Source organism: Patagioenas fasciata, chromosome 8 (genome assembly GCF_037038585.1).
Source record: "Patagioenas fasciata isolate bPatFas1 chromosome 8, bPatFas1.hap1, whole genome shotgun sequence".
Lineage (NCBI taxonomy): Eukaryota > Metazoa > Chordata > Aves > Columbiformes > Columbidae > Patagioenas > Patagioenas fasciata.
Window position 1 is genome coordinate 36451302 of NC_092527.1, and position 144179 is coordinate 36595480.

The following is a 144179-nucleotide window of genomic DNA, read 5'->3' on the forward strand; positions in this document are numbered from 1 at the left end:
GTTGCTGAGGAAAAACACATCTTTTTCTGAAAGATACTGAATAATTTTAGTAACTAGTTAAGATCAGTATGCAGTGTCATGAATTGTAGATCTCAGTCTGTTTTCTCAAAAAATGCACATTTATGATCATCTGTTCCTACTTGTGGCACTTGTGCTACACTCCCTTGTTCTAAATACAGCTGAAAAACTCATTGACTTTTATTCCAGGAAAGGTGTTCTCAGTATCCCAGCTGAGTTAAAGCATTGAGCCAGCTTGGGAAACTTGTCCCTTTGCTGCTGGGTTCTGCAAACAGCACACTTCATTCAAGCGAATTCACAGGTCTGAGCAGGCCACCGCGAGTCAGAGAGCACAGGGACAGGAACGTGCTGTGGCTGTGAGTAAGAATAAAAAGTGTTCTGGCACTGACTGGGGATGATGCTGCTTTGCTGTGAAAGGGCAGAGGTTCCCAGCGAGGCGAAGCCAGACCCTGTCCCTTGCCAGAGGGACACCTGGCAGGGAGTAGATCCTGCTGCCCCCATGACAAAGCCTTCCCTACCTGGTCAACACAGCAAAGAGACAGAAATGTCACCGCTCCGGGTTGCGAAGTCACATCAGGCCACAGCACAGTGGAACTGCATTAACCGACGAGAGCAGAGCCCCACACACTGAACAAAGAGCAGCGAGCAGGCAGACACAGCAAAGCAGCAGATATTGGTTTGTTTTTAAAGTACAGCTGGTAAATACTTGGAGAAAGTATTCCAGTCTTATTATCTTGTAATAAGATTCGTATTTCCCTCGTATATACAGTCTTATGTAACATCAATATATCTCGATTAGGTTACAAGGCTGTTCAGATAATTAAATAGTCTACATAAATGTGAACTGGCACATTGGGAAATTTACTGAACTGCTGCTTAAATATAGGAGATAAAGCCATGGGAACGAGGCAACAGAATATACTGCTGTAAGATTACAGAGATATAAATTCAAGTACTCTGCCGTGGTGCCGCTAGAATATGGGGAGAAAGTTATTAGAAACAAAATTAATTCAGTAGCGTCTTGAACTCACTATCATAGTCTGGGGCAAGTTAATCACTTCATCCTCATCCACTAACACATTTATCCACCTACTAATTCTCCACCTAATTAGAGAGAAATTCAGAGCTCTACTGGTCAGGGAGGCAGGGATTAGGGTTAAGAAAACACTTGTATTTGAAACCCCCTACCTCTGCTGGTTAGTGTGAAAGATCCTATAAGAAACTCCCACCCTAGCTAATCCATGACCCTCAGCAGGGAGGAGTGTTAACAATTTGGTTTAAAACTCACACCCTCAGACAAATGCATCAAAAACGGCTTTTCTTCTTTGATTTATAGGTATTACTTGTTTTTCCAAGCTCCATTAAGGACTCTTCATCATGTACTGCAAGGGGCATTAAGAACTGAAAGTTGTTCCCAGCTCTGTATTATTCAAAGGCAATTTACACTAATTATTGGAGTCCATGGTGTTACCCATACTCATAGAATGATCCATCTCAGCAGGCTAAAGTACTTTTGAAATGTTAATTTATTACTGAGGTATAAAAACGTCCTTACATTAAAGCACAATTCTTTCTTAAATGCCAAGGGTTTTCTATTACTGATACATTACATACTTACTGTTTATCTTAGATACAAGAATAAAGATATAATTTAATTTACTATATAATAGTGCCTATAAAAAACACTATTAACACAAATTGCACTGCATTTAAACTCGGTTACGACATTGATATTATTCTTGTTTTTCTTGTTTAGTGATTTTCTCAACGCACATGCAAACAGAGCACGCGGAGCTGCTTCATGGAGGGAAGCTTTTCAGGCAAACAGCTGAACGGCAAAGTGAGAAAAGTGTTTCACTGATGAAGGGTGTCACCGATTCCAAAATTATCGCATTCACATTAAAGTACAGATGTTAGTGTAGTATCACTGCTCCATATATCGAATGCCAACAAACAAAAATCCATTAAAAGTACTCAGTATTCAGTTAAATTCTGGCACAAAAGCCACTGATTTTAGCAAGAATAATTTGGCCACTGCTGAGCACCCAAGCTTTGTTTTTCTTGCTCACAATGTGTAAAAATACAGCCATGGAAACAAAAATTTATTCGACCTTGTGTTGGCAAAAGCCCTTGAACAATCAAGGGGTTTATTTCTTAACTATCTCAACCAACTTTTACTTTACTTGAGAAGCCATTGGATTGTATTTGGCAGTAAGAGGAAACCCTGCCTTGGAAGTGCCATGGTTTTGAGGTGAATCAAGCACTTGTGGCAAATGAAAAAAGGCCCCTTTGCTTTCCTAAATCCTTTCCAAGGTCCCAAAGTTACTCCTCACCCATGAAATGTACACTGCTGTGAATTAAGACCATCTGCTTTACATCTGAAATATCTAAATAACATCACATAAACAAAGCTTGCCATGATAAGCTCAAATCTTTTTTTATCCAAAATTTGTTGGCAATTTAGAATTTGTTTGTGTAGCTGAAATACAAAACACAGCTTTGGAATAGCAATATTTGTATTCCCAGCCTCTGTCAAGATTTCATATGACCTTGCCCCAGATTTCATTCACCTCTTCAGGTCTCCGTCTGACCACCAGAAATACCCTTCCTTATACAAAGTAGTTCCTGAAATGAAAGGACTTAGGAAATAAAGTGTTATATGAACATAAATCTTGATCGCCACTAACACAATGTGTTTACCCAAAGAAATCCAAATTCCAGAGTGATGGTTTGGCCTCCGAAGCCGGCCAACCCACTACAGGTACTTGGGAGTCAGATGATTTGCAGAGGAGTCAGGCAATTACATGTGCGAAGTATTGTGCTCACTCCCATGCCTAAATTCCACACACAGGACTATAATTTGCAAGCACAACAGTTTGCATACATCAAGGAATTCTTTTGCGTAAAAGGCCTGCTAGATGCCAAAGTAATGATTTGTGTACAAAACCGCAGTAATCCTACCTGCAAGTCAGACCTTTAGATAAACAAGCTTGACATACAAAGCAACTCTTAAGCTATGAAAATCTGCATTAGAGGAACATATGTTCTCACAAAATGTGTAACTGAGTAACTGATGAAAGTGATTCACATCACAAAACACACCACCTCACGAATTTCTCCTATAAAATCTAAGTCATTAATTAGAAGCGAGGCATATTATTATTTTGCAGCAGAATCGAGAAAAAAGTGAGACTTCAACATTCATCTGATCAGTCATATTTAATCTTCATTTACTCACAAGCCATGTATTACCTATGATGTCTCTTATTTTAGGAATAGGTGGGCACAGCTAATCCTGGACTACTGGGGTCTGGATTGCCATAAACTCCCTGGAAAGAAGCCATCCTCAAGTTAACACCAATCTTACAGAATAATCTCCTCTATTCATAACACACTGAGTTTTTGGTATGCAGATAAGCCTATGGGTTTTTCAAATTTATATTTTATTCTTCACTGAAAGACAACCAGCCTTTGACAATTTGGAGCATCAGTTGTTTCCACATAGAACGTAAATGTTCTCATCTGTATATCTTACTGTATCACAAACTGGCTTGCTTCTGCAGGTTAGTGCAAGCCACTAGTAGGAACCCCACGTCTCACAGAAACCTACTCAATTCTCTTCAACAAAAGGATGGTTTGGGAGATAAATACAGCTCAGGTGTCATTTAGGCAGTGAAGTAAATTGCACATGGCTCCAGTCTCATCTTTATCCAGACCAAAGTCTAGAAAAAGAAACATTTGAAGTTTTGCAACGTTTCAGTAGTCCCTGACATCGGCTCAGTGGTCCAACTCAAGCACGAAAGGGCAAAATTAAGCTATTTGTGAAGAGTGAGAAGAATTCAGCATCTATGGAAAGCATACCGCAGAACTCTCTGTAGGAAATGTTTTCTACTTTCAAATTAGTGGAGATTCCCTCAGAAAATGGAAAAATAGCACAGGAACAGTGTTCAACCAAATCCTCACCTCTTTTAAAAGGCCAATTTTAACTATACTGGACCTTGTTTACTGGGAACACAGTAAACATTTGAACATTTTTTTAATGTCACCAATGTCTTAGACATTAGGAATACCTTCAAGAAAACAGCACTCAAGCTAAACAAAAGGGAAAATTCTTATGTCTCGAGAAAAACAAGTAGCTTCTTCCAGACCTCAGGTTTATGCACTCACTGGAAGTTGTGCCCCATCAGTTTTCAATGGCCTTGGAGCAGCCCAGAATAAAATTTCATCATAGGGCCATATGAAACATTTCAGGTAGCTGGAGAGAATAGATATGGATATCAAGCTCTGACCTAAATTCCAGTCAATCAAATAGCTGCCAGATCAGGTACCTAATGAGTATGTTTTATCTTATTAGACAGAAATCATTTTTATAAATAAAATAATGAGAAAATAAACAAAAACAACAACGAACTGTTCATGATCTTACTTGTATTCATTTAATTTTAAGCCATAGTATTTTACTAGAAGTGTATGTTTGCCCCAGAAAATATCAACAGGTTTGCCTAATAGCATCAAGCCAGATATTCTGTGTTTTGTAAACTCATCAGGATATGGCTGTGCTGCCATTCAGATCACATAGCAGCTAAGCATTATACATGCAAGACTAGTGGCACCAAGCAGCTCTTTTTCTAATTAATACAAATCAGAGCAAATTGTTAGGAGGAGGGAAATCGACTAAAAATGAGAGAAAAGGAGATTTCCGCACAATTGCCTATTGCAACATGAATACCCAGCTCATCTGCATAATATTAATGATACGAAATATGCAAACAGATGTTTCTCTCATTAAATGCTGTATGCAAATAACACTAGGAGGAGTGGTAATGTTGTTTCAGGGTTGAGAGATCACGGGGGGTAATTAAAGGTTAATCCAGTTTTCAGTTCACAGACTGTAAGACATGAGTGGTTGTGAAGAAAAATTGTCGCTTAACCTTCAAATCATTACCCACAGCACATAGATCTTTCTTCTAAAATAACAAAAACATATATGTATTTATCTGCACCCTAGTGCCAAGGTATGATGCATATCATTAGAGAAGAACAGAAATTATTTGTTGCTATGAATGCTATTAAGTTGGTGCCGGAATGCATTAATTAGGGAAAGCAGAATTTGATCACAAGTTCTTAGACCACAATCTAAATGCTGTAATCTCACTAAACATATTTCAATTGCTGAGATGTTGTCAAATGTTAATAGGAAACCATCCAAAGCACTTGTGGAACAAGCCCCCTAAAATAATTAAAAGTGTAGTGTTTGAGATTCTGCATGAGTTCTGCTGTAAGGCTCATGAGCTGGATGGTACCATCAGCAGCAGGTTGCCAGCCATCACTATTGCTCAGAGTATCCTGCTGGGCAGATTGAGAGCAGTAAACATTTTAGCACTTAGATCTGAGTTCAACACGTCAGATGAGACATTCCCACTCCTTGCTCATAGGAGAAAATAAAGTGATAAGTGTCTGCGCTGCAGTCGAGCCATGTTCTTCAGCAGCAAGGTTTTGTGCGGAGGGAAAGGCAAGGCCAGTGCAAACTACAGTGGCCACAGGTGGGAACACGTAGAAAGAAGCGAAGAAATATCTTGATTTGTGCAACCCTCTCTATATAATATCTGGGTGAAAATCGATGTGAGCCTGTGATAATGAGGGTGAGAAATCAGAGAGGAGATGGCAACTGGTTCCGTTTGGCCTTGGATCCCGGGTTCCAAATATTTTTTGCTTCTGTGACTGCATGGCACCTTTGGATATTTTGGTGTTTCACTTAAAAATCTGTTTCCGGAAGTCTTGCAAATTATTTTCTTTCAATATGGAACAAGAACAAGGACTTACGTGTGTCTCTCCCGTGTGTCTCTCACCATCTGTCTGTCCCCACCGTCGCTCTCACTCCTCCCCCAGTAACACACACCACGAGACCTTCCATCTGTGCCTCACCAATTCTTTGGGTTTGAAAACCAGTTTCCTTCCCTTCTGGCCTCTCAGTTCCCATTTGTGCAGTACATCGCTTTTGAGTCTCACACTCAAAGAACTATCACCACACCTGCCCAGCCCCAAAATTTACTTCTAGTTTGCAAAGCTGAATAGCTCAGATTTAGCCCAATAGCTTTCAAACAGCACTGAGTATGATATACCCTCAACATAAGCTATCAGACTGTTCTAACTCTAGATTTTCATTATGGAATTCAGTTTTTAAACTTCTTGTTAATTGCGGATGCCAAAAAAGAGACATTTAAAGTGTATTATGAAAGAGAAAAATCATCAAACCTCTATATCTTTGTCTGCATTCATGTGGCATCCTGTGGCATAAACTCTGCTTCATAAAAAATCCCCTTTTCAATGATTTTCACAGCTATTTACAGGCTGCTTCCATTTGAAAAAAGGTCTCATATCTAGGAAAAAAAAAAGCCTGCAAAAATATCACTTTTTCTGAAGTTGTACACTGCAGAAGGATTTGCCTGTATTTTATTTTGTCTTGAATGGCTGCAGTGAAATAGATGTCTTATCTTCCTTGTCTTCAGTGCACAAGAGAGCCCTACCTTCCCCTGGATAGTCCACTTTGTAAGATTACTATAGTTAGCTAACTGCAAATTTTAGGGCAATACAGAGTTCATCTACAGCACCACAGCAAAGACTTTTAAATACCAAAGGCTCCACTCGCTCCATTATACCTCATCCAGCAAAGGAGCTTTGTGTGAGGTGCACAGCAGAAACAGTCAGTGCACTGGGGGGAAACTCACCTTCAGCTGTCTACAGCTGCACGTCCTCTCCCGTGGTCACCTCCCCAGCAGCAGCTGCAACTTCTGAGGGGCTCCATGAACAGCTGAGGATCATTGTCTCGTTAGAGAACACCCTCGGGCACAGTTGGTTCTGTGTCACCCTGGGGTAAGGGGCGTGCAGGGCAGGATGCAGCATCATGGTGGCCGGCAGGTGCAGGAGTCCCAGGGAGCTGTGCCGCCAGCCCTTCACTTCCATTACTGCAGCACTAAGGTGGCTTCCAAGGCTTCCCCTTGTTCCTCGCCCAGCACTGGGACTGGGAGAAACAATTCAGACTGGGAATCTCCCGGTCATTTATTTCCAGATGCTGTCATAAAAGGGGACTGAGAAAATCTCATCTCTGGCTTATTGCCCCCAAACCCTGACTCTGCAAGCAGGTGATGATTTAAAGTTGTACCTGTGAAGTCTGAACGAGTTCTAATAAACGCCACCTGATTGCTATTTAAGCAGATTACAAGCATCCCCTTGAAATGTCACCATCCATTTACAGGGAGAACCATACAACAAAAATCAACCATAACACTTTTCCTTATTGTGGTCAAAATGCACTTTCAAGGCAAATGAATGCAGGTAACCGTGCAAGCAAATTGGGCTCTTGAGGATTTGGTCCAAAGCTCGCAAAAAGGTAAGAAAAAGGCTGACACAATTAGTGGGTAAATGGATGCACACAAACACAAACTTCTCAGGGGTGCAATTCCAGAGGTGGGTGCACGCAGGTCCCTATGGCTGGAAACACATCCCTGCATCCCGTTACCTGGGAGAACATTCAGCTGAAGGACATAAGCCCCAGGATTTTGTCACACACAAAGAGAATAAATAGGTATTAAAAATCTATTTATCACAAGCAGAGTTTTGAACGTCTAATTGCCGCAGTTTGTTAGAGGAACAAAAAGATCTTCCCTGGCTTCAGCCATATCCAAGGGGATTAATTTGTCACTCTTCAAAACCAACTCATTGGAGGAATACCCTCTTTGATTCTTTATTTTCACATTAATTAGGAGAAATAAGTACACTAGATATACTTGGTACTTAAAAATCAATCTCCCACGCATCTCAAGAGGCCATCGAAGATCTGGCTGTGCGGGGTGGGAGCCTCCAAAGCCAATATCCCGTTAGCGGGACAGCCCTGCCACGCCGGGACGGAGTAGGGAACCGTCCCGGGAGGGACCCGGAGCCTCCGGCCGGACGCTTGCGGGGACGGTCCGGGGATGGGGACGGTCCGGGGATGGGGACGGTCAGAGGCCGCGGCCGCCGCCCGCCCCACCCCGCGCCGCCGCCTCAGCGCCCGCGGCCGCGCGCCCCCTCTGGCTCGCGCCGGGAATCGCAACGGTCGCCCCCAACCGTCGCCCCCAACGGCCGCCCGCCCGCAACGGGCGCCGCTCGCCGGGCCAGGGCGGGCTGCAGGCACCGGCTCCGCCTGTCCCGTCCCTTCCAGCACAGGTAGTGCCGCCCCATCTCACCTGCAATGGCCTCCCTGCCGATCATGAGTCACCAGCAGGCGCCTGTCCAGAGGGTGGGGGGGCTGCAGGAACCATGCGAAGCCGCCGGCGTGGCCCGACTGGTCTCTTCACCTTCTTCTTTTAAGGCGCGTTCTAAGTCCACAGGCAGCGCATACTCCATGTGTACCTCCCAGGCTGTTCCTCATGCCCCTGTCTCTTGTGGCGGCTTTGCTGTTGTCAGACAAGTTTTCCTGAGTTACCATAGTGGAGGAGCTACCTCTAGGAGCAAAGAAAAAAAAAAAAAGTGTTTTGTGCTGAAATAGATCATAAAAGTCAATTTCATCCTTATTAAATGAAACCAACAAAAGATGCGGTGACTGAAAACTTCTCCAGAGAATAATTCTGACATGACCGAGCCAAACTATTTTGTCTGTCTTTGGTTTCAAATGGGATCCCCCCTCAATGGCCATCTCCGAGTCGCCCTTGTCCGCAGTGTCTCTCCCTTGATGACACCGTCTCCATCAGTGGGACCGTTCACCTGCAGCCAGCCAGGACCCCTGCGCAGGGGAGAAGGCCAGAGGAGCCAGGGGATGCTGGGTTTCCAGCCAGTTGTGGGCTGTGAGTGCTGACCTCTCCACCTTTCATCATGTCCTTCAACCGCATGGCTTGGGAGGTGGCAGCCTTTATTGCCTGCTTGTTTAAGGTAATTACTACATGTATTTCCTCCCTGCTGCTTCTGCTGAAGCAGAAAAAGCTTCAGCCTTCATTTCACTATACATAGTAAATAAAAAAAAAAAATCTGGTTTATAAACACCACCTTTTCTATACTTTCAAATGCAGGTTGTGGGGTGAGAGTCAGGAGAATGGTCCCTATTTTGCAAGCAAGCAGATAACAGTGAAGTTGCTGGAGGGAAATCTCTTGTCGAGTCTCCCTGAGCTGGAAGGACGCAGAGTGCTCATTGTTCACTTGGTAATAAACAATAAAGCTTTAAAGATACCCGGCTGTCCCCACCACTCACTCTTCTATAGGATATTAAAAAAAAAAGGCAGCTCAATTGAGTTTAAAGAGTGGCTTTAATTTCAGAGAGGGTGGGAATTTGTGACTTTAAAAATACACTTAATTAAAATCTGTGCAACCCAAAGAGATATATGGCACTGTTCTTCACAGAGGGATGAAGTCAATCTGATTAGCAAGTGGTTTATTACCATGTTAAAATATGCTTTTTGATTTTTAAAATTCAGTGCTTCGTACTGATGGTAAACAATTGGTTTTGCTCCATATAGCAATGAAGGTTCGACTTTAAAATACAAAAAGACCCCCGTGATACACTAAAAAAAAAATACACATTTATGTTTTACAGGGAAATCTTAAAAATAAGACTTTTTTTTTTTTAAGTACATCGTGGAGGAAAATGTATAAGCAATATGGAAATTCTCCATTTAAAATCTACCTCGCAGTCAGCAGTATGTTGATTTGAAATGCTTTGCCTTGCTAACTGTTCCCCTCCTCCTAATAAGCACTGCATCCAATTTGTATGTTATTCTGATGAAATGGTTTAAGCAAGAGAAAATGAGTAGTTTGAAAAATAAAGGAAAGTTCTACAGAAGAAATGAAGTGCTATCATTGAAATCTTTATTTATGTGAAAAGAAAGGGCTAAAACATTACCTCAGAATTCAAGATTACAACATCAGTAGGATATAAAGTAAATCCATTCTAGTGGTGAAACATCAGAAACCATAATCCTTTTTCAAAGACCTTTTGTTATTTTAATGTCTGACAAATTATGCTTTTTTAAAAGAAGAAAAACACTTAGATTTAAGAGGTTTCTTTTACTTCAGTAAAAGTAGTTTCTCTATTTAAAAGTTTTAATTTTCTGTAACGAATAGTATTTACTATGCTGGCTAAGTATTAACACAAGAGTAAGGTTATTTTAGCCTCAATAGGACCGAGTACAAAGTTGCTACCAAAGACTTTTGCATCAAGTTGTTATGGCAACTTAGAACTCTAAAAAGTATTAAGTTTTAGCAGAGGGTTTTGTTTTGTTAATTTGGTTGCTTTTCCCTCAAGTTTTGAAGTTGTTAAGTGTTATAAAAATATTACATCATTATCATTCAAATGGCAGGAGGTCTCAGAACGTATTTTAAACTTGTTTATGTTGCAAGACATTCCAGGCTGATGTCCAAAAACCCCCATCCCTGCCTTTAGGGGGAACCCCCCTGACCTCAATATGAGCACAAGAGTCATTCCACAGTGTTCCTAGCTCTAAGAAACAAGGACAAAAAGAAGCAAACTATGTGTTTACCTCCAGTGTACTAAAGGAGAGACAGGATGGATCAGGGATGGAAGAAGAGACCTTTCTTTGTGCATCCAGCACCTCTGTTTCATGCATTCATGTTGAAAAGCATCAGGAATAGGATCCTTATTGGTATTCTGCAGTCTTGACACCACATGAAGAACTGGAGGAGTGAAATAAGCTCCTGAGAGCTCTGCAACCAAAGGGCAGGTTTTGGCTAGTGCAGATGTAGTAGGGAATTGCTGCAAGAAGTCTATTTTGAGGTCCTCCTGAGGTAGAGAGGATGAAGAATTATGGGCTTAACACCCATAATGGACAAAGGCTCAGGGTCAACAATTGTTACAAGCCTTTTGCAACAGCCCTCCTGAAATGCCCCCAGTGCTTCAACTTCCAGCTCTGGAGGCCCTTGGTTCCCTAACCCTACACCTACTGTACAGCACACCTCTCCCATCTCCAAACGCTTTGTGAGCTACAGCTTCATCCTGACCCCAGCGCTTGTCCCTTATCAGTTTGGGCAGGGGAGCACTGGAGCTCAGCCCAAACAAGAAGGAGCAGTCAATCATGGAAATGAGCAGGGTGTGCTGGGCTGACTTCCCCAGCAGCCTCATGGGTGTGGGGCCAAATATCTCTGCTGGCTTCATCTCAGCCTTGGTTTGGGAGCTTGAATGTGTGTGGTAGAAGAGGGGAAAATAAGAGAGTAAATGAACTGTGTCTCTCATAAAATGGGGTCCTTTTTTCCATATCGACAAATTTCCAGATTTTTTTTACTGAACCTGGCAACTATGAGGAGATTGTGTTGTTTTTAGTCAGAATTTTAGCGTACTGTTTTTCCTCACTAGGTCTCAACTCTTTCCTCTCCTAGTAGCCTCTTTTTAAATAGATTAATGGAAATAAACTGGGGAAAAAAATCTGTAATTATTTTGACATTTAAAACAACATTTTCTTTCTTTTGCGGAAAGGGATCAATCCACTAAATATCTACATTGTAGTCATTTTCCTAGAAGGCAAACAAAACAAGAAGCCTTGTTTACCAAATTCTGCCAAAGACTTCTTGTATGAACTTGGGCGAATCATTTAATTTGCCAGTTTCTCAGTGCACTGTTTGTACAATGAGAACAATACCACTTCCTTTTTCTCATCCTTTGTCTTGTTTACTGAGATAGTCACTACTCCAGGGAGTACACAATCTCTAATTATGAACAACCAGCGTAATAACACCCTGATCTCTAGGACCTACCGCAATACAAAGAACCAATAATCATCACAAGTCTTCTCTTCTGATCCATGGTCTGCAAGAGCTGTGAATACTAACATATGCTGGAAAGTTCTGTTTAATTTTATGTCTTTGAAAGAAAATAAAAGCCTATTTTTCCCGTTGCTGCCATTTATAAAGGCTTATACTTTCTAGGAAGCTTCTGCCTTTACATGTCTTCCTTCTCCTTTCAAAACAGAAATAAAAGTTTCACTAAATAAAATAAAGATTATGAATGGCCAGCCTTTCTCTTCCTACCAGTTACCATCACTCAGAAACACGCAGCAAGGGATGTCTACGTTATCATTTAGTTGCACAGAGATCTGCCAGCTGCTGGCCATATGCTTAATCCTAAAAGGAATTATCTATATTCTGTGTTGCCTGTACATGTCTGATTCCCTGTTTATGTATTTTTACTTGATTATGGCATATTATAAATCCAGCTAGCTTAACTTTTATGGTTAGAATCCAAATCCTCCAGTTTTTGCGGGTGGTTTCTTATTCAAATGAAATTCCACTGCCATTGTGGAAAATTCACACAGCAACAAATGGGATGAAAACTGTAAGATTTCTTACAAATGTATCCAAAACTAAACAAAAAATCTATGGAAATTAATTTACAGTGACATCCCTTCTTTAGAGTTTGTTTTTTAATGATCTGATAGCACTTCCCAGCAGACAGAATTTTCCATCAGCTTCCATGGCCCTGACCAGGACCTCTGTCCACCCAGTGACTCGTATGGTTTCCGCCGCAGAGATCTTTGGCCACCCCAGCCCCCGCAAGGGTGGGATCATCTTCCTTCACTCCCTCACCACCCCATACATGAGGGGAGTGTGAAGCAGGGGATGATGAAGTGAATTGCTCACAGTCAGAGGAAACAGCCGACCTGGGAATTGAGTTCCAGTTGCTCAACTGTCTAGCAGGAGCCAAACCACAGACTATTGTTTGCTATTGCAGCCTGTGGACATCTCCAGATATTTGAAGTCAGATTTTATGAGCAGTCTCGCTATGCACATACCCATGTTAAAATGATACAACACTGTATGAAACCAAGGCAGGCTTTTATACTTCTAGGCCATGGTAAATCTTTACCACAAAAGCATTCTAAAGTGCCTTTTACGTATCAGGCTTATTTTTCAGAACGCAGGAACATATCCCTCGGGGATGCAGATTGTTTCCTTAGGATTCAACTTAAACATTCCCATGTGGTAAAATGAAGTAGGAGTATCCAGTGAAAGGAGCTCTCACTTCTCATTTAATTTACTACCTAATACTCAGCAGCCCAAGATTTATAAGACACTACAGAACTGTCTACATGTTTCCCCTTGTGGCAGATAGCAGATAACTGTTAATAGACTTGCTTAGAAAGTTTATTTAAAGGAAGAACTTAGCTGTATTATTTTTCATGGAGGTGTGAACATTGCTTAAGGAGCTTAAGTCTTCATGTATAAGAATTATCAGATAGGTTCATGAGGATGCTAATGTGCATTAATATGAAACTCCAAAACCAGCTTTCACTGGTGTATGTAGATAGGGCTATTTTGTAAATAATGCCCTTTCTGATATTGCAGAGTTCTGGGATTGCTGAATATATTACTATTTCCAAGTATAATAATATTAACCCATAATACACACCCTCTCTATCCTCTTTTTACAGTTCCTGTAAAATCAACAGTAAGACCACTCCTGCAGAATCCAGTCTGCTCTACAGCTGCACCTGACACCTGCCCCGGTAAGATTTTGTCCACCCTTCTAGACAGGACCATGCAACCATTGTGGGAAAAAGAAGATGCTGGAGGGGTTCCAAAACAATTATCATTTTCACTTGTCAGATGTACCCACGTACTTTCAAACACTGCCCTGGTCCTAACTTAAATCTTTGCTGCTTCCTGGAAGGACAACAGCTCCTTGGGTGAGGTGTGTCACACTGCAGCAGAGGTGTCTGACCCAATTCCCTGCAGGGAGCAACCTCAGCATCTTCAGCCTTCCCTAAGAGGGAAAGGTGCACACACAGTACTGCTCAGCACCTCCCAGGATTTAACCTGCACCGCACATGCTGTGCAGTGATGAAAACGTGCTTAAAGAAGCATATATTACATTATGTCCAGCTTAAGGGAAATATTTTAATGGAATAAAGAGCTATACGTTTTCTTTTTTTGGTTTAGATGTAAGCTTCACCTCCTGGTATTTACAACCTAAAGCCCTCCAATATTGGGTTAGTTAATAGGATCCAGACAATGAAGGTGACTACAGGGAAAAGAAGAGACTGTTCTAGTTTCACCAGTGAAAGAGAAGAAAATACCCAGCTTGATAAATGGTGAGAAGTATATTAGATGTTAAAAAATATTTCATTTTTAATAATCCTAGGTGTCACTGACAACTCAGGTAAAAAGCAAAGTTCATTTCTTCAAAATATATTTAATCAGACACTATCCCTTTAATTAAGTAGCAATTTAGATTTTCTTCTCCTCCACATACAAAGCTTTAATGAAACATGAAAGCCACAAAAGAAATTTGTGTGTGTTTCATGGCAAGGCGTGAGGAGTGATTTTCTGTTTAAATTCACAGGCAGTAGCTATACAAATAACATTTAATATTTGTCGGAAGTATTATCTGCCTTTTTCCCCTCACAGCATTACATTACTAAGGTAATAAGTACATGATAATACATGATTTCCTGGCTACTGTGTTGAATATGCACCTTTAAACAAAGTTAGACTTGGGAATTTACCCATATCTTAAAATGCTAATCTAACACTAATTAAAAGGCCAGTGAATACGCTTTGATGGATTCTAGTTCATAGAATATGACAAATGAATTCAGATGGCATGCACGACTGCAGCAGAATTACAATACTGGAGCTGCAGCGAGCCGGGGAAGCCAGGCAAGCCATTCCCTGCACTGGTACGGGGGCAGCAGGGAGGGAGAGCTGGAGCTTGCCTTGGCTTCAGCGGGTGCTGCCATCCTCTCCAGGTGTGGCTAGCCACAGTCTTTGTTTCTCATTTCACAGCTGCTTTCCAGGCTATGCCAAAGCAAAAATTTGGCTTCTTCTGCATGCCAGCCACCCTCCCTGTAATATATACACCTCCCTGCTATTTATTGTGCAATGTTGAGTTCTTCAGAAAGGACAACAGCCACCCTGGGGAAGAAAAGCCAATTTGTAGCATTTCTCCCACAAAAACAGGTCATTTTCATGGGCTTCTTCAACCCAACCCCCAAGTATATCTATTCTTAAAGAAGCATAAAGAGATCAGATAAATATTTCTAAATGAGATTCTATGTCCAATGTCTCCTGCAAATGACTGTCTTGATGGTCTTAGAATCAGGAAAAAATTCAAACCCAGCTTCTAATACGACTTGGACATATGCCCTATGAGCTCCAGCGCATGCCCCTTTTGAACTGACTCCAGCCCTCTTCAGAGGTACTTCTTGTATGATGATATGCAATAATTTAACTGAATTGCTCATGTACCTTTACCTTCTTTCTTCCCACATGAGGAAAGCAAAAATTTAATTCATGCTAATTAACAAGTTAGGGTAAAAAAAAAAAAAATATCAGATTTTTAGAAGTAGTCTTCTTAGATCTCGTTCTAAAAAGATTTGGAAGTTGCGGGTTCCATGTGCCATTACTTACCTGCCTATGTAAAACAGATTCTGTCCTTCTTTCTAACACAGATTTTTATACAAATCATGGCAGAATTCACCATGTTTCTTTATCCCTTTATCCAGGAGTATTTTCAGTCAGAGTGAGTTGAGAGTTTAGGCACTGGTTAGAGCCGCAGTATTCTCACAGAAATCCTGCAGGCTGTGGAGGCTCCTCCATAGAGTCCTTCATGGGATCAACCACCTCCTGCACGCCTGCATGAAGTCTTGCTCCTTTTCCCTCCCCTTCAGCAATGACAAAGGAAAGCTGTTCCCCTCTGCAGCATCGGGCACTGCAAAGATCAGATTTCTAATAATTATCTGGCCTGAATGTAGTAGCAAACACAGCAAATAACTTATCTACAAGCAGATAACGCAAGCAGGGGGATAAAGAATGAAAATATTCTTTTTTTCCTGATTAGAAAATGAGAGTGAGAGCATCACAGCTGTATCCCCTAAAGCATTCAGGTATTGCAATGCTGAGAGGTTGAGCCTGGAAGCATGAGGTTGCTTTGCACAGGGACACCCTCTCCATGTGGTAGTCCCCACGCTCCCCACCCACCATGGCTTTAAGGAGGACCTGACAGCTGAACTGTTGAGGAAACATCTTGAGATTATACATATAAACCTAAAACCAGGCACTCCTCTCAGACCAGACAGGAGGTCCTTCCTTGTTGGGGTTCTCCATATAGGTAGCACTTGAACTTTGCACATCCCATCTGTGAAAAGAGGGACAGAAAGTGACCAGCCTCTCCCCAGGGACTAGCTTTTTACTAAAGTAGCCATCTGAACAGTTAAAGATTTTAATTTGATTATTTCTATCCAATTTGGAATAGAGTCTCAAGGACACCCTTCTCACAGCTGAGGAAATATTTCAGCCACTGAGGCACCAGGTATCCTGGGGTTGACTGCTCCTCCCTACAAGTGTCATGTCAGTTTGTATAAATAATTAAATTTTCACTGGATCAAAAAGAGAGTGCCTCTACTTATGGGTTAATGCACAAGTTCATTCACAGCCTCTCTGTGAGGCAGTGTCAAAGTTCGAGTGGTTTTAAATGTACCCTCTGGCAAAACCAGAAACTGCAACCGAGCAGTGTCTTTTTCAAAGATCAGTAGCATTTTACCAGTGGGCTCTGGGATGGCTCTGCATCTTTAAAAATCTGTCTCGGAGCAATTTTTCCAGGGTCTCACAGTGAAATGGTGCCAGTGTTGGATATTGAACTATGATCTTCTAAGGAATCTCTATCCAGATTTTTGCAAACAAGGCTTAGGGCCTCTCCGAAGATTTAACAGAGTGGACACAGAACTGTGCTTCTAGAGCTGCACAGATTTGGGACTGGAGCTGCCTGGTTCCTGGCCAGTTTAGATTGAGGACAGGATGATCCTAGGCTGTCCTGCAAACGACCATTGAAAAATATTCAGAGTCACAATCCATACCTTAAAAACAAGATGAGACTGTCCTTTCAAGGAGGTGGGGGAGAGAGTTTTTTCAGATTATTCTTTTTCCTTTGTGAGGGTGGATCTTATGAGCACAGCTGAATTTGTAGATGAAGAAAATTCTCCCTCTCACAAGCTCCCCTTGATCTTACTATCACAAACTCTATATACACCCCTAATATGTTCCTTGACTGCCACTTCTCTGTTCCCCTGCTCTTCGATCAGAGATAAATATACCAAAGACAGCATGATGCCTGTTATCTAAAAAGATTCAGGTAGAGCAAGTATCATAGCACAATCAGGGTACTTGAAAACTGTGTTTTCCTGGAAAGGACTTTTACTTGCCTTCTTGGATCATGCACAGAGGAAGTCGAAGGTCTAGGGGGAGAAAATAACTTAGTAACAGAATGTTTGAACATTCATACAGGATTAATTACTTGTTTTATTTTTTCTTTAATTTTAAATGATTGTACTGCTAGCAAAAGTGAAAAGTAAAGACTCTGATGTATGCCAGGCACTTAGTACATGCAAATACTCTGCAAATTTTTCCTATCTTGAAGAATTTCAGCATAGACTACAAAGGCAAAGTGGACTGAACCGATCCCTGGAGAAAACATGTGCAACTCCACTTATATAAAAAGACTTCTTGCTTCAATAGATCTGTACCAATTTATCCTCAGGATAAATTCACACTTTTTTTTCTATTGTTAGATGGACATCCTATTTCTAATGGAGTCTATGTGACCTAAGCACTTCCACTTATTTTTTCTGGAGGTAAAATTCTATGCTTATATGATGAACTGCATTGCTGAGCAGTGCTGTAAATATCAACTGAGGTACATTAACATTTGCAATGCCATTATGCTAAATCTGAAATACAGGGTTATACAAGATTTCAAAGCAAGCTTCTGTTCAGTCTTGGTAAGAAAATGTTCTGTCTGTGGCATATCACACTAGCAAATTAGTGCAACAACAATTATATAGCTCTTGAGATGTCATAAAAATGGATTCATTTCACAAGACATAAAAAACATAGGAAGAATTGTGAATTTCTAACAATTATTCCCAAAAACCTAGTTCAACAAAAAATATGCATCCTAGATGTGATTATGGCTCATAAATTTCTAGTTAACATTTACTTATAACAATAATTAAGTCAATTGAAAATATTCAATCTGGGACAAAGGCAAAAACATGTAAGACCTAAGGGTTATGAGCAATGGAAAATAGGTACTTATAACAGATTACTTGTGAGTCACAAGGGTTGCTGCCAGGTTCTCACTGTGCAAAAGTCAAATGTCATTGCCTGTGCTTGGTTATGATTAACATGAGATCAGGTCTCTCTATCCTTTGAGTCATGTTCTCCACAGCCATGGCCAACTTTCCTAACCTGCCTGCACTCTTATTTGGAAGAAAAAGAGTATTTAGCCTAGTACTTGGTCCCTTGTGAGACAGCAGTCCTAACTCTGAGCTGTGTGCATGGCCAGTATGATAGGAACGAGTAGTGTTTGACTCGGGGGCAACACAGCTCAAGTTGTATTTTGTTCCTATCTGTGCAAGCAGTACATGTTCTGTCTACACCAGGGGGAGCTCAGACATGACAAGCAGAGGTTACGCTACAGCTTTATTTTCCGCATCATATTACCACAGGGAGACATTTTCGGAAGACATTCAGGATTACAGAAACATTTTCACAAGATTATACTAACTGATGACCTGATCTATTTGTATAATCCATGAACTTCCTCCTTCTAAGGTAAAGAACTCTGTTGGTGAAAGTGTGCATACTCCCAGCTGGCACAGAAAATGTGCCGTGCATGGTCTATTTGGTAGTTTTTCCAGTTTTTACCAGCCTAGCTACAGCATTAGGGATGGTGACTGGTGCACCTCTGGTAGCAGTCATCTGGTTATCTTATGTGAGGTCAATGAAAGGGACACGCCAGCTGTGATAAAGCCTGACTCAACAATACAAAAACACGTCTGGGAAGGCCTTTTTTGTTGTTACAGCACTAGTTATGTTGAATTTTAGAGCTCACATGCTGAAATATAAACAGCCAGGCAGCCTTGAGTGAGTTGTTTAGCACCTCCCTGCACCTCAATAACAGCAAGCCATGCGCTCTCAACTTGCGTAAACCAAACATCTGGTTTTTATTAGACAGAAACTATCTCACCATTGACATCAGCAGAGCTGGAAGAGTTTCCACCCATCATTTGCCTGCCTTTAGCTCTGGTCCTCCAGCCTTTTCTGCTCTCAATTCCTTTTCTAATTGTTTCTTTTTGTTTTCCAGCTTTAATATACCCTTTTCCTGGCATCAAATAAGTAGGGTCTGAAGCCTGAACCTCTCACAATGCTCCCTTGCAGCTTTTGGTTAAAAACTCCTCCACAACCTGTTCCACTTCATCTTACCCAAAACTGTGAGAAAGCCAATATTCCAGAAACCTCAGAGCTAAGGAGCAGATATTTTGATGGTGGCCAGTAAATCGACTGGGAATGACATTTTGAGGCTCTGTGCATACCTGACTGAACCCTGGCAACTTACAGGTACTAGGACCAATGAATATTAATGCAGAAAAACAGAGCTCAGGCACCTGTGAGTCAGTTAACATGTAGAACTATTTCTATACAGGCTTCACCAGCACTTAAGTACTACATGATGTTTAGCAGCACCAAACATAGTTTGCTTCATTTTCTCCACCTAACAGTTGCCTTCAGACTTTATACACCCTTCTCCACTCAGCATTGAAATAGCAGCTAATATCTGTTCCCCTTAGCAAATGCAGGTCCATGTCTCGGTCTAGTTTGTTTTCATACACATTTTGTCACCCTTATTTGTTCCAGTGTGACCAGTTTTGGAGTAAAGGCTCTTCTTGATTGAGGGCAATAGAATATCCCCAGAGATTAGTCTGTGGCTAAATTGTGCTACTTTCATGATGAAAGAGTCTGGCAATATATTCCTAAGCAATGGCTTTTTGAATAAATCAGAAAAAAAGAAAATTAATTACATCAAATAATTCTATGCTTCAAATCCGTAACTGTATTTAACACAACATCCAGCATTATCATCAGCTATCAAAATCAGCAAAGGCTGATTCCAATGGGAGTGCTGTCAGACTAAAATGGAGTGGGGGGCACTGGAGTACAGTATGATCTGAAATAATGTCAGTCTAAGAAGTTTATTCCCTTTCTCTTTCCTTGTCTAAAGGGACCTCGGCCATCCTTTTGCTAACACCTCCCTGCCCCATTCTGCCACTTCCCAAATTAGCCTTATCCAACCACTTGTGCAGTTGCACTCTAAAGTGGATCAGTGAATGGAACTACTTTAAAAATAAGACACTTTATCCTTTAGGAAGAAGTAATTGCAAAGAAAGGAGCAACTTCTCAAACACACCAGACATGGGTAACCTGAAGTCCTGACCCCAACGGCAGAGTCCCCTTCAGGGTGTAAACTGGGATGCAGACCTTTCAAAAAGCCTCCTGAAGATATGACATGAAACAGCAGCCCTATGGAGCCTGGAGAAACACGCTGTTGCTTGACAAAGTGCACCCAAATCCCTCCTCTGAGCTGTTCTATAAAAATTAAAGTGACCTAAAGCAAAGCTTATTTTAAAACGTTGTTTGTTAGAATAAACAAAAAAGAAAAAACATATCGAGAGAAGCAAAGGAAATAATTTTCAACAAAGAATATTCTGTGATGTCTGCATTTCTAGAGGAGAGGCCCTTGGCATTGCTGTGGTGAGAGTGGAAGACATTTTATAAGCATATTTCTATAAAGAGAAAAGTATTCAAATTGGAAATGCCCATTTGGCCGATTCTCCCCCTTCGCAGCTTGTGTACTCCCTTCCGCAGATAACAGAGGACAGCTCTTGCTAGCAAGCTGCTCTCAACGCTCTCTTCATTAACTCTGGGAAAAATAAAAGCTCCGTGCTACATTCTTTGATGGTAATTAGGAGCTGAATCATGCCGTGTGTCAACCCTCCAATGTTCTTCCGTGTTTACAGTTTATACGAGTGTATTCTACTTAGTTTTATTCAGGGCTTGCTTAGAAACCTATGCTATTACAGAGAGTGTAGTTTGGGGAGCTGGTGACATACGTAGAATATAATTGTGGAAAAGGTATTTTCATGAATTCTACAGAAGATGAATCAATGTTAAAAAAGAATCTCAGTGCCCCTGCTTGTGTTGGGAATCCAGTTCACAAAAAAAAATGCAATGATTTTTCATCACAAATGCAGAAGATGCAGATGATTTTTCACAGAATCATCTCAATCATCAGAGATGTGGATTATTTCTCTTTGTCACATTGAACAGTTTTAGTAAATTCAAGCGACTAATAGTTTGGAATTAACGGTCCCTATCTGTGGAGGCCAACTAGCATTTCAGTATTGAGGAAGATCCCACAAGGTCAGCAACCAATTACACAGAAAGCCTTAAAATATTATAAATACCATTGAGCTAAGAGATTCCACAGGCAGCATTACACTTTACTCCATACTTAGATTTGCTGTTGGGGTATATGAATTATATTTGCCATTTTGGATAAGTTGCTAAAAAGGATGAATAAAACTCCCTCGTTGGTAGCTGGTACTCATTTGGGTAAGAATCCTTATTTCCATATCTATCTTTTCTCTTACATACATGAATTGCAGCCAAGTTACAGCAGAAGTTGTGAAAGAGAAACATAACGCAGAAATACAACTGGTCATTTCTCTCTGTGGTCACTTTACATTGACCTGAAGTCACTTCATCTGTGTGAGCCAAGCAGGCAGCATACCTGCAAAACGCCAAAAGAAATGAATGTACTGTGCAAGTCAGGATGATGATTCAATAACTGACATGCTTCTCTGATCTGGAACTCAACCAACATCTTGGCATGACACCATCTTTTCACTGCAAATAGCTTTCTCCTTTCTTAGATGGTGCCCATCATATTTATGAACATAATCAAAGAATGAGCATGATAAGAACCATCACACGCAAAACCTGCAGAGCTCATTTTATATACAAAGTTGGTCGTTTGCATTTCTTAGTATTGGTTTAACTCTTACACTTTTTGAGGAGAAAATGTTATATTTCAGGTCTCATTCTAAGCAAAGAGAGAGAAAACTCAAGTCTGTCACACACAGTCCCAGGAAACTGGGAAGACAAGGTTTGATGGTATAATAAACACAGCTGGAGGCAGATCAAAGCAGTGCAGGCATTTTTCAACAAGAAAGATGACAACTCTTCTCAAATGAAGTTAGAGTTTCCACTTACTCTCGTGACGCCTGGAACATGTGCATTCAATATCCCAGTTTTCTGCCCTCTCAGTAGGACAGATGGTAACGAAGTACCTAATTCCCAGTGGTTTTCAAAGAGATTTAGGAACCTGTTCACATTTCTTCACGACTTCTCTCTCCATGTTACTCCCAGCCATGACAAACTGCACACTCAGCAGGAGGTTCCATTCGCCACTTGCTGCCAGCTTGGCCATCACACAAGTTGCTCAACCTTTGCATTCTTTTTAACCATTTGTGAAATAAAAAGCCCACCCCATTATTAATATATTTAATACTTTTTCAAATGCTTTGAACTTATGCTAGAAGTAGATTATAAATACATGCATATCTAAATTACCAGCATTCAAAAATAACAGGAAAAATACTTGTTGGTGGATTAACTGCGTACAATCCATGCCAAGTAAAAATCTGCTATGGTTTTGCTGAGGTCACTTAGTGCTGTACAATTCTCACGAAGTAAATATTTTTGAAAGTGGGGAATGCTCTGAGATTAAGCAATACATTACATTTTTTGATCAAATGCCAGAAGCCATAGGTGAATAGGAAACAGACATCAGTAATTACAGTTCGTACTTCAGCTATTTCAAAACCCTTTGCTTCAATGAGCAAGTATTAACTGGACAGACACTCCTTCACAAATTAGAGGCTGCAAAGGCTTATTACACACCATATTTATCTTTGAAACTTGTCCAACAGAATTAAACTAAAAAAATAATGATAGAGATTATGGTTGCAGGCAAAAAACCATTAAAGCTCTAACAACTATATATATGTTTTTATCTGTCAAACTGTCCCTGCAGCCACTATTTGGTTTAGGACCTCAGGAATGCAGTATTAAGAAATACTAGTAATTACATTAGCATGCTGTTGTCAGACTTCAAACTGGCTGTATTTTATCATAGGAGTTGATAAATAATTTATTTTTCAATTGTGTAGGCCTTAGAATGCAGTAAAATTGTAAGAACATGAGTCTGGACTATCCCCAGATGGGAGCAGAAATGAAAAAGTGACACCAATGTGAGAAGCATACAACGAGGAACATTTACACCACTTAGTGAAACACTGCACAGAGACATCAACTTGGCTTTGGCCAAGTCTGTTGTAAACCCATAAGCAATCTCAGCACCTCACTGTGTGGTAGTACCCGAGTAATAAACTTCGTTAAGAGCCTTACTGGCACACAATGGAGCCAGCTCTGGTCTGGTCAGGTAGCTCAAGACCCAGCCCTTGTCCACAGAACAATACACAACTCTCAGAGGACATCCCCCTTTTCAAAGTTAGTTCTCTGTGGACTCTGGAGAACTGCACTTGGGATGCTACGACCTTTTTCTTCAAATGACTTAAGACTACTCAGGATACCCAAGAGGGTACCATGACTATAGTTGGAAGAAATATGAAATATTGGTGGAGAAAAAATTGGGGCAGAACTAGTGCCTGTATTTAGGTTTTTCAAGGCTTCTGAGGGGTAGGAAGGAGCTTAGGCAAGGCTGCCCTTTAACTGTTATGCAACTCAAGGTATCATCAAATGAGCTCCTGATAAATATTTGGCTTCATAACAGGTTTGCACTGAAATTAATTGTTTAATGCATTCCTCTAGATACGTAATTTCAGTCAGACAAGGAGATAGTGCAAACTTTTCATTTGCTAAAAGAATTATTATTACATTTCATATTTAGTTCAGTATAAGAGATTATATATTTAAGCTGATTACAAAGGTTTCAGTTAACTGAAATAAACAGTGGTAAAACAATTCAAATGCTTATTATAAAACCAGTTAAATCTCAGAATGCAGTTTTACTTGTTTGGCCAAAGTTCACAGCATATAGCAAAACTACTTCACACAAATAAAGTGTCAGGAATGCAAGACACCTTAGAATCAGATCAGCAGTTTAGGAGGATGTTTACTAAATGTACAGTTATGAGTTAATTTATTATGTATTTAGATGATCTCTATAAAGCTGTATTAGACTTTTGTATTTTCTCTGTTAATCAGGGTTTTTTTGAACATGGTATAATTCTGGGAATTAAACTAATATTCTAAGCAAATACTTTAGGTAGATCAAAATACCTGAAGTGTGATAATTTTTAAATTCACCACAAGTAACCCAATGCAAATACTCTGCATACTTGCTAAATAGTTATGTTATTAATGGCCTAATATAAAACTAATTGGTAATTTAAATGAAAAATATTACAGGTGGCTGGCAATAAATACAATGTGGCAAGTTCTCAGACAATAGCTGGTTTTTGAGCATTTGGATTTCTTTCAAAGCCCTTTTTCATATCAAACAGCACTGATTCTTACAATTAGATCAAGATCTTTATTTCACTAATAAATACTGTTACTATTGAAAGCAACTATTGCAAGAAAACATATAGCATCTGTTTAATATATACAACTTTTACTGGAATACTGGTTTACTGGAATACTGCTGATGTTTTCAGTACAAAATTATCAGCATCATTCTGCTTCTCAGTATATAACAAGCAGAAACGTCAGCTGTAACGCTCATCTGCCAGCTGCATAAATAACATAACTGCAATTATGGCCAGAATGCCTGTAAGTTTTGGACAGGAACATTTGAAACTGAGAAAAATCTTGATGAAGGTTCATGATGTAATCTCTGTTTATGCAAGTAAATATATTTGCCTTCATAATCACTTTACAAAGAGATATATCACTTGCTTCCTTCCACACAGTTTCTAAAGCTAATACAGTTTGTAAACCATAGCGTGAGATTTATGATGTTATACTGCAGAAACCTGTTTAGCCCCTGATTTACAAGCCTGGCAATTGTATTCAACTCTGTCATCACAACTAATTACAGCTAACTGCAGATTACCATATTGCAAACTCTCATCTTTGTGAAAGAAATACGATTTTCTGCTAAAAATGAAAAAGAATCAAACATCCTGAGGGCTAATGAACAAAAATGCACTATTCCATGTTGGACTGCAAACCTAAACTCTTCGAATTGGTGCTGTAAGACTTCAAATTGCTATTTGTTGGCAAGTTGTTTTAGCCTCAAGTACTTACATAGTAAATCACCATTACGCTAATACCATACCTTTGGCCTGAAACATATTAATCTTGGTTAACAATAACTGACATTTACATTACCAATTCCATTCAGGCATTGTGGTGACTAAACATCTATGCAAGAGCTTCGGGGAGAAAAGTTATTAGTTCTGAATGTGTCCTTACTTTTTACTGAGAAGTTTTGAACAAACATTCTCATAAATTCTTGTTAAAATCTCATAACACAAACATTCAAATCCTAATTGATCTGTAAAACATTTGACTTGAAGTAAAACCTGCATTTGTTTCTTGGGTGCAGCTAAATGCACAACATATTTCAGATATTTTTCAAGATAGATATTTATAGTTTATCTGCTAAAAAAACCTGGGACTTCTAAAACTTCAGTTCTTGGGAGGGAAAATGGGAATTGGAAATATTCTGAAGAAAATGTCAGCAGGATATGACAAATAGTACCAGATCCTTCCAGAAGAGGGAGGATGGACATTTTTCAGCCATTTTTTTTCTGTTTACATTTACTAAGTCCATAAATGCATCAATAATAATAGTTTTAAACAGGTAGTGTAGTTTTGCTTTCCTTTATTAGTGCCACCCTCAACTTTCAAGCAAGCAGAATAGTAGTATTTACTGCATTAGGTCTGTAGGAAAACTTACCCCTCTCCTGATATCCAGGCATTTTATAACAGCAGTGCAGCACAAAACACATTGGACCAAGTATTTTATTCTAACTAGAGAGTTCTCTACCAGACTCCAAATGCATTCTACAATTAATTATCCTAGATTTTCATATTTTGGAGAAAAATACTATATTTAAGATGTTTAGATAGTATTTTTGCTACATTATAAAAGAGCCAAAACAAGATACTGCAGTCTAACAGCATTAAGAGAAACAAAAGATTTGAGGTGTTGGCTTTTGCTTGTGGATTTTTTTGTGTTTCAGTTTAAGAAGTCGCTCACAAAGATTCTTCAAGTAAAACCAGGTATTTGACTCCAGAGGAAAACAGGGTGTATTACATGTATCCCATGTTGCTTTTTGTTTCCCATCTTTTCTTGGCTTCAAATCTGAAAAAGACCACAAAAACAAAATTAGGAATCATGAGCACGTGTTTCAGGTATTCAACTACACTATTCTTAATAACAACAAAAATAAAAACGTATTTTTAATACAGCAATAAAGACATGAAGGCAAATGTAGCCATATAACCAATACATTAATTCTGGTAAAGCCTCTGCACTTCAATCTGAAACACTGCTAAGAAAAAACAAAAACCAAAGCGCCCAACAAGGTTAAACTAAACAAATAAGATTAACACAAGCCTATTTCAACTAAGAAAACATTTAACTGAGATTGCATTGTATACACTTAGTGCCAATGAAGCCACAATGTTTAATTCCACACTCAAATGACTTACCCCCAAGCAAGCTTCTTTTTCTTTCGAGCTTCTTGGGCAGCCTCTGCTTCTTGCTTGGCTTTTACAAAGTTGCGGCAAGCAGCAGCTTTGGCAATTTTCACACCAAGCTAAGACATAAAAAGGAACAAAGGAAAACTGAATAGATGCAAATGGCTCATGTGAAATTTAAGCCTCACAAATTACTTGGTCTGATATTGTTTCTCAAAAGTCAATAGATATTAAAATACCTTTCAAGTGTTAGGCTGATGCTGTAATATTAGATTGGATGAGCAAGAATGTCCCTTGAGAGAAATACAAAGGAGTGGGACCCTGGGGCAGGCAATTCTTTCCACCCAAACCTTCCTTTTCAAGAATACAAACAAGAGGCAATAGCCCATTAGATCCCCTTGTTTGTTTGTTTTTAAAATAAATATATAGACACAGATATACACAGACAGGCAGTCTCCATTATTGAGACCAGTCTGTGACCTCAGCCAGTCCTACCAGTACATAAACCACCCAAAAAGACAGTTTTATATAGGAAGAACTGCTACAGCCACACATTTTCCAGTAGTACCAGCAGTCATGTTTTAATCAGGCTGTCCAGAAAGTAAATTAAGTAGTGTCCTTAGAGTCCATCTGGCATTTGGTCTTCACATTCCCAGCTTTTAGATTATTAGTGTGATAATATGCATGCTTTTCAAATAAGGTGATCGTAGGCTGTAGGTGAATACTACTTTATTGTCACAAACTTATTCATACTGTGAGAATTAAGTTCACTTTAGTGAATGTCAAGACAGGGGAAAAAAGAATAACACAGAAAAGATGGAGGAAGGTACTGTGAACTATGTCTGGATTATTTTCCTTAATCAGCATTCATAACCTGTTCATTGCAGTTACACTTTGTGATTGCTATTGTGATCTGACATTATTTGCAACCAAATTATGAATCAAGGAATAATTTGGTCTCAATAGTTACCATTTTTCTCCAAAATAAACAAGTAATCCATTTAGCCAAAACCCCTACAAATCGTGATGTGGACAAACAGGTTCTCTTCCCATCCAGTCCAATACCTACTGAAGTTAGCCAACGTATTTCTGATTGGATGTTCTAAATTTCCCCAAAACGTCATGGGAGCATCAAATGAGAGGCACAGGAGACCCAAAATGACACTTTTTTTTTTTTTAAACTTTGGTTAAAGTTCCATTATTAATGGTCATGCATTTCAATAATCTGTAACATCTAGTCAGGCAATTCCTATTTACTCTGAGAGACGTTTTGTCCAGACAGGATAAGAGAGAACTCAAGGATGTATCTTCGCATCTTCTACAGCTCTCTCATCAAACACTTACCCTGTAGATAGGTCAATACCATCATCATTTTGCTAACAAAGCAAAACAACCCAGCATCTCTATAAGCTATTTACCTTATGGCCCCCCTTCAGGGTTCAAGAATCGAGAATGTGGCCTTTCTGCCGAAGGGTCTGAGAGGCTACTTGCAGGTAGGCAGAAAGCACAATAGCCTGTGCTTTGTTTTAGGCTCTAAGCACTGGCACCACAGTTAAGAAAAGCGTAATATTGCATGTTATAAGGTAATAAAGATGTACCTATGAAATCGTTTGGATGCACGAAATAATTCATGTGACCAGACACTTCAAAACTTTAATATTATTAATCACTTCATTTTTCCCCTGAGCATTAAAATTTTATATAATCAGTAATTCAGTGCCAACATCTGAACTGCCAAATCTTGAGTCAAAGACTAAAGCATAACATTCTCTTACTTGTATTGTCGCTTAATATTTAAGAGCAGCTGTTAACTTGAATGTACTTGCAATATAAAAATGCTTAAGAAAACTCACCTAAAATATTCAAGAAATGTTTACTTGTTCATTGAAACAGAACTAATTAACTCAAAAAATAGAGCAATCTGATGGCTGAAGTCAATCACCAGACCCATGCCTTTATTTTTGAACTGTGTTTTACCTCCTAATATACTTGAAAATTAACTCCTATGTGATGAATAACAGTGTCGTCTTAAAATATGTTCCAGTGGGTTACTGAACACTTACACACAAATACACACAAGCGAGGTCAACACAACTTTTGCTCTGTATTTCTCAGAAGACAGAATGAGTTCCTCCATCTTTGAAAAGTATAGAAAAAAATGGGACAATAACAACCTCTGTATGTGGAAGTAAAAGGGAAAACATTTTGCAGCATTTATATTATAATTTCTAGGCTGCATAGAGTCAAATTTAAGACAGGAAAACAAATATGTCACATATAAACCCACACATTTTAGTCAGACTAAATGTCTTCTGCTCCCACCCACACCCAGATATACATCTTCACCACCCCCCCGCCCCCCACAAAAGAAATCCATAAAAGCTTGGTCAATGGGTTTTACATTTAAAAAAAAACATTCCAGGTCATCAGATAACTCAATAAAATACAATCTTAAAAGAAGTAAGAAAGCATGAATAAAAATATATACAACAATTTCTTGTGTAGTCAAAGTATCAGCATTTTCCATATAGAACATCCAATATTTTGCTGCATTTTAATTAAGGTGTCTAAACATTATCACAAAGAACTGCAAATTGGTCAGAGCACGCAGTAAGGAAAATTAAGCTCTAAAGGCTTTTTATCACCATATTTCAGGAACCAAGGGTGTAAAATGTTCTAATTTGGGATATATTAAAAGCCATAAAAGGTCTTTCAAAAAGATTAATGGTACTTTGCTTGGATTTAAGATAAGGGCTTTAGCTGGTTGGAAAAGCAGGGCCCTGGCTAGACCCTTGAGGCATTCATCTTTACAGCCACTTGGAAGATTTGTAAAAGCGTCTGCATAACCTCAAGCAAACGCACTGCGACATTTTTTTTTTCTAAATTCCTTTCAATTTTACAGGTTTAAAGTGTGTAAATCATATTGGGTAGTAAAGCTGATATAATGGTTCATCCTTGTAACACAATATATATATTTTTAAGACAAACTTAAAAAACAACTTGTTTTCTAGAGGGCAAAGGCCTTTCCATTTCCAAGTTGACCAATAATCCTGTCAAATCTCTTACTCTAGATGTTTAACACAGCATAAGTGAAAATTCCTTATCCGTTATTTTCCATGAATTTCCTACTCATCTGCAATTGTTACCTTGTAACAAATCTCTGAAGCTTTGCTTCTTTTTGAAGAGTTTCAAGGCATTTATTTTAAAAAAATACCAATTATCATACTTTAACTTTTCATGGAATAACAGGTCTCTATGAAAAATATTTATGCCATTCTCTTTTGTTCTTTAATTAAATGAAAACAGATGTTTTCTGAAGTAAAGCGGAACCATTACTGGAGTACTTAAAGTGTTAAGGTCTTTAATTTTTATATCAGTTTGGTCTACAATTCCTGATTGTCTTTACTCAAGCTCAACATTAATGTCAAGCAAGTTACCTAGGAGACGAAAGAGATCAAAGAGACAAAAAACCCTCAAATGTCTGATTAATCAAGCCTGCAAACAGCTTATTTCTTTTAGCCTGCATGCAAGTATGAAAATGAGATTCTGGGAGCCGTACATTGTGCAGATTTGTTCATTCTTATCAGAACAAAGCCAGCGGCAGCTTATTTCATGGATCATTGGCACTGTCATCAGTGCTACACAGAACGGGTGACAGCTCCTCATTTTGAGGCTTGAACAAAATTAGCAAAAAGTCGGCACAAATTAGCCTCTCATCTTTTTAGTAATATGACATTATTCATTTACTTTTTATCCAATTTTTAATTTTTTCCTTGTCAGCTATCCCTTTCTAGTGTTTCTTGCATAGCATCATAAAACACTTTTAAAACAAGCAAAGAAACGGCTGAAGTTGAAATAGTGTGTAAAGTTCAGGCAGAAGAGTAAACATCTATTAAGTCACAACAGAATCTACTGTAACTTCCAGAAAACTTCCCTTGAAAAATCAAGATATTTCACACGAAATATCATGAGGCAAAGACTTCTCCTTAAGACAGGACTGTGCAATGTGAATGCTGAATGATACAAGTAATGAGAACGCTGAATGATACAAGTAATGAGATGACACGTTCAAGAACTGCTCCAGAAATATTTAGGTATGAAATACAAAATGCTCAACCTACAGAAGCTCTAACAAAACATCTCTATTCAAACAGGTCCTGAAATATCCGACGATCATAGGAGAGAAGCCAAACAGCCTTTTAATACAGTGTTACAGTTTCTCATCAAATATGAATCTAGTTATTTCAGGCTTGCCTTTAGCAATGATTTTCTCCTTTTATGTTATGGAATGTTATCCATTGCTGACGTATATAAAATATATAAAGCAAACAAGAATACCGAGTGGATTTTGCAGCGAAAATTGTCCCCTTTCAATGATGTGCTCAACTTCCACTGTAAAATACTTTGTAATACCTTTGTTGTATTTTTATGCTGCGTACTACAACATCAAATTATATTTGGACAGCACAGCAATGGAGTAAGGACAGAAAACTGTTCTTCTATTAAGCTCTTCGCTAGATTTAAACATTTAAATGCAAGTAACTTCTTCCATTCATGAGAAAACACAGCATTAAAAAATTAACTATAAGCTGTTAGATGCTTTACACAGCCCCCTTATAAGAAAGGCGGTTTTAAAAAAAGAACTGTAGTACTGTTTTCAGCAATTTCTTTATCTCTGTTCTTCTAAGTAAGAAAGCTTATTAACAAGCTTTGAACTTAAAATCACATTTACAATAATGTGCCATCAACAGTTTTATAAGCTAATTAGAAAAAAAGATTAATTAATGACTGGCTGCTAATAAAATGGCAATCATGAAGAAAGAAACCAAGGGTGCTAAGCTTCAACTACCACCAATTAAGAGCTAATTACAAACAAATTATATATGTGTTTTGCTGTGGGCTTTAATTTACTAAAATGGTTTTAATTAAAAGAGAAAACATGCTGATTAATTGAACTGCAGAAAAAATCTACAGTATAAACTGTGCTTTGTCTGTCTCTTTAATTAGACTTGTAACATCTGAAATCTTTTTTTAAGGTTTGTTAAGGAAAAGATATACATAATTAAGGGAGCATAAGAATGTAATTCTAGGTGATAACCCTGCCATGTTCCAAAGGTTAAAAGAAAACAACCTCAATGAAGAGATATTTGGAAGCACCTCTGCTGAGTGGTAGAAAGAAAACGCTTCAGACACAAAAATAAACTCTTCTTTCCACCCTCCCAGCCCAGGTCCTTCAATGGGGAACTTTCCAAATTAACTGGTGCTTGGTTACTTTCCAAATTAACTGGTGCTTGGTTACTTTCCAAATTAACTGGTGCTTGGTTACTTTCCCTTTAAAATTACATCAATCTCCTCAGGTATCTGAAAGCACTGTGATAAATTGTGAATGTTGCACAGAATTTCAAAATGAAACTCTATTTTACCAAGAGAAGAGCATCAAGCGCTATAACCTGCCCCTCGGAAACAGTAGCATGTGTGACCTCATGATCAATCATATTTGACCCCGATTTTCAAATGGACAACAACTTCCAGAATGATTCTCGCTGGCTACAACACACAACCTTGCTCCTGTACTTCCCATTCTAAATTACACAGCTAGAGGGTAATTCAAGACAACAGATACTAATTTGATTATTATAAAACAGTCAAAACCAACACAACAAATTTTGAAGACAACAGCAGGACTCATCTTGCTGTCGATTACAATGTAGATCTTTCATTTAAGCTCGATTACAATACCATAGTTTCCCTATAAATTACAGCTTTTAAAAAGTGTTTCACCAAAATGCCAGAAGCCACTAAACTAAGGACTTAGGAAGAGTGCTGTCAAAAAGCCTGTGTTTTTAGAGACTGAGAACTACTCCAGTAATTTAACACACTAAATCACAAAATATTTTAAAAGTTCCTTTTGACAGGTAAGTCAAATAAGGTCCAGATTATTTTAGCATGTTCAGGTTACAGTCCTGAGGCTAATGGACTCTTAGACAATGTGGCACCTTCCTACCAGGCAGTTGATATAAAAACTACAAGCAAATGCAAAGTTTGAGGTTTAGCCAGATTAGTTCTCAGAATATTAGAGCCATAAGAAATCTGCACTCTGCTTCTTGAGACACCACACGATGATTTCAGTACAAAAGCACTACGAAAAAATTCTTTCTTTATGGGAACAAAAAGCTTGGAAAATATTTTCAGGTTTATATATGGGAGGAAGTATTTTAAAATTATCTGGTTTAATTAGAAGAACTTCTACAAGGATCACTCCGAACTGAAACTGATTTACAGCAAAGTAAAATTCCCAGATAACTCCACATACCATCCTGACTCAAAAGATAAACACCTCCAACTACACACAGTCACAGTGCTCTAATTTACCAACGTTTATTCTTCAAAAAAATCTTGGATGATTCCCACAGTAGGAACAATTAAAGTACATTTCAATATATTATTCCAAAAAGGTTTTTCAAAAAGCTGACATAATTCCGAGTGTCTGTTCCAAGCTACATACCCAAGTACCTGCCACCATTAAATCTCAGCTAGAACATCACCAAGAAAACCATTTTCTCTTAGCCCAATTAAGTGTCCACATACACTTCATTCTGTCAAAAACTGTCATTCTAAAAGGTTCAGAATTTTGGTGGTAACTCAACTCCTGCATTAGTATTAACACTTTTATTGGCATCTCTCAAGTTAAACAAGTCATCATTAAATGCAGTGTTCAAGCACTACCTTTACGTACGCCACTCTGCATTTGAAAAGCAGAGCTTTAAAACATGAAGGACACTCTGGCGATGTTGAAACCCCCTGGAATGTTGTAACAAAGACAGCAACTGGATTGCAATAATAAACCTTAACTGTGTGTATTATACCATGTACACTGCAGTGAACTGCTAGCTATATGATACTAATAGTACTATGCTGTTGGTATTAGAGAAATAATTCAGTCTAACCAAGTTTAAAAATCCACAGTGAATTACGATTAAGCAGTGAGACCCACCTGCATTTTCTTAATGCTCAACAGAAATTTATCAGAGTGCTGATCGCAGGTACCATAACTGCAGCACAGCACTGAGACACCCCAGCCAGACCAGTTCTAGAAAGTCTGGCTGAAGAAAGAGTTACTGATGGCCTAAATTAGTCTGTACAACATGATGCAGACATGCCTGTATTCTTTCAGGAAGAATTTCACTCGTATATAAAATAACGCAATTAAGAATTTCAGGATCGCTAGAACTCTTCAGTGAAGCAAAACACCAGAAGAGAACACACTGTGGGATGGACAGTGATCCACAGATAGAGATCTGCTGCCCTGAAAACACTCAAACTAACTGCAATCACATTTCTATTCCACAAACTAGGAGGTCAACAGGAGACAAGGGGTTATAGTTTATGGTGAGCGTTGCCAAGAGATTAGACTGAATACCACCATCATGACATAAGTACAACTCATTTTTTCAATAGAAATGCAACTGCCAATAAAAGAGGGGTGACTCATTTTTAGCTACTCTCAAAAGTTAGGTATGAATCTACACATGCAGTCACTAGTAAATAGAGTTAGAGCTTGGATGCATGAGGCTCTATCTCTAAAACCTGGAATGCTACTTGATTAAGACATTTTGGTTTAAAAATCAGAATTTGTGCATATTCATCAAAGCAGAAGAAAGCAACAAATAACATATTGCCCAAAGCCTCATTTACAACAGTACAATACTATTTTCCTTAAGGAACCTGCAACAAGTACCACATGGAAACCTGAAGACCCAAAACCTTGAAGCAGTATCATTTAGGCTTTTAGGATGCAAATTTCAGTGATCCACTCGCAGCTGCTAGATTATGCATATTGCCTAAATCATCATTGATTTTAAAGGAACCTGATTTTTTAAAACCTTTTCTCACTGTGTCATAGCGATAGCGTATTGACAGCATCATTTTGGCATTCCTTTGCTTTTTAGGACATGTTCCTACTGCCTATTCTCATCATCTGTTTATTTTTGGCTTCGTTTTTCTAAATACTGAAGCTGCCCTATCAGTTTCACAGGCTTATAAATGTTATACATCAAAAATTAGTTTCACTTATTAAGGCAGGAAACAGCTTTAAGAACTCTGGGATCTGTGCCTCAAAGCAAAAGCTTTATCAGCAGGTTCCAGTCACTGCTTCTTGCAAAAGAAAATGGTGCCGATTAAAACCCCATACACCTGATTTCAGAAAGAACACCTACCCACTGAACAATTTTCACAGGGCTGCAAGGGGGGCTGTACCCCAAACAGACAGCAGCTGCTTCTCATCCGCTCCCTGCCCCCAGCCCTGCAACATCACTTGAGAAAAATGAAAACTATACACAAAAAGATGAAGTTGAGATAAAAGAACAATAATTCATCCACTTATTTGTTGAGACCTCAGAAGTGGTGTACTTCAGCCCATAGTACAGTTCTGTGCCTGACTTGCTCATGGTATTGTGTTGCATTCAGAAGTTAAAGGGATACAAATAGTCACTTCAAAAAGTAACTCACTTCTTATGAATATTACATAAAATGGGTTTTTCAAGGGACATTTCTTCAAATTGCAGAGAGAAGGAAAGCAGTGATGAATCAATACAACATGAAAGCAATATTTTATTAACTGTACTTGTATACAAAACAATGATTTCTGAATCAACTTCTTCCATAATCAAATCCTTCTCTACAGCTCTTCACCAAATCCAAATTAGGCACCGTCAGAATTATTTCTTTAAGATAAAAAGAAAGATCCATTAAAAAAATACAGCTCCTTAAAATCACAAAGAAAAATTAATCTTGCAGTAGGCCAGGTAGCACATCTTCACAAGAGCAGAGGACCCCAGAGAATTCACATGGATTCTGCCTCGACAGAACTCCTCATGAGATCGAGCCAGAGTCATTTGAGTTTTCCTTCTTTCAACATACTATTTATTCAGATAAACCCACTTAACCAAAACCAAGTCAAGGCTGTGAATACTAATAATGTTCCAAGCATTTTGTTTTCAGAATTACAACATGCTAATATTTGAAAGTCAACAATTTGGAGCTAATGTTCCACAAATAATAATACAGTGCTGTAGCACCTGGGATATGCCAGTTGTCGTACAATCCCATGGCTACCGAAATCAGATAACAGTTTATCATAAATATTACAAAACCTTAAAACTTGTTACGTTAATTTGTTTTTATAGTCAAACAATTTGCACTAGAACCTCAGTATGTTTTATTGATTATGATACTCTAACCACTTTAGAGTAAATGGGATAATGACATTTGTGAAGGAGAACTGTGTTTTTCATGTTGTATACATGAAAGGTAATACAGTGGTATCACAGCAAGAAGCTGGTCAGACCTAAAGGGAACATTAGGACATATTCCAATCACTGTCAATAGAAGTTTTGTGATTGCTGGTGAACAGGCAGATAAGAGTTCAGTCATTACAAACTGCCCTGAGTGACTAATGTAGGTGTTTAATGATTGTGCCAGAACAGCACTGAGGAGCAGTCAGTTTTCCCTAACCTTAGAGAACCTTAAGAACTGTTATTTCCCATTTCAAAAGCCATCACAATATTGTACTATATTGCATTAAAAAGATTTAAATCTGCAAAAGCTTTCCTTGAAACCGTGTACTTAGGAAACATCTTAAATATTTGTACGAGAATGAGAAGTATTCAGAATTTGTCTTTCTTAATTCTTTTCTAATACCTTTGAATTTTGATAGTGGACAGAAAATACCTATTACCTCTGTGAAGAAGGAAAAATATGCAAGACAGAGGAATGAAAGCAAAAAATTATATAATTCATTTCTAATACAAAATCTAGAACTTTTATAGTTTAAATTATATAAATCAGATGACTTAAAAATAATAGCTTCTCCACCCATCTCAACAGCACTCACTTAGCTATCTTTTCTTATCTGGCTTCAAAACTACTTTATCTTTTTATCCTATTTTTTTTCCCATGTGCAATGGGCTTCACAGGTGTGAGTTACGTAATTCAGCTGCTACCACCTACCATATGTGCACCAATTTAACTATTTCTTACACGAAATTGCAATTACCAGAGGTATCTGGTAGATTCCTCACCAGTTTAAGTACCCACTCAGCACTACATACAAATGTAAAGGGTCCAATTTTTGTAGCAAAGAGCTGCACAGACTCCATAAAATTACTCAGATACACCAAATAACAAGACAACATCTTGAAAAAACAGAGTTTCTCCTGCCTGGATTTTTTTTTTAAGATACACATTTATATACTGAAAATGATGACAAGGAGAAAAAAAATATCCATTCATTCTATAAACAGCATTCTAGGGCCACAGCAATGTTCGACAACCAACTATTCCCGTTCTTCCTGCCATCAACTCCCAATCACATAAACGCACAGGAAATAAAACACTGGCACACAAGTTCAGGTATATCTGGCCTTATTTGGGTATGCCTTGCTCTCAGTTTGCTGAATCTCTACCTTTCTTCAGGATTCCAAGGCTTATTGGGGAAGGAATGCAAAGAAAAATCTCAGGGGCACAGGGAACTGACAGGAAGGGAACATCCTACTCCTGTTTTCTTGGCTTGCAACACGCAGAAAAATCAAAAGCTCACTACAGATGACAAGTTACTGACTCCTCTGAGTCGTGGAGTCGGCAGGAAGGCTTTAAAGCAAGTTACTTGGGATCCTTCACGGTTGTAGTTCCAATTCTTATACATGGCTACAGCTGTACAAGCATTACAAGATCTGTGGCAAAAATCCTTCAATCACTGACAGAAATCTGCTTAGGAAATAGGAAAGATGCTCCAAACAATCTCCAATGCTATTTTTGTTATGACACTTTCTGTACAGAGGTACAAAACTAAATGTTTCCTCAGAGCTTTTGTTAACAGCCCACTTACCTCACGAGTGGCTAATCTGTCACTCAGCTCCTCAGCCTTATCAATGTCACCTTCAGCCACACACTTCTCTATGCTAAGTTCAAGGCCAGACTAGAAAAAGAAAAGCAAATATCTTTAAGACAAATAAAGAAATAACATGTTCAAAGGGAGCATCTCCTTTCTAAAAATATTTCTTTAATAAAATTCTTTAAGACACTGCATAAGCCCGTAATTTCTATGTAACACAAATCACTTTGTCTATGTATTGTAACAGACAGTATAATTAAGAATTCACTGAAAGGCTGCCTAAGCACAAATCATTGCATTAGTCCCACCTTATGTGCAGGATAATACTGTAGGTTAAAAAAATTACACGGACTAGTTTATGCCTGTCACAATAAAATTTCATCTGAAGATCTGTCTTATCTCTTCCATCCCTGGAGCTTTCTAAACAAAATGTGAAATATAAGTGTCAGGTAACATGAAGAATGGCAATTACCACTGTATCGTTACAGTTCTAAGATTTTATCTTTATCCAAAAACTGAGTTCTGGCATGGTGCCACTCCACTGTGCTAATAAATCACACATTCTAGCAGTCCTATGGAAAACTATGAAAAAGCTTCAGAATTTAACCTCTGAAAATAAGAAAATAACCCTTATGATCAACATAACATAACTTGTTTAACAATATTTACAAATCACGTAACAAAAAATGTAAATATTTACTGGAATAATAGTTGGAAACTTCTGAAGGAATACAGAAGAGTAGCACAGCAGTAGGCACTGACTTCTAATTTCACAAAACACTTTCACAAGAGACCATTTATAGCCTCACTGCTTTTAGATATTTGTGACGCTAAAGAAAACACATTTGACAGTTTCAGAACATACACTTTTAAAAAAGATAAAACACACAAACAGAGAATTCTTGAGAAACAGTGATCTGCAAATACTGCACTTAAATTACTCAGATGGAAGTTGAAAAAAAAAAAGTGCCCAAGGGGAAGCTGCAGTGATGGCCAGTTCTGTTAGATGTCTTTTCTGAAATTAACGAGACACGTTCCACTAGTGATAAAATCTCTGAACTCACAAGGAAAACATTTTAACACTTTGGGCCTCTTTCCTAATCCATCCTGAGCAATTTAATGACAACTAAATACCCACCAAAAGGAAGAACTTAGAAATAAACAGTATATCATGACCTGCATGCAGAAACTTACTTTAGGCAAATGAAAAATATAAGATTTATCATAAACAAGGCTAACTGAACATTTGATGTCATAGCTTATCCAGGCCTTTACTAGAAAAACTACAGAACAAACAGTGCTCCAAGGAAATCACAATATAATGAGTTTCTTAACTTGTTCATCATGTTGTACCAGTTAGTTCTAATATGACTAGTTACACAATAATAATTTATGGACAGAATGTGTTATAAATCCAGTAAAACTGTATGGTAGGTTTGGCCCTCTAATTCCTATAGCCACTGGTGTCAACTAAATGATTTACTGGACACATTTTAAAGCTGAAACATGACTTTAAAAAAAAAAAAAAGGCAAACAATGCATATAAAGTTGTTTCTCATGATAACAGAAAACAAAACCAGACAGGAAACAAGCACAGATAGTGGCTCAAGGGAATTCAAGTATGATTCATGTGATATCCAAAAGGAAATGCATTAAAAATGTGTACAAAAATCATCCTTCTTCAGAGTGACTTGATCATTTACTCACTTTCAAATAGTCTCAGTTTTATTCCTATCTCGGTTAAGGCTGAGCTCTTTACTCCCAAGCACAAGCTGACATTGCTTTTGCATCAACAGTCACCTTTTGTGGAGCCCTGCTATGCACAGGTGCTTCAAATCTGTCATTGATTCCAAAGTATTGTGTAAGTTCTTTCCATTTCTCTTCATCTACCAACTCTTGACTACTGAAAACAGAAAGAAAAGTCATTAATATAACGAGTTCCCTTTCCACAACTTGTAATGTTATTTTCAATACTAAAATAAATTCTATTTGGCAGATATGCTCTTTTCACCCATTCACAGTTTTTAATGGAAGTGAAATTGATTATTCCTTCCCCTCTGTTTCTGTAATTCCACAATCTTGAAATCACACTTATAGAATCATAGAATCATTTAGGTTGGAAAAGAGCCTTAAGATCATAGAGTCCAACCATTAACCCAACACTGCCAAGGAGGAAAAAGAAGAGGAGAAGGAGCAGGCTGAACAGAAGCTTGTCTGCAATTACACATAAAACATCATTAGGAATAACATTAAGTCAATTTTAAGTTACATTACATAACACATTTGTGTTGATTATCAAAATCAAGCAATAAACTCTATCAGACAATCATTGGTGTAAAATTCAGCCTGCCCAAGAGAGACACCGAACAACTTCAGTAGATACTTTACGTGACGTTCAAAGCTCGGTTTTGGCCATGCATGCAGTTAAGCTTTTTACAAGTTTGGCCCAATATTAAGAACAGACCTCAGATAATCACATTGACCTGATTATACCTCTCAGTCACTTCATTGTCCTTTTTCTGTTTTTCTAGGGAAGAAAAAAAAAAAAAAAAATCCAACATTACACCGTAATACCCTACAGCATCCAATGAAGTTAACAGAACTCTAATTGGCTGCATTTCCTTTGAAAGGCTGACACTCAAAGAGATTTACCCCATAATTGTGGGGATTTAAACCACTTTTCATACAAAGAACCTCCTACAATATCTGTGAAGAAGTGCTAACCAGAATACACAAAAGTACATTCTATAGAATTAATGAAATATACTTAGCCATTATAAATTAGTATTAAATAAGTTCTACCTTCTTTATAAACACAGGATAAATGTATTACTTGAACTTTAAGTAACAAATTACCACCTAGTCCTACAAGTGATATATGCAACTGGAGAAATAAAACACTCAATAACAGTTAGAATACATCTACTCAGGCATTTCATTCCTGGTAAAACAAAACAAAAAAAACCCACAGACAAACAATAAAAAAACAGCCACAAAGCAAAAAAACCAAACAACACACAAACCCCCTCAAAGACAGCAAATTCCACTTCCAATGTATTTGATACTAATTCCATTCTGAGAAAATTAATTCTGTAATTCCATAAAACACCTTTTCTGTGGCGCTTTCTTTTTCGGCTTTTGTTTCTCTGGTTTGCTTCCATTTTCATTTCACGGTTTTTCTTCTGCAGCTCCAGAAATTTCTACAAGATTAAAAAAAGACAAATCAGTACTTACGCATCTTTTCCCCATTAAAAAATAAATCCAAAAGCATAATACTGAGAAATGTTGTCCCAACATTTTATTTATCCACAATACCTTGTTATCATCTATAACATTAAAATGTATGCATTGAAAACATCCAGCTCTGATGCTGTTCATATAGAACTGGCTCTAACCTTTCATCACCTCTCTCTGACTTTCTGCCCTCCCTAAATGCCAGGACTATTCAAATTAGACAGTTTTCCCATGGGACGTGACACCGAATACACTGATGCTGGTTGTGCGGTACAGAGCTATTCTATGCATCGTTATTGCCCCACTGGCAGTTTGTAATTCAGGTATTACTGACAGCTCTGACCTTGCCCAGCAGGCTACTGACAAGGATCGACCGGTGGGAGTAAAACTCAAGAGCCTAAAACACAGATTGCTTTTCTTTATAATTATTTTTTCTGTCTTTGCATGGAACTGGGAATTCCAGAGGTAAAAGCAACTATGAGTTTGAACGCCTGCAACTACCCCCTATAGAAAGCAGAAGGGCACACATCTACGCAGAGATGCATCACCAGTAGTGACTGATACACTTCATTGTAAATCCCTCCTAATGCAGAAAGCAGCTACGAAGCAGCTCAAAGCCCACACACCGCCAAAACAAATCTCTACGCAACTCCAGAGTTACCCAAACATCTCCCTGCTGTGCTTTCAAACCGCTGCACTAGGAGGGGGGAGAAGTTACATTCATTTCTTATCAAAATTCCTGCCCACTCTGCTTGAAACAATTTAAGGTATATTATGATGACTGCACTTAGATCATATTTTATTTCATTTCAGATTTGTATACTGACTCTTCAACATTGAGTTATTTTAATTTTAAAATTAGCCATTTGAGTATGATGCATTTATGCTCTGGACATTTGAAGACTTGTAGCAATACCCACATTCCACATGTTTAAAGGAATTCCAGGAGGGCACGTTTGAGATTCATTTTCTCCATCGGTCACGGATACCACAACGGACTCACTGACAGCATTACTTTCAGGTCCATTCTCCTGAACTCTTTCAGGATCTTCTTTTGCGTCTTCCTTTGACAACGAACTGCGGGATTCATCCTCCTCATCAGAACTGAAGTCAACGTCACTTTCGTTCATTCCGGGCGGTACCAGCCCACTCCACATCTTCAGTTCAAACAAGTCCCAGCCCCTTCAAGTCACCGCAGAGACATCGGAGTTACCCGAGCTGACCCGTCCCGACAGAAAAATCACCAGCCTGCAGGAGAGAGCAGCGGAAAGAGCAAAACACACCGTCAGAAACGTTATAATTTCTATCGAGAATAGTTAACTATCGTTACATGTTTTGTACAAAAACACCATAAAGCTTCTAATACTTACTATTCCAGAGAAGAGTTAAGTAGAGTCAAGCACAGAAGGTACCAGCTCTGATTTTTAATTCCGTGTTCTTTACAGTTTTGTCGCTTCGCGTTTGTTTACAGCTGCTCCCAGTTCACGGGCGATACGGCAGCAGACGCGTCCCTCCTCCCTCCGCACTGCTTCCCGGGACAGCGCAGCCGCCTCTCGCCCGCCGGAGAGGAAAGGAGAGCCCGCCGGGGCGGGGAGGCCTGGACAGCGGTGCTGCAGGAAACGCGGCCCCGAGCCGGCGCGGGGAGCGCGGAGCGGGGAGCGCAGACCGGAGACCGCGGCTCCCGGCCCCACAGAACCCGCAGCGCTGCCCGCGCACCCTTCGCCGAGATTCCCCGGCCGTGTTTACCTGTCCGCCATCTTGGCACCGCCGGAACACCCCGCCCGCCGATTGGTCTCTGCCCCGCAGCCAATCAACGGGCACTTTGCTGCCCTAGGCTCGGCCTCTCTGGTGTCCATGACAACGCTGCGGGCCGGGCGGGGCGGCCCGTGTCGGGACGGGTTCGGGACCCAAAGCGGCCCCGGCGGAGGCGCTGCCGGCCAGGGCTGAGGTGTTCGCCTGAGGCTCTGGGGACACAAGGCTGCTCTTTCTCCTCGCAGTGAGGCAGCTCTGAGAGAACAGAGCAACTTCTGGCGACCAGGAGGGCTCCGGAGGGATCTGATGCCCTAACACGTGGAAATGAGGCGGTTTTGTCACAATTAACAGTGGTGCTCTGGAGGAAAAGACAAGTTTTACAAGCCATAAATGAGTAGGGCTTCTATTCCAAAAGAAAACCTTGGAATTTATGCAATACCAAAGTGTTTATGCTGAGACAGAATGCCGAGGGTCAGCAACCTCAGTGTTCAAGGATGGAAAAATCCTTTTAAAGCCCCCCACTAGTGTCTTGGGTTAGTGTGGTAAAAAGAAAACCTCAAAAATGCAACTCCCGGGCTTTGTAAGGTTGTTCGTTGTGGATGGTCTTCCGGCATCAGAGCTTGAGTTTTCCTTAAACTGCTCGAAGAATGTGGAAGAGCTCTTAGAAACTCATGAGGAAGCCAAACAGCGCTGAGCTGTGGGTGTTCAAAGGTGAACAGAGAGGCTGTGCAGGGCACTCGGTGCGGGACTCGCTGGTTTGGAAGAGTCTCTCACACCTTCTTGTCCTTTCAGCTTTCATGGGTGAAACAGACGAAACAAACAAGTACTTAGGAGTAGTCTGAATGTGGTTCAGCAAGAACATCTGGCATATAATGAGCAACAAGAAGGGAGGCAGAGACAATGCAGGAAAGAGATGAAGGGAATAGGCGGACACCACTAACACTGCAATGTTTCTGAACCATGGGAGGGTTTGTGATTGAAATAAGTTGTAAAAAGATGCGTCTTAGAGTGACAACAGGTTGAAAAACAAATCTCAGTATCAAGACTTCTGAGAAAGGAATTGCTGGCACCAAATCGGGACACGGCTCAGTTGTGGACAAACAGTTCAGCTATGAGGGGAATGAAGAAGGGGCAAAAGTTTGTTATGAAGATGGATAATGGGGAACATGGCTTTGAGTAGGGACTTCTTAGTGGATCACAGCTTCTGGGATGTGCATGGAAGGAAAAAACAAACACCTTTCTCATGGACATAAACCAGATCTTCAGATTAATTTCCTTTTTATGCCATATCTTTGCATCCTCAGATTCATTTCTAAAATCAATTAATTCCGTAAGTAATCACTTTTTCATGAACTACATGTAAATTTCACACTCAGCTTGCTAACTAGTTTTTCCTCTCATCTGGGAAATCAATTTTTAAGAGATTTATTTTATTTACATTTAATAATTGACTGTATTTGGTATACAGATAAGTGGTAATTGATAAATGTATTGATATTGTCAATTGTTGTAGCAAGATGTTAGACCATTAGGCTGCATGATATTTTCTTAATGTGAGCTAACTTGAGAACACTGCAAAAATTGAAAGATACATGACATCTTTATGACCTGTAAATTTATATGTTTACTTGGCATACATTTTCAGATGGCAGATTTAATGTCATGACGCAATTTGTATCCAAACATTGTGCTCCTTATTTAGTATCCACAAACCAACTCAGTGCACACCAATGAAGTACTCCAGTGTTCAGCTGCATTTCATTTGTTATTTACAAAATTATTGTATTTGTAATTTAAAAAGCCAAATTTCAGGGTAATCTCCAGTTCTCTGGCAACAAACTGACTTCTCACAGGTTCTTCTACCAGAAAAAAGGTGGAAAGTCCTCTCTGTCTTTCACCAATCTAGAAGCATTTGCATTCAAAACATCAGTGATTGCTGAAGCTACAAAAGAGATTGTTGGCTACTTAACAGGAGAAGACAGCACAGCCTGTGACCAACACTGCTGTGCCTGCATCAAACTACAGGAGGGCTGCTATGGTGTAGAAATACTATAGCAAATATTCAAATAATCTTATTTATTTCCTTTTGGTCAACTGATCTAACTTCCGTTCTCACTTGAATTCCTGTCCTGGAGACCTGCAAAACAATGACTCTTATGAGTGAAATGAGTCATGCCCCTGAGACGGCTGTGAAACATCAAACTAGTACAACACAGTAATTACAGGTTAGATATTTATTATGCTATGATTAAAAACTACCTGAACTTCAGAGGGAAGGGCTACTGCAATTAGATGTAACACCAAATTTAATTTGAATCTTTCAGGATCTCTATGAATTTTCAGGTCCTAGATGATTTTCTCTGTATCTCCGTTCCCTACCTTTACCTTCTGCTGTTGGATGTTTATGGATACCGCTTTGAGTCCCAGTTGTTATGGTTTATCAGGTGTATTGTCTTGTGGCAAGAGAAATATGCAGTTCTTGCTACAGGAATCTCTGTAGAGCGAATCAGGAATTGAAAACAGCAGCTTTGGGGGTTCATCTTTCTACTGTCACTGTAGAGTAAGTGAGTACTAGTGTGTAGCACTATGGTACTGCTGTTTTGTGCTCTTCTGAGGTCATCTTGAGCAAGTTTGCTTGAGAAGAGAATATCCTGTATTCGTTTGGGTAACTGATCTGTGTTTCTGGTGCTATTTTTACTCCTGGTCTTCATACCACCACATTTGGCAGTGTGCACTTTATTGAGCTTAAACAGAGCATTTTTCCACATCTTTGCTTGTTTTCACTGAAAGAGAATATGCTGCTAGTTTCTGGGTAAAAAGTATTGATTATTATCTACAGTACTCAGCATTGCTTGGGCGCTTTTTGAAACACTCTTCATGAATAAGTGTAACAGAATGGACGGAGCTGTCAGGCATGAGGAAAGCTGATGGCCGTGTACGGTCCCCATGGCAGGTTCTCACAGTGGAATTGTTTTCTTCAGACCAGCTAGAGCTGAGATTCTTGGGCTTCAGGACACGGTGGATGCCTGAACTATTTCCTCAGACATATGCTCGAAGCCACGTTTAGCTAATCATAAATAATCACCTACATGCTTATTTCCACAAAATAGACACAATTTCCTAGTACAGAAATGGAATCTACTGCAACATAAATTATGCATCATTAGCTGTTGCTTTTTTAGCAATAAATGAGCACATCAGAAATATTTTCTTACACATGGAAATATACCACATTTTATCCTTTAGAGACCGTTTTGGCAGTATGTTGAAATGATCAAGAACTGAATTCTTGGTTAAACATAATAGGAAGGCCTTATTGTATTAGCAGATTACAGTCATTGTGTTAGTATACTATCTACCTTGTATTCGTTTTTGCTAACATAATGAGAAATTTTTCTAGCATGATTATATTTTGATACAATAAAATAGGGTTGGAAAGGAAAACTAATATGATTTTTAAAAGAGATGTAAAGACAATAAAATAACCTCTGTTATTTTTCCTAAACTTTGAATTTGTTGCCAACTTAAAAATATTTTTTATTAATCCTTTAAAATAATTATATTCAAATGAGCATTTAAAGTCAGTTAAAAGGATTACAGAGAGGTTTTTTTCCACATACAGTGCCATATAAGAGCCAAATTAATTCTTGCTAAACAAACATTACAAGAACCATCATAGAGACAATTAATGGAAATATCCAAATAACATTATCTGAGGCTGTACATTAAAGTATACTAGTAAATATTCTGTAGTATATAAGTATTAATGTTGTTTTGTAATTTGAGCTCTCTTTACCTCATTCAAAGTAAGACTTTCATCCAGGCAGGCCCTTGCCTGAGCCCTGATTGAAAGCCCGTTATCATTGGTAGAAATATTTCCATTGTCTGCAATTGGGGAAATGAGGTTTGGATGAGGCCATGAGCGCGGAGCAGAGCGTACAGAGCTGTTACACCTCAGCACAAGTTGGCCACGTGTGCCCATGGTTGGTTTATGTCACAGATGTTGTCTGCTGTCAGTTCATCTAAATCTCAAGTCCCCTTGTGTTCTCATTCCCATGGTCGCAAGGACACTAAGAAAAAAAATGGAAAGGGATGAAATAAAGAAAAGTGTTCTGAAGATGAATGAGCTTGAGTAATCCCCTGCGTGCTGGTGAGAAGCGTTGCTGTGTGTTCCCTTCTTAGTCCTTGTATCCGTCCTAGTCAGGAAGTGCCCCACGCTCAGTCCGCAGGCTCCTTGTTAAGCAGCATCAGAGCAGGTCTGCTTGAATGCTTCTGAATTTGCTTGTTTGAGAGCACTACATAACTAAACAACATAGGATCAAGCCCAGAGGTTTTACTGAGATTGTCCTACCGCCATTTACTACATCCTTGTTCCTCTGAGGTTTGCATTTTGATGAAAATTCTGTCCATAGACATAGAAAGAAATGTCCGTGTTTTTAAGCATCAGCAGTACATGAGCAAGTTGCTTTGCCTACTTTTTTGAAAAGGCATCTCTAAAGTATCAGCACACAGTATTCAGGGAGGACATAAGACCTTTTGTTCAAAATTCCTGATTGAAATTTGAAAGATCTGCGCTCGGTTATTATTCTTACCAGAGGCTTAACTGTGAGAAATGAGGAAGGTGTTGTCAACTTCAGTACCTCACTGGTAGAAAGAGTTTTCATCACCTTTGTCTGTTGAAGCCATGAACTGTGCTGGTCTTGGTCCCATTCGTACTGTTCAGGGCATTGACAGAGGCTGGCAGTGGGATACGTTGGAAGGCTGAAACTATCAGGCCAGCTTTCAAAGGGTCACCCTTCGAAACAGATGTTAACTGCCCCTCAGTTAGGGGCATCTGGTCCAATTTTTAAACCACCACAGCTTTCTGTCCTGTATTTTGCGTGGATTAACTCCGACTGTGACCATTGAACAATATGGCAGTTTAGGAACTGATTCAAAAGCAGATCAGATCCTGCTGTAAGAGTGGTGGTACTACGGGTGCGGATATGGAAGAGGGAATGAGCACAAACAGGTAGAGAAGTCTTAGCCAACTAGCTTTAAATTGCCAATGAAGGTCTGTGGCAGAATTTAGATATTATGTCAAGCCAAGGAGCAAATAATGGTTAGACTAATTAATCTCATGGAGCAGATCTGCAAAAAAAGCATAACCGCTTAAAAGGTGCAGATGATCCGGGTTCTTAGAATAATTTTTTGCAGAAGGCAGAAGCATAACTGAACTGCTGTAGATGCACCAATACCAACCTGAAGGTAACTTGTTTGGATACCAGCCGTGGTAGCGCAATGGGGTTATGAAGTTCACTTCTAGTTGAGTGCCATAGAATTTATGCAGCTACTTGAGATAAGATGCTGCAACCACATTTGTGGTGTGTGTTTTGTGGAACCTGCAGCCATATAATTTACTGCAATGTAGACATCACCTCTGTCTAAGTGTCTTCACCTAGCATAAGACAAATTTTAGCAATTCAAATACAGCAGTCCTAATTTTGTTGTAATGAACACAAAGTCCGTATGCTGGATTGGAGTCTTGGATACATTTCCTCTGCTCTGGCAATAGAAGAGAAACACCCTTCTGCCGTATCACTAAATGAAATATCATCTGACTGGTTTTACACATGCAGAGCAGTTTTCTTAACCTCTCAGGTAGTTTTTCTTTGTGTATTAAGTGTCGTTTTTTAGAAGAACAATAGTGAGCCTTACGGCTGGGAGTTCCATCCTGTGGCACTCAGATGTGGAGCCAGGGCAAGGCACTTGACCTCTCCTTGGTTGTGTTTTTGAAACAAACAGCACTGTTTTAAGTACTTTTCAAGGAAATTAGGTAAAATTAATTTAGTATTTGTACTGCAATAAAGGTCTATGTAATTGGGAAGTCTTACAAGAATCTCGATCTTTTAAATTTTGTTTTGTGTTGATTTAACTTTGAAGGGCTATTTTCAATGCTCCATACTGTATATGAAATGTGCTATTGTGTCATTTATATAAACAACAGCTGATTTTTCAAGCTACCTTAATGAACCTATTTAGTCTCTGTGTATGGCAATGCCCTCTACTGGTTTGAAACACGATTACTCAGCGAAGGGCATTGCCGTCCTTTAGTGAGGGAACTGTAATATTTAAAAGTTTTTCCTTTGAGAGCGGTAGGAATTTGGTTGTGCATCCACCACGGGCCAGCTGACACCTGGGTGACTCTTGTGCCACACATGTAATACCATACCGGCTTTTTTGTTACGTGTTTTTTTTCACCAGATTCGCTGTCCTTGTGGTGAATGGCAGGCTCATAGGTAGCGTCTTGAGAGGGAAGAAGACACTTACCTGAGACTCCTTCATTGCCAAGCGCTGCGTATATGTTCTGTCAATGCAACCACCTCTCCAAGGAGCTCCTCTGCTCGTCAGCCCCTTCCAGGGCCTGCATCAGAAGGTGAGGGGCAGTTGCGTTGACAGGCTCGGATATAAATAACCCTGAAGGCACAGGAGCCGCAGAGGTAATGAAGTGCCTTGAGGAAAAGTCTCAACTATCAAGGGATGGATCCACTCCCCCCTGCCACAGACCAGAAGTCACGTGGCTGAGGAATGTGTATCCAAAGATAATGCTACCTTCAGAGAACTCTACTTACAGGTAAGTAACTCTTCTTTAAAGGAGGTATCTTTGTGTGGCAGACTGTTTATGGGAGCAATTTGAATTGAACTTTAAATGAAAAAGGCATATCTCTGTAAGTGGTAATAATTTTAGTCATCTCGCTGTGGCTAGGGGTTGTGGAATTCATTAGCACAGATTAACATATAAAGTGGGTGAGATATCTAATAGCAAACGTAGAGGTTTAGGGACCTTAATTCATCACTGAATGAACAGCGTGTACAGTATTAGGGACTATGAAATTTTTAATTTACACAAAGTGTCCAAGAATATAGGGAATAAATTTAAACCCAAAACAGATAATGGAGCTGTGCCCTGCCTAGCTGGCAAGTTGAATTGTTTTTACACTGAGTGAAGAAAGCTAATTATCCCAAGCACAAGGAGACTGCTAAAAATAATAAGATTATAAAGAATAATTTGCTGATATAATTACAACAAAATTGGGTACACACAATCGTCAGATACATGTATTGCTTGACCTGGGCGAGAAAGTGAAATAAATCCTTCCTCTATAGCCTTCGTAAATTTGTTTTTATCATCTCCAAGTGGTGTTTGCACAGGCAGCACAATTTGCATGTGTAATGTGGCTGTACAAATTGACAACAAGTAAATTATTCAAGGAAATAGGCTGGTCGTGGTTCTGAACTATCTCGCAAAGCCTATTCATTTTGAAGAATCACTGAGACGTGAAGCTCATACATCAACCATTTTCTGACAATCCTCAGACTTATTGTCTCCTAAAATGTCATTATGGCTATTATTTATGAACCTAATTCATTTATTAATATATATTTAACTCTGACTTGTCATGCACCTTAGCAGGCATTCTGTGCACTGCATATTTTTGAATAGATGAAAGAGTTTTGCATGCTTTAATGATTACTGTAAGCTGCTATAGATTTATAGAATGCAGCTTTATTATCTACTTGCATTAATACCTTTTTGTAACTTTTTTTTTTCCTTAAGGCCATCAAATATTAATGGCAAATGACATATCCAAAAGATTGTATAAAAAGAGATTTTCTCAGAGTTTGTTGAATTTTAGAACAAAATGAGGTAGCTAACTGTTAAGGCCTAATTCATTTTTAAGAGTATATAACAATTGTGTTGGGGTTTTTTGTGTAGTTTGCTAAAAATATGGGATGAAATGTATAAATTTAGGTGTTTATTATACCTTTCTCTTTGAGGACAAGTAACCATCTTTCCATTATACCAACAGGGGGAGTACAGTTCAGAGGGGCAAAAATGTAGCAGATGGAGAACACATCTATCCTGCTATGGTATACATAGAATATAGATAATTTCCCTCATCTAGAACAGTCCTTAGGAAATGAACATCTCTGAGAGTATGGATAATGAGGCTGCCTATGGTTCATGGATTTTTTTCATCTTGATTCACTTATCTTTGGGGCATATTAAAACACATAGGGATCGCAGTAACCCTTTTCTGACATTTGCGGAGTGTCAGGAAATTAAAAATTGCAATCTACTATGAGAAACGTACTCGAGGTAGTTTGAAATTATATTACATACACAGAATTCAGATTAAACTTGTAATTACAATAACAAATTGGCTCATTGAAATGCATAATTATTATGACTGTATGGTCAATTTGACTGTTTGCAAGGGCCCGTGATCACAGTTTGAGGCTACTGGCCAGTGGTCAAGGAACTAATTTGGAAGTTATGAGATGCTATTTGTGATGTTGATCCCACCCAAAGATTTTCGATAGATCATTTGGTCTTCCCATCGGTAGAATGGGGATTGAAAGACTGATTTGTTTCGTGGTGGCAGAAAGGAATAACCCATTGGGGTAAAGGAACTCTCTGGGCAGGGTTGTTCTTTAGTATTGAAATTAGGAATGGTCTTATTTTTCACCTGCTCCCAGGACGTGCTAGGTAATAAAAGCCATGTGATCATGTTATACCGTGGAATAAGGTCTACGAATAAGGAGGTATTCATAATGTATCTTTACCCTGAAGTCTATAGAGAGTTGTGTTCTTCATGATCAAAGCTATTTCAGCGTAAGCAGGAGAACACAATGTTCAGAAGTCTTTGCAAAATAAAGAATTAGCAAGTCCTTAAGTAGCATTAAGTTCCTTTGAAGCTAATGTTATAATGGTCAATACTATAGATCGTCATATTGGAAAACTCACTTATTACTTTGAATTCTTCAGCTTTTTTAGAATGTTGGTAGGAACACATATATAGGAGCAAATTCAAGTGACAGAAGTAAAGACACTGTGAGAAACCAACTCAATCCAGACAAGAGCAAAGAAACTAGACTGAGTATGTGTGGTGAATAATAAGGCTTTTCTGTGTCTGAAAGTCAGTAAGAATAACATTCTGGGCTTTGGAAACAGCAGCTTATGTTTTCAAAAGTGTGCTATTACTTCTGGTACCTGCAATTTCAGAAACTTGCCTTGAGCCATTGTAGAAGGTAAACCCAGGCTTCTAGAATATATATATTTTTTTAACTGAACCTAGTAAGGTGATGTAAATTTGCCCTATGGGAACTCAGAATGTTTTAAAACTGACAAAATACATTATTGAATTTGTGCAGCTTACATTTAAATATCTTTTGCCACTTGAAAAACTTTACAGTATAATTATTGGTTGATCTTCTGTGTTTCTGGAGAAAAATGGTGTTTGCAGTCAGACTACCAGTCGTTCAGTAATTAAGACCTTAATAATTTTTGGACTTGCCAGCCAGTTTCAACTAAGAGGAGTATTATAGGTACAGAAACTCCCTGCAGGTTTGTTGACTATAGCCAGGTAAAGATAAACTGAAATTAATGCTACCCCTGAATCAATGTAGAAGACTGATTTATAGCATATTTCATGTGAGTTTATAATTAATGAAAGTATTTAGGTAATCTCAAAATGACATGTTAAAGAAGAAAATTCGTTTAGCTTTACCTTGATATATCGGAACATTTTAGAGACTTCTCAGATACAGTTTTTGCAAATGAAAAAGAATTTGAAGAGGAGATTGACCGAATTGTTTGAAAAGAACTTTTGTTTTCTTCATCCAACAAGAGATTACAGACCTCTGCGAAGATCCTCTATGGCACATCAAACCCTAGTTTAAGCCATCACTATGTACAGTAGCGGAGCTACTTTGTTTTTTTTTCCAGAGATCAAAATTGTACCTGCTACATAAGATATTCATTCATCTTTATTCAGTAACCTGTAAAATTCAGAGTGTAGAGAGGGTACAAATCTGCTTGATAGTTCTGGACAAAATTTTTCAGCTGTGATTTTCTGAGTGGCTCAGCTGTAGAGCCGCAGAATGACGTGTGATGAAAGTGCCCCATCAGACTGCCTGTGCAGTTCTTGCCGCTGCTCCTGATGACATTAATCCATATTCCACTTCTAAGTTGGCTGCTTCTCAGGGAAACGCTGCTGCTTCAACATCTTGTGCTGCTGATCCTGCTTTACATTTTTGGAACAACCCAGGAATTCTCACATCCTCCTTTATAACCAGGGAATGTAAACACAATTTATTGTTTCATAAAACAAAATTTGTGAACCGTGAAATCATTATGTATTTTAGCTGTAATGCCTTGTACTGTGTTTAAGAGCATTAGTAGCCCCTGTGATAGTCCTTGTTGGGCTGCCACGATATCAGGCCACATGGGCAGCCTAAGTGACCAGCCTGAGATCCTTCCAGTGTGGGAGGTCTCTGTAGCTGCAATAATCAACTCATTTTAGTGTCGGCGGTATGTCAGGAATATACCAGGTGATACCCAGAGGACAGCTGGATAATCCCTTGGAAGGTAAAATTGGAAGGGACCTCGTGTGAGCAGCTTCCAGATGCTGCAGTTGCTGCAACCAGCCTGCCTACGTGCACCCCAGAATTCCTTTCCTTTCAACTATACCAAATGCATATGTTGGAGAAGAAGGTTTCAACTCTTTTATTAAAACATAACAAAACAAAAATCAGGTGTATTCATTGTGTAGCAGCCTTCTTTCTGATGCACTCACCCAATCAAGCATTATCACCCGTTACACAGCTCAAGGATGCTAACCATCAAGATACCACAAAAATGCAATAATAACCGCTGGGTTGTAAACCCCAATGCTTAATCCCGATCCGATTCCCAGTTAAATGATTGTATTTGCCCCCTAGACAAATAACTGATTCTTCGCTTTTGTTTTAAACATTTACACAGTATTGCCAAGTGCTGATGGTTTCAGAACTAACGCTTGTGTGTCAGCGGTGGAAGTTGACATGCCATGTTGTTAATATATTTGCAAAGCACATTGGGATTCTTGGGGACAGAACAGTCTGTGCAGAAGGTAAAGTAATTGGTATATGTATTTTGGGGGATGAAAGAGTCTACTGAACACATTTTAAGTGGGTGCTATTTAATTTTTTAAAAATATCTTAAATGGCCTTTGATTAGAAATAAACAATTCAGGAGGAAATAGTCGTTTAAATAAAAGAAGAATTAATGGTTGCAAATCAACAAGCATTTTGGAAAATGTTACTTCTTAATTCTATATAGAGAGTGTCAGGCAGATCATCATGATTTAGCACATTTAAACCATAATTTTGTTGTATCTCATTATTTTTCAACAGTAATTTTCAAAAAGCTTTGGGTTTGGAGTGTGCTTAAAAAATTAGAATACAGAATCCTATTCTTTTCTCATTAAATTTTGTCTTGCCTATTTTCAGGTTACACAGAGCTGGTTTCCAAAAGAAAGATGTAGTTTAAGAGCTGGAGAAACATCATCTATATCATCCCTTATCTCTTAACAGCCCATCATTTATATTGTAAGTCAGTATATTTTCTTCATCCTTTTTTTCTTCAAAACTGCACAGCTTTGGTCCGTTTATATTTTTTTGCTAAGGAAATGAATGCTTTGATAAAGGCCCAGTTAAATCAGTGCTGAGTACTCTAAGTTCTAAATTTAGTGTTCTCAGTCTAAATTCTTAGTATATCTAGTTACATATATTTTAAAGTCTCAGAAAGCCCCAATTACATATTTTCTATATGTTGAACTGTTTGTACACAGCAGAAGTCTATCTGATGTGGATTTCTCGATGGGATTTTTTAAGATTTGCACCTTCCTTGCTGCCCTCTGTTTTATTATGGGTAGATACCAGTGAGATTGATTCCTCTAGCCTGTCTATTTTGGTGTATGAATCAAAAACCATCTGGTTTATATCAAGCCCTTGATGAAACTCAGAAATACTAAAACTGGCTGGCCTGTCCATTTAGGGTCCCAAATTGAATCTAGTGTTATTCATCAAGAATTGCAGCAAATGGATGTCTCCTTTGGGTTGCAGGCAGCGCTTGGCAAATTCAGAATTGTTTCCTAAAGGTGCTATGGATTTGTGCATTAACTGGCTGCCACGTTTTGCAGATGGTTGGATCAGCAACAAGATCTATGCAGCTGTGCATAGTTGGCAGACAGGTGTGTGGCTGTTGCATTTGTGAGTTAACCATCAGCAAGAAATAGATTTTAGCAGCAATGGTAAAGGGAGGACTCGAGTATGAGGTTAACCTTGCTGTTCACAGATGTTTTTCTGCATATCCAGTGCCAAATTCTGTTTTGTATTGGAAAGCTCATTTGCCTCTCCTGCCATCCTTTCATGTACTCAAATTTCCAACTTCTTAATAGTAATGAATTCTTATAACCTTAAGTGTTTATGAGAATGTAAACAGTGTATCTTGGAAGTAACTGAAACATGCAGTAAATGTGTGATGAAGTGAAAAGGGTGAGATGAAAGTGGTGCTGAGACAGTGAACTCCTATAGAACTTATTTACTTTAAGCTGGGTAGTGACAGTGTGAAACAATCTGACTTTTTCCAAAAATTAAATGAGGTTGTACAAAGAAATAACTTCTTTTTTTCACATTATCTTCAAATTCTTTCTATTTTTCCAGTTTGAGACTCTGATGAGCAAAGAACAAATTGCCAGGGCCTGGACTTTTGCACTTTCTTGCATAGCAACATGGTATGAGACACAGAAGTAAGATCTAGGGATACGCTTAAAACTGTTTGTTTCTCTGAGATGCTCTACAAGACATAACGTTTCCCTTTAAGGTAGTGACATTGTGCATATGGCTTTTGGCTGTGTTTTAAAAGACAAATTCAAAAGCAAAATTAATTATTGAAAAGGATTTGAATGCCTGAGGATTAATTACAAAATTTTCCTGCAAGGTCCACTTCCCAAGAATGCCATGTCTAATAAATATCACATTTTATAAGGCTTGCAGACCATTAACAGATATTTAGCCCATGATGGGCTAAAAAAGTTGAGCAGTTTTAGGAACTCCTCTTAAAACTGAAAAATGTTTTCCCTTTACAGCACTCGTATTCATATGGATGCTTAGATGTCTGAGCACTCAATAGGGATTTGGTATTTAAAATGGGAAAAATATAAACAAAAAGGAATGGTAGAATTACCTATGTAAAAGCCCATGCATTGGAAGAGAAAGAATTAACCACAGCAGTATATACTACATTTTATCTTCCTGAAACTTACAAATATACTTGAGATTGAAATTTTTAAAAACATGCTAGGACCGAGGCGAATTAGGGAGAAATTATATGTTTAGCAGTCGTCTTTACTGAATAATCCACTCCCCTTTACCATATATAATACTTGGTTTCCACTAATTCACACAGGAAGTGTTTGGAGATAGTTGCTAAACTCAGTCGTGCCCCATACATTATTATTGCAGGACTGTACTAGTTGGTGTACTAATCTCAATAATATGTATGTATATATTTTCTTAAACTTCCAGAGTCATGTTTCTAAGTATTTGAAGCATAGATCCCATAGGATTATCTAAATCTGACATTTATCTGGGTAAAAGCTAACACATAAAGTGTCATAGCTAATCACATGTTTTTTATACTTTTGCTTGGAAAAGAAAGAGCACTGGAAGTGACACACTAACAAATAATACATAATCTGTACACGTGAAGTAATCTTCACTGCTTTGTTACTTCTTAAATATGCGACATGTACCGCTCGCAAGTACAGCTTGTTATCTTTGTAGTTGCGAATCGTGATATTTATTGTAAGTAGCACAATAAATATATAATCACAGAAAGTTTGACTTGGGAGAAATTACCTGTTTAAGATTCCAAGGCATGCTGTGATTTTTTTCAGTCATGTGATTTTAAAGTAGAAATCTGTGGCAAAAGTCTCTCCTTAGTCACACACAATATGGAAAGTTAGCAGTTATTTTGCTATGCTAAATAAACTAAAATGATATTTTTATTTTAATTTATTTTACTGTGTTTTGGAAAAATCATAATAATGAGCTTACGTAAAAGATCCAAACACCAGGAGTCTTATTTTACGCACCTTCAGAAAATCTGAGGTCTGGAAGGAATTTCAGGAGTTCATCAAGTCCATCTTCCCTCACCCAAAGGAAGCTTTACCTGTGTCATCTTCACCTCACTCTACCTCACTGTTCTTAAGAGTCAAATGCTGTCCCTAAATACTTAATTAAAATCATTTGAACTGACTGTTGCACCTCTTCTCCCCTCTAACCCAATTTGAAACATAAAGCATTCTCTAACTTTCTTGTTCCCAACAGAAAATCCAAACACAAATACGTTTACTTATTATAAAAGTCAGATTCTGACATGAAAAGCAAATTTTGACTGGAAAAAAATTAAAACTATAATCAGAGATTATAGATATCAAGGTCTTTTTCTACCCCTGTTTCTGTGCAAGGTACCACACTGTAGAAAAATAAAATGCAATACTGTGTCAAACACAATTCAGTAGGTATTCTAGTCATATATTAAAATGTTGCAAGATTATTTAGCTTCCTAAACGAGTGTTAAAATAACCCTTAACTTGCTTGTACCTAGAGAAGCCCAACTACATGTGCTATTAGTGTATAGCTATCATAAAAATAAATTAGCCAGTCTGCATTTTCAGGTTAATCTTCAATTTCGTAATTGAATCAGTAATTACTATAAGTTAATATAATTAGGTGCTAACACTTAACTGAGAATTATTTATTCAGGAATCTTCACTATTGTAACATTTTTTATAGCTCCAAATCATTCTGAGTAATATACTGCATCAAATAAGCTTAACCAGAAATTGAATGGACATTACTTGGCATCTTGCAGTTTAGGATTTTTAAGCTACTTTTTATCACTAATGTTCTTGCTGAAACAAGAGAAGAAACAGGGTTTTTTGCAGTCTTCCTAATTCCGCTCGTAGCTGAAGTGCCACCTGAGCATTTTCAAAGCGCTGAGCCAAATTAAATTGGAAAGACTCCGACAGTCCCCAGTGGTTGTTGATGAAGATCCCAAGTGGAGACTTTGCCTCTAAGTCTCTCTTGGAATAAGTGACTGAAAGAAGGGAACATCAATCGCTCATCAGAATCTGGTGGTTGCATGCGTGCTTGTACCTTTAGCCTCACACCCAAACATTAATTCATAACGTGTTTGTTTCAGAAAAAAAACAAAACTTTATATCATAGTATATAGGTGCTATGGCTAATATGCCTGAAAACACAGTGATACAGTTTCAAGACTGTCTCAAAGATAAGTCAGGTTTTCATCTCTCTTATTTGGATTAAATTAATCCCTGACAGTAATTTACTGAAAATACACAATCTCTGTGGCTTTGTCTTTGTTGCCTGTCCCTGACCATGGGCTCACTTTTTCTGTACCATGTGGTTTGAACAGGTCGCATTTCTTCTGCGCACTTGAATTTGCTTGAGTTTGCGTCGTGCTTCTCTTTGCCAGCGGCGCTGGTCGGCTCACTGGGGTGTTAACCAGAGCGTAAATCAACGTGTAGCCTGTGAGGTCAGTGAGGGGAGTTTAGATGTGAGTGTGAGCACGAGCCCAGAGCTAACATGGCAATATATGAAGACAACATGTCTAACTCCTTTGGCTAATACTCAATGTGCAAAAGTAAAGGAAATATGGAATAATCACCTTTTGACCTCAGTCCTACTATAAATCAGGTCAATTTGGTAGAAGGAAGCATGATGGAACTTGGAAGGCAACTTGCGTGTTACATCCAAATTTTGCATTGCTGGTTCAATGTATTCCAGACCAAGATGTGTCTTGGTGAGCAGCTCACAGTGGTTTCACTTGCTGGTTCAGCAGAGAAAATACGCATTTTTCAAAGTGGTGTGAGAATGTTAAGCTGTCTGGGTCCCAGGAAAGTCAATATTAGTTGTCTGTTTCCTGCTTTATAAAGTAACAATGAAGTGGAATAGGTTCAACAGAACTTCAGAATTACTTTGATAAATTTGTCAGAGGAAAGAAATATTAAAATCTGTGTGCTGTCTGTTTGCCTTTTTTCTTGAAATATAAATTAATTATGACTATATAAAGACCTTTTACCATAGCTAATTAATCAGAATCTCCTCATAAACTATGTGTCGACAGCACTGTATGTCTAATTATCTTTTTCACTTCAGAATTGTGTGGTTGAATAATGAAGAAAACATTACCTGATGAATTCTTTTATTTTATGATGATATCTCTAGAGGCAGAAGAGACAGAGCAGCTTAAATGCCATCTTAAATTACATCTTGGCCTTGGCAAGCTTTCAGCTGGTTTTGATTTGCATGGAAACCATTTTTGTAAGACTCATATTCTCTGAAAAACAGAACTTAAAGCCATAGCTAGAATAAATTATCTATAGCTATTTAGGGCTCTATTAAATCTAGATGCTAGGCACCCTTTTCACATGCTGAATGCAATGGAGCAGCTTTTAATACCTTGTCAGCCTGTTCTGTGAAAAGTCGATTGGGCAGGGAAGGTTTGATTTGGCTGGTTTTATTAAAATATCGTTCCCCTCCTTACGCCATCATGAACCACTCAGCCTAATTTAAACCAGGCAAATTCACCGATCTGTCTTGCATGTCTATGGAAACAGCTTTTATTTTTTAAAGTGATGACATCTACCCGTAACTGTTGGCATGCAAGCTCAAGACACAGTTATTCAGACACTGCTGATAGGGCATTGTTCTTTATATGCTACACCAATACAGGGAGCACGTTCATGGATTAGGCGCATCCCTCTTTTGATCCTCGCTGCAGCTGGTTAAGACTTTTGCCTGGGACAGAGGGGGAGGGCCAAACTGAATAGCGTTAGACTGAGCATCTCATTAGTCAAACTTTTAAGTTCATTATGCTTCTCTGGTTTGGAATATAATTTATAATTTGTCCACCTGCAGTACCACTATGGAATATAAGTATCATCACACCACACAGGGGTTCATAAGAATGCCTGTTAGTGCAGTAAAATTATGATATGATCTAATCTTATTAATTATTTGGATCAGAGCTTGATTTGGTCTCATGCCTGAATTCAATGCTCGTTTACTGAGGTGCAGCCTAGCTAAAACCAAGGGAGCTTCTTTGGGTGGGTACTGATGAGAAAAAGGAAGACAGTTATAAATATCTTAAAAGCAAATACTCGTAATAATTGAATGAAAGACTTCAAAAAACTTAAAAAGAGAGTTTCTCTTTATTATGCCTACTCTGCTGCCTGGAAATATTGATCTAGATCATGTTGTCAAAGGTGCTTTAAAAAATAGGAATGTCTTGTCTAAGCATTGGGTTTCCATCTGCCAAGTCTCTTCTCTGCAGATCCTTGCAAAGTTATTAGGAAAAGTTGCAATAATACTGTATTTTTTTTCCTGCAGTGCATAGGTGGAGAATAATCCTGAGACAAGACTAATTCTAGCTCTGAAATTACTGACACTCACTGATATGTACGTATGTGAAAAGACTATAGAAACCTAATAAAGAGAATCATATAACTTTTACACATCCTAATAAGCAATATGAAAATGTATACCTTAAGTTCAGATTTAGAGCATGTTAGAGAGTCAGCTAGTCTGACCTCCATGGTTAATGAATTCCATGAGGAGCGAGCAAACACTAAAAATGCCCTGTAGCTCAATGTCTTCAGCCAAAAAGAACTAATCCAATTGACTGAGACCAAAGAAAACGACTGGGGATGTATGGTTCCAGAATGTCTCTGAGGTATTCAAACCCAAGTCAATTTAAGGACTTGTAAGTTAATAACTAGGACTTTACACATAATCCTGTACTTTACAGGTAGCCAGAGAAGGTTTTTTACAACCAGGGTAATGTGATTTTCATGCATGGTGTCAGTCAAAATTTCAGCAGCCAAGTTCCAGGCTAGCTGAAGTTTCTTCATCAGTGCAATAGTGAGACCTACAAAATGCTGAAGGGAATTGCATTAGCGAGTTCTAGAGTGGACACAGGCATGCAGACATGTATTAGCAAGAGCTGATACAATGGTTTTTATTCTGTTTTCAAACAGGAGGAAATAAATCACCCTGTAACTAACCAAATATGAATACTGGAATATATGACAGCCTCAGTTAGTACCTGCAATTGTATCATAATGTTTCGCCAATCAAATATGGTAAAACAGTATATTTTGTAGCTTGAAACTCTAAAAGTTGAGAGTCTGTATTAGGACAAACTGGCCACTTTTTAAAGTATGTCTGTGTTAGTTGTAGCAGACATGTATTGATGGAGAGGGTGGGAAATGGTTTTCTGACAGAAAAATGTCTGTGATAAAGGGCTGGTTTTTTCCTTTTCATGTTCAAAAAAGTTAAACCGGTATTTCCAGACCCTGGATTCCTGCTTTAGAATTGGCTGAGTGAAGGATACCGTTTCGTCTTCAGTGGTTGTTGTAATGATGAGCTGTTTGTACCTTAACAGGTGATAAATAGATACACAGACATTTAAGCATAGAGGCACCTGAGTTCATCTTTACACTTGCCTTGGCAGATGAAACTTGCTTTTCAATAGCTATCCTCAGATATATGGCTGAAAGTTAAGATAGGAGAATCAATCATTAAGGATGAAAGCGCTGGGTATTTATAGGAGAAAGGGTTATTAAAAGAAGATCAGCAATGGTTTTACCAAGAATTAATCCTGTCAGACAGAATACGACCGAGTTCTTTGAAGGAATGACAAAAGAAATAAATGATGGGAACGTGGTGGACATAATTTATGTAGACTTCAGTCAGGGGTGTAGCCAGCGATTTGAAGTTTGGACACATCCCGGCTGATCCTTTGCCCCCTGCCTTCAGTATCCCCATAATCTCACCCAGCAGACAGGCCATTGAGCATGATCACTAATGCAGCAGGCACACAGAGATGTAGATTTGTATCAGAGCTGTGCTTTCAGAGCCCAGGAAAAAAAAAGAAAACAACACAACGCTGGCCTCAGGAAAAAACAGATTGTATTGTGCATGGGCAGCTTAAACTGACAGTTTTAGAAAACCTCTTTGGGGAGACAAAATCAGAAATACAGGTGTCAGCATTATAAAGGCAGAATGGCTTTGGTCAGTTAGAAATGTATTTCTGCTGGACATTTAGCACTGTTTCTTCTGATGTCTTTCCTCTGTTATTCGCAGCCTGAAAATCAAATCTTAATTTGGGGACTTTTATCATGTTTACTGAGTTTTTAAGGGTTTAGGAACTTTCTTACTCTAGTTCTTGTTTCCATCCCCAAGTCCATAGTATGGTTCCATTTCCAAAGGTCTCCTCCACTGTGATTACAGCATTTTGTGTCAAATGCAGATGTTTTCACTATGTTTTACAGTCATTGCTAATCCAATGAGTCAGAAAATCTTCTTTCAGCTTTTGTTCTGCCCCCTCTGAAAAACTGAGTGGTAATTAAACAGGATTTCAGCCACCATCCCTATACTATTTCCTAAAGCAAGGCCAGTTTTCATATCACATCCATAGATGATAGCCTATACAGTGGTTACTTACTTGTGACCTTGTCTGATTGCACCTGTAAAGGATCTACTCTTCTTCAACTTATCTCATATAATCTATTATATATTACTGGCTGTTATTACTTTCAATAATGTCATGGTCCTAACTCATATAATTTCCATTCTCCTGCATGTAATTAACTGATATAATTCTTCCATATTTACCTACATCTTAAAATTATGGTTCGCCTTACATTTTTTCCCAATTTCTCTGCCTGTCTTAGCCTTGTAATTACTATTTCTTCATAATAATAACGTTGCAGCTAAGCTTGAATTAAACCTATGGCTTTGAAGAGCCTCACATGAACAATTTGAGTTCAGTTTCAGATCTGAACTTCACAGATGAACTACATTGGGAGACTGAGTCCTGAAACTTTGCATCTGCATTTCTATTTTACAGGTCATCTTAATTTCTGAATGATATATGTATTAAGCACATATTGTTTATTTGCAGAATTATCTGCAACTGAAGCAAAGGAGAATAGATTTGTTTGAAGTGGAATATAGATTTTTAAAATCTGAGCTACATACTTTTTGTATGTCTTTACCACTCATGCTACTAAGATTCTGCCACATGAAATATGATTGAATGTACATACAGAATACACTGGGTTGTTTTGGTAATATATAGTGTGCAGGAGATCTGGTAATTCTACCCTCAGGTGCCCAAACACATGTGCTTTGGACCACAAGGGAGCTGTGTTCTTGGTTTTTTTGGAACATAATTTGAACATAACAGCAGAAGTACTTTACTTGCAAGACCTTGGTCTGTCCTCATAACACTTGCTTTGCTTTTAGCTTTTGTCTAGAACTTCAAGTTTTGCAAAAATTTGGGTTTTTTCCCATAGCATTTTTAGATATGAAAGGTTGGAATGTCATAAAAATCATTGCGTTTTCTTTTTGTAACATCGTATCTGTTTGTCTCTTCCCGTTTCTACTAATGCTCACCACTAGACAGCCAGGGAGATTTGTTCAAGTAAGCATGTAATCACGTCCTCTCAGAAGTGGTGAACCAGATTACCACAAGGCGTGCAAATGTTTGACAGATTATCACTAGCTGGATGCCTGCTTACAAGAGACAGACCAATCTCTTCTCTTTTCTGTGCTGTGTAGGTTCAAATACCAGCTGAATTGTTCTTTATGTCTTATTATGTAGGCTTCCCTGAACGGCAATGTAATGATATATGGTGGTCTCTCCACCTGAGTTCAAGCATCGACATGTACTGAATGTTTGCGTTGAATAGCAGCAGCTGGAATTTTGTTGCACGTTCATCTTTCTACCAGTGCTATCCTTCGGGGTGTCATTATCAAAGTAGAGCATACTTCTCAACCTCAAACTGTGAGTCTCATGGAAAAAAAATCAAGCAGCGAGATATGTGAAATTCTCATTGAATTAATGGGCCTCTTTGATTTTTTACCCAGGAGAATAGAAAAATAAAAAAAAAAATATAAGCCAAAAAAATCTGGCGTCTCCTGGGTAAAGTGTGAGAGTTGAGAAGTATGACATAAGCATTAGTAGCCTTTGTGCCTCTTGATAGCTCCGCTGAATCTCCCAAGACTCTAAAAGTTGATTTGTCAGCTTAACATTAGCTCCAGCCTCAGCTGCAGCAGGAGCTGTTGTTTCACCTTTATCAGCAGAAATGGTGCAGCTACTGGAGGGACTGATGTGGTAAATCTTTCTGTGACACCATTTTGTTTTTGCTACTATCTCTAATTGGCTTGCTGGTGCACTCTGCATCCCAAGCTAGATAGGCTGAAAGCTTCATCACACTTTAATTAGAAAAGAGCTATTTTAAAGTTACAGAGTTGACTAATTTTATTCATCAAGTCTCTAAGGGTCACATTTTCAAACTGGACCACTTAAAAATGTCGTTGGTGGTATTTTGCACAGGCTGAATTCGCAAGACTGCATTATAAGCATTGCAATTTGACACATTCACAAAAATGAATGTGAGTCTGCAGCTACAAGCAAAACACTGTGGGGTTTGTGTGTAAAAAGTGAACAGAGGCTGGTTAATATTTATTCCTATCTTTTGTTGTGCTTACTGCACAGCTTCCATCTATTTGATTGTATGCCCAGTATCAAGTGGTTAGATATAAAGTCACACTTTGACATGACTCCCTCTTTCTTCTTTTTTATTTCCCAATCGCAAAATGGCAAAATAAGGCCAGGCAGGTATCTTAGCACATTGTAGAAGTAAGGGTGGCCACGTGAGGATCGCAAAGAGTTCTAGAGCATAAGGCTGTATCAAATGACAAGCAGTAAAGCTGATGGTGCTGAACTTTGTGGACATCCACATCCTCATCTGTGAGCCAGTGCGTGGGAGGGAGACAGAGAGAAAGATCTGGGAGCTCACCTGAGATGAACTGCACACACTGCTCAGGGTCATTTGCAATGTCCCTGCAAGTCTCTTGTGGGACTCCAGGACAGCCACCATTATCTCTCAGCTGCAAATCGCTTCATGGCTTGTCAAACATTTCTTCCTACAGCAGGACCCAGTTGTTCACTGGCTTTCTCAAGCACGTCATATTATAGCTACAGACCTTCCCCAAAACAGCCTCTGTGTGAGAAATGACTTTCAGTTCAGTGAAACATACTGGGATTTTTATTGTTCTGGGTCCTGATTTAGGGCTGCCTGATGCAGATTGTTCATTCTGTATTTAGCTTATTTTTTCTGCCAGATAAAATCAATGTCCTTTACATTATACAATTTAGTATCGCTGTAGTCTGGGAAGGAACTCTAGCTGAGTATTCCAGGTAGGTGGTGGGGCAAAAGGAGCCACATCACTCACAAAATCAGACCTCACATATTCAGATACGTTGAATGTTTTCTTCTCAGAAGCATTTTCTTCTCTCAGGTACAATAATCAAGTTTATAATCCAGTTGTGAGGATAAAGCCAGCCGGCCATGTGTTCCCAGGGCTGCTATGCAGTGGTAGAAGCTGGAAGCTGCCGCTGACATGCTCAGAACAGTGAGAGTTCTGTGATCTACCTGCAACAAGGGGAGGCAGCTCTTTCTTAGTCCTTTTGTGTTCGTGTAGAACTGCAACATTAAATTGCCCTTTGATTTTTAAAGCCTTCAATTTGTTTGTTTCTCTGGTACAAAGAAAGTTCTTAAGCAACAGTTAACATAATCTCTTTTTCTTATTATGGTTTTAGATGTTATCAGTCACGGTGTCTTTCTTCATGTGTAGGGGTAGAGAGTGGAGCAGGAAATCTATCCTCACTTGATAATCAGCAGAGAGGGATTCACCTTGATTAAATGCAGAGTTATGCCACATCATATTTCCCATCTCTCTTTGTAAGGCTTTAGTGTTGACAGAACCTGGGGCTTTATGATGTGTTCAAGCAATTCGGATGAAATTTAAGGCTTTTTTTGTTTGTTTTAAGGGTGTGTCTGCACTTTCTTTATGAACCCCTAATTTCTGTCTGTATTTCTTCCTCCAGTATTTCTTTCTCCCCTCTCTTCCCAAATATGCAGCCCAGGAGAAAATATTTTGCAAAGTACAGTTGAAGGTGCATCTTCACTGTCCTGTTGTGCTAAAACTTTACTTATATGCACACAAAAAATCTGCAATATATAGTAAGGTACAGTTTTGGTACACTTTGCGTGCTGCATTGCCAACAGCGATTCTGACGGCACATGTTACAACATGAGAAGACAATGAAATTTTGTGATGATATTTTAATTATATTTCATCTTTTAATCTCATTTTAAGTGTGCAGTGCAGCTGGACCTCTACTGTTGCTTCGCTGGTTTTTGTTCATACTGTTGTATTTAGTTATGGTGGGCAGCAAAATGAACATTGGGTATTTATTGCGAGGTTTTGGGGAACATTGCCGTGCTGATCCCGGGTTTTGCCTTCTTGCCATGCAGCCAACTGTAAACCAATTGTAACTGTAGATCTAAGTTTGTGTGTGCGTGTATCTCCTATGCCAAAATGTTAATATTTGTAGATTCATTATATCAGTCTGATTTTCCAGTGTAATGGCTAGTTATGTAAACAATTAAAAGCTATCAAAATGTTTCATTTTAGTTTGTTAGACCCAACAGATGTTTTTGATGGCATGGTGTAGCACTGAACTGTGTTTTCTTTCCTATTATACTGCAGTGTTTCACAGGAAGTACAATTCAGATGTTTTAAATGGATCAGTTTCAATTTCATTTAAAAAAATAGGCAAATCCCGAACCTCTTCCAATTATTTCAAAGGGAATATTTGCCTGATAGATAAATCTAATTCTGTTTTTATAAGGAAATGATAATGTTTTGATTTTCATGAGAAGAGCGGTTTTCTTCCTGGAAATAGCATTTTGTAGAGAACTTTCACCTGGCTGTAGTGAGATTCTTTCAGGGTTACAACCCTGGGGAGATTTGAGGCACAAATGCCAGTTGTTTTTCCTAGATTTGTTCCCAGTGTCCTCTACATTTATATCCCACTGTGCATTAAGGTTCTTGTTTTCTTCTGAACTGAGGCCTCTTCCTTTGTGTCCTCGTTCTCTCAGGAGCCCGCATGCCATGTGGGATGGGCTGCCAGGAAAGTTAGATTGGAGAGTACTAATATGTCATGCAGACAGCTGGATTAATCAGTATTGGGTTATTTCAGATCTGAAAACTGGGCAAAGTTATTCAATTTGGGACCTGTTTGGAAGAGGCAATCTGGTCTGACAAGACATTTCTGCCTGCCAAAAACCCAAGTGTAGTGAAGGTTTGGATGATGCTCAAGGGAAAATCAAAACCAAAATGGGATTATACAGACCTTGCAAGCCTCTGAAATTGGTTTGATCCATACGTCACGAAACGCAGACTTCTCTTTTTCTTCTGTGGAGACTTCTGTGTGACAACTTCATTAGCAATTTTGGAACCTAAGTGTTGGGTCATGGCAACATACCACTTAAAACGGGTATATTTAAAAAAAAAGATCAGTTTTGTGGTCAGACATGATCAATAAACAGAAACATTCAGATTTATTTATTCTGAGTATTGCTTCTACTTCACCGTCTGAGATCTAGTTGTAACAAGTTATTCAGGTGTCTTTAACAGTTTAGAAGAAACCTATGGCCAATTAGCTGGGGTTGAGGGCTGACTAGATTAAATTGAAACACAAATAATTCACGTTGTTTTGGACAGTAATGACAAATTACAAATCAGCTTACTTTATCAGCTTCCTAGGACCAAGAGATGTATGTAGAGGGATGGAAACAGCCACCCAAATTTTCATTTATACCTAATGGCAAAGTATATCATTCTGTAATCCATCGTGTATCTTGTGTGTTGGATGTCTTGGGTTCTATGTGCAGCATGTCCTAATGCCCTCAAAATATAAATGGCAATTATTATCTTAAGGATAACGGAAGTTTGTATTCTGAGATATGCCTGCTTCCAGGAACATATGTTGCAACAGTCGGCACAGTGATAGTAATTGTCCTGGGACTGCTGTTGTTTCTCATTTCTGAAACAACAACAGTTCAGGGCTCTTGAACCTTCATTAGATGAGCAATGAGAGGTGTACGCTGCTGAGAAGCTCTTCTCAAGGTACATCTGTAGTTTTCCCATTGAGAAGGGGAGGGGAAGAGTATACAAATGTCACTGAAAGAATAACAATTGATTTTTGATATTTTAGTATGCTAGATGTTTATCTTTGTCATATACATTTGACACAATATTCTCCTTACATGTGTGTGTGTATAGATAGCCATACAAGAATAGATGCATATTTTTCTATGTATTAAATACGTGTGACATGGTTGATATGGAAAACGTGGCAATGAGTATTCAACAAACACTGACATTTCTGAGGAGTTAATAGATTATAACAAAATTCCTTGAAAAAACATCAAGTCCCCTTTCTTGCATTTCTTTCAGACAGACTCATGAAGCAGGAGTTGAAGCCTCCACCCTTGCATTTCTAAACAATATTTTGTGTTTTTCCTCTCAACTACAGCCATTCTCGCACACCCTGGAGAAATAATATATATGAAGTAAATTAAGAACTGAGGGCAAAAAAAAAAGGCTATCTTAAAAAAAAATCTTCCTAATTAAATTTAGTCTGTTGTATATCAGCAATAGCCTGAGCCAGACCAAGAGCCTTTCAAATAGCAACAGCACATCTTGAACTGGTTCTAATTTCCATTGCAGCTATTATCTGGATGTATAGGAATACTTGGACTGAATCTGGCCAAGTATTGTTGCTGCGGTTTCCTATATTAGAACATTCCATTCTTCCCCTCCTTTCTGCCATGCAGAGCAGTGCCTTCTGTTCTGATGGAAGCTCCATGATCAGAAAGCGATCCATATTGTGGGTGACACGTGCAAAACAGCTCTACATAATGTATTTGGATAACCATTGGTTTCTGAGTTTTGGAGATAATTCTTCACTAAAATTCTGTAACCTGAAAAATGATTGTTCTCCTACATGTTATAAAAAAGGAAAGTATTTTTGAGCAGAAAAAGAATTTTTATTAAAATCTGATTTTTGTATGTTGGAAATATACAACTGCATCTGCTTAAGAAAGAAATGTGAGCAATTTTTATCCATAATCAAAATGCTAAAAAATATTTTTTCTCATCCTGTCTTTTAGCTTTCTTTGAAGTCACAATATTAAACCTCCTTAAAAATATTTATGTGTATTTAGTTAACAAAAGCTCCTGTAAGTTGAATCCATGCTGGCAAAAGGTTCAGGTAAGCTCTCTATATAAGCTTACAGACAATTGTGTAAATCTTCAGCCATTAAAGAGAAAGGAGAAAAAAGCCATCCTCATTACACTGCTGTCATTTACTCTTCATCTCCTGTCCTCTTTAGCAGCATTAAGATGGGATGTAAATTTGTCAGTTAATGCTGTTAGAAAATGGATGGTTCAAGAAGGGCAGGAATTAGAGATCAGTATTAGGTGCAGATAAGCTCCTTTTCCTCCGCAGTGGCGGCTGTTTAACATTCATGGGAAAATCATCATCAAACAGCGTTATCACAGCTCTGTTGATGGCTGAGGAACTTCATCACTATGATAATTTTTTTTTTTATAGCTGTGAGCCAAAAAGCTCCCTTTTATTTCTGCTGTCTATAACTGCGATAGAAGCTTGTTTGTATGGGTAGGGTATTGCAAACTCATAGCTCTTCAGCCAGGTTTGATTTCTTTCCACCATCACTTCCCCCCTCAACCCCTTGTGTATGTTGCACTAAACAGTAATGCTGATAAAAAATAAATAATAAAAAAAAGAGTGTTCAAACAATCCTTCAAAGAATAACTGATATTTTTATGATCAGTAATTCAAAGTTGGACAAGTGATCTCATTCTGCAATGAAACTGTCATCCATTTTGTTGCGAGTAAAGGGTAGAGACTATAAAGCAAGCAGGCAGGGAAGAAGTGAATATCTAATGCCACATTAACTTGACCAGGAGATGGTTTAAGAATCACAACATTACATTTTTTTTTCAGAAATACATGCTTTTATTTTACTTTCTTTATCAGCAGGTGAAGAGGTTCACAGCCTGTTACATCTTTTTATCCCCTCCCACCTAAGAACTGTACTTGTGTTTCTTGAATCTCTTGTAACTTAAAGATATGTTATTTCATCTGTTGATATTTTGCCACAATGTCCAGTTTTAAACTCATCAAATTTGTGTAAGGACTCGCTTCTAAATGATATTTCTACCATATCCTCAGCCATCTTCAAATGTATCAGAGATGCAGATCATGGTTGTTCTTCACCTCGTACCTGGGAGAAGGGAGGACGCATGGTTCCAGAGTGTATGAGTTCTTCTAAGCGAGATAAGGTGCTATTCAAGGGAATTCTTTAATTTATTAAGATTCTCAGCTTATGCTTCTTTGCAGCTTTGACCTCATTCTGTGTAGTTTATCTGCTCTAAATGACATTTCTCATTTTGTATATGGCTGGAAAACATTGTGCTAAACAGCAATTTTTCAGTCTCCACAGCACCACCTGATAATTTTGATATTTCCACTTTGAATTCAGTATTGATTTGATTACATAGGTAATTTACTTTTGACACAAACTCATTCCTTGTCTTTTCCTGAGCAGGGACTTCCAATCATGCCATGTTGTGCTGAATTATGTTTGGAGTTTGAAGATAAGGACTTTTGTCTACTCAAGACTCAGCTTAGGCCACCAAACTCATTTCCCATCGGAGGAGAGTTTGAATCCAGCCAGGAACCTAAAGGTGAGAGGATAGTGCTTTATAATTTAAATATTACCATATAAACATAAGCTTAAAGCAGATATTGTGTGGTTGGGGGAATACAAGAGTTACTTTGAGTGGAATTTCAAGGAACTCTTGCCTAAAGAAGATAGGGGTCCAAGAGGCTGCTGCCTTCCAAAGATCCCAGTTTTCCCCAGGGTGGCCCTTTGCTTCAGGACCTGCTTGTCACCTTCAGGAATGGTGACAGGAGAGCCTTCCAGGTGCCACCCTGGCTTTCCCCAGTGTCACCTGTCTGAGCAGGGCTTTGAGGAGACCCCAGGGTAAAGCAAACCTTCCTTTGCTGAGCTTCAGCTCAAGGGACCTCTCAACCGTGGCCAGAATAGGGTGCTGGTCCCAGGAATTATTATACTTTTGCATGAAATCATTGCACTTCTTCATGACAAAACAAGGATGTGATAAAATAAAAAGGCATTCTAGTCCACATTGCCGCTAGGATGAGAAGCTTATAGCTGTTGTGGAAATGCACTGTACTCTTTGTGTGTAACAGCCTCACAGACTGGAGGTGGTTTAATTTTTCTTCAGAGAAAAGTTTGTTTCGTCTTCTGGGTTTCTGAAAGGAGTGGTCACAGTATTATCAAAAGAATTTTTTCAGGAACCGTGACAGGCTTTTGAAAAGGTAAAGGGGTTGTGATGTTTGGATTTGAGGGGCTTGGTTTGTTTTAGCAGGATAATGAAAATTATGGAATCCTATATTAACCAAGAAAGGTCTATTTTGGAGCTGTTCTGCATCCATTACATGCTCCTCCTCCTTATTCCTTGCTTTTCTAAGCAGGTAACTCCACCTAGTTTCATCAGCAAGGAGTGTAAGAACTGGATGGGATTTTATCTTGCAGTAGCCATACAATTTATTTTCTGCGATGAAAGGGAGGAAGCTTGTGTTACCATAACATTGACCTTAAGATACTACAGTGTTGCTAAAATGACATGTTCTCTAGCCTTTTCCAGAGCGCGTGAAGCCCGTGAAACAGGCAAATGTATTGGGGTGTTTCAGTATTGCTTCAGGACGGCTTCATGACCCATTTAAATGTCCTGGGTTATACTCACTTTTTCCCGGGACATCACAGCTTCTTATATGGTTCATTTTAGAATAACTTGAGTACAAAAAAAAATAAAAATGCCTTGGGTTCACAAGAACAAAAGACAATGATTGTAATTTGCCTCTGCCCTTTAGCAAAGCAATCAGCAATTTTCTAGTATTTTACAGTCATCCATCTAGCTATCTACTCATCTTGTAATACCCTTACTTTTTCTTGGAAATATTCAAATTTTTTAACCTCTTAGTAACTGGTAACCATTAAAATGCTGTCTTGTATTAACAAAGAGGAAACTTGTCTCTGTAAATCTTTGTGTGCTAATTTATCGGGTTTTTACTTTTCTGTAGAGACAAGTTGTCGAATTGTTGCGATTGCCAGTTTCTGGCTGTACTGCTTTGGCTTCTGCGTTAGCAGGACAGCAGGTATTACAGTTTAGCTAATACGGAGGTGACTGCAGATCTATTAATCTCCAGCAAAGCTGACTCTTTGTTTGAAGTCACATTAGTGTCATTACGAAGGGTCTGGAATTGAAAAGTGAGGCTGTTCCAGCAGCGCAAGGGGACACAAGGTGGTTCGTGCTGGCTCACTGGGCTCCACTGGAACGTGAAAAAAATTCGAGGGTCTTTGGTTGTGAGAAGGCTCAGGCTGGGGTAGGCAGTGTGTGCCAACTCGTGTACTGGTTTTGTCTGGGTTATTATTATTACTTTCTCAAGTAATAATAGAGTGTGTGTTGGTCTATATTCAGAGAAACGGACTTTATATATCCCTGGTAGGCAAGGCATTTTAAAAAGTTACAATTCATCATTCCCTGTTTTCTGAAGTATCATGCAAAGGTACCTGATCAAACTCTGCATGACCTAACTTGTATAGTGACAGCAACATACCTGCATCAACACAGTGCTTTGCTGGCTAATTAGCCCTGGGCTAGCTCCATATTACAATGACATGTAGACATAATGAACAGTCTTACACTTGATGGTTGGGAAAATCTAGCACTTCTGTTTTGAAAAGAAAGATGCTTTGTGCCTCAGTTATTTGTTCCATACATACTGTAAACACATTGCTTTTGCCTGAGTTTTGAAAAACTGAAGATTCAAAAGTGGGCCAGGCTGTATCACAAAGAATGATTTAAATAAGACTGTGCTCCTAGCTGTGTAAACTGTAAAACTAGGCACCGATCAGATTTTTGTAGAGGGCAGAACGGCAAGAAGTTGGGGTTTAATGGCTGCAGTGAATGTGGACTCATCTTGGATGGAAACAGTAGGACCATTTGGAGTAAGCAGATGCTAAAATCTGGCCACGAGTGGCAAGAACTCATTTGAGTTCCGGGAAGGGGAACTTATTCAAATTATGTCGAAGTTTGATCTTAAATTATTTATTTATTTTTTTGTTTCCCTATGAAAGTTTCTGACTCCATCAAGACAGTTTTCTGGGCAGAATTTTGTAGGACTGAGGCTCACCTGAGCTGGTGTCACCCAGCGAGGGTATTTAGGGATTCTGTAGTGTCACAGAGCGCTGAGACTCTTCTCACTCCAGTCCTTTTCCAGGCGTAAACTCCAATTTTGCCTGGCATGACTATTCATCAGAGGTGTTTACAGTTCCTGATCTTTGTGGATAGAATCTGTGCTGTAACCTGTAGGCTTGTATGAATTAGTTCTTGGTTCATTTATGCACCAGGGCTGAAAAGATGCAAACACCTAATGCAGAGCACTGCTGAGCTTTGTGCTCTGACAGCTCTGGCTGTCCTCAGTATTCTGCAGGAGCAGGGACTGAGTGTCATCGTGTCTCAATGGCTTCTGTATATACTGGGATAACCAGAAACTAAGCAACTTTTGGACATTTATCTGTAACCTTTAATAATTTGCTATGCATATCCACTCATTCCTTTGTTATGTTATCAATATTCTGCAGTGCTACTGGTTTTAATAAGAAGCCTTTTCACTGGTTTTCTTTGTTCTAGTCATCTAATCTCCTAATGGAAGTTTCTAATTAAATTCCTACAGCCATTTTCAAACTGTGTTTTGAATAACAAAGTCTTGCAAATGCTCCAAGTATATCTCTCCCCCTGACTTGGATGCCCTACTGTCCAAAAAGCTGTGGATAAGTGATGCAGGTCACTGTGAAGAGATGTTGCTGAGAACCTATCTCAGCTGAACGAGAGACATATAAATGGCATGTTCCCTATAGGAAATAATGCAGCAGGTTTAAGAAGAGTCTTCCAGGATCTCTCCCACAGTTTTTAATGAACATTGAACTGATGAGGAAGGAATATCATGTAGTCATAGAGCAAGGAGCACTTCCCTGGTGGACCTGGAGCTCCACAGAAGCTGAGAGACTAGGATCACTGGTGAAATGTGTAGCTTCTCCATCCAAACCCCTTTCATTTGGGTTTGGACTTCACCCACTGGGAACAGTTTAGAGTTGGATTACTGTAATTAGTATCTCATCAGCATTCTTCAGCTATTACTGAAGCAGAAAGGAAAAAAGTGAAGAGAAAAAGAAATGTCAGAATCACCTCATAAATATGATGAATATGATAAATACAACTCTCTTTGTCTAATTAATCCTTTTATTAATGCCAGGAAATATTGCAACTGGCATGTGACATCATTTCCAGATGGATCAGCAGCAGTACACGGAGCAAGCGAGCTGGCTAAAGGTGTTCCTCAGTGTTTGTGCCCGCATGTGGGTCCCAGATATTTCTGCACACAGACCTGGTCATCCTCTGGCATTCAGCTAAATGTTCTTTGACTCAGCCAAAGCTGCCACTCTCTCCCCTTGCTCTAAAGCACTGTTACATTCCTGCGTGTGCACACCTGCAGAGGATATTGTTTTGGCCAGAATCAGATGAGCACAGGTGGTAATATAATGCACATTGAATCTAGATTTCACACCTGTTGCACAGAGGGCTTACGAGTTCTAATCTGTTTTATTCAAGTTTTTGGCACTTTTTTTCAGATTTGTCATCGCGGACCTTCTCATAGAGAGACTGTGTTTCAGAAGTGATTTTTCTATTTGCAAAAAGTATATATGCATAAATGGAAAGGTTCACACATTTTACGGATGTATAAATTCAGCTTTTTCATGTTAGATCTAATACCCAAGTCAGCCATGGCCACTCAGACAGTCAGAAAGCCAACAGGGATTCCATGCAGATCTGATTTTAGGGGTTAGATAGGTCTGATTTTCACACTTCTGCCTTTCGCATTCTATGGGATGACCCACTCGGTGGACTTGGGTAGAAATGCCTTATACCCACAGTGTAGGCAGCACAGGTTTGTATCTTTGTGTCTCGTGTCAGGTAGTGACTGGTTCCAGATTTGCTACTCTCTGTGGTTTTTGCAAGCACAGAACAATTGTTGAAATGTTGAAATGTTGAAATTAAATCTCACGTAAAATGAGGAAAAGCCTTTGAAATTCACTATACGAATAGTGTTCAGTGCTCAGAAATATCAACGTTTCTGATCCCTCAAAATTCACTACAGACAACTCTGTCCAGCACAGCACCCTAGCAGCTATGCTTTTATTATTTTATTTAATAATACAATAGACTCTATAAATGTGAGTTTTATGAGCTACCAGGGGAAAAAAAAATAGGCAATACCACCAACAAAAAACCAACCATGCTAACAGGAAAAGTAGTTGGAAAAGATTGTTAATCTAATGGTCTTTCTAATAACATTTATTAATAGCTCCATTCACAGCACCATCAGACACAAACTCTATTTAGTCAAAACCATTTTTTATGAACTTCGGAGTTGTGTTCCCAGACCATTCTGGGAGAAAACTTTGCACATGTGATATTTTTTGAAAAGCAAAGACAGACAGAAAAGCTTTCAGTTTTCCCGCATGTTTGTGAATAAATTGCCTTACCTTTCTCCTCAAATAAAAAGACGGGTTATCTCCGTGGAGGAGACTCTCGCCTCATCGGCGATGTAGATTCCAGAACAGACAGTACACGGCCTGTAAACTTGAAGCTCAGATGACAGATGGAAACAGATAAAGTGAGTGTGCTGATTGCTGCAGAGAGATTAGACTCTGTAATTTGCATCTTGTCTTCCAATAACGTCTGCTCCATTTTTGCCTTCGCGTTTACCTGAGCTTTAAACACAGGCATTTGAGGCTTGAATATAAACTTTATTTTTTTTCAAGTGGAATATTTTTATTTAGCTGGATTTTAGTTCTGCATCTAACAAAACACAAACACTTGAGAGAAACTGTGTCAGCATTTCTGCTCCCTCAAAATTCACCGCAGAGACTCCTGTCCAGCACAGCACCCTGGCAGCTGTGCTTTTAAGTTCTTTTTATTAAACTATCTCAAGTGCCTCAAATATCTCTTTGAGGACTTCACTCTAAACCATGTTTCTGAGAAATATCTCCTCTTCCCCAAAGTGCTTGGCCATTGTCTAGCTGGCTAAGCCTGTTCCCCTCAAGGGACAGACGGGATGGGGCTCAGGGTCCTTCTTCGGGGACCACCCCCCCCGGCTCAGCAGAGGTAGGTTGACATTAGCTAGCCTGCACAAATATTTGCTTGCATCTTTGCCGTTTTCAAATTCTGTCTCTCTTGTTTAATCTTCTTTGTCCCTGCCTATCACGTTTCTTTCCTGGCTGTTGCTATTAGTGTGTAATCTTTCTATTGTGTGTCCTGAACTAAAGCACATTTGTCATTCATTATCTGAAAGACTCTTTATTAATAGACATAAATAACATTGCTAGTGCCTTATGCATAGCTGTGGTGTCAGTATCGTTCATGTGAGGTGCGCACGACACATTCTGTCTGTAGCCGAAGGCTTTTACTGCTGGGCACTGCAAGGCCAGTGTGCACAGGATAAACTCTTCATGTGGTCAGTTCTGCATGTAAATATTTGTAGGAGTGGAAGAAGAGAAGGTCAAAGGAGGGACAGCAATGAAAAGCTAGTTTTCCTTCCTTTCACAGCATTTTCACTGTAGTATTGTGAAATTCTATTGTGTAGGAGATGATCTTGCCTTTTGGCCTGTGTAAATGGTACTGGGTGTTTGTGGCACTGTACATGTCGACAGAATGTTGCTTGAAATGCTTACACAACTGTTCGAGGACCATAGAAGTGGGATGTGCACTTTAAACAGATTTCTGTACATTTGAATAAGATCATGTAGAGGAGTTTACTTATTTTCCCATTCATCTTGAGCATCTTCGCTTCAAACAGTTCTGCTTGCCTGTAATTTGAAGACATTCACCACCTTATCCCTCTAAGGAGGATCCCAGAGAGAACTGGTTCCACTAACTAATCTTACGATCCTGTGATGGATCTTAGCATCCATTTCTACCCATGTCTTTAGAGGAAGGTGCAAAAACCTCATGAACAACTGCTCAGAGAGGAGGTAGTTTTATCACCCTTATCTTGGGGCTCTGTACTCAACAGCTGAGCCATTGAATACTTTGCCGCACGCTGTGGAAAGAACCTCTCATGGTGCTCATTGGAAGCTCTCTAGCACTACACACAGCTCAAACCTTGAGCCTTTCATTCAGTAGCAATTAATGAGAATCGTGATGTAGAAATTAAAATGGTAATGAGCTTTTAGCATAATGAAAAGAGCTTGTAAAAGCAAGAAAAAGCATTTGTGGGTCTCAGAGTCACATTGCTCCCCAAATACAAAAGCAATGTTAGCCTTGGCTGGAATGAGCCATGCTGACTCATTTCATTTTGCACAAAACTTAAAACACCCATAACCCTTATGTCATACAGAATGATGATGCAGCCTCATAATCTAGAGTTCTTCTTAGCAATCAATGGCTTTATTAATTTGGGGCCAATAAATCAGTATCCTCATTTTGGCTTTATTTTATTTTCTTTGCACATGTGTAGGATCTTTTTAAATGTACCAGTACAGAGTAATGTACAGTCAATGATTTAGGAGCCAAATAAATAGATAATGCAGAATAATCTCTAAAAAAATGTATTTGCCATGTGACTCAAATTATACTTGGAGCAATTTAGGTGAAATTCAACGTAATTTCTCTAAATTAAAAATAAGTGCAAGTATATCATTTTGAGCTTTCCCTCGCTCAATGAATGCCAAGAAGAGTAATACCATTTTAAGGAAAGAATGAAACTCATTTTTTATGAGTAATCTGATTGCTTTTTTTGATGATTGTGTGACACTTTGCAAGTCTTACAAGTATCCAAGTGTAACAATGAAGCTTCTCTCTGTGTCAAAGACACCTAAGAACATACAAGAGTTTGGAAAGCTTTTAAGCTTGGCCTGATAAGCCATTCATGAATATTGTAGCTAGAGTATGCTCCTCGCTGGTAGCTGAATTGATGCGTTGGATAGATGTCCAGTTTTATGCATCTGAATTGAAAGTAAACTTCACTTGTGGGGGAAGAGGGAAGAAAGCATCATTCAGAAGAAGAGACTTTGTTTTTGAAATAATTTGCTTGCTTTTAACATAGACAGAACATTCATCTATTTGAAGTCTGGCTCTCAAATATAACAGGTTTTATCTCCGAGGCGAGAAAAAACATGGTAATTTAAAAAAAAAAATAAAAAAGGCACACACACACAAAACCATAAAAACTGAACAACCGAAACAAAATGTATTTGAAACTGTTTCCAAGTGTTTTGAGTTGTTTGGGTATAGGCGGTACCTACATTTGGGGTCTAATGGAGAGTCAGGGATATTTAAAGTATATCTTTTCTTTTTCTCTGATTTTGTTTTATGAGCATAATTTGTACCTACCTCATTAAACAAACATGTACTCTCACAAACATGTTCCTTTTGCATTTCATGGCTGTAGCTTATCACTCTTTATGTTCATTGGCTCGCTACTCCATTGACTCCTTAAAAAGCTTGAAAAGTTTTTAAGAAAATAAAAAGTCTTGCTCTCGCCAAACAACTTTGAGAGACTCGGTGGGAGTTTTCAAAGGTATAAGGAAAATGCCCAATTTGCATTTTATGTCTCAGGGATTTGTGAGATTAACTTCCTTATTTAGTTTTGAAAATCCTGCCCTGAAGACTCAGGGTCACAATTCAGTGTGAGGAAGAGGAGGGAGGTCACAGATTGCTGTGTGCAGCGTTGTACCCGTATTGTCGGAGTGGCCACGTACCCTGCGGTGGCTGTTAGAACAGGTCTCGCAGAATCACCCTGCTCCTGAAGCCAAGGAGGAAAATGCTTCACAGGCAGCTGGGTATTTTGTTCCCAAACCCTTGATTGAGACTGGTCACCTAATGAATGTGGAGCTTTGTCCTCCCTATTTAACCAAACTGTGGATGTGCTTATAAATAGCTAATTTTTTTCATGTGTTGGACATGGGTGACTCTCTTGCCAACCTACACCTATAAGCTATCCCCATAGCCTGAAGTTATGTATTTTTTGACCTACTTAATGAGTAAAAAAGATGGTGGCTCTAAGAAGGAAGCCCATACTTCCAACCTGCTCATGAAAAGCTACTTGTGAGAATAAGGTTTTCAGGAAGGGAAGGGGGGGATAAAGACTTAACTCTTCCAAATGGGTTTACAAAGAGATACAGTGCACCATATTATCTAACAACGCTCTGCCTTTTCAGTCAGGGAGACAGACATTAAGGTGCATTAGTCCTATCATTTGTGTGTCTGTAAATATCAATAAAGTATGTTATTTGGCATTCACATTTACACAATGAAGGACGGGGACTATCCTTTTCAGGAAATTTCACAGCGCCATTCACAAACAAAAGCTCAGTAATTTAATCTTTCAAAAGCTCAATAATGCTAAGTTCAAAATTGCAGGTTTTAAACTAATGTACCTGATAAGTAATGATGACAGAATTTAAAAGGTCCATTATTTGGTAATCTAATATTCCCAATCCCAGTTATCTGTCAAAGAGAATACTCTCCCTTAAACAGCCCTAATGTGTTCGCATCTACATTAATCTCTTAGGGAGAAAAGAAGCTTTCTTTACGGGCTTTATCTGTTTCCAAATGTCTGACTCCACAAGGAGCCATTTCGCACTGCTGATGAAGCTATGTAAATGACTCAAATGTCTTTGTACCGTAGGTGCGATTTCTTACGGGTACACGCGATACCGCATTACCGAGAGGCACTCCCTGCCCAGCCAGCCCTCGGTGTTCCTTTACATGCTGTGCCTGGTGCCTTTGAATCCTCTGCTGCTTCTCCACTCCAAAACAAACATCTTGCTCACGGGTTTGCTCCTCACCTGCTTTCCTCGCGTGTTATGCTGCTTTTCTGCCCGGCACAACTCTCTTCTGCTATTGTGTCATCTCCCGTCTGTACTCCAAAGAGTCCCGAGGCCATGCTGCCAGTGTGACAAGATTCAAAGAATTGTGCCTCTGCTTTCTAGGAAATTATATAGGATAATATACAAGAGAGTTAGGATGAGGTATGAGTTAGGATGAGGAACACCACAACTGCCCGTGGACTCTGAATTCAGGCAGAGCTGCATAGGGTGGCACAGGGAAATGGGGTCTCTGTATGTTTTCCTTGGTCTTGCAGGCAGGATAATTTCTCAGCTTGCAGCTCTGCTTTTTAAATCTCATTATTAGAGAAGGCTTTGGCCTCAAGTAAGCCTGAGTCTGCCCTGCTCCGTTCTAAATTCAGGCTGATACAGGTCTATTTAAAGTGTGTGTGCACTAAAGGTAATCATGACTTCAGGAACATTGTACTTTTTCCTGGTTGAATTTTTCAAATGCTCATCCGAGTAGAACATACGTAACTACTCACAGAGTTCTTTACATTTCCTATGTGTTACTCTGTCTTGATTTTCAGAACTTAATGACAGACACCACAAAGACACCAAGAAGGAAACTTTTCTGAATCATTAAGTATATTGATATAAAAGCATCATTTGTAATGCTGCCTAGAGCAGTGAAACAATGCAATTTCTCTCTGGATCCTATGGAGCAGCATGTAAATAATGCTGTAAAAGCATTCTGAAAGTGGTGTTGACTCAAAGTTTTTTGTAAAATTCAAAGAAAAGGATAAATGGTCATAATTATGGTATTGAGAAAATGTGGTTGTTTAAAATGTCTGCAGGTTTGGGAAAGTAGCTGAGTGGAAACTGCCTTTTTACAAAAACAGTCCTATCCTGAGTCAGGAAAGAAAGTCTCATGTTCACATGTGAAAGCAGCTCTGTTTAAATTTAAAGAGTGAAACGAAAGGTCCAGTTCAAGGTATAGTGGCTATCTGTGCTTAACGAACTTACTGCTATGAATCAAGCAAGAGTGTATATTAAGGAATTCTTAAAATTATTAAAAAATACTAAGTTGCACATTAAAATGGTTAAAATAATATGTCATATTTTTATGAATGTAGTGTCTGAAATAGATTGACATGGTACACTTGTGTGTGTAAAACCCGCCAGGACCATTAATTTCAAGGCGTGCTTTTGCAGCTTTGGGGATTTTTTTTGTTATCCTTGGAGAAAAGGGAGAAAAAATGAAACTCCAACTAAGCATTCAGAACAGTATAACCTTAGGAGAATGGCATATAACATATATCCCCAGGAAAGCTGAGAGTTGTCTCTGCCTGGCTCACACACAGAAAAACTATTGAGGTCAGTTCTGCGGTGGGACAGCAACAAAAGTGACCTCTTAGAGCAGACGGGTGACAATAGCCGGTCACACACGGCTGGTTCGGAACAAGGTGCCAGCGCTGCGCCGAGAGCAGAGCTCGGGGAGCTGCGGCTCCTCTGCTGGGGACGCTGCCCCTGCAAACTGGGTCTAGCAATCCAGTAAATACCAGCTGGTCCAAGAACGGAGTTTATTTCAATTAGGAAAATTATCACGATGGGGAAATTAACACAGCTGTTTGTGTGACTCTCTTGAAGCTAAATTTGCTGCCGAAAGCAAATGCCTCCATAGACTGAGCCATCCATTCACTACCTGGCTTGAGCCTAACAAGCCAGCTCTAGGAAAGCTCTTAAGCAAGTGTTTAAATCCACATTCATATTTTAGTGTTTTGTTGAATCATTGCAAGGGGAGCATGATATTAGCATGACATTTGTAACCCTTGTGGAAATACTCAACCTATGCATGTCTGCTGTCCCCACTGTCTGCTGCAACTGCCTGGGCAAAAGGCACAAACAGAAATTAAGACGTTTACTGTCTCCCTAGTAGCATTTTACTCCTGTTTTTCCTCTCTGGAAACCCACAGGGAAAGCTGGCCCTTTTCATCCCGTTTGGAACATTAGGACTTTATTTGGCGATGTTTTGAAAAGGTTTTGAAAGATTGCAATACATTTTTCTCGCAGCTCTATGATTCAGAGCGATCGTCACTTTCACCCAAGTCATCCCAGTACCACACATTACGTGGGAAGATCAAATCCTGTGTCTGTGCCACTGGACTAGGAGAACGTGCAGAATATTCTTTGTGTTTCGCTGTTTTACTGTGGCTCTTCAAAACCCGGGAGTGCTCGGTTCTCACCTGATATATTGTATCTGGTTGCCACAGATAAATTGATCTTTATCTGCATAAAGAGATCTTTTGCTCACATGAAAACATCTTCCCAGATGATGCTTAAACAACTGCATATTGAAGAGCCTTTGCAATATCAGTAATTAAAAGTAAAGGGGTCGGAGGGTTTGTTAGGTGCTTTCTGTATTTCTAGGTAATTCCCTTTCAATTCCAAACACCACCTAACAATTAATTTCTTCCTTTAATTACTTCTTTAGTATCTCCGCTTCTCCTTTCTTTCATTGTTTCACTGCTCCTTTGGGTGCATTTAATAAGCTCTTTTCAATATGTTTGTTTTGTTTCATTCTGATACTAGATATCAGACTTAGTGCCAGTTTAGTTCAGCTGGTCGTCAACTTAAGCACACAAATGTTTTCATTTTTTGGGCTGGTCTTTCTGTCCTTCTAACAGATGACAGTCAGTATCCACAGCTCAATCAAAAATCTGTTCCAGGCCTGCCTTTAAAAGTCTGGATTTCTCCTCAGGCTTGTGGATTTCCCCCCTTCCTTTCTTTTTCCCTTTGAATTTGCTCTACAGGTCTTTAGCTCCAGCTAGTGGCTTACTCCAAAATGCAAATTTTGTCCAATACCTTAAAGGAAAGCAGAAAGGTGGGTTTTGTTGTAATTCTTACAGTGTTCTGAAGTGCATGTTGAGAGGGAGAATTATTTAGAGGGGTTAGTCATTTCTGGCTAATTTGAGTTGACCCACAAATTATTTAAAATGTAGTAAGTACAATTCTTTTTCTTATTACAATCTCCTTTGTTATCATATTGGGCCAAATTCTGCCCTCAAGTGTAGACTTGTATAGCTCTTCTGGACTTCAAAGGGAGCTACATGTCTTAAAGCAAAAATAACAGAGGTTTTATCAAATGCAAAGCTTTACCTTAGCTCCTAGTTTGACTCTGCACCCTTCTTCTTGAGAACTGGTGTAGCCTTTGTACAATGTGCAAAAACAAAACTAGAAAGCTTTCATTGTTAAGTAGGGTTTGAGGATTGCTGCCACTGTTGGTGGGACCCCTTTTCCCTCGGGACTTTGTAGCACATGTGGATCTCTCCTATGTCTGGGACCCCCTGCTCAGGCTGGTGACAGAAGAACCCCTTGTATGACCCCCGTGGCAAATTGTCCCCTGGAAGAGCACAAGAGGGAAGCCTTTGGTCCATCCACTGGGAAGAGGGGTGAGTGTTGTTGCTTAGAATCTCCCTTGGGTGAATCTGGACCGTGGTTCTGCAGATGCAGCCGTGTCCTGCTTTGGTAAAGCTGCAGTCACAGGCAGGGAGTCTTTGGGAGAATCTGAAGCCTGGGGTGGAGGGAAGGAAGTTGGTTCCCTGTGAGGAGGGAAATAAGTTTTTCTGGTGACAAATGATTGTGTCTTAATTCAATTAATTCACACAGACTTCCCTAACCTTCAGAACGTTAATTTTAAATGGTAAAAACAAAATGCAGTTTAAATTCATAGAATCCCACGTATCACTTTCTCCTCGGCTTTCAGCTGGAATTTTCATTGCAAGTGTAGGTAAAATAGGTATAATTTAAAACTCTTTTCCTTCCCTCACCCCCCAGAGAAGCATGTCTATCCATACTCTGCAGAATGAAAGCTCATGGGCAGACACAAGTCGAGCTTTGTTGTGTGACTCGGCGTTGGCACCAATACAGATATGGCTGCCTTGGCAGCACTGGAGGAAACCCATTTGAATTCTACAATCCTCTTGTTTAAACCCGAAGACTCAAATGTCTGTTGTTTGTTCAAAGACTTTTATTGTTTCCATTTCATTACTTGGTGAACTGGATACTGGGACAGGTGCGTCTGCAGTCTGTTCATATTGACTGTCCATCTAAGATACCAGATAACATGATAATGCATTCCTGGGTTTCACAAACTTTGTCACTTCTGCCATAAAACCCTGGCACCCAGTGTAAATAAATATATATGGAATATAGTAAATTCAACCCAGGTCTCTCTCCAAGGGCAGTAATCTGTTCCTGAAGGCCTAACCTGCCTCATCAGTCAGAAATTGTGCTGGTCCTACACTATTGATTCAATCCTTTCCCGAAGGTGAGAAAAGCACCAGAGTACATTAAGAGATTTTCTGTCAACATCTCAAATGCAGCTTTTGCCGTATCTGAAGCCTGCAAACTAAATGACATATATACAGTGCTATGCCAAGAATACCTGTATGTGTTCTGCTGTGATACAGATACAGCTGTATCTCTGCTTTGTCTGTTTATATACCTATGCGCAAACTCACGTATACACACAATTTATGTGTGTGTATATATATTTCTGTAAAAAAGTATGCATCCACACACAGTCTCCTACGGGTTTGTTGGATTCCTTATCTCTTCCAAACACTTTCGTTTATTTCCAATATAAATGTTCAGAGAGTGGCAGAACAAGTAGAATTGTTAAGCGCTTCCCAAGGTTCTGTTGTCAGCGAGTGCAATGTTATACCAAGGCAAAATAAATAACATATTAGTGCTGTAATTTTCTACCGAGTCCACCAACAACACACTTGGGACCCACGCATAAGTCTATTGATCCACTAGGTCAAGGACCTTAAAATATTTGAAATTGTTCTTTAGAAAAATGAAATAGCCCACACTTTTTTGAATTACTGTGGTCTTTCAAAGTCCATATAAAGTCTTACGCAAGGAGACAAAGCTATTTTACCAGGCAGGCAGATATTCCAAATTACTGGTTCTTAACAAGCATGGTAATACATCAGTCAAAAGCAATAAATTTAAACTTAATGAAATCTCAATTTGCCTACAGTGCATTTCACTTTGACATTTTCTACATTGCCACGGTGCTTTGATAAAGTTTTTTAAAATGCAAAGAAAGTGTCTGTAAGGCTAAAGAGCAGACTTGGTGCCATTGTGCCCAATGGAACATTACAGTACTTAAGTTCCATCACTATATGCCCTGTGGCAGACTAAGCCTGAGTGCTAACATAGGTTCAGTTTTCATTATCATCATGTGATTATCCATTTTACTGCATTTAACTGATAATACAACTACCAGCTCACCTTAAAAGAATTAGCTTGGAGGTTTCATTGCTTTCCAAATGGAATTCATTTGACAAACAAATGACAATTAGCCCAGTCTCCCTGTTCTGTGTCAGGATGGTTTTTGATTGAACCTAGACCAATTTACAATTTTTAAATTAGTTTAGACATTTACATTTAAAATGTCTAGAGGAAATTAGCCTTGGGACATCTAACAGCCAAAATGCTTTTTGAAGTTGATTATTATTTGATCTAGTACCCTCTACCTGTACATTTTGTTCTGACTTCAAAGTTTTGGAATGAAAATGCCACCTACACCTCAAAGCGTAGGGAAAAACTTAAAAGCAGTTTTACTCATTATGTTATGCAAAGAAACCTATATTTTAATATTCGTTTAATATGGTTAGTTAGCTTTAATGACACCAGTTTGACAGTGTCATAGTTTTCGAATATAAGACATTGATTGAAGTTTCCTGTGCTTGCTGGCGTTTTTTTGTAGAACGAAAGAATATCTTTTGAAGGTGAGATTCATATGCCCCACACTTCCATTCTGCCACAGATAGAAATGTAATCATTTACAGATTAATGCATGTCTTTGTACAGAGTCAAAAATACGTTGTCATTTCTATATTATTCTGTGTATCAAAATCTTTATTGATGTTTGTTTTCCTGCATACCGAATTTGTCCAACTATATTTATATTGGTCTTATAGCAGGAGGGTCTCCCTATGAAAAAAGGGTTGTCAGTAATTCCATTATATATATGTGGGCTCAGATAACACAGCCGTGAAAATTGGGCTGAAATCAGGCACATGGTATCTCAGCCTTGAGGTAATTTGGATCATACTATTTTTATTTTGTGTTATTAATTTATGCATTTTTGTAAAGTTAGAAAAAATAAGTGCTGTTGCTTTTCTGGGATTTGAGTCCTTAAAGCTCCATTCAGTGCCTATGAGAGGCTTATAACTTTCAGAAATACGTCTGTTTTATTTTAACAAAATCACTGTTTGGCTTTCAAGCAGTATTTTCAAAAATGTTTCATGACTTTCTGATGGATGTACTTTGTATGAGCATACAATGTTATCCACAAAGTATGCTCTTCTATCGTGAATAAATATAATTTTCTTGTAAGAGGCCATACAAATCCTACTCAACAGGGTTTTATGCTTCTGAGGCCTTAAGTGTCCAAATACAGCTGAAAGCAAATGAGATTTTGGGACATGCTCTGTTGGAAACCTAGGTCTGGACCAGCAGCACTAGTGTTTTCTCATCCCATGGTTAAGTTTGCAGATTCATAGGAACCAAATTTTCTTTAGGAGTGAAGCAATCTCGTATCATCCTACCTCTATTGCCTAATTTTCAAGTAATGCCAAGTCCTGTGGGTGTCTTTGTGATATCTTGTTACCGGCGTTCAAAAAATTCTGCTTTATCATATGCACACAATACTCATTTTTGCTGGTCCTCAGCTGATGTTCAGGCTCAGCTGGGATCCGTAGGTTAGGTGTTTCTCCACATTTGTCATCTGAGAGCACTGACTCAGTAGCCTGGAATGTCAAGCCAGCTCCATACAAATGCACCAGGGGCTGTTGGTTTTAGAAGGAACAAGATGATGATAACACCCTACTCTTACCAGCTTAGAGCAGCCTCCACAAAATAAGGTGATGAGGGCATCATCTTCTTTGACAATCATGGCAAAGTGCCCTTCCCCTTGGCACAGCAAAGAATTTAGGATAAATTTGCCTCTTTTGCTGAGTCTGGAGGCTCCCAACTTGGCTTGCTGGTTTTTTGCATTCCCTCCACAAGGTGTGTAATTCTGCTTCTGCTTTGGATGTGAAGCCTAAATGCCTAGTTGAGATTTCCAAATTTTGCTCTGAGGGCTCAGTGATTAAGAAATAAGTGCATGAGCCTTAGACAATTTGGTAACTTTTGGCCTCAAATCTTAGTCTTCCATGAGTTAGTCCATGAAGAGGACAAAATCTTTGGCCTGAAACATTTCCTTGAGTGAAGATTTCTTAGAAATAGAGAAAATTCAGATCGGATAATGACTTGGGAAGAACCCTTGGGCAGACTGTCAGACCAGCAATGTGAGCAAATTTCGGCAGATCCAGGTCTGTCTCAAAATGGATCATTACTAGCAGTTCAAAGTGATGCTGCCACAGTCTTTCAGAAAGAGTTACTTATATATTTTCTATGTCTGCTCTACTCTAAACTACGTGCAAGTGCAAGAAATGCTCTTGAAGTGTGCTTGTTGACCAAAGGAACATCTCATGGAGGGATGGAGGTCAGAGACCAAGCCTCCTGGGAAATATTTAGCTGTTAAATTCAAAATCTGTAATTTTCTACAGCCTAAAACCACATCTTTAGGAGTAGATACTAAAAGTCTCAAGTATGCAAGTGTGAGTCTCTATAAGGAGGGGTGGAAGTGCAGTGGGTAGACTGAGGCAATGGAAAACCAGAGTGATTGATCCCTCCATTATCATCATTTAGAAAAATACTTGTTTTTCATTCCAACTAAGAGAAAAACAGTTGGGTTTCTCACTTGGGAAACTTTTTTGCTTGTAATAAGTGTAATGAATTCTGATAAATTTTAATTTCTTCTCATCGACTCAGATAATTTAAGTCTGGTTTTCAGTTTGGCTTTTGTTGGCATGAAAATATGGATGCGAGGAAATGTCATGCGTGGTAGGGTTCCTTTTCTGGCAGCTATAGGACGTAGCCACCTGAGCATGAAATACTCTGTGTCTTCAGGGATTCCTGCGCTCATTGCTCACCCGTGTGATACAGGTATTTGGAGCATGAAGGAATGAGAAGCGAGGGAGAAGCTGAAGATATTTAGATCTAAATGTGCTGCTGTAGAAAGAAAAGGCAGTATTTTTAGAGGAAAAAAATGTTGGACACCCAAAGCATGTAGCTCATTGACTTCCATGCTCAAAGGCATCTTTTTCTCCAGCTCCCTGTATCAACGTGACCTCACGCAAGAGCACACACCTTGCAGAGAAGGGAAAGAGCAGGATGACTTGATACTTCTAGAAAAAGTTGGGTTCCATTTATTATTTATAAATTTCATTTTGTACATATCTTTAGGGACATTAAGAGATTAGTAGTCATGCAGTTTGTTCTGAGCATTAATGCTAATCCTCAAAGATAGGTGAAGGGTAATTTCATTAGTTTTTATAAAGGTTCGGAATAAAACCGACCATTCAGGCAACAGTTTGAAAGGAGACGTTTAGTGCTGTGCTCTCTGCTCTCCCAGCAGGCTCTGCCTCTCACAGGGATGTGTCAGCACAGACTGGCATCTCAGCAACCAGGGTACATTCCTCAGACATCGTTTTATGTAAAATAGGTGGGTCCCTCTTTCCTAAATATGTCATATAAAATCATTGTCTCTGGCATGACATATAGTCATGCGGGAAGGGAAGCTAATCTAGGAAATAAAGGGATACAGACTATTGATGCCAAAATCAGCAATTACATTGTATGAGATCTCATGAATAATTCCTGAGATGTGATTTAACATTAATCTGAGTGTTTAGTACAAAGCTGGGCCGACACCAATAAAATGCTGACTGATTTGTTTTAAAATAGTGCTCCTTCAGGCTTCACTACACTGCTTTGAAATGAACGCTTTCAGGTAATACCTCAACCTTGCCTCTGTAAAACACAGACACACACACTCAGTGACTGCACACTCGAACTCCGCTGTTATTTTTTTCCCTTCATTTTGAGCTGAAACCTTTTCCAAGCACAGTGTTTAATACTAACCAGGATTTAGGCAAGTGGGCTTCATAACTCAGGGCTTTTCCTCCCAGGGAAAACCTTACCAAAACAAGACTTTGTAGTACTGGATGGTGGTATTTGCTACATACTACATACATGTATTTCAGGTGCAAAGAGGAGACTCTGTGTGGTGAAACAAGAAGGAAATTACCCAACCAAACATTTGTGTGTTACAACTGGTTCTGCATCATTAAGTAATGCTGCTTCCCAATGAACATCAAAGGACAATAAACAAATAGGTGAGTGAAAAGGTGGTGACCGTCTCGGGAGACACCATACATTGATTCTGAAGCGCTGCCACCTTTGCCCAGGGAATGCTGGACTTACAAGCATCTCCCATCTCTCTCACAGCCTCTCGCTTAATAATGGTAGAGCACTAACTGAACAGGTTTGACTCATCCATTAGTACAGCATGTCTGTTCAACAGACACCCTCAACCTGGAGTGCTCATGTGTATCTCCTATGTGCTCTTTTTTGGGAGTTAGGGCAAAGGGTTGTTCTGTACAGAGCCAGAGCTGGTGTTAGGGTGGTTGTTCTGCAGTGACTACAGAGCGGTCGTGTAGTGTGAGTCTGTCCAGAAGAAATCACTGGTATATGCCTTTCCTAAACATTTAAGTGAAAAATGCTCTCTTCCAAACACCTATTTCAAAACAGCAACCATTTCTGCACAACTCAGCAATCTCAATGATAAGTGACACTACCTCAGTCTTACCTTTTGCATACCTGCTTGCTATCAAGTGCAATTTGTACAGCAAAAGGAATTAGGCTGTGTAAGGAGTGTATATTCTCCATGGCTATGTTGGATTGTTCCAGAAATGATACACTTAATGTGTAGCTGTATGTCCTATATAGCTATATTAATCAGGAAAACTTCAATAGTAATATATTAGGCTGCTTGAGGAGAATGTTGAATCTTCAGTATCAAAGGTGTTGGTTTGTTTTGTTTTGTTTTTCACAAAACCAAGCAAGGCAAGTGTCTCTGTGGTCTGGTTTCTGTTCATTTCTGCACTCTGATAGCACTACATCTCATGAAGTTCCTCAGTGTGGAGATCAGGAATCACCAAATCAGCCCTGACACTACCAGCTGTGTGAATGCAGTGGAATTGGAAAATACCAAGGAGAGCTGCAGTCTTCTGATATCAAAAGGAGATATTTTTTACAAATGATCTAATGAATGCTTTCATATTACAGTGTTTTATATTGTCTGACACTTAAAAAATAACCCAGTGTCAATGCTAAAACAATTTTGCCTTGAATAGACTACACAAAAGATGACACTCTTTACAAAGAGGGAGATTTCCAACTAAAATGCTCTTTCCAGCACTGTGCACCAGCAAGTGTGGGTGGTTTGTCTGTTTTTTGTCTTCTGATTCTAATTGAGCCCAAGAATAAATAACAGTAAGGAGCAGGATCTTTGTCGGAACGTTTTGTTTCTTCTTCATATATTTATTTACAGAACTGCCTGGACATGAACGAGTACCTTGGAACTAATAGTGTGTGGAGGTAATAATTCAGTTTCCCCATTCTCAATATCAATATTTATGTAGAATGCACAGTGGTTTGCATTTCTATTGATATACTAACCTATTCTGTTTTGTCTGATCACCACAGCAGGAGGGAAGGACAATAAAATGAAGCAGGAATATAAAACAATCTGCTATCTGAAGAGCCTGAAGACTGAGGATCTCTCTAAATGGGGTAGGAGAGGAACCATTTCCATTGTTATTCCATTATTAGTGCTGGGATATTCCCAAATGCAGGTTGTGACACTCTCAAGAGCTCCATCATATGTGTTGACCAAGCTGGATGCTGGACCAGCAGAGATGAATCTCCTTTGAGGCACCTGCCAGTATTTTTTATTGGCAAATGAGAGCTTGGGAGAAGATGGCTTAGCAGTGGGCATGTTCATTATATGGATGGGTTTGAAAGTAATTACCCTTCTTGAGGATAATCCAACTATTGGGCGGGGACTAGAGTTAATGGGATTTTAAGGTCTTTTCAGAGCTGTTTGGTGGACTAGTTCTCAAGATCCCTCCCTGTCTTTTTATATAAATATTTGTTACTATTATTATTTTCCCGATTCTTGACTCATGCTCTAAAGCACCCTCAGGACTACTCCAAGTTTTATCACTTGATAAAATTCCTTGAAGTTCTGTTACATTAGAAGTGTCATAATAAAGAATATCCCAAATATATCACCTATTACCAGTGGCATAACCTGGGATTTGGGAATATCCCAGCACTAATAATTATACAGTGTGATCCTCACAGATACGCAAGGACAAGCTGTCTAATCCAGGGGAGGAAGGAGAAAAGCATACAGTTGTCAATACTTAGGCTTAAAATTCTTTATACATTTAAAGTGTGTAGTTGAAATATAGTTACTTGAGTAAATGCAGCGACTGTTACCCAGGGAAAAGTTTAGACATTAAAATTAATGAACAAATGTATGTTTGTAGTTTGCAAAATGAAAGAATATATAGTGTCGGAAGAGGTTTTATCTTCTGTATATATATTTTTTAAAATGTAATAAATACAAAGCAAATAGCATTGGTTTGTCCAAGGGAATATTGAAATCCATTAGGAATGCACTTGGAGTAATCTGATTCAACAAGTCAGTATATTTCTCTCAAAAACGCAATATCGGTACTACATTGTGCAAGATGAAGGTTAGATTACATTTCTTGCCAGTGCAATAATTCCCACATCATAAATTCTGATGAAATTATATCAATATATAAAGCAAATGGATGTCTGACCCACCATCGTTTTCTAGTTCTCAGATGTAGAAGCTGACATACAAGTAAATCCCCAGCTGCTTTGTGCAATACTATTACAGCAGAGCCATTGCCTGGGAACTGTTATTAGCTATCCTGACCAGAAGCGGCTGTTGGAGTTTGTGGTTTCTGCTCTGAATATTAAACTTTGGCATACAAGAGTCCTTATTGTGGGGAGCACTTGGAAATGGTAATACTAAATTGCTTTATATTTGCAGGATTTGATTGCCTCAGATGATACAGGTCTAGCTGGTGGGCCTCTCTTACTGCTTGTATTTCCAGATTATAAGTCATTCCTTTGACAGGGTATCTGCCATAACCAGTTCTCGGTTTCCGCAGTATCCTTCTCTGTATTACAGCTGGCAACAAGTCTTCTGGGCTGTGCACTTTTTGCATAACTTACAAGAAAAAGGGAAAATTGAAGCTCTTACATATATACTAATTTTTACATCAAATATCAGTGAATATGTGAAACTAATTTATGGGGTACAGGTTTGGAAAAAGTGTGTGATATTCTCCCAGTTACGCTACATTTTGTGATCAAGGTCCAGTGTTAATGACTGAACTTGAAGAACCTTGTAAATGGCCAAAAATGCTTAGGGTAAACCAAACCCGACATATGATTATTAGTGTTGCTCTTGACATCATAAAGCCTTTTAGATGAATAACAGCTTATAAATTGGTCTTATAGGTTAGTGTGGGGTAAAGAGTTTGGGCAGTGATTAAAGTCTGTGACAGAAAGAGTTACATTAATTTAGGATATTCTGTTAAAGCAGTATAACAATATCCTTAGAAATGGAGGGGAAAATCATTAGAGTTATGCTTCTGTGGTCCTTGAAAATGGTGATGTTAAATTGGAAAAAATAATCAAAAAGCATTATTGTTCATGATCTTACAGTTAAAATTTAGACTATAAACTATTAAATACAATTTCACAGTTTTTAATCATTGTTCATGCAGTGTCTTGGATAACTCTGTGCTGTCTCTATGTGGCTTTGTGAGATGATGTTTAACCCACTATCATATGAAAATGCCTGAATAGGTCTTTAAGAATATGTACGAGATTTTGAAACTTCCCAAAGTTCTGTGGGTTTTTTTGGTGTGGGTATTGTTGGTTTTTTGTTTGTTTGGGGTCTTTTTTTGGTGTTTTTTTTGTGTTGTTTTGGTTTTCTTTTCTTAAATACTTCTCATTAACCTGTCATTTCAGCCTATTTCAGGAAGTTCCTGAACACCAAATTATTTATTATGTCAGAAATATCCTAATTGCTTTCCAGGAAGACACAGTATCAATGATAAAACATTAAACAGAGAAGTATTTAGGTGTAAAATAGACAAGTAATGTTAAACACAAAGATTTTAGTGACATTTTCAAACTTGGGTTTTTTTGTCCCAAGTATTTCCAGTGAAAATAGAGGGGATTTTTTCAATGAAAAACATGTTTCAGGTAGTATTTTTGCTTTTCAAAAATTGTGTATGAAATTAGGAAAATAGTTTTAAATTATAAAGAGAACTTTTTTACAAGAAAAACTTTGCATTTTATTTGAGAACTGAACTGAAATTATTTTTCTATGAAAATGTTTGCTTTTAAGGAGAAAACATGCTATTGTCAAAATCATACTTTGAAGAAAATCAAACATTGTTTAGCCCTATATAAAATAAAACATCAGTGTTTTCTACTTGCAAATAATCATTTACCTTCAAAGAAAGATGAAAATCTATTTGAAATACATTGTGTCCTAGAGCATTCAAGTGCAGCCACAGTTGGGATCTGACTCTTCAGAGATTTTTCCCTATGTGCTGATTCTGTGCTGGAAAAAGCGAGGAGGGAGAAATCACTCATCCGCACACCCCATAATTCAGCACACAAACCCCGGTACTCTCTTCCCAAATCTCAGCGAAGATTTAACAGTGAAATACTGTAGCAAGGTCTCATGTTACCAGGATTTATTGTTTTCCAAAATATACCACAGAGCATTGACCAGAATGCCAAGAAGTTCAATTAGAAATAGGAGAAAGAAAAGTACACCTGTTAGTTTTGAGGAAAAGCAGATTTGGGGATTCAATTGGCTTTTCAGTGTGCTTATGTCTCGGGCAATTCTGGAATTCCCCTCTGCTCTTTAATATATGATGTTGACCCAAGACAAGTTAATGTTATATTGATATCAGAAAGCTCAAGCTGGTGCTGATTTTGACAACGTGATAAAGGGCTCGCTAAGCGTGAGCAGTTTGTGGAGGAGGTTTTCTCATGTGCTGGGGCTGTGCTTGTCCATCTCCTACATCTGGGAGACGTATCTCAGTATGTCACCTACTTCTTTTCACAAAATAGTATGTGCCTGATCTTGCAACAATTGCTGGTATAAATTTGTACCCGTGTCTAATGCAGGACCATTTGATCAGTGAACGCTGTTTGCCTGGGTCCCAGCAAGGCCACTGTTTCACCCTGAAGCTCATCCCTGTGCAGCAGGTCGGCGTTAGGGCCAGCGCTAATTCCTGCATCAGTCTTCAGCTTGTGCTGGTGTCGCACGTTGCTGGTGCTCAGCACAGACCTGTGCTGTGCCTAAAGCTGGGAGCCTCTCCTTACCTGACTTCTGATCCATCGCATTGATCAGCACAGGTCAGGATATTACTTACCTTCATTTCAGTTGCCCAGCACAAAATTCCTGCTGGTTTGGACACTCCAGACAAGCCAAAAGCTGCTACCTTGCCCTCCATTGATCAGCAAAGTTGCATCTGGCCCTCACTTTTATTTGGGGGAAAGCTGAAATTTGCCTATATCATCCACCTGAGAATTTACACGCTGCAACATCACTAACAGCTGTAGATAGAGACACAAAATTTTTTATGGTATGAGCATCATTATGTATCCTATGAGATGTGAATGCCATGCCGTATTAGACGAAGATTGCCTCGTTCATGAAAGAGTAAAGGGCTGTGGCAGTGTAGAGGTAAAATTACTTGTGGCAATTTCTTATCCAAATTGAGATTTTCCCTGGACTCCATGACCCAGCTGCTTGCTTATTCCATCACTGCTACAGATGTGAAGTGCACAGCGTAACAGTCTGCCTTATATAAATGCTGCTTATTTTCCAAAAGCTGGGTATACAATGAACAATGTACATGGGCGGTGAGGTGGGCTTTGCTATTGCAGAATATTTGCTGAATCAATTTCTGCTGAGGCAGATGTATGCATATGAGTCATATATCAATTTATTTTGGATACTTTCTGGATTCACAGAACAACAATAAGAGATACCGAGAGAGAATCTAGGTTATCTTAAGAGTCAGGAATAATAACACTGGATGTGATACTACAGCTAAATATGACTGTAGCAGCTACTGCTTTTTTTATCAATTACCCAAAAATCTTCTCACATGAGGATGTGGGCTTGGGAGATAACGAAGAATACATGTAGCCCCCTAACACATTTATTGGAGACCTTTAAATCAATGCCTGGTGAGAAATCCCATCCCAGCCTAGGAAGCAGAGGAAAACATATAGAAGTTTAAATTCCTTGGTCATTTGGGAGAACATACATGATTTCCTCAAGGAAAGCAAAAGTAAAAGTGGACAGGGACTGTGCTGCAAACAAAAGCATAAGCCCTTTTGGAGTTGGTCACCAGTTTCAACCAGTTTCTTTGTCTGAAAAACAGAGCTACATGGATAAAAGACTGCCTGTCTGTTGAAGGTATTCCTGTCTTTCTTCGTAGGCTGTCACTGGAGATACACGTGCCAGGAAGTTAAAAATACCCACTGAAAAGCCTTTTTGATTTTTCAAATCCTGTCATTTTTCCTATAATTGAGTTGTTCTATCCCTGGACACAAAGCACTTTTTCCAAGAGCTTTGCCTCTTGTTTTGATGTTCTAGGAGCACACCAGTAGCTCTGGCAGGCATGGGAGGGCATGGAGAGTGCTCGTGTACACTCGGATCCTTGTATTTCGGTCAATCACCAGTCACAGCTGTGGTGAGTTGTCATTAGGTAAATTTGGCATGCCTGCACGGTCTGTGGCTTACTTTATAAGATGCATTGTTTTTAAATGCATGGGATGCTGCTTTTCAAGAGATCCTGGTGGTCTAGAGGAGCAGCCAACTTTGTCCTTTACATCTGGTTAAGTGGAAATAAAAAACGGTGTTTGTTCACAACAAATATAGGACATGAAAATGTTCCTGTGCCACATGACTTACAGTAATCTAATAATAAACCTTGTGGAAGATGTTAATATTGCAGGAATTTAATTTTGTTTATCCGGGGCAGAATATGCACTAATTGCCTGTTTAATCATGTTTATAATTAAACTCGTTATAACAATGATTCACGCGTCAGCTTCTCTAATTACACAGGCAGGACAGTATCATTTCCTCCTTTCAGTTCTCTCATTTAAGCTGGAGATGCTTGGTGTCACCTGCAGGCTTGTACTTCATGTGCGCTGATGAGTATGGGTGGTGTGAAAGCTGTTCTAGGAAAAAGGCTCTGCTGATCCACCTACTTGTTTCTTTGATTTGACTCTGCTTATTGGCTTATTGTAAAAAACATAAAATATATATATATAAAACTAATGTATTTACTCTTCCTATTTCTTTAAAGATTTCAGGCAGTGTAACTCCAGCCAGGAGTAACTGCATTCGACACAGCTCCTGACCTCAAACCTTTGCTGATGGGATGCAAAGCTGAGCTGCCCCTACTCTGTCTGGTTTGGGATTCAAACCATGAAGAGGGACAGGGGCTGAGGACTGAGGACATCTGAACACTATCACTGAGCTCTGTAGAGACCGAGGTGAGCTTTTTGCAGAGCATGTCAGAAAGGTGTCACATTGGGGGTGACAGGGACTTCTTGGCAAAATGGCTACACCTCAGTACTGAATGGACTGGGAGGGCCGACACTACATTTTGTTCTTGTTATATAGGATTACACGATTCATATCAAATATGAACATTGAGTCTTATTCTGGCTCCACTTTCAAGCATTTTGCAAATTAGTTCGGAATCATCCCCAACATACAAAACAGGAGGCTAAGGCTGAGTCAGGAAATACGCCCAGTCCAGAGTCAGAGAATGAGACAGCATTGAAAAGTAGTTCTCTGAGATCCACCATGCCCTTTATTCCCTGAGCAACACACTTGAAATAAGGATATCTTTTTATTATTTTTTTTAATTTTTAAACAGAGAAAATGGTGAAGAACCATGCAGTACCATGTAGTTTGTTCTTTCACTCAGCACAAGAGGTTCAGTTCTTGCAAGAGACAGGATACAATTTCTGGGGATGTATTATATATATGCATATGTATATATAGATACAGATAATATCATTAGTACTTCTGAAATATTACTTGCTCATCGTAGTTAAAATTCTGCAAGATAAACTAGGAAAACATCTTTTCAGCAGTGTAACCATACTGTCATAAAAATTCACAGCAGGCTGAAAATATCTCAGTCCAGGAGCTAATTACTTTAAAACATTTTTTTTTTTTTTCTGGAAAAATCTTGTTTTCCCCTTGAGGCGATGAATTAGAAAGTGTATCCTTGTTTAAGTCTCCACCCCCTCTTCCCTCATCTGCTGTAACTGAAAAACAGCCCTGTTATTTAGTTAAAACAATTGCAGACAAATTGAATCTGTAATGAGGATCAATTACTATTGGTATCTTGGAATGTTTTTACATAATTAACTACTGGGCTTTCCCAAGCAGGTCTCGCTGTGTAGGAATGAGAAATGAGGGTTTGAGTCGACACATGAGGCTGAGACAGTGCGGTGCAAAACACGGAGCCCTGTACGTGCTCTGAGTGCCTTTTTTCTCTGACTTACAGAAGTTCTCCAGCCCCCTCCTGGAGATCTGAACCCTTGTGCTGCAGACTGGGTGAGTCCATCAATCAGTGCTCAGAAAATTTTACATCTGTACAAGATACATTTGTAATTTAGATCTTGCAAAAGTATGACTGCATAACTTCAAACTCAGTTAGGGCATGAAGGAAACTTTTGTATCAAGACTGTGAGACATCTGTACCTGTGCAATGCTACCGCAGCTTTTTATTGCTTCAGCAGAGATGCAGCCAGGTGAGAACCCAGCTGCATTTCTCCTTGCTCAATGGTTTGAAGAAGCTGTGTCTCTACATTCAAATGCTGGAGACAATTACTTTTCTGGGTTTGGTTCAAAAGACAGCTGATGGACAACCAAATTAGCCTTTTGAAAACATCTTTGTCTAACTAAACTGGAGCATAACCTTAGAGTATCAAGCAAAGGGTTTTTACTGATAATTTTTGATTAATCAGTGTTACACTCCAACAATTTGTGCTATGGAAGCTGCCTGTGGCAGGATCCTGGGCTGTTAAATGCACAGGTTGCTGCAAGAGCAGCTCTCTGGGCCAGCCGTAAAAGCACCACATGAATTTTGATTGTACTGAGCCACCCCCTTTCCTCTGAAGAAGAGTCACCTTGAAGTTGTGGCCATTGGTGTCTTGGGCAGCGGACCCAAGCCCAGTAGCACAAGTCTGCTCAGTCCAATATTTGAACGTTAACTGCTCAGGACCGCGTAGCAAACCAGAGCACACAAGGGGATGCTGTGCTGCAAGTGATGCTGTGACACAAGTCAGGGTCGATCGCTTACTCAGGAAATCAGCTTGTCTTCTAGCATGCTGGGAGAAAAATGCTGAGCCTAAGATCAGAGCAGCAGGAAGCAACATTCAGAGCAGCATCTTAAAAATCTCTCTCTCCCAGGAAGCAGTGGTACCAGCTGAACACAGTTACACACACAGTCTTTGCTGGGACCAACGCACTGTTTGTCTTCTGTTTGGCCAGACCGAGTATCAGAGCATCATGCCCATTCTGCTATCTAGTGGCTACTCTTGTAAAATGCATCCAGTGCCATACAGTCTGAAAAAAAATTTTAAAAATCCTGCTTTTCCCCTCCTCCTTTATCGTATAACTTGTTCAATTATATTGTCTTTTCTTCTCTCGATTCCTATCTACAATTATACCTCCCCAAAGCAGCTATTGTATAACCTGTGGGTCTTGGATTAAGTTCACTAGTCTAGTTGACCCTCATCCTGACCTTCACTTAATTAAATACAGGATTAAGCCCCAGAAGTATGCAACTCCAATCTCAGGTTAAAGCAGAGGGAGTTCAGAGTGCTGGCAATGAACTGACTGATGTTCATGAATGAGCTCACCTGGCCTTGTAAAACAGCATAAAGTGCATGATCAAGCCTGTTGCTTTTGAAAAGGCGGTTGGCTTTAACTCTTTCGTGGCAAACCTTTCCCTCCCTGTGAACAGGGTGGTACAGAAGTGCAGTCAAACAGGACGGTGAGGGTTCACTCCTCCCTCAGACAAAAGCATCAGCCTCCACTAGATCCTGGAAATGATGGGGAAAACAAAGTATCATCAAAAGTTTTGAGAGAAGTTCAGTGTCAGAGATGCTGTTAGGGGTCCAGGTGCTATCCCAGCAACCTGGGGAGGTTTGCAATGGTGTTACTCAGCACATTGTTTTCTCCTCCAGTTTTCCGCTGCCAGGTCTCGGGACCAGGCACAGCAGATTATCAGCATTTCTTTGAAGCTTACATGGGAGTATGGATTATCACTTTTGCCGTCAGGAACACAGACCTGTTAAAGCTAAAATAAGTCATAAATCAGCATAAAAAGACACCATCTAATTATAAAAATGAGGTATGTGAAACATTTCTCTCTTCTGTAACCAAAAGAATGAGGATTCTTCTAAAAAAAAATAAAGTTTAACCTTGGAAAGGGAGCAGTCACATTTAACTGAAATAAAACAGAGGCAGCAGAACAAGAGCCCTGAGTGTGCCAGGACTCCCTGCATTTGTTTCTGAACCATACACCATCCTGTGTCATCTCTGATTGCATTAGGGTGCATTAGTTGTTGAGGTTGGAGCTGCGGGTGCAGTGGCTCGTGTTGGGTGTAGCTGACCTTTCCTCGAGCAGTTTGTATGCGTATTCCTCAAAGCTGTTTTCCAGAACCCAAGTTATCAGAACCAGCAGCTTTTCCTATATCTGGGTATTAAAGGGCAGAGAAACAACACAAAGCTGGGCCAAATCCTCAGGTGGTGCAAATCAAAGGAGAAAATGGGCCAACTCTGATTTCCACAAGCTGGCCTCCTAATTCAAGGCACTTGAAAACTGCCTGTTAAATTTCACAGAGCAAATCTAAAAAAACCTCATCCTTAACCAGGATGATATAGAAGTAACACACTGTACATTTCCCGTCATGTCAGGCCATAAATGGAAATTTTGAGAAAGAACATCGAATTATTCCTATTAAGGGACTTTTGGAGAGTAGTCTGTATATGACGTCAAATGTAATGGAGCTTTAAAGCTCAGGCTGGAAATCCTGCTATGTCGCAATAGTCAGAGCATGGGGATGAAATCTGGAAACAGTCAGGACATGAGGTCCCAGCCTTGTGTTTTAAACAAGTGGGTAGTTTTTACTAAAAATTGAATGTGCACTTAAGGATTTTGCACATTGAATGACTAAACTTCTCTCTATTCATTACTCCAAATGGAAATAAAGGGGGGAAACTGCCAAATAATGGAGGCTTATTGGACAGAAATGCATTCAGTGTGCATCGTCCGATACCTGGTTGCAGAGTCTCAGAGTAAGGACCAACTTCACATTTCTGTTTTTCTCCCCCGAGACAGCGTGAGGCAAATGCTGAGTTTCTAAATTACAAATTCCCTGAAAAATTGGCTGGTGCTTTTCTGAGTATCATGTTCCAATCTGTTCACCCCTGAACCAAACCCAGGCAATTGGCAGCATCTCCGAAGAAGACTCAGTGAATGCGCTGCCCAATGTAAGAAAAATTGCAAACACATTATTCAGGGTGTCTTGTATCACCTCTATACCGTGTATTGACATTTTCTTGACGCTGTCTGCTTTGCAAATGTCATGTCACACAGGATAAAATGAAGAACGGTACCAGGAAAACCAGGTAATCTGGCTGGGTCAGGGACTGAGCTCTCAGGAAACCCACAGGAGAAATCTCAGCCTGAACTTGGGCGGGGAATTAGCATTCAGGTACTTCAGGCTTTTAAATCCATTGCATTAGTTGAAGAGCATTTGTCTAAGATGTCCATTACTGGTGAGAAAGAGTTTGTTTGTTTTTAGAATCTGCTATAAATCTAGTGGGCTACTGAATCTCCCCAAACTCCATTTGACAGTATTATTTTTCCAGATTAATTTTTTTAAGAACAAAGGAGCTTGACACCCCATATAACGTGGAATAAAAACTTTGAAAATGAATAAAAAGCAACTCCGTGACTAATACATTCACTATGTGAAGGAGCAATGGCTTAGTGGATCTGCTATTTCATAGGCAAAAATGCAGAGATTGCCTCTTTTGTCAGTTCATAGATAAAATCCTATTCTTTGTAATCCCTGAAGAAACAAATCAAATACGCTCTGGCTGAGCTAACCATTTTCAATCCATCAAAGCAATCAAATTCTGTTTACCTGAATCAGAATGATTTCTAAAATGTTATTAAAAAGTAAAATGGAGTTTAACTATTCCAAAAAACTGAAAATGATGTGCAAACACAAAAGGGATAAGATTTCAGTAATTATGTAGACACAAAGTCGGTGCCATCATTTGTACCACAATACAATGTAGCTATGGCATATAAAGATAAAGCTTCCTTTGTCTAACATTACTGCTGCAAGTGATGCATAAACATAATTAATGTAAGAAGTCTTCAAAGGGGCGAATATTCATTTAGTCAGTTAGTTTTATTGCTCTTTCAAGCAAACAAAGGTTTTATAATTTAATAAACCAATTAACTGATTATATATTTCACCCAAAATATTTGTATATCACACATTACTATCATTTCACCAATCGCCATCATTTTTCACGAAGCAGAGCCAGCATGTGGTGCTACAGTTAAAGCTTTGCATTTAATATTCATTTACTTTACCCATTATTTTGGAGTGAATGCCATAGGAGGCTTGTTCCTAACTACATTCCCTAAATATAGTGGCATGGTTCATCTAAATCCTGTCCGGTGGTAGCTTGGAGATGAGATCGTTATGTTGGTCCTCTGTCAAGATTCCTGAACTGATCTACGTGCAGAACTACGTCACCTTCAGGACAGGACTCGGGGTATTTTGTCCCCCCATGCAGAATGGCTTTTCAGCTGGAGCAGAGAACCAGGTGGGTGATTTCCCTAGGGGTGCACAGCTCTGCAACACATTCCAGCAGAGGGGCTGGCTTGCTGAGAGGGCTTTGCTTTGCATACATTACAACATATGGAAAAATACACATTGTAAAAATTCTTGCCAAACATGACGTCTTAGGGAGCCAAAGTTTGATGCGGCATTTTTGTTTTAAATACAGCCTAAACAAGCAAACAAAAGCCTGCACAAAGAAAACAAAAACAAAATCTCCAAAAACCTAGTGTGGCGTTTGGGATGGTTTTGTGTTTAGTTTTATTTTGTTTACTGGTTGTTCTTGTTGGTTGGTTGCTTAGCTTTGTTGTTTATGTTTTGCTTTTATATATATATATATATATATATGTACATTTAGGAGCCTTCATAGCTAGATTTTGCATTCACTCTACAATTTAAAAATAGCCTTGCTTCTTTAGTTGCTGGGGTCCAATATTGTCTGTGACAATTGCCATTGCACTTCTGTGCCCTGTCGAAATACAGTCCTACATTTGTCAAAGCTACGACTGAAAATTACGTCCTCCCTTAGTTTGAGACAAAACCTCAACTGCTAGTTATTTCATTGCAAAATAAGAGGCAGGACACGCCAGTGGTCAGGAACAAGGCTGAATGTGGGAAATCAGCTCAACCAGTGCCTGTGTGTCTCTGGAAAAATTTCATCCCGTTATGACTCAGTTTCTCAGGAAAAATGACAAATAACCATGTTCTGCATCTTTTTAGAACCCGAGAGTCATTCATACTACAGTAACATGGTCAGTGAGGAGCTGCAACGGCACATGCACTGGATTTATGTAAATAGGGCACTTGTTTGGAGACATTCAAAACCCACCTGAACACCTTACTGTGTAACCTCATCTGGGTGTTCCTGCTCCGGCAGGGGGATTGGACTGGATGAGCTTTTGAGGTCCCTTCCAATCCCCGACACTCTGTGATTCTGTGATTCTGTGTAAAGTGTATTATATTAATACAACCTCATGATACAGCCCGACTTTCAGCTCCATGTAACACTGCAGCTGACAGACAACGTTTCTTGGAAATTCTGTTGGTAAAATATTTAGACTTTGAAGAGAGTTTTATTTTGGAAACTCGCATTTTCATCCTGGGAAGCAAACCAGAAGCTTGGGAATCTGCAAGGCATCACTCGACCCTTCTCATGTGAGTCAGAACCCATCACCGTCTGCGTTTCTCCTCAAGTCTTCGTTGTGTTTCGGTATGTCCGGAGAAACCAAGAAGCACTCAGTCCAATTGCACATTTTTCTATCTGTTTCTTTGTGTCTGTGTATATTTTTTAAAGACATAAATACTATTTCTGCAATTATTGCCACTAAGAGCATAAAGCAGTTATCTCCAGGAAAACAAACAAACAAACCATAACTATCTATGCTTTGTCTTTGCAACTGGTAGTCTAACTCTTACATTTCACTTTCCTATACAGCAAGATGCTCATCTGCATTGATTAATATTAAGTAATGAGAAACACACCAGAATGTACGGTGCTGTCCCTCTCATATACACATGCACAACCACGCACACACACACACACAAAATACTCAGAACATTAAAGAAAGCTGTTAAGCTAATCTGGTGCATCTAAATGGGCAATATATATTGAATCCATGCTCCATTGATCATAATTATTGCGGTGCCCTTTATCAAGTAACCATCTTAAACCATTATTTAGAGATCATTTTGCTTTCCATTACTGTCACTATATTGCAGAATTCGCTAGGAATTGGCAGCTGTGTGATAGAGGGGTATGCAGCTGTATTAGTCTGGAATCTGCTCGTGTTATCCAACAATGTTTCTAAAATGAGAGACTTAGCACAGTATTCACACAACTTTTGAACAGCCTTTAAGTTCATTCTGGAGTGACAAAACATTCACATAAGCTTTGTTTTCTGTGTGATTCCTCTGATTCTTTGCGTATTCTTCTTAAAATTAAGTAGTCTTTATATGAAAGTACAGCCTGTATATATTGAAAAGTATTTCTTAAGATGTAACTGAGTTACCAAATGGCTACCCTGCTAGTCTCAGAGGGTGTTTGTAATGACTTATTAACCTTCGCAAAATATTTATTACTGTTTGGGGTATGTGAAAGAGGGAAAGGGAAGTATTTTGTTCTCAACTGAGTTATCCATCACACAAACAACATGATAATTGGACAAAACTCAGTGCATAAACATCTGGAGCTGAATTCAAAGTACAATATTCTCACAAGTACTTGGAAAACACCTGGCTTGTTTGCCTTGTAAGAAGATTAAAGGAACACAGTGAGAAAGAGGAAAACATGCTTCTTAATGAGACCAGCATCATTTTAGACTGAATCCCTATCCCAAGCCTCTCAAAGTAATGCACCTGGCATGTACTGCATGCTGTGATATTAATAGAGGTATCAGGAACACAGGTGTTTAAGCTGATATTTGCCAGTTTAACCAGGTGGTAAGGGGATTTTGATGTCGCCCAAAAGTAAGAGGATGGAATAACAGAAGTTTCAGACACTCATCGTCAGCATTGAACTATGAAATGATACTAAATGTTGGATATAACTAAGTCAGCATTAATCTTCTGATTTATAGCTAGGTGCTCAGCATATTAAAAGTTCAGTTCAACTCTTGGTCAGAGTTTGTTCCAGTCCTTAACACTGAAATGCAGGAGTCCTTATCAACAGCCTTGATCCTGAGGAGCCCTCTGTATATCACAGCCTAAGTGACCTCTGGAAAAAAAAAATCGCATAACCTTTCAAAGTCTTTCTATCTGTAAAATGAAGATAATAACACTTCCTGAGCTCAGAAGTTGTGAGACTTTACTTATTAGCACTTGTATAATCATTTTGAACTCAAGAGAATGCATATGCAATGCATCTGTAATATAACAAGTAAACATCTTGCTTAGCTGTGGAGACAGTCACCAAATCTTATCTCATTGGGGCTTAAGGTCAAAGGCAGAGAGAAGGCACCTGAATCCGATAAGGGCTTAAGTGTTACAGGAGAACTACTTATGTTCTGAAGAAGCCACCTGTATCACTTTCTCCTTTAATCTAACTTGCTCTCAGATGTTGTGTCTGCTACTATCAGACTAAAATCTATATTTTTCTCCATGCCTGAGGAAAAGAGCATCTTGACTAAAACTGGATAGGCAAGCCAAGTGAGAAAATGCTTAGTGCGTTCATAGGCAAGAGCAGCTGTAAGTTTGCTTACTTCTTGTCTCTGTCAAACCTCTTCTAGCCTCCTTAACCCATGAGAAGTCAAATCAGTGGCAGAAGAAAGAGAAGAAATGAGACCAATTTGACTGGCCAAATTCTAATGTTTTTCAGAGAGCAGGTAAGCTGTTTCAGTGTTCAGACCACTCGTAGATGTGCAACCAAATTGCCAATAAAATGTCAATGCTTTGATATTCTCCAGCCACACTGTGTGTACATTACACAGTAATGGCATAACTGGGAACAGAACAAAGTACCTTCTATTTGTGCAAGGTACTAACAGAAGTATTTGGATGCTAGCAGAAGTGTTTGCAGCATGGGATGTTCTACAACTGATAGACATTCGGAGATCTGGAAAGCTTTTCCAATTGCTCTGGCTGTGGAAGTCAGTAGAGCAACCCCTAAGGACCCATTAGGGATAACACTGTGAGATCCAAGATCAACGTGATTGATGGTTGAGGTCAGGTAGAACAGAATCCAGTCAGTTCAGGTCTCACATACATTTGGTCATTGCCTTCTTGTACTTTAACTCCATCTGAAACTGCACTGTCTATAAATATTTCTCAGCTGCAGTAGACTGGGAAGTACCAGCCACTCCTTAGCAGACTGTACAGTAAAAACTAAATATGGACCATTCCGAATGAACTGTTACCTGTGTGAGATATAGTAAAACAAAGTTTGCTGTCCCCTGAACAAGTCTGAAGGCCAGTGCTCACAAACATGGAAGAGCAGCTTTGATAGATCATTGGTTTCCTCTGTTATGCTGCCCAACTTGCATGGCTTTTAACACAGGACATTGCATTCAACATATCGGGAAGTTCACCACTTTCCACAATAATTCATCCATACAGATTATGCCTGCAGCATCTCTGTCTTTTTAGAGCAAAATGTGTCTCCTCCATGTCATCAGACGTTATATTTGTTCAGTGACACTCCTTTTTTTCTCCTCAAAGAGGAGCACAAACATTGTTTTCCACTAACCCAAAGTCATTCCTCAGTCTCTCTCCTGTAGGTACATTAATCCATGCACTCTCTCTAGTTTACCCACTGCTGTTGCTGGAAGCAGGCTTGAGAAGATTTAATGCCTGCATTAGTTCATTAGTACTTTTTAAAAGTGGTATTTTAAAAAGGTCATGAGACTGTTAAATTATATTGTTGTTATACATCACACTACCAAGGAGTATTAGAACTCTTTCCTTATCCCTTCATTTTCTCCCAGATGATTGCATGTTTTCCAGTTCTGACTTGAATAGTTTTATAACAGCTGAATTAAATAGTTTGACTTACCTCCAGATGGTGTATGAGTTACCATCAATATCTTTCTTCCACAAATTTTGCTGACAGAGTGTGATTCAGAGGGATATTTTGTGCAAACTGTCATTTTTGTCCACCTTAATGATGGATGCTGAGCCAGGAAACAAAACTAGTTAATGTAAGGAGTCCTCTGAGGCGGTGTGCTTGGTTATGCAGCATAGTGCTGCGTTCAGTGATTTGTACCTCCCTAGGTTAGACTAAGCCCTGCTAATTTCCATTTTCCACTGGATATTATATAATGTAGTTCCCAATTCTGCAGTTCAAAACCTTTCTAGTTAATTTGAACTTAATTGTCTTTAATGGTGTAAAATATGTTTCCCTTTCTTCTTCCATGCTTTAGAAAGATAATGTCCTTGAAAATATCAAGGAGACAGAAAAGGCAAACCTGGCTCTACCCTGGTGCGAATCTGCTGTTTTGTTCTCTGAGAGCATAGCTGAAATTCCCCAATGTGGCTTGATTCCTTCAAGCCAGTAGATGTGGGTTTTGTCTGGATTTTAGCAAAGCTTTTCATACTTTCTCTCCCAGTATCCTTCTGGACAACACGTCTAGCATACAGCTAGACAAATCCATTATACAATGGGTGAATGACTGGCTGATGGGTTGAGCTCAAACACTTACAGTAAATGAGGTTATTTCAGGCTGGTGACCGCTCACCAGTGGGGTTTACCAGGGCTCAGTTTTATGGCTGGTGGTCTCTAATGTTTTTATAAGTGATCTGGATGCAGGAGTCAAATGTACATGAAGTTTGCCAACAATACTAAACTAGGAGGAGCTGTAGACTACCTCAAAGATAGAAAGGCCTTACAGAGAGATCTGGATAGGCTTACAGACTTGGGCAATCACCCACCATATGGAATTTAACAAGAGCAAGTGCCATATTCTTCACCTGGGACAGGGTAATCCTGGTTATACATACAAATTGAGAGACGAGAAACTGGAGAGGAACACCATGAAAAGCAATGAGAGAACTTGGCTTGATGGAAAGTTGAATATGAGCCAACAGTGTGCCCTGGTAGCCAAAAGGGCCAACTGTGTCCTGGGGAGCATCAAGCAGAGCATAGCTAGCCAGGTGAGTTGGGTGGTTGTCCCACTCTACACTGCACTGGTGGAGCCTCACCTTGACCACTGTGTGTGGTTTGGGGTGCCTCAGTATAAGAAGGACATCAGATCATTAGAGTGTGTCCAGAGGATGGCAACCAAGCTAGAGACAGGTCTCAAAGACAAGACTTGCAAGGAGCAGCTGAGGTCATTTGGTTTGTTCAGCTTGGAAAAGAGAAGGCTGGGGGTGCTCCTCATCACAGTCTACACCTTCCAAAGGGAGGGCAGCAGAGGGAAAGGTGCTGATCTCCTCTCTCTGTGACCAGTGATAGGACATGAGAAAATGGAATGAAACTGTGTCAGAGGAAGTTCAGATTGGGCATTGGGAAAAGGTTCTTCACTGAAAGAGTGTTGGTCACTGGGACAGGCTCCATGGGGAAGTGGTCATGGCATCAAGCCTGTCGGAGTTCAAGGACAGTCTGGACAATGCTCTTAGTCGTATGGTTTACTCGTAGGTAGTCCTGTGAGGAGCAGGGAGTTGGACTTGATAATACTTATGGGTCCCTTCCAACCTGAGATATTCTGTGAAAACTGATTTGCGAGCAAAACGACTCTGTCTTTGCCAGTGTTTCCTGCTTTCTTGAATACTCTTTGGAGGCCTTACTCATAGTCACATCCAGGTACCCTGCACCTATGAAAATATCACCTCTATACATTTAAAATGGAGGTTGTTTGTGAACGTTTGTCTTGAGTCCTTAACTACCTTACAAAACCAGAATAATCAGAACATTTATGCAGTGGGGGTGGGTAGGGAGCAAACTGAAAAGAAATCATGTGGACCTTGCAAATAGCTCAAAAAAGTACCCTGGATGCTGAGCAGCCAACCTTGATTGCATTTCTTTAATATCCCTTGAGGTTAACAACAAAATTCCAACTAAGGACCTGTTTCTGCCCCAGGATTGGTGTTTGCAGATTGCTGCTTATCAGGTTACATCAGCTACTGCTCTCCTGTGCCACGCAGCAGATTCTACAAGGTGTAGCATTGAAGGACTGGAACAGCCCCTTGAGTCTCAGCTCATGTGAGTCATTAGGGAAAGATTCATTTCTCCTTCATTTTAACAACAAAGAGCTTTCCCACTTGCAATTCTGTGTTTGCACTGAATGTATTGACTAAGTTTGATTGCATAATTGAAGTCACATAATACCATTAAGAATGATTAGTGATTTCTTGAAGAGATAAAAATGTCTTCTCCAACCAAGTTACATATACAAGTTAAAAATAAAGAAATCAATATCACAGGTAAAGCAAAGTGGAAAACCAAAGTGACTATATACTTTCCAGCAAATACATAGCTTGCATTTTTAAATTTTCTCCAAAGCTGAGCTGTTTCTTCTCGTCAGAGCGTAAGTCAATTATGCTGTAGCACAAAAAAGAAATCTGCAGTATTTTACTGTCATTGTTGGTAATTTGTCCCTTAGGGTGTTAGTATTCATACATAATTGCATATTGTCTCTCCCTGTAACATTTTCTACTTTCTTTCTCTGTTAGAACAACATAAGAATGATTGCATCCAAGGGTTTTAGCAAATTATCCAGCTAACTTGATTTACATTCTATTCACAAACAGAATTACAGAAGGGAAAAATACATTTGCTTTGTTTTTTTTTTCCTTAGCTATCTTTTGGCCCTAAAAGATTAGAGTTTGTTCATTTTTTTTTTTTTCATTTGTGTGTGTGAGCTTCTTTAAAAGCATAAACAAAAATAAGGAAACACAATTGTATGTCATGATATTGAAATCACTAAGTGAATCTCTTTTGAAAGACTAGATGTGGTCTGCAGATGATTGCATTGAAACTTGCGTAAGAAATACTTGCAGTTTGTAAAAGCAATAACCCAAAATGCTCGTTATACAGGTGAAGGCTGTATCTATTTAAGTCTTCTAAATACTGGAGATGTCAGTACCATGCAAAATTCCTGTACTCTTAAATATGGATCCTCTAGTGAATGCGCCGTCTTAGCTTTGGCAGGTTTCTCATCTGGACGAACTTCAGGAAGGATGGAACAGCCATAAGGGTCTTCAGGGCTGCTCGATCATAATCCAGGGGCCTCCTTGGTTTCCAGAATGTCTAGAGGTGACCTGACGTCCGCATTAGCTACAAATAAGCAATTCTGTCTCAGAGAAATGTGCGGAGGATACTTACATTATTCAGGATAGTACAGATGGAGGTTGATTGTGAAAAGCTGCAGAAGGACCTTATCAATAGTAGAATGACAGGGAAAGAAAATGCATGTTGAAATTCAATGCGGGTAAATGCAATGTGATAAAAATGGAAAAATACTTAATTTTACATATACTCAAAGTAAGTCATGGTTGTCTGCAAGCATGAGAAACACTGTTGGGTGTATAATGAGTAGTTTTGTGGAAATATCAGCTTAATGCCAGACCGCAGTGAAAACAAATCAGAAACTGGATATTATGAGGAAAGAAACAAACATGGGAAATAGAATTACGCGCCTTTATAGATTCAGGATGTACACAGATCTTGAGAATCATGTAAAATTAAGAGTCCCCTGATGTCAAGGGTTGTGTGTAGACCTGGAGAAGGCGTGAGAACTGGGACACGGGTGGTCACAACTTTCCAGTGGTTTCGGATGGCACGTTCAACCTGGGGAGGCCGCTCTGTTGTGTGACCTTGTGTTGGTGACCTGGGCAGGTCTTCCACCCGTCCAGAAGGCAGAAGATCACCTGGAAATGTCAGACAACAGCGATTTGTGTGTGAACGGCTGGAGAGCCATTTGGCACCATTGTTGCTGCTGAACTGACAGGGAGGAAAAAGAGGAGCCTGGCTGTAATTAACAAAGCAGCTTAACTACTAATACCTTGGTAATGTCCCTCGTATTTTAGATGAAAGGCTCAACTGGTAATTTGAAATGAGAACAAACACACTGAAAGGATGGCTACTGCGAGAAAAAGGAGTACATGAAAACAGCGTTTTATCCAAAATGGATGTGCTCACCGGGTTGTCTGTGGGTGCTGGAAATCACTTTTGGAGCTGCTTTTCACAGCTCAAGCAGGTGAACTGAAGTTTCTTGCATAAGAACTCCCAGAGCAGCTCAGACAGTATTTTACCATTATAGAAACACCGGAAAACAAACCAAACAAACAGCACATTAGAGTAGAGAAAAAAAAGAAAAATAAAACCACACACACAAAACCCAACCCAAACATACATGTTTGAAGGGTTTTTAGAGCATATATCTGCATCAATCTGAAAAAATAATAAAAGTGTACAATTTTTGTTTGGGGAAACGGAAAAAAGATAAGCACATTTTCAGCTGGGAATTATACTGGGGGAAAAAAAATGCTTTTGCCAAACAGAAACCTCACCTCAAAGTGGGAAATCTTTTTTCAGATGCAGTGGATGTGTATACAGAGCCACTTTGTTTTATCCCTTCTGGTCCATCAGCACCCTGAATAAATACACATTGGTATTTTAGCCAGCAAGTCCGCACTACTTACTGCACTGTGTTGCGTGTGGTATCATTGCTAAGAAATGTCTTCATGCATCACAGATACCTATGTACATTTTGGGGGTAGTGCATGATTCTTCTAATAATTCTGCAGTATAGTAACTGTGAATCCCACCTCATGGATGCTTTTGGCTAATGTAGCTAAGCCATAGTTACCATAGGTAAAGCAGAAAAGCATTTCCTCAGGTAGACTAGCAGTTAGTCTGGAGCTGATAGGTAATTCCTTCCCAGATATTTATCCAGAAATATGGAGGAGCGGGTGTGTTAAGACTGATGGCAAAGTTTTAGGCATTCCAGTTCTCTGTGATGGAGTTCCTACTCTCATGGCTCAGTGGCTCTCTGTATTCATTGCCCACACAGCATGGGCTATGTTTGTTTTGCTCTCCTCCTCCATCTCTCATGAATAACGAAACCATAGGAACAGGCCGAATATATCTGGGATCATTCAGGTAGCAGATGAACTTTGAGTGTTGACTTTTTCACCCTCACAGGCATTGTCCATTTACTTTCTTCTTATACCCCTGCTCTGATTTGTACACAGCTACTTGTCATTAGCTGGCATTTACAAACGCGTATTGATTTTTTTATTAATTTATAAAGAGTTCAAACAAATAGTGGTAGTCAATCCTAGCAGTAATCCCCCAAGGGGCTAGAAAAGATACAGACAAAACTGCACAATCTATAGGCGGTGCATTAAGGGGAAAGATTTCAGATGCCTGTGCGTACTTTCATGATATCCCTTTGTGTGCATATTGGAGCTGGTAAATACGATTGTCAAGAGAACATTTTCAGCAGTCATAATTTAAAATTATTCCAAATCATATAAAAAGCAGCACAGTTATTCATTAAATACACTTCGGCAGGTGTCAAAGGATTCTTTTTGAATTTAGGCATCTTTTGAGAAAGAGACCCCAAAATCTCGCTGAATGCCAGAGGCAGAAACAGAATGTGCTGGGCTCAGAAGCAATGATGGTGCCTGTGGGGATCCCCCAACGTGACTCAAGGCTGTTCAGGGATGGAGGGGAATCTCAGAGGAGCTAGAATATGGAACAGTTTCTCTTGGGAGATGTGCTGTGTGGCTGAGACATCTACAGATACAGGACAATGTGTGTGGGTGTTTCTATAAAACACTTTGCTTTACTCTAGAGGTGTGGCAAAGTTTCTTTCTCCATATATGTCAAGGTTCTTTTTGCTTGTGTCTGAGTATTGGTAAGCATTCCCTACAGCGCAGAGGTGATACGTCAGCTTGGACAATTGTTTTCCAGCAGAACCTGATCTATTGAAATTAGTAGTTTGATTAATGTTTTAAAGGAAAAATATTCTATTTTCTTTAAAAACACCCACATCTACTTTTGAATAGCAGTAAGAAGTGTTTCAGACAGCTGTGTGTTTCAAACGTGCTGGTGGTATGTTAGCATGAGTGCTCACTGGAGACCTCATAGCGACGTTCTGACTTGAAGTGAGGATCATCCCGTGCCTCTCTGCAAGACTTGACTGCATGGGGGATCCTCCGCTGCAGCCGGCCTGGGATGAGATTCCAGCCAGCTGGAAAACAGAAAACACCTCGTTATTCACAGCTTTGCTGACTGCCCTCATCTGAAGGCTCGATAAGTTAAGTGCATTGATCAAAAGGAGGGGTGTCCTATGCAGTGAAATGTCCTGTGAATATGGGAGCAGAATGCTTGCAAATGGTTGTGAGAATCATCTAGATAAAATAAAACCACCGTCAGATAGGCTTCAATGATGTGTTAGAGAATGTTATTAGCCAGAGTCAAACAGTCCTGTGGTATTTCAAATCCTCCGGCATTTCAGTGACCTTTTATAAGGCATATTGCATTGAACAATTAATTTGTTTCATGACCATCCCATTGTATCCAAGAAAAAAAAAAAGTTAGTCAAAACCAGGTGTCCTGATCAGAGTCATGTATTGCATTTCAAAACCCATTGAGTGGAAGCTAATTTCAACAATTTGCATGAGAGCCTTTTGCTATCACTTCTATCATAGTATCAGTGTCGGCTCAATTTTCAGAGCAGCTGTAGCTCAAACACTGACCTGCTGCCTATTACAGTAGTGTAATGAAGTGCAATGGACTAGTAATTATTCTACATTACCGTAGATCAAGTAACATGCAGCCTTCAGTTATCACAATGGAATCCCAGTTCTTGCTCAAAATGAGAAAACTGACCATGAAGTTGATTTAAGGGTGTCATCAAAAAATTACTTTCAGAGCCTGAAAATGTACTACTTATTTCCCAGATAGCATCTGACATTGCTGTGCAAATGTCCCAGAGTCACTGCATACTTGAATAAACTAGTTTCAAATAACTAAATGAAGAGTTGTATCTGAGAGGTAGGAGTAAATTGAAATGGGATGCTCTTAAAATTTCTAGTAATGAAGTCGCATTAGGCAAATTATTTCAATGTCTCCTTTCTAACACCATCTGTGAAACATCCTAGCAGCTTCTTCAGGAAATCATGTGGATTTTTGTCTGTTGCTGCACGTGAAATATTGAGCATCATGAATTTGACTTAAAAGCTTGGCAAATCGCTCGCTACCTGCCTGTACAATAATGATCTCAACCTGCCTAGATTGTATAGTATTACTTCCAAAGAATGAGCCAAGATTGTCATCAACTGTACATTAAGATTTCCTCCTTCCACAACCCTCTTGATGCAACTGTCTCAAAACCTGCATTTAACCCTGTCTTTTGGAGGGTTGAAACCTTGATGGCAACTCACAATACAACAGCTATGGATACTGTGGGGGACAAAGGCTTCACATTTATTAGGTTTTGTCACCTGTTACTGACACATTGCCTTGGAGTGGAAGGAAGACAGAGCTCCTCATAGGAAATCTGCATTTTTCTGGGTAGAGAAGTGGCAGAGCATGTGTGGAAGTGCGCTGTACACTTTGATTGTCTGATTTTATGGTTAGCTAGTTATTACCAGTTGTCACTTAGGAAGTTGTTTTGCTGCTGATAGAGGTAATTATTTCTCTTGGTTAAGCACTATGAAAAAAAATAAACCAATCTCTTCCCGCATCACCATCAGTATCTGGCATGAAATCTTAGCTCTTCCCTACCAGAGGTAACAGGATATTAAAATATATGGAACAAGCCAACTGGAAAGTGTAACTGTCAAATCCAGTAAGATCGTGTCAGGGGTAACATCAAATTAAGTTCTAAAAAGGTAAAATAATCCCTGCAGAGCAACTTGTAAGAAGCTGGTTTTTTTTCTTCTTTCTAGAGTGAGGCGAAAGGGAATGTGGCTTAGATTTTCACTTTCAGCCCCCACAGAATTCACACATAGTAATTCACTTCAGGTAAAATAAGTGGGGATGCACAGGCTGCCTGGATGAATAAACGCTCCCAGCAGCACCGTCAGGAGACCAACCCTTCTTTGGGACAGAAAAGAGGGGGTGACAGGGCATGGGGGAAGGTACAACAAGGCAGAAAATTCAGCAGTAAGTATAGGTGGTAACATATCAGAAAAATGTCTTCTTCTCTTGGCTACACGGAGTAGCCAGAGGGATAGTTGATCTTCAGGCTAACGACAACACGTCACATTTAGGTAAGAGTTTCACACTGCCTACAGCACTTGTGTTTCCAACGTATTATAAAACCTGAACTTCTGGGCTTGTAACTCATCATTATCCTTCTCTGATCCTGGTCGCAGGTCAGGGAAACCGTGAAGTGACGACATCCACGGGGCTGAACCCAAGGGGTGACCATCTCTCAGGACAGTCTGTCCATGTGTCCACCTGCTCCTGAGCTGGATGGCCCTACTGCATCATATCAGCATGAAGGGGCTCACTGCAATGCTACTCTTGGTACTTGCAGATAATAAAGTAGGTAAATGTGTGGGCAATGCTAGAAAAAATGTGAATGTCAGGTTACAAATCCATCTCAGATGGGAGGTTTTTTCTCCTTTTATATTCATCTCCTGTAAATGATCACCAACACAATGAGTAGCTTTTAGATCAGATTTTAAAGAAAGAGTAGATTTTAAAGAAATATCTTCCTGCTTTCTTAGAAGGCAATTGAAATGCAGAAGGGGCTTATTTTTATGATTTTAAAACCTGAATCCTAATTCTAGATGTGACAAATCTTCAGTAAGAGGGGCATCAATATGACGAGGCTAATGTGTCCAACCAAAAGAATTTACATATCGAGATTTGTCTGTTTTCAGTAAATGACTCATTAATGAGCTGTCAAGACTTGCTTGTAGCAACTATTGCACAACTAGTCACAATAGTAATAATAATAATCAGAAGAGAACAGCTAATTTTGCTATTTCAGATAAAATTTGTAAAAAGAAACTTTGTTACAGAGACATACTCACCAGCAGTTAATGTGTATTTATCACTGGCACTAAATTATTATTCTAAATCATGAGGGTAACAAGGTGTTTTCCTGTATAAGATTTAACTAAACCTCTGGAGTTTTTAATCTGTTTTCCTGACAAAGTTTACTCAGAAACATTGGCTCTGTTCTGACTGTCAGGAGACCCCAAGTCTCTCTGTGTAAACGAAAAGAGGCTCCCAGTGCTGCCTCATGCTTTTATTATGAGAATCACATTAAATGTGGTAATTTTAGTGAATTGAATGTTTGCTGTTGTGTCAGCTTCAAATTGTGCTTCCTCTGCATCAGCAGAATATGAATTAAGAACATTGGTCTGACTTTGAGGGTAGTCACCAAACATGGGAACTGTCTCATCAGCCCCCCAGCAGAAGATACATTTAAAATGTGGCACAATGCAATGAGTAGTTTTCAACTGTTCTTAGTGAGAGAAACATCTGAAACTTTTGCCTTTGTCTCCTCACAAACTGTGCTCTGAATATAAAACCTTTGCGTTCAAAGTCCTCCTTTATTTGCAATGCAAAGTTTCTGTTGGGCCAAAATGGATCATAACACCATTTAGACTGGAAAAGATCTTTAGGATCATCAAGTCCAACTATTACCCCAGCACTGCCAAGCCCACCACTAAACCATGTCCCCAGGCACCACATCTACACGTCTTTTAACTCCCTCCAGGGATGGTGACTCCACCACTGCCCTGGGCAGCCTGTTCCAATGCCTGACAACCCTTTCCAGGAAGAATTTTTCCCTAATATCCAATCTAAGCCTCCCTGGTGCAGCTTGAGGCCATTTCCTCTCATCCTGTCACTTGTTACCTGGGAGCAGAGATCAACCCCCTCCATGCTCCAAGCTCCTTCCAGGCAGTTCAGAGATCAGAAGGTCTCCCCCCAGCTCCTGTTCTCCAGCTGAACCCCCCAGGTCCCTCAGCCGCTCCCATCACACTTGTGCTCCAGCCCCTCACCAGCTCTGTTCCCTTCTCTCAACTCGCTTCAGCACCTCAAGGATTTTCTTGTCATGAGGGACCCAGAACTGAACACAGGATTTGAGGTTTGGCCTCAACAGTGCCCAGGACAGGGGGACGATCACTGCCATGGTCCTGCTGGCCACACTATTCCTGATACAAGCCAGGATGCTGTTGGCCTTTTTGGCCACTTAGGCACACTGCTGGCTCATATTCAGCTGCTGTCAATCAACACCCCCAGGTCCTTTTCCTCCAGGCAGCTTTTCAGCCACAAATCACCCAGTTCTCTTCACCCACGGCGACCTGGCTGAAGGAATTTGGTGGCTGCCCTGGGGAAGTCTCAGGTTTACGTCTAGGAGGGTTGCAGGTAGGATTCAGCAGTGCATGGGAGCTCCACATCTAGAGGACGTGCATGAGCATTTGGGGAACTGGAGAGAGAAGACTGAAGGGATACCGTGACCTTTGAGTGTTCTGACAAATGCCTGTTTGCAGTACAGATAGTTTCATTCTGCATCCATCTATATGATATCCGGAGGGAGCACTTGGAAATGTAGAGATGCATTTTCCTTTTTGTTTTTGTCAGTTTCTGTGTTTCTGTTGACTTGAATCTGCTAATTCCTATCTGCCAAAAATTTGGCTTATGAACAAGACATATTTAAAATGTAAATCTCTGATGCAAATATCCAGAGCTCATTGGGAATCTTTTATCAGGATGATAAATATTTTTTTTTTAATATTTTTTCCCCAATAAAAATACAGTTATTGCCAGTTCTGAATTTTCTAATGGAAACTTGTTGTTTCACTGAATATTTGCCATTTCCACAGGAAAATGGGATTAACTGTTTCATGTGGCTTGAACATTTAAATTACTTAGTGATTTTTTTTTTTCCTTTTCTTTTTTTTTTTTGGCCCTGGGGTGAATTTCTCTATGATCCTTTGCCATATGGCAGAGTTGAGCTCCCAGTGTCACACACCACTTCCATCCCCAGCCCTGATGCTCACAGCCGCTTTTCCACCACGTGGCCCAGGACAGACGTTCCACACAGAGTTGTTAGTAAGGGATGGAGAATGTCAGGCTCTCATTGTACGCTGCAGAAACCCAGGCAGGACCTCCTTGTCCTGATTCCCAACAGGACTGTAAGCCAATGTGCTGATTTCTTCCTGACCTAGACTGATGTTACATCAAGAGTTCATGGGATTTCAGGGTATCACACAAGCTGTGGCCTGATTAGGAATTCTGGGCAATAGGGAAGAGCAGATCCCAGCTCCAGCGAGGCCATTTCTGGCTCCCATATGCTTCAGAGAAATACATTTTTTGATGCAGGACATTTAGGGTTGTTTTATCAGTGGCTGAAGTAAGAAACCCATCAATTTCAAAATTGCTGAAAGTTTCGTTCTGTTAGAAGACCATCCAAATGAATCTGTTTGTCATTTCCTAACTGGAATTAATGTGCAATTTCCATCCCACACACACTAAAAAAAAAAAGAAGAATTCTGAATCTTACTTTTAAAATCCTGCTTTAAATGGAAAGAAAGGCTGAAATGTCAATATTTCTTTGGGGATAGAAATGCTGTACTGGCTATGCTCTGTAAACGGTTTTGAACAGGAGACTGTTTCAGTGGAGATCACATTCTCAAATGCATGATTTATGGGCTTATGAGGGTATTAAGCATCAAATTAAGTGTCTGTAAGGATCTTCTTTCACCTGAAGAGTCTATACCTTTAATACAAACTGTCAAAGGCAAGAGAGATCGGTATGATAGAAAAGAGTAAAATAACAAAAGCACCTGATAAATTCTAAACTAGCTCCTAAAAACTGTAAAGACCGCACATGACACTAAATGCTTTCTTGGTCTGAGTGAACAAACTGGCTGCAACTTTAATGTGGTGTCGCTCGCCCTTCTCACTGTGTTATACATTCCCCTCTAGTGGCTAATAAAAGATTTATGGCAGGAATTTCTTCTGAGAGCTAAACCCAATTTGCAAAGGGGAATCAAGGGGAATTAGGCATGTATATACTTTTAACAACCTAAGCAGGGGGTCCTTAGTTGTGCAGTGGCAAAATTCACCTTCCATGTGCTGCAGGTAGAGATCAAATTGTTCTTTTGGCCTGACTAAGGTCGGTTACATCTAGAAATCAAAGGCTGAGCAGCATGTTGGGTACTACTGAAGGGCAAGGGATTGAGTTAGGGTTGAGAAGAAGTCTGAAAAATATGTTTTGTACAAGTTTGAAAAGGGTTTACAATTTTTTGGTCCTTATTTGTCCTGCCTTTTTGTTTGTTTGTTTGTTTTTAATGGGGATGAAAAGCTTGATGGTAGCTGTTGTTTTCATGGGGGTTTTGTGTGTGAGCGCATCTTTACTTGCTTAGGTGCTCTGGATTTCAGCTCTGTCTGTGTCTCCTGGATTTGGGGATTGCGGTCTGGAGTGCATTTGTTCTGATTCTGAGTAAAATTACAGTGTGTTTGCTCTGAGCACACCTGGTCCTTTTGTTGATTGCTGTGGTGTGCCTGCCTGAACGAGGAAAAGGAACAACTGGGGGAGAAGTCACAAAAAACCTGAGCCCTGGAGCTCTCATCTGCTTGCTGAAAAATGGGAAGATGAGCCCATAAAGCTCTATAGGATACTTCAGGAATCACTGACCTTTTCTGAATGGAACTGGCATCTGGATTAGACCTTAAATTTGGATTTGTCCTCGCACACATGAACGAGTTGGGCTGTAGGTGTGGGGAGCTACTGTGTCCAGCTCTGGAGCCCTCAGCACAGGACAGACATGGACCTGTTGGAGAGGAGCCAAAGGAGCCACAAAGATGATCCGAGGGCTGGAAGAGCTCTGGGAGCACAGGTTGAGAGAGTTGGGGTGTTCAGCTGGAGAAGAGAGGGCTCTGGGGAGACCTTATTGCGGCCTTTCCATACTTAAAAGAGGCCAATAAAAAGATGGGGACAGACTTTTTAGCAGGGCCTGTTGTGATAGGACAAGGGGTGATGGTTTTAAACTAGAAGAAGGGAGATTCAAGTTAGACATGAGGAAGAAATTTTTTACAATGAGGGTGGTGAGAGCCTGGCCCAGGTTGCCCAGAGAGGTGGTGGATGAACCATCCCTGGAGACATCCCAGGCCAGGCTGGACGGGGCTCTGAGCAACCTGAGCTGGTGAAGATGTCCCTGCTCATGGCAGGGGGGGCACTGGGGGAGCTTTGAAGGTCCCTTCCAACCCAAACTGTTCTGTGGTTCTATGATACTATGAACACCTGGGACACAGTCCCACTGCCCTGTTCTCAGGGCCATCTCTGGCACTGGTGCCAACTAAAACTGCAGTGGGCAACTCCCAGTTGCACCATTTCCTTGGCCACTGAGGACTTTACTCCAGTGCAGGAGTAAGTGCAGGAATACACAGCAGAGCAAGTCTGCTTTACACCACTTGTTCCTTGCAGACTCCTGCTCTAAGAGGATGAGGTGTAGGTACAGACACCAGCAGTGGCTTCTTCAGTCAGAACAGGATCTGCTGGACATATGGGGCTTCTTTATGACTTTCTTGTGTTAATTGAAAAGGCCCATAATCCACTTTGAAATGCTTTACATTCACCAGTCTTTGCTGAAAAAGATGTCTACTTTATTCTCAGTATAAATGATCATACATGTTCATACATCATACATCATACATGACTTGCAGGGGTTTGGTGCCAGCAGCCAGCACACAGGTTAAGTGGTGAACCGGGTTTCTGTTATTCCTCATGCAGCGAGTGAACCAGGCTCATCCGCAGGCGAGGAAGTCCCCACCACCTTCCCACTGTGTTTTCAAACAACATTTGGGAGTGATTTATACTGTATTGTGACACTGGTACCATCTGCTCGTCATCAGAAGTATGAATGAAGTGATAATGAAGAAAATGTTCTAAGCAGCTAACAAGATGATTACACTCTAATAACACAATTTTGGCATAATTTGGATCTTCAGCGATCTACAGACACTTCATTTCAAAATCTAAAGGTCTGGAGCCTGCAGTCTGCAGCTACACAGATCTCTCTTCTCACTTCTAATACGAGAGAAAGAAGAAAATTGATAATGAAATGTCTCAGCAGTCCCACTCCACCTGTCTGCTGACTCACACTTCCTCCTACATGGCATCTGCTGAGCTGCAGAGCCTTTATTCTTTTCCTTGCCTGCTTCACCCTTGTTTTGGAAACAACTTCTTGGAGCAGACTGGGTACCTCCCCAGGGCAGGAACCACCCTGCCAGGCTTTTCCGTCTGATCTACTCACTCTTTTCTTACAGGAAAACAACAGGAACTCTCCATTGCAGCTTCTTTCAGGACCCTTCAGTTTTTTTTAACGGAGAGTAAACTGGAAGTTCTGAGAAAACACAAAATAGTGATCATTTTGCATTAGATTCTGTGAAATTCCAGGAAAAAAAGAAAACAAAAACAAACTTCAATTTGTTTTAAAAATATTAGAATTTTTAAAACCTTTTCTTTCAATATGAAAATTTGCATAGAAAAATTAATCTCATTTATTTAAAGTCCACCAAATGCAGAGATTCAATTTCCCTGAGGTTAGGACCATCTGACCCAGTTTGACCCAAGTCTGTACTACTCTTCAAGATTTTTCTGCTTGGTTGCCGTTGTTCCAGGAGGGAACGTCCTGGCTGTCCGCAGCCATGTCAGGTCCTGCAGCACTGTGCCTAGGAGTTGTTTCTAAGAACCCTATTTTTCCAAGCCAGGGCTGTTGAGGCAAGTTGGAACTTCCCTCTCTGATGCAAAGCTGGCCAGAGCTGTGACTGTCCCACCAAGTCTTTTGTGCTCCAGCCTAGTGACGTGGCGGCGACGCAACTGCGAGCAAATGTGCTCGACAGATTTGGGGCTAATGCCATGAAAGCCAAAAACACTTCTGGAGCTTAAGCCTACAATAGCATTTATGTGACACTCAAGCAGAAATGTTGTCTAAATGTATTACTTTTGATTGGAGTATTTTCCACTAATGAGCAGGCTTTTTCATACCAGAAATTTGTGTGATGTCGTGCTACCGATCTGATATAGCACCTTGCTACAAGGAAAATGGTATTTGTTGAATTGGTGGTACAGCAACAGATCTGCCATCCAAGCTGACCTGCCATTCCATTAGACTTCACTTAGATGATGATATGATCAGAGTGAGTAGCAGTAACAAAAAATAGGAAGCACAAAGAAGATTTTTATGCTGTTATTTTTCTTTCTTGTATTTTCATCTTTACATTAATCTTTTCAAAATGAACAAGCAGAAAAGAAAGAAAGAACCCGTGTGAAAAGATGTGGTACTGAGTGGCACTTGTGCGACCCAGTGACTGTAGTTGCTGTGAAGATCCGTGCATCGTGGACATGACTCGTGAAACAGCTATTCCTGCACCAGGTGGTTAAAACTCGGCAATGACAGATTTACAAGGAATCATTCTTAATCTTTCTGACCACACATGTGGGTCAACAGATCTGCGAGAGGAACCGTAATTCTTGGTGATTATTTCAGGAATTCTAGGGCTGCTGGAAACAGATTTATCCCCTTCTTTGGGCACGAGGACTTCAGAAGACTACTGGAATGTACTCTCGTTTGTTTTTGAAACTGGACAATGACCTGGAGAACATCCCTTTAGCCTGGAGGAGCCTCAGTGCTCAATGCTCCTGATGTCTGCTGCCTCCACTCATCTGGGACTCAGAGGGAAGGGAGCTGGGGGATGGATGGCACTGAAGCTACTCCCTACCAAGGGAGCAAACTTGTCCTGGGAAATTCTGTATAAGGAGGCTGTGCTGTTTTCCACTTGCTTTAGGCCACTACGTAGTCATAAAGTGAAAAAAAAATACATATGCAGACCAAAATATAGAAAGCATATAGACTAGATCTGAGGAGGGCTTTGCAGAGCAATGCTTCAGGTTTCTGTGTGGGGGCACAAGGTCAAAGATACAAACAAATTCCCTTAAAAGCAATGGCATGAAGAAGTATTACCAGGTATTCCTCAGTGATTTAAAGAGGTAGAAAAGTAAACTCTGGGGGAAAAAAAAGTTTCTGTTGGTGGTGCACAAATATCTTTCCTGATTTATTTTCAATCATGAGAAGAAAAGGAGGGGGAGAAAGGGAATAACTGCCTTTGCCAAGTGTTCAGCGATTCTCATATACCTGATTCCCAGCTGCATCTAGCTCATTATCACTCTTGTGAGTATAACACTGCTCTGCAAATGCTCCAGCCACTTAGATTTCTGAAGAGGGTTTTTCAACAAGGGTGGAATGTGATAAATGCAATTTAAACAAGCCACTTAATCAAGTTATTTGTATTAGATAACAATTTAAGCAGAGTGAGGGAGTGTTCCACACAGAAGCCCTCAGGAAGCCTCTGTGGAAGAGAAAACACCACAAGATCACTCCCTGTGCAGCCACCCTCGGAGCGTTTCTCTGCTGGGTGGTGGGTCCGTGTCCCCCGTGCTCAGAATGGACAGTCAGGGTGTGTTGGTCAGACAGAGCTCCTGACCAGGGAGTTCACACTTGGTGACTTTTATTAATTTTATACATTTTATTAAGGTTTTATTAATTCCTGAGAAGATTGCCTCTGGGAAATGCTGTGTGTATGTCCCTCTGTCTTTCTACCACACTGCTAAATATGCCCTGAGAACATATGGAACCAAACTCTCTATGCACCTTTCCCCGTCCAAAGTGCCCACAGGTCTCAGGAAGATGTTCAAGAAAGGAATCTGTGCAGGTGGAGCTACCAAAACCATCAGTGAACAAAGCCGGCTTTTAAAATTATATTTTCAGATCAGAAATAGGAGATGATCCTCACATTAGGTGAGGAATAGGAAAATAGAGGCAGAATTTTTATTTTAATTATTCATCTTACTTAATCTGAGAATTTAAGTTGATCCTCATTTTACAGAAGCTTGTGGAATCCCTAATTTGAGATAAGGTCTGAGCAGGGATCATAGACCCCAAGCAGAGAAGAAGGCTGATGGAAGTTTAAGCTGACAGAACTTGAAAAGGAAACAAATGGGCTTTGCCGTTTGGAGAATGTAAGCGAAGACCACAGCTCTGGAGGGGAAAAAAAAGACAAAGTTGTAGTAAAACACTTCATAAACCACACACTCCACTTCACTTCAGGAAATGCAGAGGCAAAGGTGAAACAACAAGAGGAAATGGAGCAAAACTAGAGTGAGTTTTCAAGAGTCATCCCGAAGGCTTACACAGACAAGCACAAAGCAGCCACTTTTTGGAAGCCTTTTCGTCTGTGTAAGAAGCTAAAACATGACTGCAGGTATTGAAAGATAAACAAAATAAATGTAATTTGCACAGACAAGAAGGATTTGTAGGAAGTGTTAAAGAGACAGGTATGTACAGTAGCTGAATATTACACTAAGCATGAATGGTTCCCTTTTTACTTGGCATTTCACTGCCGGTGCAGAAGTTCACAGGAGGTCAGAAGCTGCATACAGATTTTGAAGAATAAATTTAGTAATGTTGCAAACAGGAATGTAGACCTTCATTAGAGTCAGTGGGGAATTTCCAAGCTAGATATGGAGAGAAGATGTCTTTCAACAGCAGGATCCTCTGAGCTGTGAAATAGAGCAGGATGTGACTATTAAAACCCCTGAGCTCCTTTGAAGATTTGCAAGACAAAGGACACCACCTCAGACTGATTGAGGCCTTTTGATATGCCTGGCATATTGTCACTTCTCTATAATATTTCCTTCTAATGAATGAGAGGTAAGTCAAACTAGCCTTTCATGAGATTTAGGGTGAAAAACAGCACTTTCTGCAGCATTGCAGCTAATGCTAAATGCTAAAATCAGCTGGTGACCAGAAACAATAGGCCAAACCCTCTCCACCACAAGGACCTTCTCTCTAACACCTGTGGAGCAACCTACTCTTCTATCAAGAAGCACTTTTATGTGTTGCAGCTTCAGTTTCTCCTGCATAACTGCATGGAAATGTGATAACTCGCTCCATCTTGCCCTGGAGAGACAGAGAGGATCTTCTATTCACCCTGTGAGAACGCGTTGGCCTTCATGGCCACCTTGGCAGCATCAACAGGGACGGCAGCAGGAATTGTCCTCTCCCAGCATCTTGGGTGACCATAAGCACTAGGACAACTTCCAGGAAAGCCCAGGGTGAGATAAAAGATTCTCGTCACAGCCCATTTTCTGCAGGGTTCAGAGCTCCCCACTGATAATGTTCCCTAATACATCCGCAGAAACTGGCAGCTCTGGTTTCTCCTGCGTAACCACATGGGAATGCGGTAACTCGCTCCATCTTCCCCTGGAGAGCCAGAGAGGATCTGCCATTCACCCCGTGAGGACGCGCTGGCCTTCATGGCCATCGGTGGCCTTCGTCACACCCAGGACTGGGTCTAAACTCAGCCTGTCTTAGCTGCCACACTGGTCTCGCCCACACTCCGCGTTTGCGTTTGTGCAGCACTAACAGCTGTCAGCCCCAATGGCAACATCCCAAGTCCCAACCAGGCCTATGGTTTCAGAGCTACATGCGCATTTGCCATATGGACAATCCTGCAGTAACGTGTCTCGTAGACTGTTATAGGCTGAAGCTGAAAGTTCATATGGAAATGGTTTTTTGTGTGTGCACGCACTGGTTTTGCCAAACGTCCTGTTTTAATTATTCATCTCTCCTCATGAATAAATGAAAAGGGGAAACATCAAAAGTCGCCAAATACCCTGTGCTGGTCACAAACACTGAAGGTTTCTTTTTAATGTACAATCAGAAAGTTGGATTAAGATTCACTCCTTTGATATGCAGCCGATTATTTTTTTTACATATAAAAAGGAGAGAAATTCCTGTTTCCTGCAATTAACTGTATTTTTTTTGAAGCGCAACAGGCATAGAGAAATCACATATCTGTGGCGACTCCTTTCAAAGAAAACAATTAGCATCCATATCAAAAAGCTAATTCAGAGAAATTAAAGAACACATACATCAGTAAAATATAATATTTCCTCTTTAGCACATCTCATTGTGTACAATGTGTCACTGTAAAATTGTTAGACTTGGAGATAATGAAGAGTGACAGTTGAAGGGTTCAGGGCTTCATATAAGACTTTTGGGTATGTAAAGATTTTAATTGCACATAAATATGAATGTGGAAGTGGAACGATTTAATTTTTTAGCTTTCATGCCATTAGAAGGCTAATAGAACCAATATCAAACTGAGTTAGTTACAGCAGAATTACTAGAAGCAGCTATTTTTTTCATTCGGCAATTTAAATTAAATCAAAACAAAAAAAATTAAAATAGCTCATATGTTTCTGTCTTCTTTTACATTTATGTAGTGGCAGCAAGATAAGTGGTGTATGCTATTAACGGAGATGAAGAAAATAGTTCTAAAAAGATTAGAATATCCTGGAATAATGGGAATTAATAGTGGGGAAGCAGAGAAGAAAAGGGACAAGTATAAATGGTGCAGTTAAAGTGAGAAAGTGGTCTACTAACTTTGAGAGAGACTGTTGTCTAAGGCAACTCTCTGTTCTTGCTACGAGTACGTAAATATACCCTATCCCCATCTGATACAGATACTCTGCTGCTGGTGAGTATAACAAGAGGAGGAATGAGCTCGTTGTACTGGGTCTGTGGGGTTTGTGACTGCTGAAAACACACAAATAGCAGGGACAAAATGTGCCGATAGCCAGAGAGGTTTCTGAACGGTGCCTTTCTGCACAGCCCCTTGGGAGCCAGCCAGAGCGTTCACCTTGGCAGCGTCAACAGGGACGGCAGCAGGGATTGTCCTCTCCCAGCACCCTGGGTGACCATAAGCACTAGGACAACTTCCAGGAAAGCCCAGGGCGAGATGAAAGATTCTCACCACAGCCAATTTTCTGCAGGGTTCAGAGCTCCCCACTGATAATGTTCCCTGATACATCCCCAGAGCTGAGCAGCCAGCCCTCTCCTGCATCTTTCCCCCCTTCTCATCATAAGAAGGACATTGAAATACTAGAGAGAGTGCAGAGGAGGTGACGAAGCTGATGAGGGGCTGGAGCACAAGAGTGGTGGGAGCAGCTGAGGGACCTGGAGCTTCAGCTGGAGAACAGGAGCTGAGGGGAGACCTTCTGATCTCTGAACTGCCTGAAAGGAGCTTGGAGCATGGAGGGGGTTGGTCTCTTCTCACAGGTAGCAAGTGATGGGATGAGAGGAAATGGCCTCAAGTTGCACCAAGGAAGGTTTAGATTGGATATTAGGAAAAAATTATTCACGGAAAGGGCTGTTGGACATTGGAACAGGCTGCCCAGGGCAGTGGTGGAGTCACCATCCCTGGAGGGGTTTAAAAGGCATTTGGACGAGGTTCTTAGGGACATGGTTTAGTGCTGGAGTTAGGTTAGGTTGTGGTTGGACTTGATGATCCTGAGGGTCTCTTGCAACTGAAATGATCCTATGATTCTTGTAGCACCTCAGTTTTGGGTTCCTTTCCTCACTCTTCCTCTCATATGTCCCCACTTCTGCTGGGTATTTCCCTTAACCTGCTTTAAATTCATCCTTTCTCTGACACCTCGCAATCTTGTCTGCTAAGCAAATGCTCGGGCTGGGGGAGTTTGGAGTTTGCCCCCCTGTTTTTCATGTGAGCGCCTGTTCTTCTCCGTACAGCTGTAGCACAGCCTGCCCAGCGCAGGGGACGGAGGGCAGGAAGAACGGTTATCAGCAGGGAGGAGTGAGAGGAAATAGTGTCCAGACTCTCAGCATTTTCTGCATCCATGACCAGGTGTTTCTGGTTTTGCATTCCCTATATCATTTTTGCATTCCCTGTATCGTTCCTTATGACAGAGCTAGAAAATGTGTTTCTATCTACTGCTAAACCCTGCTTAAGTCTACGTTTCAGCAGCAGTTAGAAGTCTGTTGATGTTAGCGTGTCTTTACAGATCTTGGACCTTTTCAATTAATTTTAATCAGGCTCATTAGCACTTTTTTAATGTGTAAGAGATGGGCAAATACATAACTGAAGAGCCACTTACCTTTTAATGAAGGTAAAAAATATGCAATTAAAAAAGCTCCGTCTTTCAGCAACTTTGCAGTAAATTAACTTGTTTTGTCATTATTGTACATGCAGAATGTCACTTACTCTAGACTTTTGACATAAAATTCTTTATCACTGGCAGAATTAGAAAGTAACATTAAGAACTAGGAAATGACAATTAGTTAGTGAATTAGGTGGATATACAATGTGTTAATTATTGAGGGACCAAACTTCATGCAATTAAAATTTAAAATCAAGATAAGAACAATGTATTATTAGGCATCTGAGTATTTAATGAAGTTGCAAATGATTACCAAATTTTATAAATTAATTCTAAGGTTCCCTGACTATTCTTAGAAAATTTTGTGCCATGGGACTTATAACAGGCTGCAGTTGTTTGTGGATAGAATAATAATATGAATCTCTGAAATGCTATAGGAAGCTTTGCTTTTTATCAATTATACATGTGCCTAAGAAGATGTTTAAATGTCTTGCTGCTAAAATTATGTTATACTGATGCTTCTTCACCAAGATCTTAACTTCAAAGCTGAGTTTCACATAACATCTGACATATCCAACCAGTTATTGCCTGTGCATCAGCAAGCTGTTGGAAGTTCTGTCTTCGTTTAAGGTGACCTTAAAATCAATGGGCATCTTCTGAAGTCAGTCATTCATGTGTTACATTCATGTAAATACCAACAGTAAACTTCAGAGCAGCGTTACTGGTGTGCTCTTGGCTATGAGCCTCAAGTTTTGCCATATTTTCTTCTCTGCAGTGAAATAAATCCGCTGTACTTGTGAATCAAGGCCACAGATAATTGCACAGCGCTGCCCGCACAAGTTCGGTTTGCATCTGCTCCACTGGGTGATGAGCCCATGTCAGAGAAACCTTGAAAAATTTGCAGCAACAGGTCTTGCTTAAAAAATGTGACCTATGTTGTTTATTATTTCTATCATAATGGACGGGAGAGAGTGATGGAGAGCTGCCTATCAGCAGTGCCAGCACCCCCGGGAGCCTGCACTGCTCCATGTCCTGTGAGTGTTCTTGGACACTCTTTATTGCTACTAACTAGCAAGGACTAATTTGAGCAAAACAAGTGAAGTTAAGATCAAAAATCAGCTGAAGACCAACCAATCCATACAGAAGGGCTCCTGATGATTTTAGCCTGTGTTGGCCTGGGTGGCAGGTACAAACCAGGCCAAACAAATTAATCAGTCTCAGGACAATGTCCCTGTACCAAGAGGCTTTCCGTGTCCCTTCCATCCCGTGGGACAGGCACACTCACCCCCCGCTGTGTCCCCATCCGCATGGCTCTCGTGCTGGCTGTGGGTGTCACTCTGTACCTGCGCTGGGAGTGATGCAGCCTGTGGTGCTGATTCTGCATGCAGCCCACAAACAAGGATCTGTGTAAACTATCTTATTTATTTCACTATCCTCCCATTCACCAGACAAATTATCACATGTGTATTCAGTTTCAATAAGATAAAAAATTGCCTAATAAAATATTTACTCAGCCTTTGTCCCTGCAAGTGTAAACTCATGTAATTACAGAGCACTCCAGAACCTGTGGCTATAAATCTCTAGAAATAAAATCCTCAGCACACTGACAGAAAAAGGCTCCCACTTACTGTGAAAATGGGAAGCTAGTCCATGCCAGACTGTTAGATTAACTTAATGTGCTCCTTCTCTCTCTTCAGTCTTTGAGGAATGATGTTTATCTCTTCCTGCTGCCTTCTGACGGCTGTCAATAGCTTTCCGTCATAGGCTGGAAAAGGGATGATTCCCTTTTTCTCGCTGAAATCATTGTATCTCAACCCAATATGTGCTCTCATTGCTGGCTACTGTGGCGGCTGTGGTCAGTGGTGCCTGGGACATGCTGTTAGGAGAAGAGTGGAGGAGATAAAGGATGCTGACCCAGACATAAAGTCAACAGCACTAAGTGATGAGCAGTGGGAGCTTGAGTGCAGAGGAAGAGGTGAACAGAAGAGGCAGAGGGGAGAAGCCAGGCTGTGTTTCGGATAGCTGGGTGCCACATGGCAGCAATCAGTTCAAGCTACCAGAACACAAGATACACTCAGCCACTGCCCCTCCCAGTAGAGCTAATGCAGAACTGTGTTTAATAAAGGTGAATGCGTATAGATGCATTCAGAAAACTCAACATACCCCAGCAGCAAGGAGGGTTTGATTATCTCAGCCGGATCGTCCCTGAGCTGGCAGCGTGGCCGCCTTCCCCAGGACACACTGCCCCAGAGACACGGTGTGACCGGGCTGCTATTTCCAGGAAAACGCTACCAAGACTTCAGGACTGAATCTCAACAGAGAGTGGGAACCTGTGCCCGAGGAGTCTGCTTCCAAAATCAAACAATTAACCATAATCTGTTCATTAGATGGGCAGGGGAGAAGTGAGGCTATTATTTTCAATAACGTTACGTTGGGACTTCAGTGCAGAGGGATCAGAGGAGAAGGGAGCATGAGGAACAGCAATCTCTTTTGTACCTGTCACTTTACCATATGCCTGCTCCCACTTTGGCACAGCACCAGAGTTTTTCAAACACAGTAGCTTAGAGCAGTAGGGAGCATATTTTGAAGGAACTTTTAATTAAGTCTGCCCTTGGGCTCCTGAACAGAGAAGGGTGGGAGTCCCGGTGGTTGTTTTTAAAGGGTTCCTCTATAAAGGCTTTTTTTTTTTTTTCCCAGGCTATCACAGGTCTGGAATTGGGAAAAGAAAACCCCAAACAGGTAACCTCTCTAACTCAGCAGGTAACCTGACCCACCAGTGCCTGAAAAAGCACAGCAACACAGGCTTTTTACTTCTCAAACTAATTACTTGAAAGAAACACTGCTTGGACGCAAACCAGGTATCAACATCACCATTCAGCACTGTCACTCCAAACCACAGCTGCTGGCAAACAGACAAGAGGGGAAAGTAGGGAGCAAAGAAAGAAAACATCCATCACTGGCTGCCCTGTCAAGGTGACCTGAAGAAAGCCCTTCACAGAAATGGGTGAACACCTCAATCCTTGAGGTGGCCAAGACCCTGGGGTCACCCTTTGAAAACCAGAGGAACCTTACAGATGAAAAGTCTGTTTGCTTTTTCTTCTTAGCTGGGCAGACCACTGCAAAACACAGGCTTTCTTTCGTCAGTGCATTTTCCGTTTGAAAACATTTTACTGAAGAAAAGTCCCCAACAAGATCTGCTACCAGCTTCTGCAGGAGGTGACCCAAGGTAACAACAGCTGGAAGGGATGGGAGGGAGGAATTCCTTTAGTTCAAAAAACCCAGCACACAAGTTTCATAATGATTGTGTTTATGAAAAGGAGGCTGTCATATCAGCCTGGCATTCACGTGAATCCTTCTGTCAGCCTCTGAGCTTCATCTCAGAAACCGTCTGACCCTAGGACTCTCCAGCACCACTTTTGCAATGGTGCATGTTAACAAGAAGCATATCCAGGAGTGACAGCCACAAAGCTCTGCCTGGAATAAAGTCAGACTGAGCTGAGTGCTCACGCCTTTAGCGATGGATCTTCTCGGTTTCCAGCCCAGAAGGATCATCAGGAATGGCAGCTTGGCAGGAAAGACGGCTGTGTTCTTCTGTGACAGGACAGACCTGCCCAGATAAGATGGCTTCGCGAAAATAAGCTTTAGTCTAATGTTTGCTAAGTGCTGGCCTAGGAAACAGCAAGGAGCAATCCAGATGGGTGGCCAGGCTGAGCTGCAGACCCTACGTTGTCACACATGTCCAGGGACCATCACAAGGCTGTAAAATAGGAACTGGGATTTCCTGCCCCTTCCATCTTAGTGCAATATAATTTATGGCACCAAGGGATGCTTCCCTCTCCAAGTTGTTTCAAATCCTTCTCATTGAACACAGGGGAAAAAAAAAATCAAATGCATTTCAGACTTAGGCCTCCTTCACTCCTCTCTTCCATCCATTCCTCCCTCACTTTCCCTCCACACTGGTGCCAGAAAACAGCTGCCTCATTCCACCTGGATCCCCAGTGTGCTGTCATTGCAGCTGGGCTGGAAGGAGCTGCCTGCTCCCTGCCGTGATCCTGCACTGCCCAGTCCCCTCACCCCACCAAAGCCCATCTGGTTCAAACCACAAGAGGTCTTCCCCATCCCCATTTACCCCCAGTGCTTGGCTGGTTTTTGTGGGTTTTTTTCTATCAGAGGGGAAGAGGAGGGTGGAAAGGTCTGTTTCTGCTGACATGATGCAGGGCAGGATTGCCTTCCAGAGTGAGTTCAGTCTTGAAAAAGCAGAACACATCTACTGATGTTTCTTTTGCAACCAGTGCTCCTCCAACACCCGAGAGGGGTGAGAGCCCAGACCTGAGGGCACCTTCGCATCCATGGCATGTTTTAAAAAAAGGATTATAACGGCCTAAAATAAGTGACTGAAGGGCTGATTTTCTTCCTTTTTCTTTTTTTTTTTTAGTATGGTCTTAATAAAAAGCAAACATTCCCTTTGGGGAGTTATATTAGCAAAGTGAAATTAATTTTTAAGAAGACCGGTTTCAAATTCAACCGGGGAGCATTAACTTTCCAAGAGCGCATCCATCAGGTGCCACCCTGTGGCTGAAAAGCACTTCTCCAGCTGGTGTTCTAAGGAGGGGCTCCACTGCCCGCACCCCAGCTCTGCAGGGCAGGACCAGGAGCTGCAGAGGGGATCCCGTGCCACGGCCGGGCCATGTCCCGTCCCCACGGCTGCTGGGACGTGTGTGAGAGCGTGTGATGCCACTGCCGTGACGTCTGGAGATGTTCCTGCCTGGGGGAAAAGGCTCTGGCTGTGGCCCAGCGATTTTTAATAGAGACTGAACATGGATGTGGGGATGCTTGTGTGTAATTATACACAACATATAGGACCATTTAGCATATGGGAGCAGTTGGAGCCCTTTGATCCTTCCAACCCGTAAAGCTGGGCTTGAGGGGCCTGGTGTGGAGAGCGGGGTCGCGGGAGGGGCTCACGTTCATTCCAGTGAAGGCCAGGGCTGTATCTGTATTTTCTCATTTCCCATGAATGCTCAGGAAAGAGCTTTCCTAGAACAGCTGGAGGAAAGCGGGGGAGCGCTGCTGGTGTCCTCTGGAGCCCAGCTCTGAGGCCTTTGTAGGCAAACCAGAGAGGTGCTCCAGGGAGGTTTGCTGGAGCCGGCAGCTCACCTCCTCCAGGAGAGACCCTCTTCCCTGTGTCCCCCGGAGCTGGGGAGGGCACCCCTCACTCAAAACAACAGCACCCAGTGGGAAGTCTTGGCTGAGAAACGTCTGCAGCGTGGGGATTGCTTGTGCCTAAAGGTGGGAGGAAGCCTGCCTGGACTGCAGACACCTCGGGAATGGTGTGGAGCCTGGAGAGCCATGTCATTGGTCTCAAACACCTCTTTAGGAAGGGCTTAGCTTTTCCACACAGTCCTTCCTAGTTGCCAGCTGCTTCATCCACACCGGTGATTCTGCTACAGGCATTTACAGGGCAGGGCTTGGAAGCAGAAGTAGCATTTAGTTGTAGTTTCTGTCTGCTGGTGGGCATCATGTTGTGATTCTACAGCCTGTGTTTATTTCTGACTCTGTCACTGAGGTGTGAGCAACCCTGACGAGAACACCTGGCCCCTCTGACTTGATTTCTTCTTTTCTCTTTCTTTTTCTCACAGTATAAATTCCTTTATACAAGAAGTGGTGGTTAGTTTGCATTTACAGAGCATGTTGTGGAAGGAGGGAGAGTGCAGGGTGGAAGGAAAGGCACTGAAGAAACCCTGCTAAGAGCATGATAAAAGCGATCAACTGACTACACTTCCAGGGGCAGCAGGGTTTAATTGCACAACTTGTCTGTCCTCCTCATTGCTCACCAGCTAAACTCAAGTCTGAATGCCACCGAGGCCCTGGATACTCCAAATCTGGGCTTGCTCCAAATACTGCTCCAAACCTCAAGACAGCTTCACGGTGCCCCTGTCTGCCCCTGTGCCCTGGGGACCTGCACAGCATCACGAATCCTCATGTTCAGAGGCTTTCCTTCATCTCACAAGCCTGCTGACAAGCATTCGTCGGCAGAGGGAAGTCCAGCAAGGGTGGGCTGATGTGCAGTGATGGTGCCATTGTGTGCTTCGCTCATCTGAGATGACCCTCTGAAGCTGAGGGAGATGTCTGGGTGTGTGGCCACCTACATCAGCACCCAAGCCTTTAAAGAACATTTGCATACTTGGGCCCATGCTCATCAGTCTCCCTCAAGTCATTTATTCCACGCTCCCTATTGCTCAAACATGAGGAAAGACAGCACTCTGCACTTAGCAGTGTTAACCCAACTCATGCACATTACTGTCCATAAATCTGCACCACCTAACAGGTACTTGTAAACTCCTTCTACCCATCCTATGCAGACAATGCTAAGTTTAATTTAAACTTCTTCCCTGTTTCTCAATCTTTTTTTCAGGCTATTTGAGCCACAGAACTGGCCAACAGACACAGCTGGGAAACACACTCCGGCACAAAGGAAAAATAATAAGGGCTGGGAGGAGTTCTTTTCCCCTCTACAGAACCATAATTGGGCCTTCCATTTATTATTTTTTAAAGGTCAGCTGGGGTATGAACTCCTTAGCGTTAGTTTGACGTATGGGAAAGGGAAGACATTAGCATATGTATAAAAATTTACCTTGCTCTGAAACTGTAGACATGCTTCACCTTTTAATTTCACATTTAGTGTCATTTCATCATAGGGGAAAAGCCACTTTTTGTATCCAGCGGCACAAAATGAATACAAATCAAACACATGCTTTCTGGAATTATTCACACAATGTTTTCAAAAATCGACATAGTTCAATAGTTGAGCAATAAATTTTCTTACTAATGAGACACTAAAAAATGTTTTTGATGTTACGCCCAGGGAGAACTGGTTATTGCAGATTTATAGGCAATCTGTGCAAAGACTGTCCTTTGCTTCCAATGAGTTTCTAATTTTGATTTGATGATATCCAGCTGCAGAGATTTGGCCATGAAATTATAAAACTTGTGATATCACATCTATACAGTATTTTCTTCACCCTCAGTGACTGGCCTTTTGGTACATGAGCAACCTCATTGGTCTCCTTTTGCAAACAGCCATGGCATGTAGTCTTTAGGATCCCTCTGAGGAGTATACATAGTTAGGGTATGTGCAGCTCGTAGCTCCCTGAAATATAGGAGGCAAATTTAAATTTTGCTGAAAACACAGCTTTTCCTTTCAGTTCCTCCTGCGCTCTCCATTGCTTGCAGTTGTAGCTCAGAGCAGGTTGGGGTGTGGGTAGTTGCTCACCAAAGGCCTTGCAGACAGTCTTTTGCATTTCCCTTTCTTCCAAGCATCTCTTCCAGCATTAGACTGGAGCCAACCCCGTCAGGCTTGGACCAGCCAGGGGCAGCCACCACACCAAGGACCAGAGTCACTGCAATCCACCTCCACACAGAGGAAGGTCCAGGGCAGTTGGTGAAGGACAGTTGGTGAAGGACAGTCACATCTTCTGCCACCATTTTTGCAACAAGAAGCCTGAGAAGTCTTCTCAATTTAAGCACGGAGTATTTTCTCATCTTGGCAAAGGCAGAGCAGTACAGTGAAGGTGACCACCAGTGCATTTGCTGGAGATAACCATGGGTGGCCCAATGCAGGAGTTCATTCCCATGACTGCATTGAGACCCTGCTGAAGACGAACACGCATCTTGCCCAGGGACATTTTTAATCTGAAACAAACTGAGCGGTGCCGTTATTGATACTGCTGGCAGGCCCCCTTCCATAGGAAATGAGGGAATGTGGTATCTCTCAAAGGGTAATAACAAGGCTCCTTGCCTGGCTACAAGAACGATGAGTGCTTCAGAAGCGCTGATGATTAAGGCCCCTGTTTGGGACACTCAGAAAAAAATAAAAGAATTAAAAAAAGAAGGCGGTCTCCAAAACGAAACAGCCACAAGCCGGTTTGCTCCACCACTCGCCCACCTTCCACCCACATGGCTGCCGGGTGCGCAGGCGGCCCCGGCCGGCACGTCTGGCCGCCGGCTCCCACGCCATGTGTGCCTCAGCAGCGCCGGCCGTGCCGGTGCCGTCGGTTCCCGCACCATGTGTGCCTCAGCAGTGCTGGCCATGCCGGTTCCCGCACCATGTGTGCCTCAGCAGTGCTGGCCATGCCAGTTCCCACACCACGTGTGCCTCAGCAGTGCCAGAGCCGAGCTCACGGCATCGCCACGTGCACCGAGAGGCCTCCAGGCCTGCAGGCCGCCCGGCATCCATGACAGGCGTGTCCGCATCCACTCGGCCCGGCTGCTGTGGCGGGAGGCTGACACGCGATTATCCCAGCAGATGAGGAGCACTGCTATTTACTGTTATTTTTTAAAAGTTTTTTTGTGAGGTTCTTTTGGTGAGTTTTTTTTTAGGGAGTCTGCAACTGCGAGTAACTAAAAAACTCAGCTTCTGGCGGAAGGCAGTAACACAGTGGCATATTAAGACTGCGAAGTCTACAGAGCTATTTTTGCTTAAAAAAAAAAAGAAAACCAAAACATTTATTGCTTCCAAAACATGATGAGTCGTCTGTGGCCACCCTAAATAGTATTAAATTAACTGATAACTCACAAGCGCTTCTGTCAGTTACTGTTGTAAAGGGCTGCTGGAAGCGCACCCACGGGAGGGACCACAAACGCCTTCAGCGGGGACTCGGGCAGAGCCATCCCTCGTTCCTCGCATGCCATATGTATGCGTAATTCCATATAAATGATGTGTCTGAACAACATAGAAGCACTAAACAAAGCTAAAAGTTCACAGAAACACATTCAGAATGACATCTTATTCCCAGCTTTCGGTAATAACATTATACGTTGAAGAGCTGCCATTCCTTTTTGTTTGTCTTCATAACCCAATCTTTTGGTCCCCTCCTCCTCATATGCAACCCCTCATCGCATTTCTATCTCCGAAATCACTGCTGATGCAAATAATTTGAATGGCACTTCACAAACATAAGCAGAAAACACGGCCAGATGTCTTCCTTGAATTTCAGTAAGGCCGAGAAGTGTCAGAATTAAATCTGGATTGCTATGAGGTTTCCAGAAATAGTTTCTGCACTCACTCTGTGTCTGTGAAGATGGATCTCAAGGCCAAACACAGAAATTAGCTTCCATATCAACATTTTACTGTCACTTTCATCGCCACGCCAACAGATTAGTTAAAATAACATCGTTTACTGGCATGGAGTGTTATTGCAAACAGATGTCATCATTAGGATAAAGACAAGTTCTACTGTTTCATCCAGGAACTTATTCATGGAAATTTTGATTTTTCTCGTTGAAACAAGAAACAGTTTTCAGGCTTTGAATCTTTCACCCTCCAAAAACACTTTAGGGAGGGTTTTTTGTTTCCCCCTCCAATCACCATTTTGCTTGACAAGGCAAAATTCTGGTGGTTATCTCCAGTTAAAGGTTTTCCTCCAATGAAAGACAAATGTTAATTGGAAAAATATCTATGAACAGCTCTAATTTCCTGTATATCTTTCATAATTGTATCTAATTGCATACTGCTCGCTTCAACTCTACTTTATCTGGAGCTGAATAATTCTAGTCTCAAATATATTCATGTTTTTCCATATGTCTAGTCATTGAGCTGCCTTCTCTGCGTTATTCAGATAAAACTGGAAATTTATTTTTAATGACTGTTTTTTGTCACCTTCCTTCATTATAAAGGCAGTATGTATGGATAATACGCTCACATTTTACTTCGTCCATTAGAAAATAATACAAAACAATGCAGTGTAATGAGATTGGCCACCAGAACACAGCAGCTCAGGAGGGATAAAGTAATAGTGTACCCTGCAGAAATCTGGGATCTCAGTCCCACTGGAATGAGAGGCAGCACTCCAGTTAACTTCAGTGAGGCTAGAATTTCGTCCTAAGAATTTAATAATACTGCAGTTTCAAGTAAGTTCAAGCAGAAAGGCATGGTCACTGGTATAGTTTACACAAACAAAAGCCTATGCACGTAAGTAAAATAATTTTGAGTATCTACATTTTTTTTATTTAATCTACTTACAGCATATTAAATATTAAAAACAAAATGGTCATAGATTTTATGTACCCCTGAGAAATAACCGTGAAAATCACCCAACACACAAAAAATATGATGGTGGCAAATTTGTATTCTTCCTCATTCTACTCCAGAGAAGACAACAACAAACAAGGTCATGTTGGGCAACTGTTATCATGTAATAGGTTGACAAATCACTGCTCTCTGGGTCTATGTATTCCTTATACCATCCCGAATAGGTTGTACAGAATTCCTGTATGAAAGGTGCAGGGTGTCCCTGTCTCATTAGCTCTAGTGCCAAGATGGAAACTCCCAGCACTTCAGCACAGCCCTGGCCTCTGCTCCTACTGATAAAAGAAAAATTCCTGTAGATCTCAGCGATGGAGAACGAGGCAGTAAAATCAAAATCCTTTGGAAAAAAAGCCCTACTACAATCTGATTTTAAAGTCCAGCAACTCTTGAGTCTTCTTATAGTATTGGAGAGTGGACACTGGCAAGAAAAGACACCTTTGTAATGTAAGTTGCCCAGAGAGGTGGTGGATGCCCCATCCCTGGAAACATCCCAGGCCAGGCTGGACGGGGCTCTGAGCAACCTGAGCTGGTGAAGATGTCCCTGCTCATGGCAGGGGTGGCACTGGATGAGCTTTGAAGGTCCCTTCCAACCCAAACTATTCTATGATAAATGTTTAGCTTGGGAAAAATGGGAATAGCTTATAATAACAAGCCCAGAGCTACACAAAGTCAGCCTGGCTCCTGGACAAGCTGTAGAATAAGCATTTGCTTTATATCCTCACTCACAGCCCTGCACTGAGTTGCCTAAATGCATAAAAATCTTGATCCTGCCTCTACTATAAATGCCTACAGGGACCACTGCTCTGTCTCATGACACTGAGCTGAGAAAAGAGCAGGAGCTACTTACCGATGGAAGAGGAGCCCCCAGAAACTCTAGCTGGAATTTCTGTCTTCTTCTGCATTTGTCTTCACTGTAATTATGTTTCAGAATAATTTCTATGTCAATCTTCCACTTCCAAATATAAATGTCACTTCTCTTGCCCTGGTTCAAACCAAACTGTCAGTTTGAAATAGCTTCTAACATGTTAATAATGAAATACCATTTTACCTCCACTGAGAATAAACTGCTAGCACTAATCCTACCATTCTAAAGGGTTTATAAATCAATAAACTGAGAGGCAATGAATGAGCAAAATGCTGATTGAAATCACAAGCACATCAAGTATCTGCAGATAATCAGTGTCACATGTTTAAAAAAAACCCATAATAATAAAAAATATTGCTTTCCCTAAACATGTGGATACACACAGTGCCTTGCTAGATTTTATTCTCACAGAGTGGTTTGATTACCTCGCCAAGGTAGATGGAAGCACAACTAAACGCTAGAAAATGAGAGCAATAGATCACCTTGTGATGTGACACTCAAAACCCAAAGTGGTACAACCTCACAACAAGTCACTGGAATTTTTCTTGTGTCTATTTTCCCTCTTCACCACCAGGATGCCAGCTTGCAGCTGTGGGTTGTGAGCAGTTCTGGCGCCATCCCCTGGGTCAGGGCTGTGTCAGACGGCCAACACAGCACCTGCCAAGCTAACCCAAATTCCTGGCTGGGGTCACAAAGTGACCCCATCACACAGCTCAGGTCCAGCTGACCACTAGCCAGCCCCAGCCCACCACAGGGCATGGAGAGCTCAGGGATATACCTCTCCCCTCCACTGCAAAGGGTTTCCTGTTGCCTTCTCTCCCCAAAACATGTGTTCTGTGGCTCTTGGCCACATGAAAATTTCAGTAAGCAGCCCAGATATGTGGCTACCGCTGGTATCTTGTATAACATACTTGTTCAGAGTTGGCTGCCGTGGTGTCCTCCTTAGCTGCATGCACAGACACCCATAAAGCTCCTCCCTGGGTGAGTCACATTCTTCCCCATCCCGTTGAGGCTGAGACAGATTTTCAAGTCTGGTGTTGGGACAAGTTTTTCTCAAACTTGTGATATTGCCTTTAATAAGTAATTGACACAACTGATGTTACACAACTGCTTCCCTGCTTGGGGATGTCTGCAAAGCTTTGGTATATAAAATGTTGTCAAGCTTTCAGTTTCTAAGGCTCCCCAATGAGTTGGGACCTTGGAGATGTTCAAGTACTCAGACGCATAAGCCCCAACACCACAAACCAGTGTTTGGAGGCACAGGACCCCTCATGTGGAACCCTCATGAAGAAAGAAGCAGCCCTCTGGTCACCAAAGCCACAGTTACTGTCCCTGCATTTGTCACCTCAAACCCCATATCTTTTACCACTGGAAAGGAGCCTGCAAGGAATCCCTGGTACCTCAGCAGTGACACATTGCCATTTTTAACAAACGAGCCTGCTTGTTTAAAAAATAGAGGCTGGCACTGGATATACAGAGACATTGTTACATGCAAAACACCAACAGAGCAGCTCCTCAGTTGTTTTATGGGAACTGATGACAGCAATAGTTTCAGTAATTTCCTGCATCAGTGTAAAAGTGGTTCTTATTTACAGTCAACTCGGAATTATTTCCTCATATACTTTACTGAATCTTTTTTAAAGATGGGTTTTGTAATCCTCATTGAATCTACTTCAAGAAAAAAGTTTGCATAATACATCAGGAATCATCTATAACTTCTTCCTCTGGATTCTGATGCAACATAATGAAGAAAATACAATAGAAGTGAAGATGCTGGGAATTTATGACAAAGCTTTTAATTATAGATCTAGGAACAAATGAACATGAGGTTCTCTTGCTAGAGAATTGTAAATTAAGATAATGGATATTAAGATTAAGCCTTTTTAAAATTTTGCAATACTTGTTTTTAATAGAAACTGATTTTGTGTATTAGTTCAAGTGTCTTTAAAGACTTCCAGTGTCATAATTGAATAATGGTGCATGTTTTAATAAATTTGCTTTTCTGAATAGGTAAATGGATTAATTGGTAGAGGATTATGAAAAGCTTTGCAAACGTGTGTTGATGAACTTGTTAATAAATCAGCACATAAAATCTTTTATTCACACAAGGTAGTTGAGTATTAACAAGGGGTGAACCCACCTAAGTTAAAATGTTCCTTTGAAGTGGCATTGATGCATCATGATCTTCAAGTGATATGGGATAGGAACTGCCTTTAATAAAATCTTCTGGAGAAATACATGACATCAGTGATTGAAAACCATCGTGTGTTTATGTTGAGCAGTATCTATTATTTGCATTGTCTCACAGAAATGTTCCTGCTGCCATTTTAAACATTTCTCCCCAAGTGATGGTAGCTCTTCACATAAGCTTCAGATATGCTTTAAAAACACAGTGGAAGGTTCTCACTATGGAACTCATTACCAAGATAACACTAAGAAGATGAGTCTATTTAGTTTTTATTCACTAGAAAACAGAAAAAAAGAAAGTGACCATTACTTTACAAATGACCTTATCAAGTTTCTCTTCCTGCCCTTCTTCACACTCCACCCATGTTGCCACGTGGCTGTCTCAGAGCTTGGGGACTGCCAGCAAAATCCATACTCAAGATACTGTGCAGAGCCACAAGTGCTTGAGAACTCTGTAATGCATTTCAGTGGAAATCAATATCTAAGGAAGCTTCTTTACATGTTGCAACAAGTTGTCCTAAATATATATTTTTTACTAAAATTTAAAACTATCAGAGCTTTTATGCATGCACGTGCCCATGCAGCAGCCCTCAGGGCTTTTGCAAGCGTGCAGGGTACACACGTGGCAGCTCAGGCCAAGCACAAGAGTCCCAGACCAGTGAGAAGGTCCTTTATGAGGCAGAGGTAATTGTTTCCTGTTTTCATTTGTACGACAAATAAGTCTTGTGAATATTGTCTTGATAATGAGGAAATTATACTGTACAACAGTGTTTTTTAAAGCCTCTGTTATGTTATTCTGCCACTCTACACCACCAGTAAAACAGAACAGCAAAGAAAGGCTTTAGAAAGGTTCATAACGTTTCGATGAGAATGAACCCTGCCATTTGTGAGGTTAAAACTGTCCCCACTTTGAAAGATAACCAGCAGCAATTGGCCTGAAATTGTGTGGGGTGATTTCAGCCGCTGGAAGTCAACTAACGATATTCTGTGTGGTGCGCTTGGGGGTGATACAGGGGAACTGATACCAGCCTCACTGAAAACCTGTCAGCATTTGCTTGGAGAGCCACTAAAATAAGAAATAATTATCTTTGTGCATTTGTGATCAGATATAGACATCTCCTTTCTCCCCGTCCCCTAACGAGGTGTCTGAGTATGGCAGCACAACCATCTTGGTAGTTCTGTTCTTATTAAGCCCTCCTTAGTGCTCTAGTGAGTCAAAGCATGGAAATCCACACTGACCTTCATCAGTTTTCAGCTATATTCTAGTCCTGTTTTTAGAACATGTATTAGGATTGCTGTATTCATAGTAGCTTGACAGAGAGCGATCACACGTGGACTCTTGTATCCCAGCTATTTTTTTGGCATCAGCAAGTTAATGCCATCGGCTTGCACAGCAAAGCAGAAGCCTGACTGTGTGTTCCTTGGCCCCAGCTCCTTGCTGGCTCAAGTAACGTGTCCCTGGGACCACTCGGCACTGTAGGCAGCCAACAGGAATCAAGCAGCTGACGGAGAAAGGTGTGATGTGAGCCTCAAGTAATGCTGGTGCTCATGGGTGGGTGGGGGCTGTGGAAACAGCAGCTGCAATAGCGATTTGTGGGAACCACAGGCTGAGTCCAGAGAAAGGGATAATCCCTTTGAGATGCAGGGCATCAGGCAGGTAGACATCATACGGACATGTCTCTGGAGTTCCCATCAGCTACATCTAAAGCACTCAAATGTTAGGAACTACCAGGCTTTAAGCTACTGAGAGAAACTTATCTCTGCCCTTTTGTGTGTTAGTGCTGTGTGGAGTAAAGCACTACTCAGGTGAGTAAAGTCCCTTAATTCTCTATCAAAATAAGTGAATTGAGTCACTAATTCAAACTTTTCAGCTATGTCTACTATCCCTCAATAAATTATTTACCACCTGCTTCATCACTGTCCCCTTCTGACAGTCACAGCATTCCACTTTGCAAATTTTTGAGCTGTACTTCAAGCAAGGAAGAAAATACTTAAGTAATCTGGCTTACAATAACATCTCTTTGTAGGATGGAGCATTCACTCTCTTCTGTGGCCAGGCAGCACCTTTTGGAGTGAGAGGGGAACAAGAGGGGAATAAAGCCTGGCTCTGGTGCAGTCTCTCCATTCTGCAGCTTCCACTGACACCTGCTGGAAACAGGCGTTTCTGGGTTGATCTCTTTAAATTCTATGTCCAAAATGTAAGAGGGCTAGCCGCAACATACACTTTTCACCCATTTAATCAATGAAGCATACTATGTGCCTTTAGCAGTAAAATATGGCCAGAATAAAGAGCATTTGCCTATTTCCACCTCCTAGTTGATGAAACGTACCTAGTTTTTTTCCTAAAACAGACCCAATTCACAGTCATGTACACACAGAGCAAAGGAAAACTAAGTTTCTTTGGTGATCTTCAAAGCTCCATTCTGGTCCAATTCAGAGGAGGTTTGGAGAAGAGAAGGAGGAAGGAAGGTCTCCTCTGAAATCCCTCACAAGCTAAATGAGGAATGGGACCTGGCCATGGTTGTCCTACTTTCTGGTGCGCACCAGAGATGTGGGGACACCAGCTTGGACAAAAGGCCCAGCAGATGCACACACAGAGCTCTGCAAAAGAACAAGAGCACCATTAAATGTGTGGGAATTAAGGTGGTTCATGTGAGCACAGCACAGGGTGGTGTCCCAGCACAGCTGTGATCTGCTTTCTTAGGGACAACATCTTTTCAGGTTCAAAATTTCACCAGGTCCCTGATGAGCATCTGAGGCAACACAAGACATTGTAGGAATATGAATATAAATACATCCCTAAAGCTTTGAAAACTAGAAAATGTACTGCAATTTGAACAGTAGTTATGTTTGCGTAAAGTTTTCCTGCTCTGCTTAGTCAGGAAAGAGAGCCAGTCACTGCGGGATCTAAACCTTCACTTTCAGATTAACCTCACATTTGTACATTTGTGACTCCGACTTGAGCTGTAACTGAAAATGCCTTTTCTGTAGGTAGCTCAGTATCTAGCTCATGGTATGGATTTTAACCAAAGCCACAGACTGCTAAAAAAACTAGACATCTATACAAAAGTATTACATTTTGCATTCTGGCCAACAAGGGTCATCTAAGGTGAGGTGGTTTTTGATAGTAGAAATTAAAAGTTGAATCTTCTATTTATCATATTTTCAAGTTATTTTAATTCTTTCATTACCATCTGGCTCAAGTCCTGCTGGTCTTGGCCAGGAGGTGGCAGTGGAAGAGCATCCACTGCTCCACAAACACCCGTTGCTCCGCAAATATCCATTGCTCCACAAATACCCATTGCTCCACAAATACCCATTGCTCCACAAACACCCCGCTTGTCTGCAAGGTCATGGTAAACTCCAAGGCCACAAACAAGGACAGATTTACACAACAGGACAGCAAAAGCTGCAGTTTAGGGTGTTTTAAGAGATATCTACTATCTATGATACTCAAAGTGCCAAAATGTGTGGCCCTGTAGTTAATAAGCTGAAAAGGTGTGAGGAAACCCACTTGCTCGCTTTAAAACTAGGAGGAAAAAAAACTCTTAAAGTGTTAATGCAAAACCCTGGATTTCAAGACAACTTTAATCATTTTACCTAAATGAGTAATTAAATTTGAACATCTGAATATCAGGGCCACTTCAACTGCCTGAAAAAACATAACGGATTCTCACACTAAGCAAACTTAACAGAATTGTCCCAATGTCACATTTTATGTCTATATTGGTTAATGAGAGTGTGACCTCATTTTTAACTGCACTTATTGTTGAGATAACCCAGAAAGACCCTCCAGGTGGTGGGTTTGGTCAAAATTATTTTAGCTTTAATTCTAAACATCTTTTCATGACTGATACTCCAGTCCTGAAGCTGCTGCATGTGGAGGGACTTGCTAGAGTCTGTTTACAGTCCCTTAAAATGAAACTGGCCTCTCGCTCATTCATCTGCCTGTGTTGTTTTATGTTTGCATGTGTATTTCTGTTTTGTATTTTGGTGTCTACAGAAAGAAGAGTTTTAGAATATCTTGCTTGAAAAAGTAAATGATTCCTCTAGGAAGCATTTTCTGCCATGCTATAATTCATGTTAATATTTTACTAATCTCAACTCAGACTGAGGTCCCTCTACCCCCCCGGGTGGCCCATTCTTACAGAACCACCTGGGTTACCCTCCACTGGCCCAGGAACTGTCAGTGGCCACCTAAGCACTGTCAACATATAGGGTAATAAAACAAGAATAGGGTAAAGAAACTGAAATAAGTTGATGGGTTAAACGTGACCTGAAGACAAAAAAAGAGTGGAGCATGCTGTCCTACCCTGCCCCACTTTGGTGTCCTCAACTAAGAGGCTTGAGAGAGCTGGGGTAGAGCTTTGCGTGTGCCAAAGGACCGCTGGACCTCCTGATCTTCCACTGA

At 40.2% G+C, this 144179-nt stretch overlaps 1 protein-coding gene and 3 long non-coding RNA genes across 8 annotated transcripts; 3 read left to right on the plus strand and 1 right to left on the minus strand.

Annotated features, from left to right (window-relative positions):
- Positions 1–21311: 21311 nt before the first annotated feature.
- FAM204A (family with sequence similarity 204 member A) lies at positions 21312–42463 on the minus strand. Of its 2 annotated transcripts, none has more exons than XM_065843635.2 (8): positions 42061–42463; positions 41611–41938; positions 40566–40656; positions 39950–39983; positions 39257–39356; positions 37451–37540; positions 26578–26684; positions 21312–26227 (listed from the first exon to the last, which is right to left on the minus strand). In XM_065843635.2, the coding sequence occupies exons 2-8, from the start codon at positions 41845–41847 to the stop codon at positions 26176–26178; spliced, it is 711 nt and encodes a 236-aa protein (XP_065699707.1). In that variant the 5' UTR covers positions 41848–41938; positions 42061–42463; the 3' UTR covers positions 21312–26175. The 2 variants fall into 2 exon arrangements, with proteins under 2 accessions (XP_065699707.1, XP_065699705.1); XM_065843633.2 differs by having other exon boundaries at positions 39257–39359.
- Positions 42464–48699: 6236 nt separating this feature from the next.
- On the plus strand, positions 48700–100831 carry LOC139828510 (uncharacterized). Of its 3 annotated transcripts, XR_011740190.1 has the most exons (9): positions 48700–49055; positions 53756–53854; positions 69889–70027; positions 88422–88553; positions 89771–89817; positions 89926–90012; positions 95676–95865; positions 96894–96943; positions 98581–100831. It is a non-coding gene; the product is annotated as an uncharacterized lncRNA (long non-coding RNA). The 3 variants fall into 3 exon arrangements; XR_011740191.1 differs by lacking the exon at positions 89771–89817; XR_011740192.1 differs by lacking the exons at positions 96894–96943; positions 98581–100831 and adding an exon at positions 96776–96842.
- Position 100832: 1 nt separating this feature from the next.
- LOC139828511 (uncharacterized) lies at positions 100833–114203 on the plus strand. Of its 2 annotated transcripts, none has more exons than XR_011740193.1 (4): positions 100833–101245; positions 102243–102469; positions 104484–104579; positions 114019–114203. It is a non-coding gene; the product is annotated as an uncharacterized lncRNA (long non-coding RNA). The 2 variants fall into 2 exon arrangements; XR_011740194.1 differs by lacking the exon at positions 114019–114203 and adding an exon at positions 107769–107884.
- A 15136-nt stretch (positions 114204–129339) lies between these two features.
- Positions 129340–136308, plus strand: LOC139828512 (uncharacterized). The gene is made up of 3 exons (XR_011740195.1): positions 129340–129855; positions 132269–132957; positions 133045–136308. It is a non-coding gene; the product is annotated as an uncharacterized lncRNA (long non-coding RNA).
- Positions 136309–144179: the final 7871 nt, after the last annotated feature.

Coding starts and splice junctions, on each gene's coding strand:
- FAM204A (XM_065843633.2), bottom strand. CDS start 41,847: ATGTGGAGTGGGCTGGTACCGCCCGGAATGAACGAAAGTGACGTTGAC. Junction 26,685..37,450: donor ACAGATTAGCCACTCGTGAG/GTAAGTGGGCTG, acceptor TTTATGTCTTAG/CTTGGTGTGAAAATTGCCAA. Junction 26,228..26,577: donor AAAAAGAAGCTTGCTTGGGG/GTAAGTCATTTG, acceptor GGTCTTTTTCAG/ATTTGAAGCCAAGAAAAGAT.